Source organism: Carassius gibelio, chromosome B14, assembly GCF_023724105.1.
Source record: "Carassius gibelio isolate Cgi1373 ecotype wild population from Czech Republic chromosome B14, carGib1.2-hapl.c, whole genome shotgun sequence".
Classification (NCBI taxonomy): domain Eukaryota; kingdom Metazoa; phylum Chordata; class Actinopteri; order Cypriniformes; family Cyprinidae; genus Carassius; species Carassius gibelio.
Window position 1 is genome coordinate 19,125,400 of NC_068409.1, and position 138,306 is coordinate 19,263,705.

The 138,306-nt window shown below is 36.0% G+C and overlaps 9 protein-coding genes across 15 annotated transcripts; 1 reads left to right on the plus strand and 8 right to left on the minus strand.

Annotated features, from left to right (window-relative positions):
* Positions 1–21,648: 21,648 nt before the first annotated feature.
* LOC127971775 (homeobox protein EMX1-like) lies at positions 21,649–30,488 on the minus strand. Its single transcript, XM_052575000.1, has 3 exons — positions 29,718–30,488; positions 23,682–23,866; positions 21,649–22,693 (listed from the first exon to the last, which is right to left on the minus strand). The coding sequence occupies exons 1-3, from the start codon at positions 30,064–30,066 to the stop codon at positions 22,526–22,528; spliced, it is 702 nt and encodes a 233-aa protein (XP_052430960.1). The 5' UTR covers positions 30,067–30,488; the 3' UTR covers positions 21,649–22,525.
* A 4,368-nt stretch (positions 30,489–34,856) lies between these two features.
* Positions 34,857–39,252, minus strand: LOC127971991 (beta-1,4-galactosyltransferase 7). The gene is made up of 6 exons (XM_052575356.1): positions 38,662–39,252; positions 36,942–37,271; positions 36,615–36,840; positions 36,439–36,522; positions 36,251–36,355; positions 34,857–35,517 (listed from the first exon to the last, which is right to left on the minus strand). The coding sequence occupies exons 1-6, from the start codon at positions 38,712–38,714 to the stop codon at positions 35,362–35,364; spliced, it is 954 nt and encodes a 317-aa protein (XP_052431316.1). The 5' UTR covers positions 38,715–39,252; the 3' UTR covers positions 34,857–35,361.
* Positions 39,253–40,095: 843 nt separating this feature from the next.
* Positions 40,096–43,463, minus strand: LOC127971787 (transmembrane emp24 domain-containing protein 9). Its single transcript, XM_052575013.1, has 5 exons — positions 43,238–43,463; positions 42,623–42,723; positions 42,417–42,542; positions 41,476–41,622; positions 40,096–41,368 (listed from the first exon to the last, which is right to left on the minus strand). Exons 1-5 carry the CDS (start codon positions 43,446–43,448, stop codon positions 41,219–41,221), a joined length of 735 nt encoding a protein of 244 aa, XP_052430973.1. The 5' UTR covers positions 43,449–43,463; the 3' UTR covers positions 40,096–41,218.
* Positions 43,464–46,146: 2,683 nt separating this feature from the next.
* Positions 46,147–52,125, minus strand: LOC127971335 (vesicular integral-membrane protein VIP36-like). 2 transcript variants are annotated; one of them, XM_052574240.1, is made up of 8 exons: positions 51,855–52,125; positions 50,395–50,513; positions 50,087–50,204; positions 49,727–49,806; positions 48,446–48,607; positions 47,353–47,467; positions 47,144–47,263; positions 46,147–47,063 (listed from the first exon to the last, which is right to left on the minus strand). In XM_052574240.1, exons 1-8 carry the CDS (start codon positions 52,117–52,119, stop codon positions 46,903–46,905), a joined length of 1,140 nt encoding a protein of 379 aa, XP_052430200.1. In that variant the 5' UTR covers positions 52,120–52,125; the 3' UTR covers positions 46,147–46,902. The 2 variants fall into 2 exon arrangements, with proteins under 2 accessions (XP_052430200.1, XP_052430199.1); XM_052574239.1 differs by lacking the exon at positions 49,727–49,806 and adding an exon at positions 49,846–49,928.
* A 1,560-nt stretch (positions 52,126–53,685) lies between these two features.
* On the minus strand, positions 53,686–59,823 carry LOC127971333 (5'-3' exonuclease PLD3). 2 transcript variants are annotated; one of them, XM_052574237.1, is made up of 11 exons: positions 59,273–59,823; positions 57,913–58,803; positions 56,817–57,001; positions 56,548–56,731; positions 56,320–56,434; positions 56,066–56,193; positions 55,597–55,800; positions 55,081–55,220; positions 54,384–54,549; positions 54,187–54,286; positions 53,686–53,972 (listed from the first exon to the last, which is right to left on the minus strand). In XM_052574237.1, the coding sequence occupies exons 1-11, from the start codon at positions 59,273–59,275 to the stop codon at positions 53,767–53,769; spliced, it is 2,322 nt and encodes a 773-aa protein (XP_052430197.1). In that variant the 5' UTR covers positions 59,276–59,823; the 3' UTR covers positions 53,686–53,766. The 2 variants fall into 2 exon arrangements, with proteins under 2 accessions (XP_052430197.1, XP_052430196.1); XM_052574236.1 differs by having other exon boundaries at positions 56,817–57,004; positions 59,273–59,822.
* On the plus strand, positions 58,519–63,325 carry LOC127971336 (integral membrane protein GPR137-like). 3 transcript variants are annotated; one of them, XM_052574242.1, is made up of 8 exons: positions 58,519–58,666; positions 60,706–61,306; positions 61,402–61,451; positions 61,535–61,775; positions 62,160–62,303; positions 62,389–62,517; positions 62,635–62,741; positions 62,828–63,325. In XM_052574242.1, exons 2-8 carry the CDS (start codon positions 60,962–60,964, stop codon positions 62,919–62,921), a joined length of 1,110 nt encoding a protein of 369 aa, XP_052430202.1. In that variant the 5' UTR covers positions 58,519–58,666; positions 60,706–60,961; the 3' UTR covers positions 62,922–63,325. The 3 variants fall into 3 exon arrangements, with proteins under 3 accessions (XP_052430202.1, XP_052430201.1, XP_052430203.1); XM_052574241.1 differs by lacking the exon at positions 58,519–58,666 and adding an exon at positions 60,162–60,290; XM_052574243.1 differs by lacking the exon at positions 58,519–58,666 and adding an exon at positions 60,181–60,285.
* A 604-nt stretch (positions 63,326–63,929) lies between these two features.
* On the minus strand, positions 63,930–72,254 carry LOC127971334 (E3 ubiquitin-protein ligase synoviolin-like). Its single transcript, XM_052574238.1, has 16 exons — positions 72,068–72,254; positions 69,646–69,783; positions 69,460–69,552; positions 69,228–69,380; positions 68,550–68,598; positions 68,244–68,347; positions 67,973–68,099; positions 67,788–67,887; positions 67,648–67,713; positions 66,713–66,829; positions 66,472–66,623; positions 66,232–66,387; positions 66,005–66,145; positions 65,071–65,254; positions 64,866–64,978; positions 63,930–64,603 (listed from the first exon to the last, which is right to left on the minus strand). Exons 2-16 carry the CDS (start codon positions 69,775–69,777, stop codon positions 64,437–64,439), a joined length of 1,854 nt encoding a protein of 617 aa, XP_052430198.1. The 5' UTR covers positions 69,778–69,783; positions 72,068–72,254; the 3' UTR covers positions 63,930–64,436.
* Positions 72,255–73,583: 1,329 nt separating this feature from the next.
* On the minus strand, positions 73,584–90,472 carry LOC127971582 (mothers against decapentaplegic homolog 5). 3 transcript variants are annotated; one of them, XM_052574691.1, is made up of 7 exons: positions 90,365–90,472; positions 83,589–84,341; positions 81,935–82,192; positions 79,203–79,316; positions 77,979–78,200; positions 74,389–74,645; positions 73,584–74,304 (listed from the first exon to the last, which is right to left on the minus strand). In XM_052574691.1, the coding sequence occupies exons 2-7, from the start codon at positions 83,989–83,991 to the stop codon at positions 74,161–74,163; spliced, it is 1,398 nt and encodes a 465-aa protein (XP_052430651.1). In that variant the 5' UTR covers positions 83,992–84,341; positions 90,365–90,472; the 3' UTR covers positions 73,584–74,160. The 3 variants fall into 3 exon arrangements, with proteins under 3 accessions (XP_052430651.1, XP_052430652.1, XP_052430653.1); XM_052574692.1 differs by lacking the exon at positions 90,365–90,472 and adding an exon at positions 90,033–90,235; XM_052574693.1 differs by lacking the exon at positions 90,365–90,472 and adding an exon at positions 85,545–85,699.
* A 17,321-nt stretch (positions 90,473–107,793) lies between these two features.
* LOC127971774 (transforming growth factor-beta-induced protein ig-h3) lies at positions 107,794–119,615 on the minus strand. The gene is made up of 17 exons (XM_052574999.1): positions 119,449–119,615; positions 119,127–119,225; positions 115,252–115,316; positions 115,013–115,170; positions 114,694–114,858; positions 114,352–114,498; positions 114,104–114,245; positions 113,386–113,598; positions 112,371–112,508; positions 112,137–112,282; positions 111,555–111,691; positions 110,185–110,315; positions 109,893–110,017; positions 109,027–109,129; positions 108,890–108,951; positions 108,717–108,741; positions 107,794–108,581 (listed from the first exon to the last, which is right to left on the minus strand). Exons 1-17 carry the CDS (start codon positions 119,562–119,564, stop codon positions 108,520–108,522), a joined length of 2,034 nt encoding a protein of 677 aa, XP_052430959.1. The 5' UTR covers positions 119,565–119,615; the 3' UTR covers positions 107,794–108,519.
* Positions 119,616–138,306: the final 18,691 nt, after the last annotated feature.

The following is a 138,306-nucleotide window of genomic DNA, read 5'->3' on the forward strand; positions in this document are numbered from 1 at the left end:
TAAAACACAGGTTGCATCAATGAGGTTAAACACATCTGTCTTATTCACTTCATGAGGTCATGAGGCCTATTTAAGTAACATCACATAATTTCACCAAAACATTCAAACATTTAATTATGCTATTGCATATTAGCTTAGTGCAGCTCAATATTTAAACTCTGTTAGCAATACAAAATACTTCCTCTGGTATTTCTGCTGTAATTACGGCAAAGTGGCTTGTTTTTAATTTGTATTAACAGAAACTGGGAGTGTTGAAATATAAAATTAATTAACCAGTGCTGCAGGGATTACATATTTTTGGAGTCTAAAACACGGAAATGCACAAGTATTTTAATATATCCAGTTCCACTGTCCTGTGGTTTTTACGGTAAAACGCCTGAAAAGAGGTCAGTGCTTAACACAAACTGTCTAAATAGGACTATACCGAGGTCTTTACATTGTTTATAATCATGCTACTGCAGTGCAAACTATTCTATTCTAAATATTTAAAATGTAGATTTGAAATAAACACTGAACGAGTCTTTAAAAGCTAGTGACAGTGATGTTGAAGTCATGTGATCGTTACTGTAGGTGGGGTGGGAATGATTTCAATTTACATCTTGATTCTGTGTGTTTTTAGGATTTTAATTAAGTTAAACTATTTCAATACGATAAATTTAAATACTAGAAATTTTTTTAGTATTGGAGCAGCCATGCAAATTTACTGAGGCCCCTTGTTGAGAACTAGTATAATAAAGGCAAAAATTCCAAATATTATGACAATTTATGACTGAAATTGAGTGATACTAATAAAATTAAAATTATATTTCAAACATATTGTGGCGGGGTTGACAATACTGAAGCATTTCATGGTTAGTAAAATGTAGATTTGTACTTTGCAAGCCCATAACCACACATTTGGTTGAAAGTTGGTGGTACAGAACCAGCAATTGGATAAAGCCACTAATTTTGCAACATTGACTGAGTTGAATCAACTGAATTGAGCTGAATAATCACACTATTGTCTTCTGTGGAGCAGCTGAAATTGACTTTGTTTCATAATTGATGAACTTTGGAACATTGACAGATTTCAGACAGAACAAATTTCCGAAAGGATAAATAAATTAATCTCTCTCTTTATTGAACTGAATTAACCTATAGCAAAGACCCGCACCCTTTGTAACTGTTGCTGTCCGAGTCCGTCAAGCCAAGGTGCTCTCACGCCACACATTATGTTCTTGTCCCAGTGAAAAATATATAGTGGAGCAAAGAGGAAACTGACAATGAGCCCACACACAACACAGAGTAAGTTACTTTTGGTATGAAACAGTCTCCGCTTTTAATTTTTTTTTTTTTTTTTTGAAATTCAAACAATAAATAGTATTTTGTGCCTGACAGATTTGCAGCAGCTCAGTTCAAGCAGCATGTGAAGTGATCATCCCCTTCTCTTTACTAGTTAGAGTACGAAATAAACATGAATGAACATCAAAAAATATGTTATTTATTGTTTCAACCACATTAAGAGTTCAATACACACCATTTTTCAAGTTCAAGCCCACTGACTGCAATCTACTTTCGTCTGGTTTGTGTGCTGGACAAAAAATGGCAGATTCTGTTTTATGATTGGTCAGATCGCCTGTCAATCAAACTCCCAGTGAAGGGTCTACTGAAACAACATTTAAATGAAATTGATTAGAAAAATGACACTACAGAGATACTTTATAGCTGAAATTGAATTGTTTCATCATTGATGAATTCTGCAACATTAACGCTGTAATTTTTTTGGAATGTGAAACTGCTTTGATCTGTATTGCATAAGTGTTATATAAATAAGCTAAACGCAACTTGATTGAAAACCCATTTTGGTTTACCACTAATGGTATATTGGAACAGCCATATCTTGATAGGTTGGCCCCTCAATGTTTATGTTGGCAACCGCTCTGGTACTTGGTGTCTGACTCGTGGGAAAAGATGATTTCCTGAAAGTTAAACAAAATCTTTCAAATGATTTGGGCTGTTATTTCCCAACACAGTGGTTTGCTCTTCCTTCAGAGGCACAGAGAAATCTTGAGAGGTGATCGAGGACTGAAGCACGTCTCCAGTTCTGTCCTGTTCCCAGCTCTCCTCTCTCCCACACAGAGACCCACACCCAGCCCCTGTCCATCTGCACCGGCAGGCACCTCAGCTGGGAGAGTCGCACGCACCAGCTTTCCTCTTCTGTTCAGGTCAGAGTCCTTCACACGCGATGACATCATCATTGTCTGTCAGTCATGGAAAGCTGTGGGCCTCCTGTCTCAACACAGACTTCAGCCATGCCAACAAAGTGCCTGCTGCACTTAAAGCCGAAGCATTGCAGATGAATGCGGATCCACCGTAGTGACACTGTGCATCAAGAGACCCGCTTTACGTGGGCTCCGTTTGTTCGATGCGCGGTGATGTGCTGAGTAGCTGGCTGGATTTAACGTGTGCAGACGGCGATAGAGAGATCTGAGCCAATCCAGCCATCTTGTACTGAGGATTCAGGGCTGGACAAGCATTTGCCATCTGTAGCTGTGGCAAAGCGTGAGTCTGCAGCCAGCCCACATTGTGTCAGCAGCAGCCCCAGTACTGAGGGCTTTTTAAGAGAGCGTTTGAGATGTCGCAGCCTTTTCTGTTGTACACTATCACCCACTAATGGAGCATGAACTTTTAGGAGGTGACATCAATTACTTCAAAAGATTTAATGAGTGTAAATGATTTATCTTAAGTGCAAAAGGGGAACTGGGAAGGAGCTCATTATGTAGTCAGTGATTATCACCTGCATATTAAGTGTTGGTAATAGTTATGGAAATCCTTGTGTTACACTGCACTGGAAGTGTCATAAATGGGGGCTCAGTCTACTTAAATTTAAACAGTTAAGGCATTTATAAATTACGTTTATAAAATTGTATGTTTAACATTGTATGTTTAACTGAAGAGTGCAGTTTTGGATAAAATATGTAGAATTAATTTAGTATTCATATAAAAACTAACTCTACAAGCCATTTATTTATGTCCCTAAGAAGTGTAACACATTGTTTTAGCATTACAAAGAGCTTAAAGAAACATTGGCTCAACCAGTTGACCTATTGGTATGGCCCTCCCCTTCGAGCACAGGCTAGCCAATTGCAGTCGAGTATAAGCTGCATGGGGAGTGGAACTCGGACAAAGCGAGGTGTGCTGTGATTGGCCAGCTATCCAGTGTGTGTTGTGATTGGCTGAATGATTCAAGCGTGTGACAGAAATACTGTGACGCTGTGTCCCAGTCAGAACACCAGCGCAACAAGACAAAACCAATAAAACCCATTACAAACAAGCCATTTGTTGCATCCAGTGGGAACATAATTACTGATTATAATGACTTGTACTGTGTTTTACGGTCTTTTTTCCAACAGCGAGAATCAAAAGGTATGCCTTCTTTCTTTGTGTGAATATTTAGCTGGTGTTATGCAAATCTTCCCCCATCATGACATAGACGTAGGGGCATGTTTAAACAAGGTGTTTTAGGAGGATGTAGACTTTTACGTAGTCTAAACTTTTATTAAGAATTTCTCTTTGAGTTTGAGACTTTAGTCTTTGCAACTTTAGTTCACAAACAGCTTGTAAAACTCCAAAGAGAAAGGAAACTTGAAATTGCATCAAATGTCCCCTTTAATAAAAGCCTCTCAGAGGCCTGAGCCATAGAGAAACATTGGAAGATCCAAAGCTAGCATCTATTTAATGGGGTTTATGCTTCAAAAATGAGAAAAATAATGTGCCTGGGATGTCTTGTAACACTCCTTCCAGGTATCCTGAGAACATAGGCACAGAATTTTTTTTATTCCATTTCCTAAACCCAAACAAGACAGAGCAAAATGTACATAGGAATTCACCCCCAATCCCTATTTTCTTGTTGTCATACTCTTATTAAGTTACAATTTTCAGCTGCTTAAGCAGAACATTAATGTTACGTTATACTTCAGGTATCTCTGGCTAAAACTAGCTAACATTAAATGTAGTAGGTCCATGCTGACATACAAATGCACGAGAGAGGAGGGGCGCTCTTCCCCATGCATGCAGGCTATGTCCTCGTGGGTACAGGGCAAAAGGGCAAAAACACATAAACGAAGGCCTACATTTTAGTATCTCTTCATAGCATGTGATACATGAACAGTTTTTTCATCTGCAATAGTGACGACTGTAATATAAGACTTCTCCCACTTGCATTGTGATCTGTAAACCCTTGATTCCAAATTAATACCCACAATATTTATTTTAAAATCTTTTATATATCCCACCATGGCATATTTACATTTATGCAATTAGCAGACGCTTTTATCCAAAGCGACTTACAAGTGCATTAAGGCTAACATTTTTGTAAAAATTTTTACATAACGTGTTCCCTGGAAATCAAACCCACAACCTTGCGCTGCTAAAGTAATGCTCTACCTCTTGAGCCACAGGAACACTATTTAAGTACCTCTTGAAGGGTGGTCCTTCTGTGTCCAAAATTTACAAAAAGATATAGGGACAACTTTTTCACACTGACAGCTGTAATTGACTACGTTTACATGAGCACAAATAATGCGATTATTTCCAATAAACAGAGTAAGGACTTAATCACCTTATGATGTTTACATGTCAAGAGCAAAGCTCTTCACTCCGATTTACATGTAATTTCCATTATTTTATTATCCACTAAGAATTGAGATAATTCACTTACCATTTCTTAGTGGAAGAACACATCAGGTGTGTTACTGGACGCTGTTTTAGTTTATTTATGTCTAATGCAAAACACGTTTGTATGGCTGTATTCCATGCTTTTTTGGTGCCATAAAAATGTGATCATCTGCCTACACAGCCATCACGTTCTAGTCGCCGTTTCTGGATGAGGATAGGGAACAGACTGGTGGAATAGAGTTGTGTTTTATCCAGAAATGCGATGCTTTCTTCCCCGCCATCATTTCTAATCTGCATGTTATTACAGGTACGCGTCACGTCATTGATGTACGTCACAAGCTAATGCTCACTTTGGTCAGAGTTGCAATACTGCAGTTATAAAATCGGCGTACACCACCTACGTTAATATGATTATGCTTGCTGCAATTATGAGTTTAATATCATTATTTAAAAACAAAGTATTTATTTTAAATGAGGTAAAATTTTAATCGCAATTGTAAGACAGTTAGCAATTCTGTTTGTATGTCTGAGTTCGCAACAGCAACCGATAGGTCAATTGTGGAAATTAGGAGTCAAGGCTGCCAATGGCAGACGGGAATGTTTGGGGAATCCTGTTTGAGGCCAAGCTCAAAAGGCCAAATTATACTTCACCTGCACAACTTAATTTTAATGATCAGGAGTGTCTGCAGACATCCGCACCTGTGCTGTTGTATGCACACTGTTTGCAAGGAAAGAAAAGTTGGGCTCCATGTGGACAGTTCATGTACAACAGCTCTGGTGCGAGGTGAACATTGAGACAGGAGAGTCCACTAGGTGTGTTAATGCATGTGTCTAATTTGTTGATCCAAGCTTTAGTATACATTGAAAGTTATATGGACATGATTGTGCGCGATAGTAAAATTGGGCCTTAAAGGCCAAAGTATACTTCGGTTTTTACGCATACGCAAGAGTCTTGCGTACGTATGTACAATGCACTAATCAGTTGCACCGTAAAGTTGTTAGTGCTGGCTCAGTCCACTGTTTCACAGTAGAAATGAAACTAAACAGACAGAAAAACAACAACCACAAAATAGAGAAGACTGCAAAGACAACAAATGCCTGCTTTGACTAGCACTAGTTTTAGGAGGTTATGAGAGAGCAGACACTGAAGTTTAAGGGGGGGGGGGTGAAATGCTCGTTTTCACTCAATCTCCTGTTAATCTTGAGTACCTATAGAGTAGTACTGCATCCTTCATATCTCCAAAAAGTCTTTAGTTTTATTATATTTATAAGAGAAAAATAGTCTGTGCCAATTTTTTCAGAAAAACACGACCGGCTGGAGGCGTGATGTGTGGGCGGAGCTAAAGAATCACGAGCGCGAGTAGGTTTTTGTGTTGAGAGCGTTTGGAAGTTGTGACATTACCGTGAGAAAAAAAAAACATCATCCAAAACAAACCATGGCTAACAGTCAGATTCAGCCGTATATTTATGATCCAGAATCAGATCCCGAGGCTGAAACTGACCGAGACCGCAACGACTGCAACAGGACGTCTCTAGGACGCACTAACAAGGAGGCTAAATGGCTACAGCCACTAGCGTCTGTTGCTAGTGCGTCTCTTGAGATCGGGGAGGTTTACCTGCACAGCACCTACTCGCTGGCCTCCGTTACACTTAGCGGTTTTGGAAAATGACTAAGTTCCACTTTATGTCGTCTTTTTTTTTCTTTAAAGGTGTACAAGGTTTACTTGATGTGCTACGCGCCAATAGCTAAGTTAACCACACAGAGATATTTGAAGCAGTTTTACTCACTTCCTGCGGTTCCAACACACGATCGTGACCCTTTTTCATTGGGATTGCATCATCCTTAAGAAATAAACTATATGCAAATCCGGCGTCAAACTGGGCCTTGTTTGTAAAACAAGCATCTTCGAAATGCAGGGAACAAACACAAACACTTGCACAACTCCGTCAATGCTCTTTAAAAATAAACTCCGTCCACTGGTCCCTCAATGTTTTTTTTTTTTTGGTAATCTGTGCAGGGTTGTCTTGCCCTCGCAACCAAAAACACACTTTTTTTGAGACATTTCGTTCTCCTTCTGATCAGTGAATTGCTCTGCTGTGCTCTGCTATACAGGAGCCCGCGCTCTTCCGGAAGACGTGCCCTTAGGACCCATATAAGGAAATTCCGCTCCATCTAACGTCACACAGACCCATACTCGAAAAAAACGTTCCGAACAAAAATACTCCTTCAAATGTACAACTTAATTTTTGAAACTTTTTCCATGTTTAGCATGGGAATCCAACTCTTTAACAGTATAAAAAACTCAGTATGCATGAAATAGCATTTCACCCCCCCTTTAAAAATAGTACACAAACATTTTTATCAGTCATAACTTTAAGAGCAAAACACAGTAGACACTGGACAAAGATGAAACTTTAAGCGCCTTCCTCGACCACCTGAGCACACTATCAAATGGAGTTTGATACTTTAAAATGCTATGCATTTGACTGTAAGCATATGTTAGCATAGTAGTGATATAGTCCTAAAATTGATTATCTACTACTTCCGGTGACATTCTGATGCGTGTAGCATCTGATGAACACTTTACTATCCCATGATGCTACGGGAGAGAATTTGGCAGTTAAGCAATGCAACTTATGCTGTAGGTCACATGTCAACATGAAAAAATGTTTGGATTAAATTCATACTATCCATTGAAGTGAACATCAATGACAATAATCGCTCATTGGAACGCCCTGGAACGTCATCAAAGAAAGTCAACGACGGGGTCATGAAGATTATTATATAACATAAATATTGTATTTTTGTTTTTTAAAATTTAAATACATATAATTTGCAATATGTATATAATAAATATACTCAAAATGTATATGTTTTGACTGTTAACAGAATGTTGAGGTCTCATCCCGTGCACTTTCATTCCCACACACAGCCTCAAAGTTAACTAATAAAGTAAGATAAAAAACAGCGATAAAATTACAGCACCTCAGCTGTTTCTCGTCGGTTTTACTTAGTTTCACCTATTCATACAATACAATATGCAAATGTAACATTCATTGTCATAACCACTCATAAATACTCTCATTTGTATAATAACATTTATTGCCCCCGTTCCATTGCAGAGCCTTTTAAACACGACTTGACACGGTTTTTCCCTCTCCACTTCCTGTAAAGTGATTTAATTGATGTTCCCTTATTCCCTATGCCATTCACAGTGCCCTTCGAACTGAACATGTTCAATCCCTTCAGAATGGAATCTAACTTAAAATGTCAAAATACCCCGTGAAGTCAACTTCACAGTCCACTTACAGTCAAATAGAATACACCTTATATAGATGCTTGTTTAACGGTCGTTTAAGTAATTATTTATTCAGAAGAAGTACCCATGGTATACAATTTAGGACACAACAAGAACCTGCTGCAATCATGTTTTTAAATGACTTATTATAAATGTGTGTTTTATATGTGTAGTGTGGCTGCTGAATGCGCTTGTCTACTGTGGTCTACATAAAAAAATGGCCTTTTAAGGACATGTAGCAAAAGAAATGTTTAGTATTAGTGCTTGATACTGTACCTGTATGCTTAATTACTTTCTTCTGCACTGGAAGCTCCTGCTGTCAAGTTAAATTCCTTGTGTTTGTAAACTTGGTAATAAAGCTAAAAACATGCAATCTAACATTAAGATGACATGGAAAGCATTTTTATTCTTATAAAGACATGGATAGAGACTGAGAGTGTCCTGCATGGGACCACCAAAATAACTCAGGATCATGTACTCAAGAACAAGTCCGCAGGTGTAACTATATCAACCCAATCCTCAAACTTACCCTCAGGGTCTTTCAGCTGACAGTAAGGTGCCTTAAATCACAGCTCAGGCGAGAGACACACATGCTAAACTTCTGAAGTTTGCTCCTCTGACTCATTCAGAGCATTCATTTCTGTTTCTCACCTAAACTTTCTGTAATGTCACATCATATCACAGCGACCGCCTCTGATCCACAAGACTTTTGTATGTTAAGCCTTATTTAGGATTGGAATAAAGTCTTCATATGATGACTAAATGCTCATTATGCGAGTCATATGTTGTCTTTTGAGAAAAACCTAGGTAACGTTCCTAATTTTCCTACAATTAACTAAACATTGAATTTTATATTTCAGTTTAATTTCAATGATTATCAATGTTTTTAATAGTGGATTTATCTTATTTTTAATAACCTTTGTTACTGGTTCATGAGAAACCTCCTTTAGTAGCATCTAAACTGAATACAGTGATTATGTTAATGTGATTTTTCTCATAATTAAAGTAACCAAACCTTTCAAGCTTATTAACAGGTTTGAAAACATGACAGAACAGAATAAATTCACATTTCTGGAGCTCATGCAAAAGCTTTAAATAGATGTAGACATTAGGCATTATGTTTTTATTATTATATGTGTATGGAGGAGCATACTACCCACGGAACCACATTTATTAATTTATTTATGCATAATTATGCTTATTTATGTATTAATTCAGCATTCATGGAATTTATGCACAACCTCCAAGCAGTATAAATCTGTAAACTGCAACAAAAGAATCATACATGTACCGGCGAACCAATTCAAGTACTACACAACTCTTCCTGAATAACTAAAATAATAGCAAGTAGCATGTAAAACAGATTGAAGAGATTTGTCCATATCATGCATACATCTTAATTTGCTAAATCATTAAGCTTAAGCAAACACACCATCATAATGTGAGCAATGCAAAGAGAGCACCAGCAAAAATGGTCTGCTTAATGTAAAACAAAATCTAAAATATATTCGTTTTGATGTCATCTCTAGGGACTGTACATTTTTTAATGAGGAAAACTGACTAAACAATGAACTATGAATGTTCTTTCGCATCAAAGATGCATTTTAAGAAATCAGCAAGGCCTCAGTAAAAAGTTCTGTTCTTTGTCTCATCTTTGTTTTGAACCCAGTTTGTGATTGTAAGACACCTACCAAAATGGAAAGTGCCACAAACACGCAAGAAACAAAGCCACATCAACACACGCATTCGCACACAAAAGAAAGTCGACATCCTTCTCACACCTGAGGTGGTGAAGCTCTCACCTCCCAATCGCGTACAGGTGTAAAAGCAAATACAATGGATCTTTATTCAGGTTGAATCACGTGAAGTCTCATCAAGCCCAACGCAGGTGTGCAACAGACTTTCGGATCATCAGACACTTTAGAAGGTGGATATTTGATCTAATCACTCCATCAAACAGCATGAGAAGGAAGAACCTAATCGTTCACTTCCAGAGAGCATCAACAAGGGTACACATCTGTAACAGGCCTGTGAATTTGTGTCATTCCATTAGGGAAATCAGCGCCGTATTTAACCCCGCTCGGCATGATGGGAAGAAGGCAGCAACACCAGCCGCTATATATACGAGCCGCACAACCCCTACGTCTCATTTTATGCAGTGCTGCATCATAAGGGAAAAAGAGGATAGAGTGATGTTTACCTATTCACACCTCTGATGAGTGCAGGAGAATTGAATTCATGCTGAGAGAGGAATAATTGATTTGGACGGCAGCCGCGCCACGAACATCTGGGGTCGTTCTCACCCCGTCACACATTCTGATGACATAATAAAAGAAGGATGAACTGCGAGGCGCAGTCATTTACACCAATATTTCCCCGCAAATGCATTAAAAGCATTCCCCGGTGAAGCGAATTAGCCTTTCTTTACAGTTGTGGTGTTACTTTGATAATCAGATCTTAAGATAAATTATTTAAGTCATCTTTAATTATCGATTATGCCAAACATCAGAGTCAACATCGCGTTTAGTGGGATTATCACTTGAATGCAAGTGAACGTGATGTAAAACATCTAAAGGGAGTGCACCGACCAACGTTTGCGCCCTAACTAGGGGCTCTTTCCTTTCTGGCATCTGGTTGACTGAGTAAATTGGCTGTACAGACACCCTTCCTCACTCTGCTCGGTTCTGTGGCGCTCCCATTTAAAAAGTGAGAAATTATAATTATCAGAATTATGCTTTTAATGATGCGTTAATTAGACTCCTACAGTGAGATTAGCAAGTGCTTATGCATTATTAACTGTGAAGTCTTTCCAGAATTTTTACAGGCAGGACGCACTAAATTTGCTTTTTGGTGATTAGCGTGCTGGAAAATAACACAACAGACTGTGGTGCATATGCTTATGATTACAACTTTAAGTGCATTTATTTAACTCTATCACACACCGGCAGTTTCGTGCCAAGATTCTGTGCAACCAACTTCTCGGGCAAAGAGCCTCGCGGATTCCTACTTTCTCATTAACAGAAACATATGATGAATCATTCTCTGCCAAAAGTCTTTTTTAGCACACTGCTGATATATATAGCGCGCACTCTTTCTGTTTGGTGTTTTCGCTTTGATGATTTGACAAGGTCACTATAATGATGTATGTGCTTTCTTTGCTAATGCAGTCGTCAAATCTTCTGCTCGACTCTGTCAACAGCAGTGAAAACAATGAGGATTGGTAGTACACCTTACTGAACCCCCTGCGAGCGAGCGCGGAAGACGTTAAATAAACAAGCCTCCCCACAGCCAATCCCGGCCAGTGTTACATGAGCCAAACCTAACAGAGCATGGTAAAACTATTTGGGTAATCCCTAGTTGTAATAACTAAGTCAACTGTTTTGAATTGCGAGAGCAGCCTCTGGCCCAACCGCAATGGTCATGGCCGGCCTCTTTAGGCCCGCTTGCTACGCTTGGTCTGAGCTGTCCAAACTTTCCGATGGAAATAATCCTGCTAATTTGCAGGACGTGGGTACCACACCCCACTTGGCATGCATGAGTGCAGTGTGCACCCAGGAGACATCGCACAAAAGACAATTTAAAGAGGAAGGAAGAAGCCTGCTCTTTGCCCACAGTCCATTTTAAACAAATAACCAATAAATAACCCATGTCCAAATGGCCAATTTAGACAGCGCCAGTACCAATTGGTCTGAGGACTATTACAGTGAACAAAGGAGACGTTTGATTGATGCCTCAATCTGTGAAGCCATAGGGAATGATTGAGTTTTTAAACAGAGAAGAACAAGAGAGATCTTACTCTTGTTAGTAATGCATAGGAGATAATCAGATTACCAATTATTATGGCAAAATAAACCCAACACGAAGCAAGCAAATGGGTCTTGTATCATTCTAAAAGGAGCTTTCAAACCTGAAAAATAACTAAATAAACTGACATGAAATATTGTTTCGAGTGAACAGTGAAAAGATAGGTTGACTGAGATGGTCGGCAAAAATAAATAATTGTGAAATATTTTGCAATAAAATCGGTAATGAATCAGAGACTGGGCTTTTTGACATTTTTTAGCAACACAAACCAGCACTCAGTCATCTACCGCTTTTTCAGGATCCTGGTTGTTGTTTTTTGGTATCATTTTAAATTTCGCATTGTTAAACATAAAATAATAATATAACAATAGTAAGAATATTATAAAATGAATAGATATTTTGTAAAATATATAAATATTAAACATTTTATAGTATAATAATAATAATAATTCCTTACATTTATATAGCGCTTTTCTAGGCACTCAAAGCGCTTTACATTGTTAGGGGGTATCTCCTCATCCACCACCAGTGTGCAGCATCCAGCTGGAAGATGCGACGGCAGCCATGTTGCCCCAGAACGCTCACCACACATCAGCTTACTGGTGAGTTAATCATATCAATTTCCTCTCTCACAACGTGTGACTTATGAAGCAAATTTTAATGAACCATTGTTTCTTTGATATTTCCTGCTATAGGTTTTTCTCCACAGGGCATCGGTAAACGCGTTAGTGGGCCGGAGGGTACAAAATAACACAATGCAATGTATTTTATGAAGAGACCTCCGACAATCACACCGAGCGAATACTCATCGGCAGGTTTTGTTTTTGCACAGGTTATGCAAATCAGTCCTCGTTGACTCACCGACTCGTTATAACATTAATTAACACAGTGCTACCTTGCTCAATATTTGGTAACAGAGCCACCGTCTGCGGATGTAAAAATTTACAGGATTCCAATTTTAATGAGGGAGCAGAGCACAGGTGTGCTAATGAAGGGATTGGCTCATTTGAATAAAACCATCCTGTTTGGGAGAAAATTAATTAGCAACACTGGAGTAAATGCTGACACCTTTGAACAGAGATGGTGAAATTATACCATAATGCAAATTTGCCTTTGATGACAAAGGTGCTCCTGCCTTATTATATCGGTTTAGAAAAAGTTTGTTAATCAGCATTAATCACCGTGTTATTGTCTAAATTAGAGAGGTTAGTTACTTCAGACATTTCTAACTCTGGGGCTGAATTGCGCTAATAGTCACAAGAGCGAGTAAGTCTCCATTTGAGGTTAAATTTACGTGATGCACGTCTCAATTTCCCTTCTTGGATTACCATGTTTAAGCCTTATTTTCAGCAGACAAGACAAGCTAACTGCAGCTTATTAAATAGTATGAGTTGGATTTTTACAGCGATATTCAAGACGGAGCAGATAACAGGGAAATACCATACCTTTTCATGAAGTGTAGAGGAACGTAGTCTTAACCCAAGGCCTGATATTAAAACGTTCTTCTGCGCTTAAAGCAGCAATTAAGGAGCGTTGTGAAACAAGTGTTAGAGACTTTTGAGTATCTCACACGATACATCCGAGTTTAACACTTTGAATACCCACTTGAGGCTAATGCTTTTCATAGTTGCTGTTTCATCCGCTCTGTCTTGATGGGACCACACATTTTCCACATCTACTGAAAACTATGGCTATAAATCTAAAGCTTTACATAGAGCAGACTTTAGCCTCCAGCTAAATGGATATCATCCTGCACAACTTGAAATAAATTTTAATTTTTGCTGTGTTAAACAAGAAGTAATTAAAAATATAATACATTGTAAATAAATAAATATAATATTATTTTATATTAGATCATATTCATATATTAGATTATATTTTTTTCAACTCATCTTTAAGAACGGGGGGGGGGGGTAATTGCTTTGTGTAAAAAACTTTCAGAATTTGCTGAATTTCCCTCTGAGCCCTTGATGAAGTACATTCTATTCTACATTCGCCATGTAGCATGATTAATGGTATTGATATTTCTCATACTAAAACCAACTGCTATAATAATAATTATTGGTTATTGTTAAGTACAATTAAAAATGGAGCAATGCTCTTTGTACTTATAGCACTTCCAATATCATACCTGTCAAGTATCCCGTTTTGGCCAGGAAAGTCACCTATTTTACCCTTCTTTCCCGCCGTCCTCCCGTATTAGTATTTTCCCGTAAATCTCCCGTATTTTAATTTCTTTTTAATTTTAACCTGCGTTATTAATAAAATAATAATAAAAAAAAACATTCCCAATCTGAGCTCTGTCACTAGTCTCGCGATAACTGCCACCTGTAGTAGCCTGTCGCGAGGGGTGTGTGAGGTCAGATGACATGAGTTATAACGCGGGAAAAACAACAACAAAAGACAAAACAGAGACGGATGATGGATGCTACGATAGAGAGTGAAGGCACACCATCCCAAAAAACCAAAACCCTTGTGTAAATACCGTGATAAATGGGACAGCGAATTTACTTTTTTAAAGAATGCAAAGTTTGCAACAAATTTGTACAACAACTCACTAAAAGAGTAAAAGAAAAGTTATGTGTAATGAAAAGAAAAACTGTAAAAGAAAAGCAATATGAAATGAAAACAATGTGTGGAATGAAAATAAAATGTAAATTTAAAGACAAGCAATGTTAAATTCACAGAAAATATGCAAATAAGCCTTTAAATAAATGCTCTTCATATTTACCCGTTTGTGTTTTCATTTGGGCTATAACACCTGTCTTAAAATAATAATAATACAGACCATATACATACCTATTTATATATGCATACATATATATTACAGATTTTTAGCTTTCAGATCCTGTGACATAATGGGATAGGACAAAGGTTATATCATGAATACTAGGTCTTTGGACAGCTTACTCAACTGACAGAATTCTTTTTGCATACTTTATCATATGGAAATATGTATAGACCTATTCAGACTGAAAATGTATGAATGAAAATGTCAACTGTGAAACACATTTTTCTATACATTTAAATCAATACCACTTGTCACAGAGTGCGTTTTTGTGACAAGTGATATTGATTTAAATGTATAAAAAAGAAAATTCAATTAATTGTTTTAAATAAAATGAATTGATTAATAGTAACCTAGTGACTATAATAATAATATTAAAGCTGCTAGATTTTTGGCCAAAAAATAAAAAAATTCTATTGTTGCTGAAGTTCAAAACATAGTGCTCAAATTTGTCAAATTTACTCTGGTAACATTACATTTTTTCATTTACATTTTGATCTGTCGGGACGGATTTCGCGTTGACTTCCATACGTTATTCGTTCGGTCTTCAGGTCACGTCAATATTAAACACAGAAGTTTGGCGATTAGACTGTTGCAACAATAAACAGGTGTTTGAAATAGTCAACAGGATAGCCATTAAGACGGACAGTCCTTAACGGTAACTCTCGCTGATGACCTGAGAATCACCCTTTCAAAACAAACAAACAAACCGCGAACTTCGGAAAGCCTGCATTACAGAAAAATGGAAAACTAAACCTGAACCACAACTACAGATATGACAGCCAACTTACTAGCTCAGATGAGATCTTTTTGTTTTATACGATTTGTTGGAAAATGTCCGCACAGTCTGGTGTTCTTGATGCAGCATGACAGATCCGCGCTGATAATGGCGATTACCGGTAACTATGTAGACACCGGAAACTATCGCAGAAGCACAATTGGCGTAAATAAAATAACGTAATTTTATGTTTCAACCACAGATGGCGAAAGAGGCCGAAGTTTAGGTAGGCTATAATGCTAAAGATATCCAACAATATCAAAGGTGCAGCGGGTAATATTGACAACGGTTAAAATGAGTGCTGCGTTTCAAATTCAAATTTTGGAGAATGTTGTTTCCCGCCTCCTCCTCCTCAGACTGGACGTTTACGCGGGTTGCCAGATTGAGCCACTGGATTGAGAACAAGCAACTGAAACAAGTCCAATTGACAAAAGGATGGCTATTTATCTGCCTTATCTGGTCATAAAGCCTTTTAGATATAAGCTTTTTTGAGTCGAGTAGAATATGAGGTCGTTTGCTGGATTTCATGGCTGCAATTTGCTGTGTTTTCTGCCGACTGGCAAACTGGGGTGTTGAAATACTATATTTATATAAATATTTTTATGCTTTAGTGAAGTAAAAAAGAAGAAAAAAATACATATATGATAATACAGTTATGATAATAATAATCATTTTTATTATTATTTCAGTTAAAGAGTCAAAAGCAATACATTTCAGTGTTTACAGTAGGGATTTCAGGGCTTTACTGAAGGCCCTGTGGGGGCACACAGCACATAAGAAACTTTTTTTTTTTTATCTCACAAAACTTTTCAGCATGTGATGACCTTCAGAGAGAAGTGTAAGCTGCTGATGCGGTGTAAATGTCTCATCTCACTCAGTCTGATGTGACTGTCAGTGGTCAGTCTCTTTACTGTAATCTGTAAATGTAGGATTAGTAAATATAGTCACAGCAGCCGGATGTCCGTGATGCTGATGCACCGCTTTTCATCATAATTCTGCACCCAGAACCAGACTGGGCCCCTTAAATAGTAATGTGCTAGAACACAAATAGGGGATGCGTGATCACATTGGAGAAAACCATGCTGTCGGGTGTTGATTCGCGCTGTCTGGTGAGTGCCAATGGGGACGCGCGTCAGTTTTATAGCTGAGCCGGGAGGAGAGGCGTTGGCAGGGAAAGAAATGTGCTCATCAATGTTATTATTATTAATCATCAGTGTGACACAGCCTAATACTGTAGAATTGCGATATTTTTACACACATTGAGCATGCACAATCATCTTTGGCTACAAGTCGATTAACTTAATTAGTCACAGGTCTGTGTGAAAGCCATGCAAAACTGTTTCTGGTATAAGCAAAAGGCCGCAAGTGTCATTCTATCAGCTGTCAGTCAAAGTCATCTGCTGGGACTGCTTTTTCTGATTTTAACACACACGTTGGAGGGTCTCAAGCTGTTTGCAAGGAATCAAGCGACAAACTTTCTACATAAAACAAAGGAACAACAGCTCACACATCAGAAAACCCACTGTGTATCTATGAAAAGGACAAAAAATGCAAGATGAGAGTGATGGGACCAGGAAAATGATGCAGCGTTATGAGTAACTTGCTCATCAATGGATGCTCTGCAGTGAATGGGTGCCATCAGAATGAGAGTCCAAACAGCTGACAAAAACTTCACAGTAATCCACACCACTCCTGTCAATCAGTTTACATCTTGTAAAGCGAAAATCTCTGTTTAACAACCATCCATAATGAAGATGTTTTAACATTAAACCATCACATAGTAAAAATATTATTCATATTGTTCATATCCCTAACAAAGCTTTCTCCAGTTAAGAAAAAGTCCATCCCTTGTTTTCCTCTCACATGAAAATCCACCAACATATTTGTTTAGAACTGATTTGGATTGTTTTCACTTGCTTAATTTGTGCATATTTCTCTCCTGATTCAGATGAGATGACTATGACTTTTAGCCGTATTTGAGCTGGAAGCAATCATTTTAAGATAGAAACCTCTTGTCAGCTGTTTGGACTCTAATTCTGACGGCACCCATTCACTGCAGTGGATCCATTAATGAGCAAGTGATGGAATGCTCTATTTCTCCCAATCTGTTCTGCTGAAAAAACAAACTCATCTACATACTCATCTTGGATGCCCTGAGGGTGAGTACGATATCATCATATTTTGGTTTACCTGTTCCTTTAAACTACGTCTTGATTTAATATGTCTTTTATACAATCTTTAATTTACAATAGTTAATATTAGACGTTAATATTAAATGTAAATAACACACAAACAAGAGCTTTGAATGATACTGTATACAAAGGTGCTACATGTTTCATCGGCTCTGACATGTGAAAGACAAGGTAGATTTCTATCTGCAAAGAAGTATTGCACATGAATGATTGTTATGATTCTTTAACTCCCTCTGTGTCTTTGTCCACTCAACACGCTATTAACGGATGTTTCTGTGTAATTACCCTGTCTGTGTGTTTTACCAACACACACAGAGACTCACAAAAGAGGCTGGTATGTTTTCAAAGAAGCTAAGCGGCATGTCTGCAATAATTTAAATATTTGTAATCAAAACAGAAAACTCTCACTGACTGTTTTGGGTACACAAAAAAGCCTCGCCAATCAAAATATTGTTGCGAAAGCCCAATGTCAAAAGCAATTTACTTTTGAGAGATCGATGGAATCGCTGATGAGCGTCTTCGGTTTAGCTCATGGATTTTGGATCGGCAACGGTCATTGTGCATTAATTAGAGCTCCTAACACTGATTCACAAAAACCAATCAATTACCCTTCTAGACTTGACTGGCAGGACCCTGTAATTGGGTGGCTGCTTTCCTTTTCTCAAGTGCCCCGCAGCCAATCGGTGCAGACCAAACAGGTGGCAGCAGAGGAAACAAGCTCTTCCAGTCCATAAAACTGGCTAACTAGTTCCTGAAAGTTGCCAGCCTGCAATTATCATATCATTTGTGTTGTAAATCACACTGTGTCTTGTCAATGTTTCATCACATGCAGCACATATTACCCCCTACCACCTAAAAAAGTTTTGGGAAAAAAATAAAAAAAGAGTAAATGCCTTTTTCAAAAAGTAGTTCGATTGAACGTTCCATCACAAATATACCTGTGAAAACTGTTAATAAATCATACACATGTGTAACATTGTCCCTCCTTACTGTACGCTGCACATTAGATACAAATGCATCTAGTATGTACTTCCTCGTTCTCAAATCCAAACATCCCCAGTTTACCCACCCACATACCAAATTATTATCCTATCATCTAGAAACAAGGATGTACAACATTTTTATAATGCCTTTTGTCCATCATATCCCACATAATTCTGCTTTGGAAAAGTACTAAACCTCCCATCTGGTTTTTGTTTTCCATTGGCTGTTATAATCATGACAACCCATAGACTACTGGTAATAGCAGCATGTTGTTTAGTTTAGTCATTTGCGCAGTTATTGGATAATTTGATGAATAATTGTAATTAAAACACATACAGCACTGAACAGTGACACTGTTTATAGCCTCGCTGAGGTACTGTATGTTCTCAGCCTCTAAACACGTGCTAATTGCTCAGTTGCAGTCGAAACAGCCACAAATTAGTCACTCCTGTAAAAAATAAAAAAGTTGAGAAGACTTAAAAGTTTAAGGCAACTACTTTCAGCAGATTTTTGAGTTTTTTCAACTTTTTGCTGTACTGTATAGACTGAAAACAACAAGTTGAGAAAATAAAAAAATCTGCTGAAGCTGGTGGCCTTAAACGTTTAAGTTTTCTCAACTTTTATTTTTTACAGTATAGATAAGCAACTAGATAAGGTTTTTATTTATTTTTTTTTTAACCAATGGAGATTTATATAAAACACCAACTTACAAAGAAATTGTTTAAAAATCAATAACATATTAAGTAAAAGACTATCAAAACAAAGAAACATCAAGTAACACACTGAATCAAATAATACATTTTAAAGCAGAAAGACAAAACATAATCCAGTAATCTTTGTTTCATTCACAACTGATTGCTATAAATATGTTTAAAAAATAAAAAATTATTATTTGGCCTATTATTTAATGTCAATATTTTTTCTTTTAAATTATATATTTATTTAATTTATTTAGTAATTTAAATAAGTAGCACCAAACTGGAATAAAGATGAAACAAATTGGAAGAAATTGCTAACACATTTCCCAAAGAAATACATAGAAACACCAAGTAACATACTGAATTATATGTGACATTTTGATGTATTAATATTGGAATAATATTTTTGTTGTTGGTGCTGTTGTAAAATACATTGATTGCATATGAATTATAAACGTTATCAAAATTAATGGACGCACTGCAAATTCATAAAATATACCTGCTGTATATATATTTCTCAAATATATTATTTTAGTAACTGCAAAAAATGGTCAGTTTTGTATTCAGAATTAATAGGAAAGGGAATTAAACACAATGGTCAAAGTTTTAACAATGCACGTTTTCTCAAAGTTGTAAATAAATAAATAAAAATATAGGATTATGTTTTAAAAAAAATTACTATTTCAGTCTTCGTACTTCGAAATTTCATGTTTGATTCAATGCATTACTTGCTATTTCTTTCTAACACTAAAAATTTGCAAGCAATTTCTGAATGAAAATTGTTTCTGGAAGACAAAGACCAATTATGCGAAAATAATTGCGTTATCTCTATCATAGACAGACTCGGTTTGCTGCAGTAATAAGCAGTTTTGGTAATCTAGATGAAGCCAAAACGGTGGCCCACTCCAAGCTTGGCATCGGTCCAGATCAAATTACTGTAAGTTAGATGAATTATTTCACTTAACATAGTTGGGAAACATCACAGACTGCTCGCTACACCTACATGCTTTCCACCATCTGTTCTTTTGTTTACACCTCTTCATATCCATGGCAACAACATAGGGGCAGGTAGCTAGTCGGAAATATTTGTAAGTATAGCCCTCTTAAGATTAATGAGCGTTTGTGTGCTTTTACACAGAGGAATATTCTGAGACAGAATCACAATATAATACAGTGTCTCCAGCATATTAGTCAGTCTAAACTATTTTACACACTTCTTCTTGCACTATTAGGCCATATGTTGCATCCTATCTCAACCATATTATTGAGTTATCTCAAGCTACTATGTATCATCATGTGTTTTACAGCGATAACGTCCTGTCTATGCAATCATTACTCATGCAGACAGAGAGTGGCACAGATTTTGCATACACAAAAACACTGTGACTTCGCTGGTTATGCTGCATTAGTGAAGTTTGACTATACCCACACAGGATTTATCACGGGGGACATTCACAATCATTCATTGTTTGTGATTTCATTTCGGTACACAGAACTAAATACCTGGCTGTCTGAAACATAATGGGTATGACAGAAACAGCCTTTGTTTACACTTCAATCTTCAAGCGAGTGATGTTTTCCATGCCGTGGGTGTTTGAGTTTAAATTAAGCGTATTATATCTGTTTGAAGTGTTGCGGCATATGTTTTTTTTTTTTTTACCCTGTGTCTTTCAGAAGCGTTGTTTCCTGGGGACTTTTCCATTAATTAAAGAGAATATGAATAGATTGTTCTTATATTATCTTTCACAGTTTATAGGCATTGCGATTGATAATGAGGCTTGTATTAGCATCTGAGGTGAAGCAGAGAAGCAAATGTAATTCATTTCTGTCACTCTGGGCCTTAAGGATTAGCAGGTGTAAATTACAGCACATAAAGGTGACATGGATGCATTTCCAGCTGACTGGAATATATGAATGTGTATGTGTGTATATATATATATATATATATATATATATATATATATATATATATATATATATATATATATATATACGTACATTCAAATGAGCAAACAGAAGTTACATGATCAGATGCACGTAAGTGAACAGTTTAATTCTCCAAATAATGCATATTAAATAAAAAAACTTCAGAAACGTATTCAGAAGTGAAGGTGATGCTGACTGTTTGCACATGGAAATCCAAAGGTGGAGATGTTTGTGTTCACGTTCAAGCACTTATAAGTTGTGTGATCATGTAAATACATTATTATTGGGAGTATTTCTGAGTAACGATCCACGTCTGCTTTATGTAACTGAACTAATTAAGCTGTGGTTGCTCAGGAATGCAAAAGTAACTTATATTAAAACAAAACACTAAAGTTCCCGCACTTATCAAATCCATTCAAAGTAACATAATAGTAATAAAAACAATAGTGGGAACCAAGGAATAAATCATTTCCAAACAGACATTAAGTTAAAGTTTTATTATCTAATAGTCTGCAGAAAAAAGGTTAAACAAACACATAAAAAAAAAAAAGCCTGAACAATGAAGACAAACGGATGGGAATTACAGTGCTTTTCACCCAATAAAGAAACAAACTGCAAGGAAGTGCTACAAACCATTCTGGGTCATGGAGGTTAGACTGAGATGTATTTGATTTATTTTCTATTTTAATTAAGCAAAGAAAGAAATTCAAGCATTTTCTAAGCCTCTAATTCACTGATATCTGACATCAGTTCAAGAGCCATTAAAAAAAAAGGAAAGAAAAATCATCCTCACGCATAACAAGTCAAATCTTTTGTAAGCTTTAACCCCGATGTAAAACGCTAAATAAAATATTGAGCTTGGAGCTCAAATGCATAGAAAAGTCCACTCATTCAGAATAAATAGAACCATTTCAGATGTGAAACTGCACTAGTGATTTTCTAGAAAGACCGTGAGGGTATTTCACCATTCATAAAATAATGACATTTTGTCGAATACAAACATCCAGTTTTTCAGAAGTACATCTACGAGAGATATTCGATTCACACAATGGATCGACCTGTTGTCGTTAGACTGTGGCCGTTTAATGTCTAAAGCAATTTAACACTACAAACATTTATCAATCTATTCATTAAGGTGGTTTTGCCCGTCCGATATACTACTTTCTAATGGAAATGTTCTGACTGATAACAAAAGACCAAGAGAGAAGTGTAACAAAAGAAAGCATACAAAAAGTCTTCATTGCTCTGAGATGGAACGCCATCCAAAACCAAGAGGTCCATGTGTATTGCATACAGAAGTCTTCCAGTCGAGTCTCTGTTCAGCTGTGCACGATCAGCCGACTGTTCAATGACAAAGTCTGATCCATCAGCATGACTGATGTTTTATTAGCCGTGTGATATCAGTCTTCTGAAATGACGTCAATGTCCTCGGGGCTGCCCTGCTGCGTGGCCACCCTCCAGCGGCTCACATGCTGAGTACCTTTCCTCTTCTGCTGCGAGTCCGGCGACTCCTCCTCCAGCTTCTGTCTCTTGTGTTTGGTCCTTCTGTTCTGGAACCAGACTTTCACCTTAACAAGAATGACAAAGAGAGGCCACGTTAATATATCAGCTTAAAACAATTACTTAGAAATATTTATTTAAATGCATGTTTTTAGTCTTTTTTTAAATATATAAAACAATGCAATCCTGTCCTAGGCCTATGCCTGATGAAGGTCAGTGGACCGAAGCATTGCTTGTGATGTTAAACTTTAATATTTAGTATTAAGTATAGAAAGTGTGCAGGATTGCATCTCTTCTGCAATATATTTGAAAACACACACACACATATATATATATATATACTGTGTGAGCTTTTAAAACGTACGAGAGTTTTGTAATTTAATTGAAATAAAATTTAAATGTAATTCATTTAAATACATATATTGACAGATTATATTATCAGTTGATTTTAATGTTTAAAAATGTTTAATTTAAAAATTTAGCAAAATATAGATAAAAAAGTATTTAAAAAAACACATCCAAAATAAAAGTAGATGTTGTTGTTGTTAGATTTCTTTAAAGAAAGATTTAAAAAAAACGTAAAAATTACTTAAAAAACATGTTACATTGACACATGAAAATGTTACATTTAATTAATTAATTTAATTGTTAATAAGTTTTGATTTTAAAGATTCACAGCCAGTCTCCGAAACCCTAAACTCTAAATCTCATAAAATGTATTTAGTTATTTTTAATGAAATTTTTCCATTTATTTCCAGGTTCAGATTTGAAATCCCAGGTTTTCAAAAGTGCCTCAGACTTTTGGACGGCAGGTATTGCTCAAGCCTAACGATCCTACACAAATATGTATGTACAGACGATTGTGAAAATAACCAGTTATTGAGTGTTGTATACATGCTTTGGAATTTATATGGCCTATCCCAAGGCAAGGAATGATTAATTAGTTCCGTCCTGTGAGGAAACTAGATGAGTAAATGTTTGTTCACGTCCCGTGTGTGTGGTGTAATGCAGCTGTGTTCGCCGGAGGGATGGACCCTGGTGCCTCTGCCTGCTCACCTGTGTCTCTGTGAGGCACAGCCCGTTGGCTAACTGCTTACGCTCGGCTCCCACCACGTAATGGTTCTTCTCAAAGGCACGTTCCAGCCGGAGCAGCTGCGAGGGGGAGAAGGCCGTGCGGATGCGCTTGGGCTTGCGAGAGAAAGGTCCGTGTAGCAGCAGGTTTTCCGGACTACTGTCGTCACCTGGAGACAAGAAATAAAGAGTACATGTTAATTAGAAAGTCGACAAAACAAATACATACAATTCAAAAACTTTCTTTTAAAATAGTCTAAAGAAAACCTTAAAAAAATAGCAAAAAATATTAGTAATAGTAAGAATTAAAGAGTGCAAGGGAATTAGGTATTGAAATATTTAATAGAGTGTTTTTAAATAAATATATAGAAATAAAGTCTATATATTTAATAAATAAAGCCTAAATCTAAAAATAAAGAGAGCATGCTAATTAAAAATTAGACAATTTTAGAGCAATTGTGAATAAATAAATAAAAATGTATCGTTTATATAAAAAAAAAAGAGAAAAATAAAGAGTATGCATTAATTGGGATGTGTACAATTTTAAATGAATTTTAAATAAATAAATAAATTGTTCTTAAAAAATTAAAAACAATATAAAAATTTTATAGTGGGATTTTTCAAAAATAAATAATAATTTAAAATGTACTTAACAAAAAAAATACTTAAAACTGAAAATATATTATATAAAAAAATACAGAAATAGAGAAATCAATTATGTGGAATAATTAATAAGTGGACAGGTAGTGGGGTTTTTAAAAAATTAAAAACATTTTTTTTTAAATCTACAAAAAATAAAGGACATTTATACATGTATACTTTTTTTTTTTTAATTAGTGAATTAAGTGTAAAACTAAGTTTTTTTGTGTTACATTTTTAGTAACCTACTGCTGGATGTCTTTCATTCATTGTATTGCTTTTGGAAAGTAACTATTTGAATTCCACACGTGTATGCCATTACATGTGCATTCGTAAAATTCTTTTAGAGTTAATTAGAATATTGAAATATCTGTCTTACGGCAACCATTACATTGCCATGTGTTCATTTAGCAGATGTATTATCTAAAGACCCTGTATACTTTTACACAAAATGATTGCTTTACATAGGCACAGTGATGCAGACATTAGGCGCAGGATTGCATGTCTTAATTGAGCCACATGAGTCGATTTGAATAATTCCAGGTCTGTTCCAGACACGGCTGATGTAAAGTGTGTTCACACCGCATCATTTATACCAACCCAACGTCTCCGTGCATTCAGAGACCAGACTTTAACCTTCGGCCCTAATAATGTGGCATTATCCTGATTTTCATACAAATGCAAGGCTTTGAAATATTGCTGCTAAAATATAAATAGACATCCGTGGCTGAAAAGATGTAAAGCAATAGTGATGAATATGTTAATTGTCAGTTAAGCAAATCTAAATCCTTTACATTTGGGTTGATTATATTCAACATGAGGGAATAGTAAAATTTAGTCTCCATCAGCGTCAGGGCAAACGTGATGTTCGCGCGACCCCAGACAACATCTGGAGGGCAGAGTCCCAATGCCGTTTATTGCAAACACACAAAGAGAGAAAAACATTTTTCATAAACAAATGGATGTGTAATTTAGGTGACCACTTTAGTGTTTGGAGAGCTATGCTTGAAAGAATCTTCAGAAAGATGATGACCGCAATCACGTACAAACAAAATATTCTCGCGGAGCGGTTACTGGGAGGATTGTGAGGCGCGCAGAAGTGACAGACCATGATCTTTTGTCAATGAAAAAATAACCAAAATGTTTCAACGTTCGCATCAGGTGTGCAACCGCAAATGTACATCGGTAACATGCAAACGCCTCAAAAAGATGTTTGCTCCAATAACGACTGCTTCTGAGCATCGGCTGCAGTCATGAAGGCGTTTGTTAGGCCACAAAGGCCGTCAACTGCAATTGCTAGAAGTATATTAACATATCAAATGGAAGTTTTGAAATATATGCAGTCATCCAGAAATACTTTCGCAACTCCAAAGGGCGACTAAATCCTCTAACCACGAATTTAGATTGATTTGATTTTAATTTAACCCAAATCCAAATAGTAAGCCATAAGAGTTACGTTTACACAGAAGCAATTAAATTTTAAGACCGATCATCAAAGAATGCACAGTCATGTACCAATTCTGAGCACAAAAGCTCACTAATGGCATCACCAGAAGATGAAAAGCGGATTAGCATGAGGCTGTACAGACTTTAAGTCTCTTTAAAAACTCCGAAACCAACCCTTCATCCACAGACAATAGCTTTGAACTGACTCCTTTCAGAGGAGCGCTAAGCCATCACACAGAAACAACTTCAACTCTCAGTCTCAAACACAGCAGCTCCTGCTTAAAAATAATATGTCATCTACACACATCCCAAAGCACACAAAAACACATTTTTGCCCATTTGCAACATATAGGGTGTTTGTTTCCACGCACAGAACGACACAAGCCTTCATTAGCAGAGGCTTCCCAAAGGTCCTAATAATGTAGGACCTTTGCTTCTATTTTACTAAAAGGTGCATATTTTCTGTCACTGCACTGTCATTGACGACTGCGTTCAGCTGGCGTGCTGAAAACACTTTGAACACCACAGGCAAAAACAATGGAGACACCTCCGTGCAAAAATGAGGGGAGCCGGGTGCAAGAATGTAAATAATGAGTTCTAGGCGGTTTGAAGGTGTTGAAAAGCTCTCCTTAAACCTTCCTCAAGGTGCGCTTAGCGCCAACCAACCGAAACTGAGCTCGATGGCAACTTTTCGAAACTTTCGGAAACAAAGTGTGCGCTCGGTCTAGCATCGTCAGCATGTGTGGCATCACCTCGGCGTGGATCAGACTCACAGGCCAGAACACTGACTGAGACTCCAGCCTCCTGAAGAGTTGCATGGGAGACCCTCCGGGGCTTTGGACTCAAACACACACTGGCCTATCCACAGCAAGAAAGCCCCCAACATGAGGAAAAGGGAACCAGATGGCACCCAGATCAGCTTGACTATCATTCCCTTGGCACAAACAAGCTTGGTCTTGTCAGTGCTGTTCTCATTAGAGGCAGGGAGAAGGGTGGCCTATAGAGCGAAAGAAAGAGACTGGACCCTTTGGTCTTTCCTACAGAATGTGTGTTCCCTGTGACGCTGCCTCGCTCCGATTCTTCAGGCTTGATCAAATAAAACACACACATGTGTATGACTTTAATGCTATTATGACTTTTAGATTATAACATTGTTATATTATTTTATTACATTATACTTTTGCACAAGACCTCCAAATAAAGACTGCTTAAAAGTCTTTTGATGACACAATTTATGAATTTCTCTCACTCATTCCCTCTCTCTCTCTCTCTCTCTGTCCTTGCATATCGTTAATTTCCAATAAAATGGTTGAATAGATCATATATATATATATATATATATATATATGTGTGTGTGTGTGTTTGTGTGTGTGTGTGTGTGTGTGTGTGTGTGTGTATTAGTACTATATACAAATTATTTATTAGTACATTTTGCTATGATATGAAGCCTCTTTTTTTTTTTTTTTTTTTACAAACTCGAACTTGGAAAATAATCTTTTTATTTTTCAAACTTTTGAAGAATTACGTAAAATTATATATAAAAACTTAATTACTGCTTACTTAACACTGTTAATACATCTATAGCCTATATGTCTATTACAACACACACATATACACACACTTTACATACAAACATATATATATAAATATATATACACACACACACACACACACACACACACATATATATATATATATATATATATATACCAAGTTCGATTACTCTTCTTAAAGAACAACATGATTATCAAACCTATCAAATTAGATTTTTTAGATTTCAACAAATTTGAAGAAACAAATTAATCTCAATCAATAATCTTTTTTCATTATTTTTTCATTTTTTCAAAATACAGTTATTATTAGGCCTATATAATTATATATAGAACATATATACTGTATATTTCTTAACTGATATGATGTGCTTTTATATTATTACATTGTTACATTATGGGTTGGAATGAAGCCTTTTAAAAATGAAAATCAGCAGCGTTAAGAGTCTGCTGCTGATGACGGTGTTTTTACCTCTGGAAGGTTTGTATTGTAACCTGATCGCACACAAATCTCAGAAAAGTGCATCAGTGTGGCACTGTCACAGTCTGTGAAACGCACCCATAACACAAACCCCTGCTCATGTACAACAGCAGGCCGCTCTGAGATCCTGTTTACCTTGTCCCGCATGACGGACCCCGAGACATGGACACATCTCTTTTCCCATTCAGGAAGTGGCAGAGTTAAACTCCATGGACACATTAGGCCATCCTTTCCCAGCCATTCCCCACGGCTGCATTTAGTCTTGTCTAAACAGTAGTTTTCTAGGTTATTGGACACCATCAGTGAGTGGATCGGCTCTGAGTGTAAACAAAGAGGCTCTATCTGAACCCCGGATCTGAGTGATAGTGACAACAACCTCTGACCAATTACCTGAGCAATGCCCTCAAGGACTGTGGAGCAGCTCAGGACCCTCACAAACCGGCCAGAGCTACTGATAGCTGCCTTAACAAATTGCCTGGTAAATAGGACCTCACAGTATCAATTACACTTTTTAAGCACTCTGTAAACAGGAATATCAGATCTATCATATTATATACTACAATTTCATTTTTAACAATACAAAATGTTTTAAAGAAGTTTCAAGAAACAATCTCACTTCAAACAATGATCTCAAGTGAGATTTTTCTACGGTTACCTAATAAATCCATAAAGTGCTTGTGCATATAACTGGTAAAAAAGCTAACATATGTCTTTAACAGTATTATAAATGTTTGCATTTTATTATAGTGTAATTTTAAGAGTTATAATAACAAGACGGTATAATAACAAACATAAAAAGAGAGTAGCTGCATGCAGCAAATTCACCTCATAACAATTTCCACATGTAGGCTAATAGTAATCACTTTCGCCCCCTCAAATAAATAAATAAATTAAGTGTCGTAATAGTTTATGTATATACAACTTTTAAAAATGTAGATGTAGAAATACAGTGCATAACAGTACAATTTGGGTCCTTAGTTATCTTTTACATATAAAAATTAGATCAGATGTTTATATGATTCTATTAAATGTAACACATTTTTAACTAAAATAATCCTTAAAGGCTGATCTACGTTCAATTAATTAAAGACGGAACATTTAGGTAGCTACATTTTATGCTTAAAAATAATTACAACTGCGATAATGTTTTAATAATCAATTAGGTATTATAATAATATTGTACACTGAGGACTGAGAATAATTCAAACAGAACACAAACGATTTGTATCAAGCTATTCTGTTATTTTATAATATTTCCTAAATAGGCTACGTAATCTAAATAAAGCACCGGTCTTTCGTAATTTAACGATTATTATTTTGCAAATCGTGTTTATTGGTTAAAGGGGTAATAAAAAAAAGCGATTCAAAGTATTTACAGTAATTAAAAAAAAACATGAATATCTATTGCAAGGCGTGGTTTTCACATGATTTTGAATATTTTCGTTAAAATCGTTAAAAATTTAATTTAATTAAATGTATGTATTTAGCAGACGCTTTTATCGAAAAAAAATTACTTAACATAAAAATAATAATATTCAGTGGAACGTTAATAAAGAACAATGTTATTTATGACTTCTCCCGTGCGCATCACTATATATATATATATATATATATATATATATATATATATATATATATATATAAATATATATATATATATATATATTTATATATATATATATATATAATAGGCCTATTAAAATAAAACATTGAAATCAATACAGGCCTTGCAGTGCTGAAAACACCGACTACTTTATAGACTACTTAAAATATTTTTTGTTGCTTTTTTATGCATGAAGAAGATGAGGCCAGTCTGTTTTTAACTTCAAAGGCCTGCACTGTTTTCAATATTTCGATATTTTCTCTGCACCCTCCCCATCAGCATAACTGAAAACATATCCTCACCTTGGAATCGATGTCCCAGATATCTGTTCCTCAGCACCCACGGGTAGAAGTTCAAGGTTTCTCTCTGGTGGGGACTGAAGAAGGGCTGTGTGGGGATCTGGAGGTGCCGCAGAGACAGGCCGGGGTTGCTGGAGTGAGTGGCCGGGTCTGTGAACATCATCTCTGGGCTGCTGCTGTACAATGTCCTGCCTGAGTTCTGGAAGCAGCTCCCAAAGGGAGAAGGATGGATGGATTCAGTAAACCTCAGAGCAGTGGGTCTGATGGGCTCCTCCGCGGCAGAACTGGAGGAATTGGAGTCTTTACCAACGAGAGATTCAATGGTGAAGCACTTCTTATTGTACTGGAACATTGTGAGGGGTTGTAGAAATTAATTAAATAATAATAAATGTAGAAAAGTCAGTCAACAAGTAGGCTATGTCACTCTGAAACCGAATCTTGGAATGTACCCACGTTTAAAAAAAAAAAAAAGTCAAAAAAGATAATATTCATAAAGTCCATCTACAATCCATAACTTCATACGTTTCCTTTGGATCCTTCAATTTCGTGGATTGCAATACACTTCCAATAGCTGGAAACAGACGCGTGCGTTATGTTCAAATGAATTCAGATCTCCTCTCATTCATGTCCTTGTCAGAGCAGAGCTCGCGCAGAGTCAGCTGTGTTATCTGAAGCAGGCATCAGCTCCTCCGATGCGGATCCCTGCGAGCTCTGATGATCGATGATCCGTCAGATTGTGCGCTGAGGAGTGTCACGAGCAAACTTCAATACCTGCGCGCGGAGCTCCGGCGGAGAGGTGCGGTGCGCACGCGCAGACCGGCGAGCGACGCACTCGCACTCAATTACAGCCATTTTGTGTTGTGTAAAGAAATTCAGGATTTGACCAGAAAGAGTTGAACATCACAACTAAATTAAACATGAGACAGGAGAAACCTCAGATCTGAATCTTTCTGATGGCATGATCGTGTCCTTGGTTATGCGGTGCGTTAGGCTACAATTTATTTCATTTTATTGCATTATGATTACTATTTTTTTTCCCTTGGTTTTTCAAGTGAAAGGATTTCATAAAATGCGTTCTTTTATATGATACACAATATGGCTATAGGCTAGCGTAAAAGAAAACACATTTATGCTACTGTAAGTGATTGGCTCTATTACTTTTTTGTTGTCTTATAGCCTGAAACGTATCCATTTTAACAGAAATAGGCCTCGTTTTTTTGCGTTTATAATTATTCACACACTATAAAATGTTTTGTTTAAAATCCCAAATTATTTTATTATATTAGCCCTAATTATATTCGATAATTTAAAATATTCCGAAAGTGTTTATATGATAATGCACTTTCGAATGATGTTTTATTTATTTTGTGGTGTAGCCTATTAAAATACTAGAATTAAAGACTACAAATGAAGAAATTCGCTTTAGTAAGAAACAAATAATCATAAATGTCATTATTAGCAGCATTAATGGTTTTATTATTAACCCTAATTGTTGCTGTTGTTGCATCAAATGATTATAATATTATCCAGTAATATCCTTTAATTAGCTTCTTAAAGGGTGTTCCTTACAAATGAAGATAATAATAAAGAAAAAGAAATTGAAATTGTGTGATCATAAAGAGCTGTCACTTGTCAGTGCAATCTTAAATTGACACCCCCATCACTCATGATTATTTAATGGATAGAAAGAGGACTCTGGGTTTGGGTGTTTCTGAAGGTGCCTTGATGAAGCAGATACAGATCAAGGGAAGAGGGCACTGATCTCGTGGCTTGACGTGTCTCGAGTCCCTCTCCTTGTCTCATTTGTCAGTTACAAATGCAATAAGTTGTTGAGAGAGGATGGAGGCTAATGGGGTGGATCAGAGTCTCGGAAACCCTGGACAGATGTCACCCTTTGAGAAGGAACAATCGTGGCCCGGGAGCCACACAAAAGCCCCTCTGCTCAGGCCTTTCTCAACCCACCCAGCGGAAACCCATGTGAAGGGCACAGACCCCTTTGAGCCCCAAAGAAGCCCGTCTCCAGCCCTCTTGTCCCTCCCTTCTCAGTCCCTCTGCATATAATTAATAGCTTTCTCTAGCCAATTTTGCCCCCTTTGCCTCAAATACAAATGGCCATTAACATCCATTAATTTCGCCTCTGGCAATTGATTGCAGATTGTGCAGAGCTGAAAGGCTGTAACAGTGGGAGTTTTTATAAGCACTCTGGGTGTGAAGGCGAGTTAAAATGTGATTATTGTTCCCCTGTCTGGAACTAACTGGTGTTAAACCCTCTTTGAACACGGAGAAGCCAAGATTGGTTATTTTACCAGTCATTAGCTGAGCCTAAATTAAATGGACAACCATCAATAGGAACAGGATAAGAAATAGCTAGCACGTTCATGAATTCAGCTATTCATGATGACAAATTTACAGGACAAAGATGCATTAGAAAAAGGTTTAATTAAACTAAAACTTCTTAAATTATGTATAGAACTCAGGTCTATTAGTTAATGTTAATAGACAGCCACAGTAAACTCTTTAGGCTACCAAGTGCTGAATTCAGTATTTGCAGAAATGTGCAAAGTATTCTTTTTGAACAGAACAATTAATAATTTGCATAAGCTATAATATAGATGTAATTACTTTTGATGCAAGGTTAAAAAGAAGTAGTAGCCTAATGACAGATAAATACTGCATAATGACAAAGAAAGCAAGAATTATAACAATTTGTAAAACAGGATAAGTTCTCACAGTAAAACAAGTTTATTATTAAGAAACCGTATGACTGAAAAATAAATCCAACGTTTGCAAGATTTAGGCTACAGCTAAATATGTAAGAAGCTATATGGATGCAGTGGTTTAAGCACACAATCGTTGTTTAATGTGGTATTAATAACTGCGCATGTAGTCCGTTTTTCACTAAACAAAATAAATGTATTACATGTCTCAATCTGATCTGATACAGGCTTTTGTTAGTTACAGTCTCCAGGTTTCCAGAGCACTGGTAGATGCGTGGTGAGCCTCATTCTATACAATAACGCCCTCTAGTGGACCAATCTGTTAAAGACACAGAGCACGTTCGGTTAACCCAGTAGTGACTGGTTGAGACATGTTTTTAGAAATCGATGGATTAAAAGATACAGTTTTTTAACTGGATACTGACACTCCAGATTCACACTAAAATACATATGATCAATACTTTAACATATTATATGCTAGTGACAAAGGAGGAAAAATTGAAGTCTTATTCTTAAAGTGACCATTTACTTAACACGTTTAAATGAATTTAAGAATTTCTTATTAAAATTGTTTCAGCATATTAGAGTAAAAGTCATTTAAAAACTAGGGGGAAAAAAAAATGCAAAGTGTGAAAAAAAAAATTCTAAATCTAATCTAAGTTCAAAATTCGAAGTTCGAAACTAATTCTATTTAAGCTTCTGGACTCCAGCTCCCCTTCTTATCATAAACAAATAAATGAATAAATATAATAAAATAAAAAAGGTGAAGAAATTCGTACAAGGCATTTTATTTTTATTTGTTTAATTAAAATTATAATAATTATTTCAAAAATGTGAACATACAGCTTTAGAAGGCTTGTAAGATAATGAGGAATTTAACTTCACAAAATTAGCAAAGTGTTCCTAACTTTTAATCAACTTACCTGTCTTAAACACCCATTAAAATGCCAATCAATAGCCGTTCATTTACTTAACAAAATATTACACAACATCTCATTAAAACCCAGCACTGTAAACTTCATTAACAGTACAATGTCATGGAGCTCATATGCAATGGCATGGAGTCATATTCTCTTTATTTTTTGGCAAACGTGTTCTGTGCAGATCTGCAGCAGTTTGTAACGCTTTAGTTTGGACAGAGAACTGATTCACAGTTTCATTTCAGGCATTTAAGTGTGTAGAGTCCGAATTTTATTAACATTTGCACAGCAAGATGTTTTTTTGGATATAACTTTATGCCTAAAGTTCATAATGAGGGGTGAGAAACAGTAGGGCATAAGTGACATTTCGCGCAAAATGGAGAGATATATATATATATATATATATCTCAAATGAACCATGAGAAGATGTAATATTAATCTTATATTGTGACAAAAAAGAGCCAGATGATAAGGGAGAAAATGAAATATCCAGAATTCACTGTAAGTGAGGTGTAGCTATCTAACTAGCAGAAACCAGCAACTTACATTATTTTGGTATGTCCCTAGTGAAAAATAAATAAAGTAAAATGCATTTGAAATACATTACATGCTAATTATGCTACAAATACATTTACATATTTATGTGCTTTCTAAAAACAACATGCAATTGTACTTTTAGCGTATTCATCTGATGTACATTTTGTGCTTAATGCACTTTAATTGTGCTGTCCAAATTAAAATATACTTCTTATACTGACGTATAAGTGGAATTATTGCAAGTACAGTATACACTTTAGATATCTTGCAAAAATTTTATACATAAGAAAAATAGTACAACGCATCTTTACAGTAAATGTAAACTTTATAATTTTTGAATACTTTCAATTTATTAAATGATTTCACTTCTGTAACTCTGCTAATTATCTTCATTAAAAACAGACCAACCTTAGGTCTGTATTCAAAAGCGTTCATGAATTATAATAATTTAAGTTTGTATAGTGCACTTTCTAGTGAATTAAAAAATTTTTTAAATGTGGATGACAGTTAAGGGGTTAATTAATTTGATGTAAGAAACTCATTAATGTAATGTTTTGTTCATATTGTCAGCAGATGCACCCATGTTTTTATACACGAAACTGAATAAAACACTGATGCCAAGTTACTTATATATATATATATATATATATATATATATATATATATATATATAAAAAAAATATATATAATTTTATATATATATATATATATATATATATATATATATATATATATATATATATATATATATATATATATATATATATATATATATATATATATATATATATATATTCATATATTCATATATTCATATATTCTTTTGGCCCTCGTGTAAAGTTGGTGAAATGTCACTTACGCCCTTCTGGTTCTCAGCCCTGGATAAGATCTAGATACAATCCTGTGAGTGTAAGTCGTAACAGCATTCCATGCATCTGAAACATGGGAGAAAAGTACAAAGACTGAAACTAGGAAACCTTTGCTTTTATACAAATACTGAACAATGTGCAAATACAATCCAAGTACCATCGAAACCCTTTCATATATGTATTTTCCTTTCCAAGACATGATTTTGTATTCATGCGAAAAGAAACAGAATTCTGTCAAGACACGGCTGAGCAAAATACTCACAATTGCACAAAGAGAAACAGTCCAAAACAGACCACTGCTACAACTAAAATATTATAAAACTCATCTTTAAAAACCGGACATTTGGATGCTCGTATTTGAAATGCAGATGATGCAAACTCAGCGCAGAACCTGGTCCACAGTTCAGTTCAAAAATGAGGCAGCGCTTCATCATGGATGAAGCCCACAACACTGTCCTATAAAAATAAAAACGTCGAGAAAGTTATTTTCCCTCAGTCACATATTCAAGTCCTTTGGGTTAGCAGATCAGGGTGATTTTTCAAGTGTGACTGAATCTGTGAAACCTTCAGTACACAGAAGGAGAATGTGTCCTGCTCAAGTGTGTTAGCTCGGCTGGCACCATGGGGTCAGACTGACGTCACACTCTAGAAAGGTGTTGATGACAGTACACGGAGCTCCGCTGATGGTCACTTCCTGTCTGGACTCCACCTTGTAGCGGAGGTTAGTCAGGCCGCCCTCTGGGTCCACCTTAAACTGCTCCTGAAAACACAGACAGACACGAATCTGAACATTAGGACAGGGGTCAGCATGAGGACAATGTGTCATGAGAGAGCAGAAATGTACAGGTACATGGGGAATAAAAGGTGAGAAGATTGCATGGATCTGGTGCATGCTCCTCATGGGGTTCCTTTGAAAGATATTTGCTTTGCATGCTCATTTGTAATTACCTTAAGGTATTTTTATTACCTTGTATGTCCAAAAATTGACTTTTTCTTAAAAGCTTTTTTTTTGCAACATTTTACAAAAATCAAGTCTGAAAATATTTGGTCAAAATCTCATGCTATAAAAGATAAAGTGTAATGCAGGCTATTTAAGACAATATTGGCTGATTAGCTGGAAATGCTGACCTGAAATGCAAAATGTTTGCCTCTCTCTCTTCCCCATTCCTACTCAGATGCATAAAATATCACCATTTTTTTAGACATAGTTTTTGAAGTGAAGAGTAAAATACTACTATACAAACTTACTGAAACAACCAAGGGCAAGATGCATAAACCAGCCACCAGAACAATTAGCAGCTGCCAATAAATAAAACCAATCTACCTTTTCAAAACTGAGTTAAAAAAGTTATGACCAGTCTAGACGACTAACTTAAGACTAGTCTAACTGCAAAATGGCATCAAAATATATGAAATCACATGATTAATACATAATCACAATGATGCCCAATTTCATATGAGGAATACATATTTTAAAATCCAGATTTTTGGACCTGTTTTTGTGCAGCGATCCGCTTCTGATCTCTCTTCCTCCAGCCTGGATCATGGATGTGTCGAAATGTTTTAGTTCCTGTAGTAATCCCCGCTGGCCTAAAAAGCTGCAGGCATTTGAATGGTAAAGACAAAACGATTTATGCAAACAGAAAAACAGTTAAAGATACTGTCAAACATCTTCAAGTACCTTAAGATCAGCTGTTTTTAGTCTCCTAAAAAACTCGTCGTCTTCTCTTCCCCATCCCCAGAAGCGATTTGACATCCCATTGCACTTCAGACACACATGAAAAGCGACTGTAACTTGCGAACGAATTCTCTTCCGAAGCAGTATTCAATACTCACACAACTATTGAGGATTCTTACCAGCTGATAATGTTTCTTGGTGAGCAGCAGGATTCCTCCAACATACGTCTTGTAATGATATAAGGGATGAAGCTCTGGCGAAGCCACATGGAAGGGACCCTCGTTTGGGAAACCATAATCCAGATCCTCATTTTGAGGCAACAAGTCTACATCATGCATTGCAATGTAGTCCGTGTCATTTCCGCTTTCCATAAACCCAACATTAATAAGAGAGGCCCGATTGAAGCTGAAAAGCATGTGTATAAAGGGTTGTGCAATGGATACAGCTTTCAATAAAAGACCAAATACATACATAGCTAGACTATTCCAGCAATGAAAGTTACTCACCGGAAGTGATCCAGTTGGTTCACAATAAATATTTGATGTCGTATTTTCTTTTTGTTGAGAAATGCATGCATATAAGGGACAAATATAAGCAGCTCTTCGAAGCGCTCTCTGAATGGCACAATGAGGGCCATTTTGTGAGGACCCCAGGAAGGGTCATCAGCAGACGAGGACTGTCTCTCGACGGGACAGGGCTGGTGAGGGAGGTGACCGTGCCTAACCGTCTGGCTCATGTCTCCTGAACAAGTCAGCTGCACCCAAAGAAGAGAGCCCAAGACAAACAGCATGCAGAGCCCAAAGAGCTTCCAGACGGTGCATTTCCTCGACAGAAAACTGGAAACATGAACACAAAATATAACCATGTTCAACCACTAAATAAATGGAGCAAAGCAGTCTGTGCATACAAAACATCAGTGGCCAACACTTGTTTAAGGCTTAAAAAAAAACATTTTTGAGTGAAACTGACGTATGTCCCGGAATTAGAGCTCAAAGTCAGAAGTGAGATGCAGTCACATTTATCACTATTTTTAAGTGCAAAATCCAGTCATTTCATGTGAGCACCAAAGGCTTCCCCATGCAGATTTCACAACAGCTATATGTTGATTATTCTGTCCAACAGAAAGTTGACAGTAGGCCGCTTTATGCAATGAAATTTAACTAATGTGACTGTACTTTTAAGCAACATTCTAGGAAAGCATGTGATTGGACAAAACGAATGAGTGCATGATGAGTCAGCCATACTTTTTTGGTTAGTTTTCAAGAAGAGAAATAATCTTTACAATTGCTATTTATTATTTTTACAATCATTTGAAATGTTTATGTCTGCACATGACTTAAAAGCGAACAGAAATGGCGTTAAAGTAATAAAACCCAGTTATGATTCATAGGGTCTTTGAAGTACATTACAAAAAGGTTACACTAAGAGTTTTAGTTAGACAGTTGATCAAAATGAATTAGCATAAGCAACTTACTTAAAATATGCAACTGCAAGCATTAGTTACATTTGTTGACAAATGTATTGTTGATCCTCATGCATCTTTCTCAATCAGAATTAACCCTATAAAGCCTAATGCATCATGTAGATGAGTTTCTAAGTCCTGTAAAGTACTAAAATGATTAAAACTTTGCTTGAAAACCTGTAGTACACAATCTCGTACACCCTTTCTGTTAACTGACTGATAGTTTATACATTTTAAGCCAATAAATGGCCTTTTTGCTACAAAAAATTTAATGATTTTTTTTAAGAATTACATACAAGCCTGTTGTTATTGATGCATTTACTGGACTGATGGAACGTGCGTTTACATGATTATCTAGAGAAGAAAAAAAAGAGTTTCAAAAGCCTGATGTATCATATTTGAAGGAACATCTAATAGTTAAGTTCTTAACCACCATTAGTTTGCATTGCATTTTAAGTTTGTGATTTATTCTGACTATCATTGCATATGGCAGGCTTTACAGGGTTAGTAAAACTCTTCACACTTCTCAACATATACTCACTCAACCTCTCCATGTTGATGCACCCTTTGACTTTCACTTCTTCAAATGATGAAACACATGAAACAACATCTACTACCAAGATCTGGGTTCACTTACACAGAAGCTTTTACAAGCCACAGAACAACATTTGTAGATGACTACAACAATGCATCTTTCAGAATAAGATTGTATTGAAACAAAAAACAGATTAGAATGGTCACACGTTAATATGCATGCCTTTTACCTTCTGTCATCTCTGAAATAAAGCACAGGTTTCCTCCGTGAAGAGTACATCATCTCTACCACGCGAGCAGACCGTAATATCTCCACGAATATTTCACTGACACCGCCTCGAGCTCGAGATCATGTCGTCTACATGTTAAAATCAAATTCCTAGTTCGTGTGCCTCTTTACATCACAAATGACTTGCAGCGTAAAATCCCATTCTTCCTTCCTAATTGATTTCTTTCATAGCAGGTACGATGCCAATCACACTATCTGTAAAGCACAATCATAAACCCATTTCATGCGTGTTGTGTTTGATTAGCACATTTGAGTGAGTTCAGTTCCACGCTATGGTTCCACGTCACTCATGACGGTGCGACAAAAAAACTAGCGCACAGCACGAGCTCGCGTTAATGATTGAGGGTTAACGCATTCGTCTGAATTACTTTTGACGTGTTTTACAAGCATCAGAAATACTATATGGTTTAAGTTTTTTTTATTAGGCGACTCATTGCCGGTAATCGTTTAAAAACGTACGTGACAACTATGATAAAATAAAAAAGTCACAGACTGGCTGCAACCTCCGTCTTTAAAATATTCCCCCGGAAACAACGTACGGAATAAAGTTCCTATGATTTTCTGACCTGAACGTTACAATTCATTTAAAGACATGATCAGAAATATTTTAATACAGTAACCAAACGGTATTAAAACGGCAACCAAAGGATAGCGGGTGCAGTAATACAAAAAATAATAATAGTACAAATATAACTGACGAGCAATTGTGATGTGGAATTCAACTCTTTTCCAAGAATCGTTACTTCAGAACAGTTCATTTAAAACGATTCAGTGACTATTTTACGCTATCGCATGACTTTACATTTCAATAGAATATTACATTGTTTATTACGCAGGTTAATATGTTTATTTTAGTCATTCGTGTTCAGCGTTCAGTTTGTTGCAATCTTCATTTAGCTCATAAAAGTTAGTTAGAACCTAGATATGAAAGATGTATTTACACTAAACAAAATATAAATGTTTTTTTAGCTGACACAAAATACGTTTTGCAGGTTTAAATAAAACTATTTGCAGACCGCTTAGATCGGCTGAGTGAATCGGTTCAACAGGTTCACTGAAAAGATCCAAACCAAAGAAAGATTCGATCACGAAGCGGACGTAGATAGACTAAGATAGTAAGTAAAATATCAAACATCCAATTACATTTTTAAAGCTCGGAATAGTTTAAATAATTAAATATCTATGTAAAAAAAATTACATTAGTTAATTTAGCGTAAATGTAAATTCTTTTTTTAATGACTGTAGTATGACTGTTTCATATCATTAGCCAAATATGGTCAAGGTGTGTAACACTCCTCAAGTAAATTAATTCCTCAAATTACTAACTTGTAGAAGTTGTTTCACCCAAAAAACTATGAAGACAACTGAGCCAATGTTAAGGAGAGTGGGAAACTTTATTTCTGAGTGCATTTATGGGGTAGATTTCTCACCAACAAGTTTTCCTTCCCCTGTCCCTACTTTTTAAAAAAAGTAAACCCATTTCCCAGTGGCTGTTCACAAACTAAAATGACCAAAAACAAAAAAGTTAAACCATACAAATGTGATGGCAAAGCATTTCAGTGTGCAGCAATCGATGCGTAACAAAACACTCAAAACAACATCCAGTATATTTTTTTTAAAGAAAAAAAAAAAATTACACCAGCTATAGTATCTGAAAAAGCGAGCAAATCTCAAATATCGTTTGCGGTTTTGACAGTGTATTCTAGGCAGATCAATTTAAGAGTGCATGAACCACTGAAATCTCTACATCAACCTGAGGAGTTTACAATAGAAAAAGATGTGAAAAACATGATAATGTCTGTGTAAGATGGTTAGACGGCTTTCAAAGCAAACAGAAAAGCTCTGTCATAGTAATAGCTGATAGCTAATGGGTATTCATGAAAAATATAAACCTTTTGATATCATCTATTTCAATGTATCATAAAATAAAATAGGGGTCTAGAAAAGAAATCATCATCCAGTTGTATAAAGAATAAAAATTTTAACACCGAGAAACATTCACTCTGAGCATACCTTTAAATATCATACTATTTACTGCATAACCAAACAACAGAATCCATTTACACCTGCCACCAGGATAAACTCGGTTAGTTTTGTCTTGTAAATGTTTAAGCGAATAATCCAAGGTCAATTAGGAAAAGCATCATACTCGCAGCCCAGTTAATAGTTAATGACTTCATCAGCTTTCTCAAACAAATATTTTATCAAGGGGCTTTAATAGATGAGAAGGCAACCACTATGCAATTTGTGTTTTGAATACAGTTAACTGCTTTGTTGAGTGCACATCACCTCCAAATTGTAATGCGTTTCTGAACAGAATCTAGGTTCACATTACATGGGGTGTGGCACTGATACAAACAGCGCAAAACAATTTAAAGTAGGGAACTACAGAGCTGAAAGCATGTTGACTTGCTCTTGACCACACGTGAAGCAGGCAGTCTTCAAAATGCTGTGTGTGCTGACAATCATCACAACTTAAAAAAAATCGGAATACAGTTCTATACTAATTTCTTGGCTTCAAAGAAGCTCTTCAGGTGTCTCATTTGCCAAAACCCAATGGCCACCAGGATCAGCGTTTGGACGATAGACCACCACAGGACTCTCTGATTGGTGCTCTCGCTGGTCTGTCTGAAGCGCTCCTCACGATACTAGAAGGACAAGAAAAGTCAGATTAGGATCATTCTTGTGCACATGTGACAGAAAAGCCTTGTTCTATCACTAGTTCTGTATAACCTCAAACCCACGGAGCACTGACCCGCTGATAGTTCTGCTCTTTCTGGATCTGATCCACTTGCTCCATCAGCTGTCGCACCCTCAGCTGCAGCTCAGTCAGCTTGTCTTTGGATGCGATTTCTGCGTAGTTGTTTGTATGCTCACCAACTTGGATGTCCAAGTGAACTCGCTGTATCAAAAATTCAAAAGCAAAAGCTGACTAAATAGGTCATCATATAAAAGAAAAAAAAAAAGACATTTCTAATTGTCTGCGCGCTTAATTAAAAAAAAAGGTTTCATGTAGATTAAAAAAAAATGTATAAATAGTTTGACCTGTGCAATATTTTCTTTCTAAGCAAAAAATAATGGCTATCATACATTCTTACCATGATTAACAGAAGACACATACTAAAATGTAATTCAATGCAACAATAGACAATTTACCAAAAAAGTGTCAGGGATATTTAGAGCAAGAAACATTAAAAGCCTGTATTTAAGGATCACAGTGCAGCCCCAAAATCTAATTTATCATCATTTTAAATCAATACCTATCTATGACAGACTCCTTAAAACCACTAGGTTTTACCCATTTATCAGCAAGGAGTTTTTAATAATTTAAAATGTAAAATATTAAATAATTCACATTTTCTTCTTTTTGAATAAATGTGTTTCAATGCATAAAAATTTAACATTATTTAACCCATATATTGTTTTCACAAAAATTATTTCAAACATTAAAGTAGACACTCTCCTTGCATTTAATATGCTAACATTTAATGTAAAAATTTATAAATCTAAAATGAAATATAAACTTATTTAAATATATATATATATTATTCCAAAAGTTTTATGGATTAACTTTTATTTCCTCACAACATTTTGTCAGTTCGTGTGGATCATATTTGCATTGTGTACTCTGCAATATTGTACTTTTCTTAACAAAATATTAATAAATATAGTTTGAGGAGAGCAGAATAAACTCACAAGCATCCCACCAGCAAACAGAGCAAATTTGGAGGAATTTGAGTGCAAGCAGATCTGATGCTCTCCAGGTGTGTGTGAGGTGAAGATAAACCTGCCCTCGGATCCATACTGGCGGGACAGGATCACCTGAAACCAACAAAAAAGATAAGCAAATGAGAAAAGAAAACATGCTTGACTTTAATAACTCTAACTTTAATCAGACAGACCTTCTCATCAGGATCCTTCACTTCCACAAACATCCCCAGTCCTTGAGTCGCAGGCAAATACTCTTCTCTCTGCTTATCATAGAGCTGCGTCCGGTAGTTACCTGATTAAAAAAGTTTGACATATTGTAAGAAAAAAAGAATTTCACTGTTTTCATAATAATCCACTGACAAAAACACCTGACTAAAAACAGTAAGTTATTATCATCAAGTGAGAAGTTATGTCATATTCACTTGGTGTTGTGTCACTGCATTCAGGATATTTCAACATCAGATTCTTGTCTCATAATTCATCTCTTCATCTTATTTAGACAGAGAGCAGCAGGATGATGGATCACTGTGGAGTTACCTTCATTCAACGTTTTAAAACAGTTAACACTGTTGCTTTCTCGGTCTAGTATGCATCTACACGTGTGTATTTAGATGTTATGTTGTCTAAGTTACGGTAAAACCTAGAAAAGCTCATTTGTAACCAATATTTTGTTTAGTTGAACTAGTTGAAAATCAAGCTTGTTGCCAAAGAATAAACTCTAACGACAAACCTGCTAACGTTAGTTAGCACTAGGCTAAGCATTAACGTGCACTACAAAGTTGGCTTATTCTGTTTATCCTACTTGCCTATTATCATGGTTTCGTCCGGTATTTCTTCTATGAAGCATTTCTTTTCAGTCTCGCCGATATGGAAATACAACGATGACACAAAACTGTTGTAAATGTTTAACAAAAACACCAAGTAAAGTGTGAACTGCATTCTGACTGCCGCCATCTGGACACTACCGGTGGGACGCGCACTGCGCATGCGCAGCGATTCCAGTGCCACGTAACCCATCGCCGGCCACCGTCCAATCACAAAGCGGAAAGCGCGTTCCCCAGATGGCTCATGGTCATTGTAGTTTCAACCGAGTGAATCGAATCTTTTGCAACTTATTGCAAAATTATTTATTTCGTCATAAAAGCTCCTGCTATCCGAACATACCTCGGTATTATCATTATTAACTTCACATTCTTCGTGAAACGTTGACGCGTGATCAGGGGCGGATCTAGAAAAATATTGATGGGGTGGCCAGAAGAGGGCAGGAATTTTTTAAGGGGTGGCAACATATGGCAGACGTATATATACTGAATTTAGTCACAGTTATCACAGTCTGATGCTATTATTTACAAACTTAATCTCATGCAATCAATGTCTTGCATTTGAAACAGTTCATATAAGGAATAAGTGATCATACCCCATAAGCACCACCACACTCACTAATGCATACAGTATACATCAACATGTAATTAAGAGCATTATTAAAGGTTCAGTGTTATCAATATGTCAATTTATTAAGAGAAACACAAGACTTTAACAGCCAATGACATTTACAGCTGGGGAGACTCAACTGATTTTGTACAGTTTAGTGTTAATCACATTTAACTCAACCAGTCTAGAGCTACATTTAACCTTAGATGTTATATGAATATAGTCCCTGAAGCATAGGTTTTATTAGCTGACAATAATAATAAATAAATAAGCATTATAGGCACAAAAACAAATGTACTTTTAGAAATTGTTTTTGAAAAATATGGTGTTATTGTTTTGGCAAGCTTAAATTAAAACTTCTATGAAAACTTGTGTGATATTCCTTTAAAATAATGTTTTAGTATATCTTTTAAGTATATTTTACTTAGCAATTTCTTACATAATTTCTTTGAGTTAGACCAAACTTTTATTTTGGTTTGTTGTAGACAGAGTTTCTGTGTTTTTAAATTAAATATTATTATTAGCTATTAAGCCTACTTGACAGCGCTGCGTACTCTACTCTACTCTACTCTGGTACTATATTTCTGTCTGAATTTCTTCAAGTTATACTGAGATTTTATTTTGACAGGCTGTCGTAAAGACATTGCCATTTCTGTCAGTCTGTGTATACGATACGAATGAATGACGATAGTTTTATCAAATGAAATGGTGAAATCCTCTCATCTAACAAAAACACCAAGTTTAGAAAATAGAACTTTAATCAAATAAAAAACTCAATGAATAAATTGTATTATTTACAAATTACAATTGTAGCTCTCAACATTTACCTGTGTCTATAACTTTATTATGATTCTAATTTATTTTATAATCTCGAGCATTCAGAAATCATGCAAAAGGAAACTAAGCAGTTTTACTATGATAAAACTATGGTTTATTTTTGTAAGGGTTGTGATATGCACGTTTTTTGTTGAAGAAATTATAAAGGCTGTGTCATCTATAGCAAAAACCTGTCCAAAAATGAAAGATGAAGTGAATATTTGAATATTTAATTTGCAGTTACCATGACTACAAGAACGATGATTTGTGGTGCTATTGTCAAAACCATGGGTAATTTTCGTAAGGGAGCCTGAAAAAAAAAAAATCTTTCACAGGAATGTGCCTGAAGGTGATAAACGGGCCTCATTTTTACCTAAATGATTTATACTTTATTTTAATATATATTAAAAATGTATAAGGTGTGCAGCTTCAAATTTGCGTTTGAGCCCATGTGAAAGAGTAGCATAATTTACATATGATTTACAGATTATTTTAATGAATATCAAACATTTAATTCAATTGTGCATTATAGCTGACACCTACATGAACAATTACAGTTGTTTTTATGACTATAAGTCATTCTCCTCAAATGCTACTGACGTTAGAAAAGTGTATACCAATATCGCATGTAACTTTAGAGAAGGTCCCTAAATTTGAGACTCGTCCAACGTCCAACGTCAAGCCAACTTAATGTCTGTTTTTTTTTTTTTTTTTACTTTTAGTTTTCTTTTCTCTTCGCTGGATTGGATTCATCCATCAATTATGAACATTCAGCCGCAAACATGAGGTGCAAGCGGTCGCGAACGCAGATGGGACAATGGAGGAAGTTTTTTTTGGAGCAAGCGGGATGGTGCCCCCTCTGGGAGTTCGTGCCCTAGGCAGATTGAGTCAGTTCGGGAGTTCGGAGCGGGATCGCGAATCATTTGAATCAGTTCGGGACTTTGTAGCGGGGTCGCGAATCAGTTCGGGAGTTCGTAGCGGGTTCGCGAATCATTTGAGTCAGTTTGGGGATCGCAAATCATTTGAATCAGTTCGGGAGTTCGGAGCGGGATCACGAATCATTTGAATCAGTTCGGGACTTTGTAGCGGGGTCGCGAATCATTTGAGTCAGTTTGGGGATCGCAAATCATTTGAATCATTTCGGGAGTTCGGAGCAGGATCACGAATCACGAAAGATTCGCGCTCATAAATTTTCAAATTTGCCATAACCTTTAATTCGTTGCTGCCAACTGGGGAATCTGATACTATCAAATTAGTAATTACTGCTTTGGTACAAGTTTAAAGTTTCATATTTCTGTGAACAAAAGCATTTTTTGGGACGAGAGTCTAAAACGACTTAAAATAAATAAATAATAATAATAAATATATATATATATATATGGCATTACATTAATTGGGTCCTAATAATTAAGGGCAAAATAAGAAAAAAGCTGTTCAAAACTGAAAAAAAGGACAAATATTTGACTAGTTAACTGTTGTACCTGCTTTATTTTCTCACCAAAAGCATCATTGTACAGTCACTGCCCATTTAAATGTGAACTTCTTTCAGAAACAACTGTAAATCAGTGCATTTGCAATAACTTCTTAGAGGCTCAAAAAAAGCTAAATTAACAAAAAGATGCAAGAAAAACAACTTGACTCACATAAGGCTGAACATTAATAAAACAAAAGTATTTTTGGTTCAATATTTTCTAAATTCCTATGATTAAAAAAACAAGACTCAATCATTATGCCATAGAACAAAGAGACTATAGGGCAGCAACCTAAAATATTTACATTGATTTGAACAATTAAAGAGGATGCTTTTCATCAGTCCGATTTCTTGTGCAGTCCATTAAAATCCTCTTAGAAGTAAATCACACAGGTTATAAAAACAATCAGAACTTCAGAGCAGAATGAAGTAATGTGTAGATGGAAAGGAAACACTGATAAAGGGTTAAAACAAGAAAAAAAAGAGGATATAAAGGGCACACGCAAAAATGTAAATCTTCTACTGTAGACTGCTTTAAAAATTTGTAATTTACCTCGGAAGACCCAAATAAAGACCAACATAAAGACACATTTCTTTGAAGCCACAAATCGCACTCTTTAGACTCGAACCATTTTTCCTTCCAGTGGAGCAGTTCGATAATATCCACATGTTTACAGCTGTTCAAAATTCACATTAATGTTTTTTTTTATTTATTTCACCTACAATCTCCAGAGTTCTTTGAAATCCTGTGGTTTAGTAGAACCTCTTGTTCCTCTCTTGGCGCTTCTGAAACACCACGGCACCAACAACGGCGCAGACCACGATTCCCAGCAGAGCGCACAGCAGAAGCAGAAACACCTTCCAGCCAGTGAGGGGCGTGCTCCGGAAATTCCCCGTCGGATCATCGATATTATCTGTTTTGGGGGAGAAGATATGAACCCGACATCTTGAATTAAATCTCATTCCATCTAGAACTACATATCAGCCGTGTTACCTTTGGGTGACTTGAGGAGACTGACACTCGGCTCGATCTTCGTCCAGTCCTGGTTGTCCTCCTCAGGAGTGTGCTCCACCATCAGCTGGTACATCTTCATAGAGATGATGTCGTGATTGTCTGCACAGAGCAAACTGCATCCGTGAGGTCTGGCAAAAGGCATCAGGATCACTTTGGACATCAAGGGGAGATTTAAAAGTAACACTTACCAGAAAGATCTCCTGTGGCCGCAGAAGCCCCAAAATAGTATCCTGTAGGGAGGCGGACACCTCCGATATCAATGCACTCTTTCCAATCGTTTCTGTCATCCACATCTACCATAATCTGTGGAAACACAACACAGCTGTCATATACTTTCATATATATATATATATATATATATATATATATATATATATATATATATATATATATATATATATATATATATATATATATATTTAACTCCATGTATTAAATGGCTCTTATCATGACAAACACATCATGGTGGTTTCAGTGCCAAAATGAAACAATAAAATAAAACAATTAATAATACAGTTGTTTTTAAGAAATTAATACTTTATTTCAGTAAGGATGCATCCAATTGATAAAAAATGACAAGACAAAGATACTTAGAATGGGACAAAAGTGCTGTTCTTTTGTTACTATTTTTTTATCCATCAAAGATAAACCTGTATTACGGTTTCCATAAAAATATTAAGCAACTCAACTGTTTTTAGCACTGATAATAAACACTTCAGTAAATGCATTGATTTACAATTACTAACTATTAGCAATACTTTTGTCACAGTATTTATTAATGCTATTTAATACAAATACTGACGCAGTTTGTGTTAGCTCCAGTCCATTATATAATACTAACAGTGCAACTTTTTATTAATGTATTAGTAAATATTAAGCTTTTTGAAATATTTTTGTTGGGTCATAAAAACTATTTTAAGTTAAGTGGAGCCTAATCGTAAAGCTTTTATTAATGAATTCACTTCTCTTTTAACACAATTTCAGTAGCAAGACTATCTTCATGGCCAAAACAGAATAAATCACAACAATCATACAATAAAAAATAAAAAAACTATAAGATGTTCAAGATTAATACTAGACAAAAAATAAACATTCAGACGATACATTTTTAAAATACATTAGTTAAACACATTTCTGTATAAAATCACAGTCTACTTACGTTAAAAACAGTGCAGTCCAAATGTAAAATATTACCAAAATGTTACATATATATATTTTTTTCTTATTGTATTTAAGACACAAATCTTACTGACTCTTTATAACTGTGTTGCAGTATCTTACCGTGAGTCTGCCTCTGGAGTATCTGATGGCCAGGTATGTGTCATGATCTTTGTTCCTGATTTCCACAGAGCAGCCTCCCAATTCAGTGGAGCGACCGTCTTTCCCGTGGTCGTACGGCAGGGAGCCGTTATTCACCATTGCAGAAATATAGGGAAATGAGCGCTGGAGGACCAAAGATTATCAATTTGATTTATTACATCGATTTTTGCCTAATTGCTGACAAAAGCAATGTAAATTACTAAAGGATGGCAAACTCTACCCTTATCCAGCTGTTCCTGAACCAGATCGTGTAAAACACAATGATCTAAATTCATAAAATGTCACTGCATTCTACCAAAAACTATAACAATATGCACTTTAAATATTTTTATTTTTTTAATGAAATGCTTCAACAACAAGTAATGAATGATGAGGGTGAAAAAAGAGGGACCACATAATGCAAGCAAAACAAAGAAAGCAATGATTATTTGTAGTGCTTGGCAAAATTGTTGAAAAAAATATATAAATGAAGTTGCTATATATTGATAATTCAGAACATATGTGAACCTGGAGCACAAAACCATTCTTAAGTCGCTGGGTATATCTTTAGCAATCCCAAAAAAAACATTGTATGGGTCAAAATTATTGTTTTTTCTTTTATGACAAAAATCATTAGGATATTAAGTAAAGATCATGTTCCTTGAAGATATTTTGTAAATGTCCTACCATAAATATATCAAAACTCAATTTTTGATTAGTTATATGCATTGCTAAGAATTCATTTGGACAATTTTAAAGGTGATTTTCTCAGTATTTATTTTTTTTTTACGCCCTCAGATTCCAGATTTTTCAAAAATAGTTGCATCTCGGCCAAATATTGTCCGATCCTAATAAACCATACATTAATTATCATCATCATTATTCATCTTCCATATGATGTATAAATCTCAAATTTCGAAAAATTAACACTTAAGATTGGTTTTGTGGTCCAGGGTTACATATAGTAAATAAATAAAAGTGAAGGGATAGTTTGAATAAAATACATTCTTCTCTACTCGAAGGATTGTTTGATCTGAATGCAAACACCTGTCAAATAATAATCGTATTCAAACTATCCTCATTTTCTGTGTGAAGAGCAATCCAATGAACAGAAGCAGAACAAACATGCCAAAGATCCAGTATTCCCATAAATACTAGCGCTTTTTAGAAACAGATATCTAGAGTTGAATCCATAATGATAAAGCAAAGCTTCCGTTCAAATGAAGGTACAAAGACACAAATATTTTACATCTCTCAACTCACATCCGGAGCCTCATCGTTAGGGTATGTGTCTATAAACATGGCCAACCCAAGGAAGTTGGCACTACTGCCAAACACGGTGCCTGCAGAGAAAGAAGGACCCGTGAGTACGGCCCACTTACATCCATTCCTTGAAGATCATTACGGAAGGTATCCACATAAATAGCCAGGCCTACAAAACGGTCTTGGTTTCCAAAGACAGGGCCTAAATAAAAGTATGACACAATCAACTGCAGGGAAGAAAGAGCTGACTTGCCGATGGATCACGTGGACCACACACACACATATAGCATTATAACTCATTACATTTAAATTCATGAAATTAATGAAAGACTTCGACGGGATCTAAACCTTCAGTCTTACCAGGATGTAGCCTCTCTTTCGTGTACCAAATGGCAAAACCATCTCCATGGAGATTCTTCTTTCCTGATCCATGAATTTTAAACTGCACATGCATCTCCCAATCCTTCAAATAGCAGGGCTGCAGAGAGGGAATATTAATATAACTCAACCTCATTTTGCATTTAATAGAGTGCATCACAATAACCAATTTTCAGGAATTTTATGAAACATTTCTCCATGCAGATTTTGCACTGGGTTAAAGTTGCTCACATGACTTTTCCATGTTCAAATTAACTACTTGGTTTAGGTTTTAGGTCAGTTTTACTCACCACTGTGTTCCAGATGGAGCCCTGTTTGCTCCTCTCATCCGGAGTCAGACGCACATACTGGCTGGTTACTAAAGTACTTCCCGAAAAGTCCCACTGACTTGACGAACTTGTTCCAACACCTGACATACGAAAAATAATGAATAATGAATTTCTGCTGCATGAATTTACAGTGTTTTGGTAATTTGGAGTGAAGCTTATATACACGTTATTGTAAGTCGTGAGAAACATTAGTAGATAAAAATGAGTCTCATCACATACACTGGGGTTCAAAAGCCTTCAAAAACAATTAATGAAAACACGGTAAAAAGAAAAAAAAAGAAGACTACTAAAATAAACTTTAAAAATGCTACAGCAAAAAAAAAAAAAGTGAATTAGTTAATTGCAACCAATTTATTAATTTTGTAAATTTTTTTTGTAGGCATATAATTTACAACGAAAAAAGACAAATCACATATCATTTTTTATTGAATTATTATTCAAATAGTTTATTTTTGTTATCAATAATGTACATTAGGGGTTTTTCTTTATGTATATAATTTAATTAATATTTATTTAATTATATTAGTGTCATGCGTGTTATTCTGTGTGTATGACCTAAAAGTATTGGCCTTTTTTTATTAACAGGACACTTATAATGAACATTATATCACTTAATAAAATATTAAATAATAGCGTAGTAGTATTAGTAGTAATTTATACTTAGTTACAAATAAAATATATAATTTATAGAAATTATAAAATATATAAGCTCACTGGAAGCACTGTCAGTATTATTACAATAAACTAAGTTTTTAAAGTAAATGTAATTAATGTAATGTAATTTTTTTTAACAGTGCACCTGGAAATAAACCAGAAAGCAGTAGGATGATTTTATTTAATGATATAAAACTAATACAAAATATTTAGTATCTATGATACTGCTGTGTGACTTTATTCCATAAGATCCTCTTTAGGTCTTCCTCACATAATGCTGGAGAACAAGATCATCAGGTTTAGCACAAACATATGAAGTAAACGTGTCCCTGATAGTGTCACTTTTGTCCCCGATAATGCAGTTTTTCGCTCCTTTTCAGTTCTTCAGACCCCAGTATATGACAATACAAAACAGTCATCAAAGTCTTGACTATGCAATATATGTTTTCCCCTCTCTCTTAATTAAATAGTAAACTGATCATCTGCATGCTCTCCCTGTGAAGGTGGATTCCTTTATAACCTCCACTTTAAATGCATCTGTTCAAATAAAGGTTGACTAGCTTTGTTTACATTGAGTTGTCACTGTTATGACTCTACAGTAGCCTGTTTATATACGTGTTCCTGATGAAAAACATGACCCATGACATTACAAAACAACTTGAGTGGTATCCTAATTTACGTAGTGAACAGAAACCTAAGACACTTTAGTGAGTGTGTGGCTACAGGACGTCATCAAACCCTAATCACTCGACTAGCAAGCTACTCACCCTGATAGGGCTTAATGAGCGAATGCTCCCGCTTTAAGTGCTCCGCATTCCCGTCCGTTATATCGGAATATACGGAAGAAAAGTGGAGTAGCCATAAAAGCAAGAGTAACGTTATTCTGCGAGTTACACTTGTTTGAGGGTGAAGCCATGAAGCTGGACTTCTTTCTCGTGCCATGTTTAGCGTCTTCCTTCCTCGCGCCTTCACTTCCTGCGAGGAGACGCGGGCTGCGTTTAAAACCTCGCGAGCTGACTGCCTAGACAGCATTAGAGGGCTTTAAGCAGCCTATTCGAGCATTATAGCCTTTACGATAATTAACCGTGGTTTAACTACGAATAAAACTTAAAAAGCATGCTGATTAAACCAGGGTAGACAGAAATTAGCCATGGTTTTGCAACACTAGTCATAGTTTAGTCATGGTATTTGTAGTAAGACATGGTTACACAAGCGGTAAACAAACAGCCAAAACCCATGTTTACTACGCTTTTATTATAATAGTAGAAGTAGTAGTAGTAGCCCTTTATTGTCACTAGTCTAATATAACCACGGTTTGTTTTCTTAAGGCAAGAGCTCAATTGGTTTTGAGACAGGGATTTTTATGTTAATTTATATGATTAATAATAAAATGTCACATGTACACATTAATGTGAGACAATTTATATGATTTCGTAACTTCGTCTTTTTGTTTAAAATGTCATAAATTATCTGTCACCTGATAATATATATATATATATATATATATATATATATATATATATATATATATATATGTGTGTGTGTGTGTGTGTGTGTGTGTGTGTGTGTGTGTGTGTGTGTGTGTGTGTGTGTGTGTGTGTGTTTTAGCATATATGTATTAAACGTGGTTAAACACACACACATATGTGTATATAACTATATATATATATATATATATATATATATATATATATAAATATATATATATATATATAAATATATATATATATATAGTTTTAGTATATATGTATTAAACGTGGTTAAACACACTATGTATATATAGTTTATAGTTTATATATATATATATATATATATATATATATATAGTTTACTTTTCATGTTTTAAACTGTTTATCGCACTTTTTACTATATATATATAAACAGTTTAAAACATGAAAAGTAAACTATATATATATATATATATATATATATATATATAAACTATATATATATATATATATATATAGTGTGTTTAACCACGTTTAATACATATATACTAAAACTATATATATATATATATATATATATATATATATATATATATAAAAAATATTGTTTTAGCATATATGTATTAAACGTGGTTAAACACACACACACACATATGTATGTGTGTGTATATATATATATATATAGTTTACTTTTCATGGTTTAAACTGTTTATTGCACCGTTTACCAAATATATATATATATATATGGTAAAAGATGCAGTAAACAGTTTAATCCATGAAAAGTAAACAAAAAATAAATAAATCTAGATGAATATTAAAACATCAGCGCACAAGCATTTTCTTACTGAAAAGGCAGTTTAATTTGAGAACAAACATTACAGTCATTAAAGCCAAGACACCTATTATAATGATACTTCATTTACATGCATGTTCAACCAGTTCAACATCAGAGATCAGTGCTTGCTCAAGGACCTTGTCCTTATTCTGGCAAATGTCACATAATGCAAATATACAATAAATGCACTTGAAAAATAAAAAGAAGAAGAATTAGTATATGCCATTTTTATAACAAACATTAAAAATGCACAGCATCCTTTTGGCAAATACATCCATCATAAATAAATTATCAGTAGGCAGGAATGCCCCAGGGTTTTGAGTTTTTGGCATCTGATGTTTTTATTTTTTTAATTATTGTGTGCATAGCAACACGACAAATAAAGAGCGTGGTTTATTATGTAAGATTTTTTCCGCTGCAGTGCTCCGCGTGAACATCAGTGAGGGTTTGAGCGTATTCTGAATGCCAATCCCTCTGGAAAACGTCCTCCATCTGGCTCTGAATGGTTTGCTGGCCCTGCCCTACTGCAGAACCTGTCTGATTCACGACAAGCCCAACCCCGGCCGTCTGGGTGAAGTAATTCTCAGACCAGTTGGAAGTTCCTGTAAATCACAATGTAACAATCAGTCAGTCATAGCAGGATTACGAAACTGACATTCGCTCTTTTGAAATTCAATTGTAAATGTAAACATCGACTGTTTCTGTTGGCAGGGTTTTTACTATGCAGCGCCAAACCTGCCGTAAGGTTGCTGGAATATGGAGAAGCATGCAAGTGAGATCATGCTGTGAAATGTCGAGAGGAAACAGTGAACGTACCAATGTAAACAACTCGATCAGTCACCATGTACTTGGCATGGTTAACACGTGCAAACGGGATCCTCTGCTGCTCTTGTGTCGCGGACACCTCAAAAACTTTCTGTGAAATTAAATGTTTTAAACATTAAATAACAACCAGTGAAGGCTGGATGAAAAACAATACACTTAGAAGATGTAAAGAGCTTACAAAAACGTACAGCATGAATTTTGCAGCTCAGAGGGGGCTTGTTGAGGACCGATAAAGACTGGAGGAAAACAAACATGGCACCAGGAGAATGACTCCAACAACTGACCAGCAGCTTCACTTCGACACCTCTCGTGCAAGCTGCCTCCCGGAGGGCCGAGTCGATGACAGGCCAAAACCTAAAGACAAGTCAATCAAATACATCATCACAATGATCTCCCAAATGTAAATGTACTGAATTTTCAAAATTACCCCCTCGTTGTTTTTTTGCATTGCTAAAATATATATATTTCGGGTTTTTTTTAAATGCCTATATAGTTTTTATTCTTTTTTTTCCATTTTATTTTTTAGTTATCTTAGTACATCAAAACATAGTAAATCACAGAAAACATATATACACATGAGCAATAATATTTCACATGCTGTTTAATTAAACTTGTTAAACAAATTAAGGTTTTATTGTTGTATTTTCTATTTTTACTTTAATTTCAGTTAATTTTTTTTGTAACTTTGTGACAACACACAGTTGTGTTTTGTCCATTTTTAAAATCTCTATATAATTTAATACATTTTTGATTAAGTTTTAGTTATTTTAGTACATCAAGTAACTAAAATAAAGTACAAAAGTAAAAGTTTTTTAAGCTTTTAGTTTTAGTTAATTATAATAAACCTATAATAACCCTGACTCAATATTAAATGGTAAAGATTACCGAATGGGCTCCGTGAACTGGGACATGGGAAGGTAATCCATCACAGACACATAGATGAAGCGCTCAGCATCGGCGATTACTGACAGGATGCTTGAGAGATCGTCAGAACGGCCATGTGCTGATAACAGAGGAGGAGAACTCTACAAGAACAAGTCAAAAACCCTCATGTTATATTTAGAACACATTTCTGCACACGCTAAAAACAGCATGCGTCACATTTAGAAATGAATGAAAATGAACAAGATGTTATAGGCCTTATATATTGACCATGCAATGTTTTTCTATAGTGAAAAAGGTGGTAAAAGACAAAAAACCACATGTATCTACACAATACATTAAATGAAAAACACACACATGGAATAAATGAAAATGAGCCAGAGAATAAGTGGAAATAAACAATTTGAAACAATTTGAATAAAATGATTACAAAACATGCAATGAAAACATATTATGAATGTGGTTAACAAAAATCAGACCAAACAAATGAAGTCAACTTGTGAGAGAAACATAACTCACAGACAAATAGACACGTGCAGGGACACCGTTGAATTTAACAGCTAATGGGTACTTAGAACTGGAGAGGGCGGAGAAACGGCCCGGCCAGAAAGGAGGAAGAGATCCATTCTTCTGAGCTCCGACGTCCCAGTACACATCAAATATCCGTGAGGCGTCCTGTGCCAGACAGCTGCAGTCTTCCACAGAAACACCAACCTCTTTCACCTATTAGAAAAAATTATATTACTGTATATGCATGTATATTTTCAAAAATTTATTATTTGGGTTAATAGCCATTTTGACAATGCAGTCTAATAAATTGCACTGGATAATTAATAAAATAAATAAATATATAAAAAATAAAAATAATAATAAAAGTCACATTTACACGTCAAAGGCATGCATGCGCATTGACCATGCATATTTGCATGTCAACCGACAAGATTTGTCCAGTCAGATAATGACACAATGTTGCTTGAATTAGACGTACCTGGGTAAGGGAACGCCAATCCATGTTTGCACTCCCTAAATACATGTGTTTCTTATCCACAACCCATAGTTTGGTGTGCAAAATGCCTCCAGTGATGCTCTGCAAGTCAACTCCCCTGACCTCAGCCCCTGAGAGAAAACACAAAGCAAGAAAACTAAAGGAAAAAAAGCTGCATAACATCCATTCCAAACCCTTCACCATTCTCAGTGTATGCATTTTCACGCGCTGCGTGTGCAGTAGGCATGCTGTTGTACCTGTTGCTTCCAGTTCGTCTGTGTCTGCAATGTATGGCTGAGGGGCGTTAACAGCGATCTTCAACTTCACTCCTTTTGGTTCTAGCTGCTTCAGCCGATTGAACACTTTTTTGCCCTATAAAAAAGATTTAAATTGAATGCCTCATATAATCAAAATTAATATTATCCTGCAGGTAACAAATGTTCTAGAGCCTTCAGAGTTGGTAGAATGTCCACAATACAACGTACCAGCACAGAAGAGGGCTCCGTAAGGCCTAAATCTGAATCTTGGAGGGTGAAATAGAAAGCACCAATGTGGACAGAGCGGTTTGCTTTGTTTAGTAGATTAATCCAAGTGTCTGAAATGCTCGGCAGGTGTGGCGAGCCGGAAGGGAAGATGAGGCCCTCAGGGACACTTTCAACAAGAGTAAGCCTGATAAGGAGAGTTTAGAAACACATTAACATCTCAAACTCGCCATTTATATACTTAAAAATATGAAAAGGAGCTGTTTCCTCACCTACAGTCAGATATGCATGCCTCTTGAGGCATCCAGAAACTTTCCAACCAGTGCAGCTCTAGTTGTGTCATCAGGTGTGACACAGATTTAGGGACTCCATACTGCCAGACATGTGATGCAAATCCACCCAAAAGGAGAAGAATGGTGGGCAAGAGACAGAAAAGGGAAAAGCTCCTTCCTTTTGTCTGCTAAAACAATAGAAAATCAGTGATAATAAATTAAAGACTTTCTTTATACTCATGCAAACATCTTTCCAGCAACATGTACTGTATGTATATGTCTGTTAGCAATGAAATGACTGTCTTGTGGCTGTTTAATTTCACATATCCCCTTCTGTTGTGGATTTGATGGCGAAACAAATACTTGTCAAAGCAACTAGTTTAAACACTTTGCATAAGTATGTAAATCAAAGAGGACAAATCAGAGCAGAGAAAAACATTCTGGACTGTATATATAACTTTTACGGCAGTATTTTACTTTCTTACTTATTTGTTTTGTCCAATAAAATTATCTCAATGACTGTGATGAATGTTTTTCTTCTGAAAAATGTATTAAAATTGTGAAAGTTTACGGCTAAATAAAGAAAAAAACCTTAGGTATGATGGGGTAAATAATTTACTTAATTTAAAAGGGAAAACAAGATTATTTTTCTTATTCCATTTTTTTTGTGTTAAGTAAAAATAAATAAATAAAGATAAAGTAACATTTATTTTGATACATTTTGTCGGAAAACAAGACTTATCTCATAATTTTGTTTCTCAAGTAAATGTATCTATTATATTTATACAAGAAATCAAGATAAATTATGAGAAAAATTATTATTATTATTTTTTTTTGCAGTGCGATTTCTTTTATTTTTTTATGTAAATACAAGAGATTAAAAAAAAATCATTTTTATTTTACACCAGGAGAAAATTGTATGTCTGTTCACTTAAAACAATAATAACACATCTCTCCTCGACAAAACAGTGCTTGATGAAGTTTACTTTTGTGTGCTAAAATCCCTAACCCTTAGTGCCAACAATAATAGTACTCTTGCTTTAGCAAACGCCATTAATTTTGTACGTTGCATGTTACGAAATATGGTTCACCTCACCTTGGAGGGTGTACACCTTTTCGTCTCGGCATGTTTTGTCTGAGTAGTATTGGCAGTTTTGCATCCGTGCTGTGTTTCTTTAAAGCATTTTTTACTATCTGAAGGTTTCGGGATCTTAGTAGTTTCATCTTGACCACTAAGTATGGATCCATCATCCTTATCTGGAACACATTCCTCACATTTCTCATCATTCCCCGTGACACGATTTTCTTCTGTCCAGTGTGATTGGGCTGCACTTCCATTATCACAATCGTCTCTCAAAGTATCTTCACAAGCTTGATCAGATGCCCCACGCTGATCAACAGAAGAGCATGAGCTCAGATCCTCTACGATGGCATCCTGCGCCGACATCTGCTCATCTTCTGAGATGGTTTCTCTGCTTGGCTCTACAGCGAGATCAGAGGCTTCATTGACATTCCTGAGCGGGGGTCGCTTTAGAGACATATCAACTTGATCAGAGTCTTTGGTAATCTCAGGCGTTTGATCAAGAGATTGATTTACTTTCGGAGCTGAAACAGAGGAGGCGTGACCCGAGATATCACCTTGAGAGAGAACATCAGCGAAGCTTGTGTGTAAACGAGCCGATGGGACGGGCAGTGCTGCTTCTATCCCTCCAGATCCTGACATTTTCACTCTTCCAGCCTCTGTAGAGCCAACTCTCTCTTTCTGGCCCTGCTGGGTAGATCCATCCGTCTTCGGTGATGACTCTGCAGTCTGGACAGTGAGTCGCTTGCGGCCCACGGAGCTTTGAAAGGTAGGGATGCGGGTCAACGGTGGTCTCCCTGCTTTACGGTGCTTCTCTCCATCATCCTTCCTCCCAAATGCTGCTTTTTTGTTCTCTTCCTCATCTATCAAATGTTCTGCTGACCTGAAATGTACATCCTCTGGTTCCTATAGCATTAGTTGAATGCAAAAACATTATATAATGGGTGTATATACACATATGTAATGTATATGTAATTTATGCATAATATTTACACTTTGGTACAGAATGTATTTAGTGTACAAAATCTGAAGGTAGTATATATATATATATATATATATATATATATATATATAGGTGTATGTGTAAATGTAATTTGTTGTTTGTATATACACTATATTTTGGAACAAATACATGTATGTTATTATCATTTGTATTGTATTTAAAGGGCAAGGACTGTAGATAGATAGATAGATAGATAGATAGATAGATAGATAGATAGATAGTAAATAAGTAGTAATTACTGAAAAAAACGTTTGCCTAACAAACTGTACAACAAACTGCGATGCTTAAACGCTAAAGAAAACTGTTTGTATCCTTTTTTTAACACTTAGTCAGCAAGTTTGAGACATAAGTTAGCAAGCAGGCTATACTCACCATGACCACAGCGGAGACCTACTCTCGATTTATCCGTGACGAGTAACTATTTTTAACATAAAAATGTGTAAATACGTTGTCTGACGAACTGTACGAGGAGAGAGGGTTGTTGTCGGTCCTGTTTTGGGCAGCTGCAGGTGAAGACGATAAGGTTTGTAAGAGCGATGCTGTCTGTGTCCGCGACGTGGCTGCAGAACTACAGCGGTATAATAAAGAAAGAGAGAGAGAGAGAGAGAGAGAGAGAGAGAGAGAGAGAGAGAGAGAGAGAGAGAGAGAGAGACTCGCCTACTAACACGCTATGAGTTAGTCAATGGTTACCTTACAAACCACTTGTGACTCACAGCCTGTCAATATGTACACGCTGCTAAAAAATATAACACGAAACATAACAAAGTTATTAAACGATGAGCTTATCTGATACAGTGGATTGCATTTGTGATCTATAAAGTTGTTAATTGAACCAGATTTTTGATTCTCCGTCAGTTCGTGTAATGAAGTAACGTTTATATGATGATGACAGATAGAAATGACAGTTGACGCGACGGTTATGGATGGTGTAAAATTGAAATAACCGCCGTTTCCTGTTCTTCTCAGTACAGCGCGGTAAAGCAATGGGCGTTTTTTCATGATAGGCAAGACTGCAAACCACGCCCGGTGCGTTGTAAACCACGCCCAGGTTTCCGACAAACCACGCCCACAAAGCCCGCACACTAAATAAAGCCATCGATTTTCTAGATGGCGGGACTCTCTCTGTTCCTCTTTGTACTTATTTTAAAACATTGTTATTTTAAAAATTCTTTTGCACGTGTAAAATTTTAAGAAGGAAGCGTGTGGAGGCGTGATCTCACAGGAAGAGGAAGACGCCTTTTTTACGTTTTTTTGCTTTACCAGTATTCACCGCTAGATGTCGCCAACAGCGATTAGTTCGTTTGAAAACGCAGCGCATTGACTTTAGTGATGAAGGAAAGGATTTATCGGATTTTGTTACGTCGATTACACGGTCTTGGTGATTGGTAAGGTAACGCTGGATTTAATTTAGTAGCATTTTTTAAAAATGTGTGTCGCATATTTATACCAAAGCCTTGGTAAACATAAACTTAATCTAGTTAGGTTAGCCATTCAGATAGCTAACGTACTTTATATCAGTCTCTAAAGTGAGTTTAATACAAATGTTTGACTGTACGATTTAGTTAAACAGTTAAAAAATATTATAGTTTGTGCGGTACAATCTATCCGGTAGATGTAACGTTATATCAGGTCTAACGAATAAACATAGTCTAGCTGTCAAAACTGCTTTCAGACAAAACATGCGTTTGTTTTCGATTAGGGAGATTGTGTTATTGATATCATTGTGAATGTTTTGAGATGTTTTTGTGTAAAGCTTGGCTGTGTTTTCTTCAGCTCCATTTAATACTTTCATTTTTATCTCACAGGTGCTCGTCACAGAAGCGGCGAATTCTGAGAAGTGTTTGATCCTGGCCTCGTCATAAGAGACAGAAGATAGAACACTAAACCAATGATAATCCACGCTTGCCTGAACATATTTGTTTGTCCTTTTTCTTAATATTATTAATCTTGGCTTTTTGCACCAGTTTTGTTTTATTTTATTTTAAAGCTTTGGTCTATGCATTGTTTTTTATAATTTTGATATTATTATTATTTTTTATTTTTTGTACATCTATCATCATAATGCACATTCCAGTTCCACCTTCCCCTATGAAACCAGCCGTGGCCCCTTCAGTAGAGCTGGGGGTCACGGTTCTTTACACTTGTCTTTATGGGGGTCTGTTTTTAATCGTATATGTTCAGCTTTGGCTGCTGTTACTCTACCGGCACAAGCGCTGGAGTTACCAAAGTATTTTTCTTTTTCTTTGCCTGTTCTGGGCAGCGCTTCGCACAACGCTCTTCTCCTTTTATTTTCGTAATGCCCTTGCGGCCAACCTCCTGCCCGCTCCAGTCTACTGGCTTTTTTACTGCTTCCCAGTGTGCTTACAATTCTTCACCCTGAGCCTCTTCAACATTTACTTCACTCAGGTAAGACGACTCCTAAAGAAAGATTCATAAGAGCATGTTTTCATGTAGTTGAGAAATCAATCCCCTCCCTTAATAACAATGTCTCATTTTGACAGGAGCTGCTCAAAGTTCGAAGCCTGTTCAGAGTTGAGCCCAGGAAAGGACTGTGAGTGGATTTCAATATTAGCATCTTAATGATTGTGTGTTTTAAAAGCCATAATGTGTTTGTGTGTCAACTTTGATTTCTAGACGTGTGGCTCGGTGGGTGTATGCCAGCATGAGCGTCATCTTCCTGTGTGTCAATATAGTTTGCGCAAGCCTCGGACAGCATGGCTCTTCCGGTGGAGCTGGAGACAATACTTGGAGGCTGGTTCTGGTTCGAGTGCTGGTTAATGACCTGCTGTTCATTCTGGAAGCCGTGTGTCTGGCCACGTCTCTGCTCCTCTTAACTCGATCCTCGCACCCTACCACTCCTTATCTACGTAGTAAGGTACATACTTGGCATGTGCTTAAATAAGTAGTATCCAATCCTCTAAAGCTCTGCAGTGGATGGGTGTGAACAGAGAGTCCAAACAGCTGATAAAAACGTCACAATAATCCATAGTATTCCAGTCCACCAGTTATCATCTTGTAAAGTGAAAAGCTGTGTCTTTCTGAGTTTATAAACCATATTTTTCACTTCCTCCAGTGAAAAAGTCCATCTCCTGTTGTCCTTTCTCATCAAAATCCACCAACATACTTATTTAGAACTAATGACTAACTGATTCAGACAAAAAGAGTTTCTCACCAGGACACTGGGAATATTATGGGATTCGAATTCTACCAAATACCAAAAAGATTATTTGCAGCTATTTATTTCATCTTCTGCTTGCAGGGGCTTTGTCGGACTGCGGTGCTGGGGGCAGGTGTCATCTTGCTCTTCTCTAGCAGGGCATGCTACAATCTTGCTGTGCTGTTTTTGTTTCAGAATCATAAAGTCGAGGCCTTTGACTTTGACTGGTACAACATCTCTGATCAGGTGGGTAGTTGCACTTCATTGGTTGCTGATGAAAAGGTTGTTCCTGTCGTCAGTCGGTTTGTGATGCTCGCTGTTGTTTTCGAAGGCTGACCTTCAGAGTGAGCTCGGAGACAGAGGTTATATTATCTTCGGAGCGGTTCTCTTCATTTGGGAGCTGCTTCCTACCAGCCTGCTCATTCTCATCTTCAGGGTTCGCCAGCCTCCTCAAGAAAAGGTTTGCTGATTGTGCATTTTTCCATGGCTGTTACATGTGATTTTAGTTTGTTTACACACTACCGTTTAAAATATTTGGGTGTATTTTTTTTGGAGCTGTTTGCTTTGTTTATTTCAGAACTGCAGCCCAGCAATGTTCAACACACGAGGCTCACGCTCATATTTCTTTGACGACCCTCGTGGAAATGATGACGACACGGGTTCTCTCTGGAGTCACAGTAGCAGGTGTCAGGCTTTATCACAGCTCAGATATTTAACATTAAAACGCTAGTGGGATCAGTTATGATATAACCAATCCTCTGCACCAACAGCTGGTTTGGATCCAGTGAGACGACTCCACTCCTCTTCAGCCGGACTCCGCAGAGCAACCAGCACCACTCTCTCTACTCCACTCCACAGACCTGACCGTTTTGCAAAGCTGTAGAGATCCTCTCTGACATTCTCAGGCAATAGCACAGCATTACCTCTTCCTGTTGAGGAGCTCAATAGGTTCATTTGCACTATTCTTCAACAGAAGCATCTTCTGAAGTTGCACCTTGACTTTTTAAAGCAGACCACAATAGACTAGATGCTTGTGATAAAAAAAGGGACCAGCTGATGATTTTTTTCTATAAGGAGGAAAGGAGGAGTTATTACCACATTTGTCTTTTCTTCATTTATAAGAATATCCTTGAAATGTATTAACAGATGTTATTTGTGTGTGGGATGATGACCTTCCATTGTAAATGGTGCATAAGAAAGCAATAATTTTGGATCTAACCGTGTGCTGATATTTGACTATGTATTTTAATAAAAAACTAATTTAAACAGTTTAGTTTGTAATTTGGCATTTATATATATTTTGCACATTCAGAGTTTGTCTCATTAGGGTTTCAGAAAAAAAAAGTAAAATAAAAAGCTAATCCAATATATATATATATATTGGGTTTTTTTTTTTAGGTTAATGTTTATTAGAAGTACATTTATTTTTTTACTTTACAGTTTAGGGTAGGTATGATTAAATATTTTAAAATAAGTCTCTTATTCTCATCAAGGATGCATATATATATACAATATTGTGAAATATTTCTGCAATTTAGAATAATTTTCTATTTCTAATTTATTCCTGTGATCAAAGTTGAATTTTACGCATCATTACTCTTCAGTGTCGCATGATCCTTCAGAAATCAGTCTAATATGCTGATTTACTACTCAAGAAACATTATTATCAAAGTATCAGTTTCCACAATAATAATAATTATTATTATTTTGTGGAAACTGAAACATTGTTTATTCAGGATTCAAAAGAAAAGCATTTATATGAAATAAGAAATCTTTTGTAAAATGTCTTACTAAATAAATGTGTATATATATAATAATATAAAAAAGCATACTGACCCTGAAGTGTATAGTTGATAAACTATCAAGACAATGTCTGTTTTGAACAATTTATTGTGCAGTATGTACAGATCCTCCTATTAAAATACTTTATACATTATGTACAGTAAGTTAATGTAGATATTTGGTTCATGGATATCTTTCAGCCACAACCAAAGTTGATATAGGAAAAGAATCTATGATGTAGAGCTAGAAATAATGAAAATGCACAAAGAATGGGAAAACATCAAATTTTAAGGGCACACAAGAAATCAACAGACGTGTTCCTCTGAAAGACAGAAATAACATTCAGAGGAAAGTCTCAGCAATACTCGAGTCAGACGTCACAGCAGACTGTCACGCATGGTTTCCCATGGCATCTTCTGTACACGTGAATAATCCTCCACACAGCGGGAAGTGCTTGATTTGCCTCATTTAAATGAAAATCTAAGAACTCTTGAAGCTTCCTCAGATAATCTGACATCAACATGCCAAGTGCCCAAGAGTCCATAAAAAGCATTTCTACTGACGGAAGTCGATTCAGGATTTAAATGCATCACATCATCAGTGGTCAGGAGTATTAGTGGTCTCCAGTTTACGCAGACGACGTCGTCTCAACTCAGCAGCATTTGGCTCACCCTCATCCTCTTCATCTTCCTCCTTCCTGTCTTTATCCACTCCTGTGGTTGAGTCTGGTAGAGAAAAGCCTGTAGCTCCATTGACGGATCCATCTATGAGCAAGAAAATACGAAGACTCAATGATATTAACATGATTAATATATATATCTTTTTCTTTTGAAAGATAATGAATCATGGTTTCTATAGAAATATTAAGCAGCACAACTATTTTCAACATTTATTATAATAAGATTCTTATCCAGCAAACTGCATTTAAGAATGATTTCTGAACAATCATGTGACACTAAAGTCACAAACACGCATGCACACATATTAGGCGAGTCATTCGAGAAGTTGTGGCATCAATCTACTCACCGCTCGGAGCCTCGTTCTCCTGACTGGGAGTTTCCGTGTTGCCCGTGGAGGAAGAGGACTCTGCATTCACTGATGCACTCGTCTCACCAGCATTGTTATCTGATCTTGGAGGACTAAACAGAAAGTGAAAAAGAAAGAAAATACGGGGATTTCAGAAGTGGGAACTGGATGTGCCACTTTTTAATCACACTTCATGTTTGCATACCTTAACGTAGCCACCGTGCTGAGGTAGTGGTGAATGTTGAGCATGGCGGCATCCAGCAGTGTGTGGATGTTGTGAAGGCACTGCAACCTGGCTTCCAAACCTCGCCTGCCCTCCTGCTCCAGTTCCCTGAGCTCGGCCTCCGACATGGTGGACAGAGTCGATGGAGGCGGCGGCATCGATGACACTAATAAAACACGGGTCCCAGATTACTCCAATATATAATTTTTCAATGATGTATGATATTTAGTGCAGTCAAACGATTCATGGCGATTAATCGCATACAAAAGAAAAGTTTTTGTTTGCATAATGTATATGTGTGCTCTGTGTATGTTTATATAAATACACACATATACAGTATATATATTGAAAATATTTACATCTACACTTTTATTCATATAATTTATAAAATATATTTAATATATAAAATTTTTCTTAAATATATCCATGCATGTGTGTGTATTTATATATACACATAACAAATATACACAGCATACATATATACATATTTTTTTTTTTGGATGCGATTCATCGCATTATAATTTTAATAATTTATAATTTTTGCATTTAGCAGACGCTTTTATCCAAAGCGACTTACAGTGCATTCAGGCTAAAAAAATTTTTTACCCAACAATAACAATTGTTGCATAGAATTATTAATTAATTTAATTAATTAACTAAATGGAATGTAATAACACTTCTAGTTAAAACAAAGTTTTAAAACAAGCACTATTTTCAGATTCAACAGAAATACCAGAAGACATTTCGTGTTGGACAGTGATGGGACTTTAGATCGTAATCTTTACAGGTATTAAAAAAATCAAGTATTATAAAATGAAACCTATATTTCCAATAGCCTATTTTTGTGTGTTATTAATTTGTCTAGCTTTAATTTCTGACATTATTATAATGCTGCGATGTGACCACTGTAACGTACTAAAGGGTGGAGGTGGAGGCATCGGCAGCCACGGAGCTGATGGGAAAGGTGGAGGCATGGAGAAGGGGAATCCAGGCATTGCTCCGGGAGCAGCAGAGGCGCTGTCTGCATTCGGCTGGGTCGAGCTGCTGGCTCCTGATTCTACATCACACAACATGAAATTTACGATCTGATTCATGAGTATTCTAGCTGTTCACAGTGAGGCAGAACAGATAAGAGCTGCTGACCTGCTCCCTGTGCCTGTGTTGCAGCGGCGCTGGTCTGTGGTGCGTCAGTAGCTGCCTGTGCACCTGGAGCAGCAGGAGGAGGAGGCGGCGCGCCTGGGAAGGGACCCCAAAAGGGAAACAGACCCGGAGGAAACTGAGGCATCATACCTGGAGCGACTGCACAGAAAAGAAAGCATGGTTTACGGTGCACAAACAGCCAAATATCAGCAGCTTTGATCGTCCTGGTCTTGTTGTTTTTACCATTGACAGGTGGAGGTACAGGGGCATTAGCAGGAGCGGCTGGGGCAGGTGCTTGTGCAGGAGCTGGAGTCTGGTTCGGCTGGGATGCTCGGAGGACATCCATACGACACGTCGGACACGTCTGCTGTCTCTGGAACCATGAGCGAAGGCAACTACAATGAGAAAAACAAACTATTCAGAATATGTATGTTGACACTAAAACCAAAGAGACCGATTTTTTCCATAAACAGAGGGAGTGAACCTTGAGTGAAAGATGTGGTTGCACGGCAATTTCTTGGCTCCAGTCACCATCTCTTCTCTGCAAATGATGCACACATTATCAGTGGCTTGCAAGTCTTCAGGGGTGGCATCTGGATAGCTGGAACAAAGCATGGCAGACAGTGATAAAGAGTTTAAAATATTACTAAAACATATACTTAACATATTAAAAACATGAAATATACAATAGAAACTGATAAAAACGTTGAAAGAATTAAACTGTAAAAAATAAATACAAATAAATAAATACAAAACTTTAATGAAATTCTACTTAAAAAAATAATTTTAAAATTGAAAAAGAAAAGACTACCAATAATAATCAAATAATCAAAAAAAAATTGCACAATAAAATAAACAAATACAATTTTGGTAACATTATTTTAAGGTTTTCTTGTTACACATTACATGTACTTGCTATTACAGTAACAATTACGCATAATTACATGCAAGTTAAATATCTTTAAGCCAAACCCTAATCATATAGTAAGTACATATAGTTAATTATTATTACTCAGTGCTTAAATATAATTACACTGTAATAAGGACACCTTAAAAAAAAAAAACTGTAACCACTATTTGTTCTAAACAAATATAAACTGAAAAAAATAAATAAAAATAAAGAAATGAATACAAAAAAAATTACACTGCATTGTTAAAAAATAAATAAATAAATAAATAATAATAATAATAATAATAATTCAAACTATAACACTTGGGCATTAAAAGATACTGCTGATTATTTCAGAGATGGAGTATATATATTTTTTTGAAACTGTAAAAGCTAATTATTAAATACTGAAAATATTACACTAAAAAAATGAATTACTAATTAAAAAAAAATAGTAATCATTAAACTGCACTATATTCATAAAAAAAATACGTAAAAGATATTTGAAACGACTTCAGTGAGATACTCACAGAGTATTCATATTACGAATGGCTCGTCGAGACATGATGGCGTCTGTTACTGCCTTCTTGAATTGCCTGGAAAGACAAACATATTGCATAAGACAAACTGTTCCATTTGTTGACACAACACCTGATGGTTTATCGCTCACCTCAATGCGAGATACATGGGTCGAATGGCAAACAGAGGGAAGGTGTGCACTTTGATCATTATGGTCATGAACGCCATATACAGAAGCACCTTGATGAAACCTGAAGGATAAATGTATCATCAGTCAATCTGTGAATAGGCAATATGGAAACACAACCATCCAAGCTCTGGCTCTATAGTATGTACCTGTAAAGAGCTCTGTGTAGAGCATGTAGACGGCCTTATTGTCCCAGGGATTCTCACTCTGCAGATCAACTGTATGTAAGGTGTACTTGATGAAGGTGGTGAGGACCACAGTCATCAGAATTGCATACTGAAAGACAGAATTGCATACTCAACTGCTAACATGACAGATGACATACTGCACTTCTTATGGGATATGCAATAATGTTTAGGACCTTTCATTAATGAAATGTATTTTGCAGGATCTCACTCAAATAAAAAAAATGCTGCTCACCTCAAATCCAAAAACCAGCTGCACTGAAGCTCCTCTTGTTATAATGCTGTGACACGCATGATTGACAAACAGAAAGTCCAACACTGCCAGCAACACCATCAGAGCTGCAGCAGAGAGACAAGAACATTAGTGATGCAATAACCACAACCATGAGTGCAGTCTGAAGTCAAATGGCATTCAATTCAAGATACAGGTGCAGCTCAAAAATTTGCATGTCCGAAAAATGAGTTAGCAAAGTAGTTTCATATGTAAAAGGGAAGTAAGAGATATATTTGGTGCTGCAGAACACAGGCTGAAATTACTCACAGAGAACTCTAAAGTGGAAGACCCATGAGATATTTGGACTCCTTTCCATCTAAAAATAAAATAAACAATGAAAACCTTTAAAAAAAATAAATAAAGTTAAATTTTTAACAGATTAGACGTAACCTCTCAATGCTCACAAATAAAAATAAAATATGAAAATATATTTTAAAAACTAATTAATTTTCTAATGAAATAGATATAAAATGTCATCTCTCTCTCTCTCTCTCTCTCTCTCTCTCTCTCTCTCTCTCTCTCTCTCTCTCTCTCTCTCTCTCTCTCTCTCTCTCTATATATATATATATATATATATATATATAATTAGATGTAACCTCACATTTAACAACAAAACATGATTTTTCCTCAAAATAATAAATTAGCTGTGTTAAATTAACTGAGACTTTATGGAGCATAATAGCACTTGTATATAATTGCTATTTTGTTGATTTCGATTGCTTCCATTGTCCTCATTTGAAAGTCGCTTTGGATAAAAGTGTCTGCTAAATTACAGATACAGATACAAACTGTAATAAATAGTATTTTCTCCAAATGAGATGCAACCTCTCAATTATCTAATAATAAAATATGAAACATTGTATTCAAAAACAATAGATTAAATATTTATAAAATAAAAATAATCTATAAAATCTTTTTTTTTTCACAATCTCAGTGTTCACTCACAAAGTCCACCCTGTCTTCAGCCAGCCAGTGGAAGCACTTGAGGAAAAGCAGCAAAGTGAACAGGGCCACAAAGCGTGGAGAGAAATCATCCCTGAAGACTGTAAATGCCAAACAGGTCTCGGTCACCGCATACCAGGAGCGTTCAATCAGATGCTGAAAACATAAACAATATACAAATGAGAGACAAAACAAATTCTGTCTTTCCACACACATTGCAAATGTAGTCACCAACCTCCATTTCAGCAGCTCTCAGTTGCCCAAAAAAAACTTTCCGCATTAATTTCCCCAAAAGGAAAACCAAAACGAAAGCCTGAATGTATAAAACCTGCCAGAGAAATAGTAGACAAGTAAAAATCACAAAGTTTACAGTGCCTTCCCATAAAGGTCTGACATTTAATAAACTGATGTAATAACTTACTGCCATGCTAGGGCTGCTTTTAGTGAGGTACACCACAGTGGGGTAGAACTGGTGCTTGAGGAAGTATGCATGAGCCACCACTGCACCAGTCAGCACCAAACTGGTGGCTGTCACCAGAGCGGCTCGCACCATCTTCAACTACAGAAGAGAGAGAGAACAAACATAAAACACAGTTACATGACACTACAAACATACATCAATGTTTACTTCGGCGTGTTGCTCTGCAACCACTGTGTCGGAACCACAACTGTTCCTAAAGAACTACATTGTTTTAGTTTTTTTATTGATATCATTACACTTTATTGGCTCTGTTTTATTATGTTAAAGCTTACTACGCATATGGAATAACCGTTTTATAAAAGCAATAAGCCCTGTGAAGCTGTTGTTTACAGTGAATTTATCACAGCTAAGAGGGAGTCAATGATGGAGGCAAAAAGATTTCATGACACCCAAATATGCCGCGTTTCCACCGAAATTACCCGGAACATTTTTACCAGGAACTTTTTTTCCCAGGAACTTTTTTCCCCCCAGACCTGTTGCTTTCTGCGTTTCCACCGCGGTGTAAAGTACCGGGAAGATTAGGCAAATAGACTGGTGACGTAGGTCTGCGCGCGTTTCTCAATACAAAGTACTGCTGATTTGTTTGTTTTTTTAAAGTACGCTGATTTTGGACGTGCATCCTCGGTAGTTAGTTCAGACTTTGTGCATTCGACTCGGGAGTGTGATGTCCGCGACGACGCAAGTCCGGTAAATCTATAAACAGCAGCGTACTTGATAACTTCAGTCAGCTCGTCTTGGCTACTGCAATTTTCCTATTTACAATAAAACGAAATAGGATATAAAATACCACTGCCTCCTTTGGTTTTCATTTAAGCATAATAACAGCTGCAGAAATGTACTTAGTTCAGGGATATGTGTATATGCAGCCATTACAATGAAACGAAATATTATATAAATTTGCCTTATTTTCATTTTAACATATAGATAAATTGAATACAGACCAAAGAAAACCTGTTAGATTTACCCCGAAACACATTTTTTAAATAGGCACGGTCTTTATAAATAAACCATAGATTTGAGTTTTAAACAACTACATTCTCGCCTGAAATACTTTTAAAATTACATTTCATGACACAATAACAGTAATATTTGAAAATGATCCAAATAAATGGTGGTTGAACTCAACCAATGCTGCGTGAACTCAGATCGCTTTGGCTACTGCAATTTTCCCCTCAGTACATTTACAATAAAACGAAATAGGATATAAAATACCACTGCCTCCTTTCGTTTTCATTTAAACATAATAACAGCTGCAGAAATGTACTTAGTTCAGGGATAAGTGTAACGTTATATACAGCCATTACAATGAAACGAAATATTATATAGACTTGCCTTTTTTATTTTCATTTTAACATATAGATAAATTGAATACAGACCAAAGAAAACCTGTTAGATTTACCCCGCAGCTGAATTATATGTTATGTTTAACCACTAAAGACACATCAGAGCCAGCGGCACATATCAGAAGGTCTATCCAAGGTGAGGCTGCCTCTGGGCGGATAGATGATCACTGAGCTCTCGCTGATCGTGTGGAGCTCACCGTCTACGAGATCAGCGAAACACATTTTTAAATAGGCGCTGTCTTTATAAATAAACAACAGATTTGAGTTTTAAACAACTACATTCTCGCCTGAAATACTTTTAAAATTACATTTCATGACACAATAACAGTAATATTTTGAAAATGTTGATCCGAATAAATGGTGGTTGAACTCAACCAATGCTGCGTCAACTCAACCAATCAGGATGTTTAGCGCCAAAGTCCCGCCCCCGAAAGTTCCTGAACTTTAAAAAAGTACCACCTCGCCAGCAGGGACTTTCTGGGGCGCTTTTTTTTACCTGGAACTTTTATTTAGTTCCTGGTTCCTGCGGTGGAAACACACCAAGTACCGGACCAAGTCCCTAGTTCCTGGGTAAAGTTCCTGCGGTGGAAACGCGGCTATATAATGCTGACAGGACAGTATTATAACACCATTAATATGCTGGGGGGAAAAATAATGCTGTTTATTTACATGTTTGGGAAAGCCATTTCCAGTAAACTGAAGTGAAAGTAATGACCAAGATTACACTATGCATATGCATTTAATACCTAGACCTATCATACACATTACTGAGAGCTAAATAAAGTTTGTTTTACACTGTATTATCTAAACATTTTGTCTGTTAAATGGTTGGCTACAGATAACGTTACAGTTTGAAAGCAGCACCAGAAGGATACGAAAGACAGTATGACAGCTGTAATTAATCTAACGTTTCCATACAGAAAGTAAACACTAATTAAATCCGTCACAGCATGTTTTAATAACCCAGCATATGTTGATGAAGTCGGGAGTGGACTGATATGACACGCAGTGTGTCTCACCTTCAGTCGCAGGAATCCGCTGTTTCTGCTTTAGAGAGATACCTGTGTTGAGTTCTGCTTCTAATAACTGTGTCTATTCTTCCATCTAAACCAATCGTGTCGCTTCTAATCTCTCGTAGTCGAAGCCGCTCGACGGTTACGTGTTTATTTTTCGCTTGCTCTCGAGAAAGGCCACCTCACTTCCGGTGAGTGTTGATTTAGTGAAGCTGAACCGTCAGAGTTTCGCTTTCAAAATAAAAGCTTTAGAAACGTCCTTCAATCAAAGACAAATACATCAATCCGACCAGACAAGTTTGTTCGTTTCCAAGAATAGGTCCTTTCGTTTTCAAAGAAATATTTTTTTTCATTAGTTTTTAAATATATACAGCTTTACATTGAGAGAATCAAACCAAATAAATAAATAAAGGTAAATGTATTATAGGTAAAAATGTAGGTAAATAAATAAATTATATATATAATTTCAATTATACAAATTATATTTTTTATAAAAAATATACGTATATTTACATAAAAATAAATATGCAATGCTAATTTATTACAAATTAGTTTAATTTCCATATTAACATTTTATAGCTTTCTTTTTTTCTAATATACTTTTTATGTATTAGTGAATTTCTGCCTTTAAAACAGACTTATTCCCCCATATTTACATTTATTAAACTAAATTTGGCAAATAAAAGTAACAGATTCATACCCCTTATGTTAAGACAGGGCCTAAGTGTCATAAAATACAGTTGAAAGCTGGATGGATGATAGATAGACAGATAGATAGAAACAGATGGATGGATTGATAGATAGATCGAAACAGATAGATGGAGGGATGATAGACAGACAGATAGAAACAAATAGATGGATGATAGATAAACAGACAGATAGATAGATAGATGAATCTTGGTTGATAGTATTTGTACGTCTTTATAAAAATGAAAAACCAACTATTTCAGATGTGTGAATAAAAAGTGATCATACAATGAAACCTGAAACAAGAAATGTTTAACTACAGGTCACTGTTTGTCAGATATTAGTGTGAGAGTGCAGTATTAAGGGCAATCATGCTCAGGTTATATAATTGATTTTTTTTTTTTTTTGTTACTTTTTTGATTGAAAAGTAAATACCTTAATACAACGTGCAGTCCATCCAGACGTCATTGCATTTTTAATGGTTATTATTATGGATAAACTGTCTGGTATCAGCCCTCAAATTCACAGAAACTTGCACTAAAAAATAGTCCATGTCTTGACCAGCAGAGGGAACCAGATAACAGACATCAAAGACCAGTTTAGTCTCCATGAGCACTGATTCCACTTCAAGAATCTGTTTGTATAAAACAAGTACAATCATGCAACATAAATGAAAGCTACTTCACTATGCACTTTTGTGTTTTCTATGTTGGAGAAAACCGAGACACATGCAAGGACATATTGTGCTAGCCAACAGCTGTGGATTTAAAAGTTAAAAGTCTCTGTCCATAAGGCTCACACATTTTGTTTGTCATCATAAAACAAATGAGCACAATTTTTCAGATAAAAGAACTTTATTTAAAAGCAGTAATTTTGATTTGCCTTAAGGCAACAGATGCTATAAAAAGGAAACATTTGTAATGAGTCAGTTAACAGTAAACATATAAAGGAAAATATGCCTTGTGAATAACAGGGATTAGACAGCATAGAAATTTAAAAGATTCTCATAGAACTAGAAAATTGCCATTATCAACTGGTGTAAAGTGAAGTAGAGATGCATGAAAGCATGTCAGTTTCATCTACTAGATTACCTACAGTTAGAGAAAGTAATTCATACAAGCATCATTTTAAAACAATTGTATGCAAAAAAACAAATAAACAAACAAACAAAGGCAATTGCTAAAGCAGTAGTTAGTCCATTTTGTGTCACTGCCTAGAATTTTCCTCGGCTAGATGTGCTTGTAGCCCAAGTTCATTCTTCTGGTTCTGACTGCCGCAGGATCCGGTCGCCCTTCTGCAGGTAGTGTAAACAGTTCACCCCTTAAGATCTCCTTTTCTTTCAAAAGTGAAGATAAAAAAATTATAATAATAAAAAAAAATTTAAGATCCTCCCAGCCCAGCAGGGCCCATCATTATGAGACCGAAGAGATGGGGTTCAGAGGAGAACCCATTTGTGTAAGGACTTTATCCAGCCATTGGAGGGGACCGTGAAGATGCACTTCTATCCAGCAAGGGGTGCTCGTAACATCTTGTCTGTGATACTCCGCGCCCCAACCCTAAAAAAAAAAAAAAAATTAAATTATTGTAAGAGGTTGGTAAATAACCATCTGTAAACTGCTCATCAGTGGTGATACTCGTACCTTTACAAAGCTCATGCGGATGGTGCACATCTTGGTGAGCTCGTAGACGGCCTCGAATCCGTGGTTGACCGACTGAGCGAGCAGCTGAGCAAATTCTTGGTTGTTGAAGATCTTGAGGCTGCAGCCGCTGGGGATTTTACAGACGGTTGTGGGGTGGAAGCCATGATGGTAGTTACAGTTTCGACTCTGGACAAAAATGCTGGTGTCACTCAGACACTCTGCATACACTTCTCCTCCAACGTAATACAGGTGGACACCTGAGGAAGAAGAGATCGTCGTAAATATGCTTCAGAAATATTCTATTATAGAGTAAAATGCTAAATAATTAACATTTGGCTTCATAAAAATTCTGTGCAAGATTAGAAAAAGATGGTCTTCCTGTGATTTATTTCAATAGTGAATCATAATACAGTCCAACAGTGATCCACCATTGTAAACAAACATGTTCACTTTGAGAAAATGTGTGACCCTGGAGCACAAAAGCAGTCTTAAGTCTCTGGGATATATTTTTAGCAATAGCTTAAAAACCATTGTATAGGTAAAAAATGATAAGATTTTTCTTTTATGCCAAAAATCATTAGGATGTTAAGATCATGTTCCATGAAGATATTTAGTAAATTCCCTACTGTAAATGTATCAAAACTAAATTTTTGATTAGTAACAAGCCTTCATAAGAATTCATCTGGACAACTTTAAGGGTGATTTTCTCAGTATTTGTATTTTAAATTGTTGTACATCGGCCAAATATCGTCTGATCATAACAAACCATACATCAATGGAAAGCTTATTTATTCAGCTTGCAGATGATATATAAATATAAATTGTGAAAAATGAAAACTTAATACTGGTTTTGTGGTCCAGGGTCACATTTAACTTTTTAGGTGTGGAGATGATTCATTGCTAATCATTGTAATATTAACACAATTGTCTCTATTACTAAACCAGATCATGCAATGAATCATGAATCATCTAAAAACTGATGGGAAAAAGTGCCTTGCTTTTAAAAGCCCATGCACACAGAGGACAAAAACTATAATTTTTATTATAAAATGTAATGATAAATCGATTGTATGACAATAGGGAAGTCTACATCACATCTATAACCAGAGGAACAATATCTTTCAAATCACTTTCAAAACTATTTTTATCCATCTGAAAGCTAAAAACAATCCGAATCCACCCAAATTTAAAGGGGGGGGTGAAATGCTATTTCATGCATACTGAGTTTTTTACACTGTTAAAGAGTTGGATTCCCATGCTAAACATGGACAAAGTTACAAAAATTAAGTTGTACGTTTGAAGGAGTATTTTTGTTCCCAAAATACTCCTTCCGGTTTGTCACAAGTTTCGGAAAGTTTTTTCGAGTATGGCTCTGTGTGACGTTAGATTGAGCGGAATTTCCTTATATGGGTCCTGAGGGCACTTCTCCTGGAAGAGCGCGCGCTCCTGTATAGCGAGGCTGAGCAGCACAGACATTTCACTGATCAGAGCGATTCACTGATCAGAGCGAGAGCATCGCGAAAAGTCACAAAAGAAGTGTGATTTTGGTTGCCAGGGCAAGACAACCCTGCACAGATTACCAAAAAAAGCAAGTGTTTTTGTTTGTTCCCTGCATTTCGAAGATGCTTGTTCACAAGGCCCAGTTTGACGACGGATTTGCGTATCGTTTATTTCTTAAGGATGATGCAATCCCAAGGAAAAAGGGTCACGATCGTGTGTTGGAACCGCAGGCAGTGAGTAAAACTGCTTCAAATTTCTCTGCCTCCTTGTTAGTGCGTCCGCCTCCCATGCCAGAGACCCGGGTTCGAGCCCCGCTCGGAGCGAGTCGTTGCTTCTGTTGCTTTCGTTCAGTTTCAGCCTCGGGATCTGATTCTGGATCATAAATAAACGGCTGAATCTGACTGTAAGCCATGGTTTGTTTTGGATCATGGGTTTTCCCTCACGGTAATGTCACAGCTTCCACATGCTCTCAACGCAAAAGCCTATTCGTGCTCGTGATTCTTTAGCTCCGCCCACACGTCACGCCTCCAGCCGGTCGTGTTTTTCCGGGAAAAATCGGTACAGACTATCTTTCTCTTATGAATATAATAAAACTAAAGACTTTTTGGAGTTATGAAGGATGCAGTACTACTCTATATGTACTCAAGATTAACAGGATATTGAGTGAAAACGAGCATTTCACCCCCCCTTTAAAGATCACAAGCATTTAAATTGGCAAAAACTATTTTATAAAAATATATTTTTTTTATAACAGCATATATTACACCATTAGACCATTATTTTCAGATGGTGTGCATGCCATATAGTTATCAGTACAGTTATCTTTTTTTTGGTGTGAACGGGCCCTAAACAGGGTTAAGGTTGACATTATTGGTCTTCTTACTGACAAACCTTTGCCACTGGGTTATTTTAGTATTATTTATACACTATTATACTTTTTAATAATATTCTGAATAACTTATTTTTATATATTTAGTTATTTTTTACTTACATTTTAGTTTACTTTTTTGTATTTTTATTAATGAATTTTGTAAAAATATTTTTAAATGTTTGCATTTTTTTCAAGTTTAGATAAGTTGAGTTAGTAACTCTAGAATTTCAACCTCAGTTACTTGACAAGGCAACATTTCTAATGTTTGTTTAGTTTTTCCACCTAATGTTTAACGTAATAGTTGTCTATATATATATAAAAAAAAAAAAAAAAAAGTCAAAACCTTTAGTTAAAGGGTTAGTTCACAGAAAACTCAATTATGTCATTAATGACTCACCCTCATGTCGTTCCAAACCCGTGAGACATCCATTATTCAGGACACAGTTTAGAAAGGTAAGAAAAACATCATCAAAGTAGTCCATGTGACATCAGAGGGTCAGTTAGAATATTTTGAAGGATCGAAAATACATTTTGGTCCAAAAATATCAAAAACTACGACTTACAGCATTTTCTTCTCTTCCGTGTTTGAACTCAGAGGGAGTGTCAGCCACATTAAAAAAGTTAACAGCTTAAGTCATTTTTGGATTAATGTGTATTGGAGACGCGAACCGTTTAAAACGATTCAGTTCGATTTGGTGAATTGGTTCAAAAAGATCCAGTTACATCGAATGATTCGTTCGCGAACCGGATATCACAAACTGCTTTGTTTTGAACTCTCTCTCTCTCTCAACAGACACGAAAGAGAAGACAATGCTGAAAGTCGTAGTTTTTGATATTTTTGGACCAAAATGTATTTTCGATGCTTCAAAATATTCTAACTGATCCTCTGATGTCACATGGACTACTCTGATGATGTTTTTCTTACCTTTCTGGACATGGACAGTATACTGTACACACAGTTTCAATGGAGGGACTGAGAGCTCTCGGACTAAATCTAAATAAACTGTGTCCCAAATATAAACGGAGGTCTCACGGGTTTGGAACGACATGAGGGTGAGTTATTAATGACCTAATTATGATTTTTCGATGAACTAACCCTTGAATGATTAGATCACTGCTTTGCAGAAGGTTAAAGTCACCTCCCACTGAGTTTCCAGGACTGAGTGACAAAGCACAGTTGTGTGTACAAGATCTTCGTGCATAATAACCGCATGCATACCTTTGCCAATGTGGCGACGAGTGTTTTCAATAGTGGAGTTGCGATTGACGTTGGAGAGCAGGCCCAGGCAGAAGCGGTTCTTGTTGTTGGATGGGTCAGTGAATCCATCAACTAGCACGCTGGTGGAGGAAGCGTGGTAAGCCTCTCCCACACGATTATTCAACTCATAGTACACAATAGAGCACCAGTGACTGGGCTCCTCATACTCCACTGGCTGCACATCTGAAAGAGGAAAATAAAACAAGACCTTGAGCCCAAGCCATCTATTGTTTCTACTTGCTCAGATGCTTCACCACATCAGCTAGATAAACCTTATGGAGAGATTAGAGGGGGATACCGGGCCAAAAGGATTTAAAGATCACAACAGGCAATGTGTTAGAAATTCAGACACTGTTTTTAACTACAGAGGGTGTTACTGTGACTTTGCCTTAAAAAAAAAATTGCAAGAGCTTTCTCAGTGTTGTGACCTCTAATCGAACTGTCTGGCTTGACCCAATTGCCATGCACAGGTTTTATTTCGGTCTGCTGCAAAACAAACTTGTGTTTTCAAAGTACCAGGTTACTACAATGAAAACTTCTGATGAAAAACTAGTCATTTCAATTGATTTGTACAAAGAGTGAACTGTTGTTGGTCATTTTATTACACTGATTTTTAGTCCTGGGTTTACAAAATTTGATTTCTTGACTTAAATGGGTTCTCATTTTGATGAACCAATATCAATTCTTAAATCTTAAGATCGATATTTTAGTCAGTGCTGTTTTCTGTTAACAATTTGTAGCATGCCTGTCGTGCACCGGTTGCAATGAGCTTTGCATTGTTTTACTTTTATATCAAGCTTTAATTTAATTTGTGAATTTAAATCACAAAATTCAAAACACACTTTAATATGCTGTGATAAATCACTCCACAGATAAATGTGTGTTAATTACTATATTTAAAAATAAAAAAAAATCGCAAGATTTTGGACTGTTGTGAATTTTAACCTCTTATATTTCATTCCCTGTTTAAATGGGTGGCTTTATGGCTGTAGTCAAGTCTGTTTCTGCAAGGCCATTGTCAATATAGGTCAATATTACTTCAATGAAACATGCCCTAAACAGACATACATGCATACTTCTGTAATGAACAAGCTACATGACAAAATACTCAGATTTGATGGAGTTTTTATGTTCTTTGTCATCACACCTGGATCACTTCTGAATAGGACGTTAATAGTTTCTTACCCCCTCTGGGCATATTCTGAGGAACCATGCTAGTGTTGCCAGTCTCCATGGACTGAGATCCGTCCTGTCCCATCTGTTCATCTGGAGGCATGTAGGCAGGAGGAGGGGTATCAGCTGGTAAAGAGACACCACAGAGAGATAGCAGTCAGACAATGAGGCCTGCTGCAAACATATGGGCTACCACTGCAATCCTCTGGAGCCTGAATTCTGATGATTCTTTACAGGAAGCTGCTTTGCATCTTATGGAAACCTTTTAGTGTCAGATTTCATGAATCCCTTACATCAAACACCCACCTCTGTACAATACAGTTATTCATGATGTGGAAACAGCTATTTAAAGCAGGCTTCTTTTCTTTTTCTTTTTTTGACAGTATAATCTGGGCTAGTTTAAATATGTGTCAGGGATGAGTATTATTTGGACACATATATTGCTTTAGTACTTTAAAGTCCCATATTTTTCGGACTATAAGTCGCATCTAAGTATAAGTCGCATCAGTCCAAAAATCGCGCCCTCTCGCGGCTGAAGACGGTAATGTTTTCACTTGGTTCATGTCAAATTCATTTTGATAAGTAAGTCGCACCTGACTAAAAGTCGCAGGACCAGCCAAACTATGAAAAAAGTGTGAATTATAGTCCGGGAAATACGGTATCTGTTTCACCACTAAAAAGCAAACAGAACAGCAAAATATATTTGAGCGCAATCTCTTCCGTTAACAGTTTATGGCTAATAACAAAATAAATAAAAATAAAATAAAAATAAAAGCACCTCTGGCTCTGGAAAAAAAAAATTGGTGAAAGACATTATCTAATGCAATAAGTATTTAAAAAAAGCTAATTAAGTTAAAATTCAATGAAGGCAAAGGAGAAGAGCATTGTCAGATTGCTTGTCTGGTGTATCAGTCATAAAAGATTAGGTTTTTTTTATTGAACAATGGAACTAAATTATGCTGTATTTCCTTTGGAATCTGAATGAATCATTATCATCACTGAAAGTCTGGGGTTGGTAAGATTTAATGTTTTTGAAAAATGATTGCAAAGGCTGCAGTTATTTGATCAAAAAGTTACATTTTGTTACAGTATTATTGTATAATATTATTACAACTTACTGTTTTTATGAATACATTAAAAATTGTAATTGATTTCTGTGATTGCAACATTTAATTTTCAGCATTTTATTTAATAATTATCGATGTTGAAAACAGTTGTGCTGCTTTATATTTTCATTTAGTAATTTAGCAGAAGCTTTTATCCAAAGGAACTTAAAAATGAGGACAATTTGTTGTGGAAACTGCAGTACATTTTTTCAGGATTGTTTGACTAAAAAGGAAATAAAAATCGATTGTAAAATTATTAACATCTTTACGGTCATTTTTGAAAATTTTTATCCATCCTTGCTGAATAAAAGTGTCAAACTTTATCATGGTAGTGTTTAAATATTAAATTGTTGATGCTGTTGGCACTGCACTAGTGATTAGCCAACACAAAAAAGCAGTTATTCTTTCACAATGTAAATGTCAAAGCTTCAAGTGCTTCCATCACTTTAATCACTGAGGCAGATCTGAAGCTGTGATGAATCAAGCAATTTCTATGAATAAAACCAGCTTTAGTTCTAACCCACAGCGCTATAAAACATTTGCTGTGCTTCTGCCTGAGTGCACCCAGCCTACAGATGCAGGCATCAGCAAATCACTCGATACAGAATAGAGGGAGCGCGGGCCGGTGCCAAGTGATGGGCACCCAGCAGCAGGACTGAAGTCACCAGGCTTTAGTGTGCTGCTTAGCTGGCATTTCCATTGTTTACAGACAGCAATTGCCACTGCACAACTCACCGTCATATCACAGGTTTATCATTCAGCGTCACACATCCGTTTGCAATCGCAGCAGCAAAGAAAATCAACACATCAGTTTGCCACTGGCAAAAACATCCCAAAAGATCTATCAATATTATGAGTGGTAGAGCTGCACGATTCTGGATAAATTGAGAATCACGATTTTTGTGTGTCTCAAATAGAGATCAAGATACTGCCAAGATTCTCCCAAGATACTGAATTAAACAAAATAATGTATAACAAAATGTTATTGCTTAGGGTTTAATAAATGTTAATGAGTTAAATGATTTAATGTATATGCATTTACAATATAATATTTAATAAAACAATTTTTGATATTAAAATAAAAATAAAAAAAATTATTAAGTTGTTTGAATGAATGATTCAATGACTCACTCATAAATACTTAACTTGTTTCATTACTGGATGAATCAGTGTTTTTAAACGAACCTCTCGAATGAATGACTCAATGACAAATACATATTCAAAAGCCACTTTTTGCCACCTCGTATCGAAACAATGTAACCAACACAAATGTTAAAGCGCCAATTACTTTCAAAAGGGCATTTGCTCAATTTTGAATGCTATCATAGACAACAAAGTTTATATCTGTACTATAAATTTTCATCCCAGTATTTCTGTGATAATATGAATGCAAGACAAAAATAATACTGTTTAGTTGGAAAAGATTATTTGTGAAGCTGTTTCTTATCTAAACATGCTCTCTCTGTGTGAGCAGCAAAGCAAACACAGATTTGAATTTTCCGATATAATTTTTCCAAAGGTTTAATAGACACGGGTGAATCGTCATTTTTTAAAAATGGGATGGCATGGGTGTTTGAATCGAGGTTGTGATCTTTTAAGGATTAATCGTGCAGCTCTAACGGGAGGTGTTGTGTGTACCTGGCAGCTGGAAGGGGCTGGATGGCCCAGAGCTTGCAGGAGAGTTGGGGTAGGTGCCGCTGCTGGCGGGAGACGGAGGGTAAGGCGAGTTTGGAGAGATGGGGAAGGAGCTTCCTCCGCTGTGCTGCTGGAAGGACTCTGGGAAGGTGGCGTTGAGAGGCATGTGAGGCTCATTGTGACTCAGGTTGCGAAACTGCACCAGCAGACTGTGCTGAGGATTGAACTCGCTGTGTCGTGGCACCAACACCGGAGGAAGCACTGAGAAAAGATAACAGGATTTTAAACATGATTCTGGTTTTTATATTCATGGCAGAAAAAAAATAGAATCCTGCATCCTTAACATCTTTGTGGTGATTGGCCGACTCTGGCTCCAAGGTAATATGGCTAAGGCACTACAGATCAGTTTTCCGGCTTCAACAGAAATGTGTTTTCTCTCCTGAGAGACATGTGATATCTGCCCTTGAAAATCTAAATACAATGCACATCTCAATCGAAGCAGAGGGCAACAGAGGTTACGGAGACCAGAAGGCCTCTGGGGGGAAGGTATATCTGACAAGTCAACACGGTCTATACTGCTGGATATACAGAGGAAATTATAGGCAACATAACCTCACAGGGGACACGTGTTTACCAATCCACTGTTATTTTGTCTGTTTTTGTTTGCTGGCCATCAACAACAGCTTATCGGAAGAACACTACGCGGGCAGAGAAATGAAATCAGCTGATTAGGATTTAATGATGTGTGATTGATCAAATGAGTTTTAACATGATTCAACAAAAAAGATTAAACTGCTAAGACTGGTGATATACTGGTTGAAAAAAAAAAACACTACACATTTGAAAATTTGGGGATTTGGAGATTCTTTGTTGAAAAATGTATACAGTTATAGTCAAGAATAAATAAAATTTCAAGTGAAAATGATATGACATTCAGCCAAGTATGGTGACCCATACTCAGAATTCGTGCTCTGCATTTAACCCATCCAAAGTGCACACACACAGCCGTGAACACACACCTGGAGCAGTGGGTGTGTAAAATTGAATTTTAAAATATATTATTAAACATTTTAAATAGTAATAACATTTCATAATATCACTGTTTTTACTGTATTAGATCAAATAAATGCAGCTTTAGTGAACATAAGATATTAACAAAAAAATACCAACAAATTAGAAACAGTAGCGTACAAGGTGTTATTTTAGTATTACTGAAATACTGCTACTGTTTTACAATTAATTTTGTGTATTTTACATTTTATTTTAATTTTAGTAATTTTTATGCAGTTTTTATTATTATTATATATTTTTAAATATGTCTATATTATTATTTTTATTTTAGTTTGAATTATTTCAGTAATTTTAGTACATCAAATAAATAAATAATTAATAAATAAATAATAAAATGAGAAATGTTGCTTTGGCAACTAGCCAAAATAATATACAGGTTTTTAAAATTATTATTATTTTTTTATTCCTGGTCTCGTTTATTTCATTTCAAGTAACAAAAATGCTTTTATAGTTTTCACTTTAATTACCCTGTAGTGTTCTTTTATCACTTATCCATAAATGTGCCAAGAAAATTCTTAATATGAAAAACATTTGTTGTAAATAATCTGTCATGAGAAGTAAAATAAACACATCAGTATTGACTTACCAGGACTTTCAACTCGTTTGTAGTGATATGGGTTGATACACACTTCTTTCTGTTTGGAACCGAACGGATACTCGCACACCTCGAGGGGTTTGAGCTCGTGATGGGACTGCAGGTCAGGCCAGCGCCACACGCGGCAGTAGATGACGTGAGGCAGGCCCTTCCTGTGGGACACCTGCAGCCGTCCGTCCAGCGACCGTGGGATGGTCACACATTTACTGGGCTGTCCGGGACTGCTTAGGGCCTTCTCCAAGTCCTCCATGGCGCCCTTTTTCTTCTTCAGCTTCTTCACCAGGGCGTCCACAGCCTTTTCCGCCCATTTTTCCTCCTCGTCGCCCTGCTTCCAGCCCAGCAACCGCTTCACCGCCGGGCTGGTGAAGGAGAACAGACTGGACATGGAGGTCATAGTGCTGGGCTGCACCAGGAAGCAGGATCTGAAGCGCTCTCGGCCTGCAGTGTGTCAGGACGACGATTAAGTGTGTGTTTGTGTATGTGGGGGGGGGTAGGGGAGTAGACGAGATTAGCCTTGCACGGCCAAGGACAGGAAGTCGAGGCAGGACACAGCTGCTGATGCTCAGGGTTCAGGAAGGCCTGCAGTGAAGGGGGTGAAACTGGGTCACAACCACTCCGAGAATTAGTGTAAAGGGCAATTGAGAAATTAAAGCTTAAAACAACGACGAGATGACTATTAGATATTAGACTAATCCATGCCAGAAACTGGTTGCGGTCAGAGGCTGACACATCGAGAAAGGGCACCTGCAACAAAAAGAGAAACTGACATCAGTTTGGAAATAACATGCATGTATGCAATTCATAATGATGACAAAGATCACATGGACTGTATATCTCCTATAGGGCTCCACGATGTGTCGTTTAAGCATCGATATCGCGATGTACGAATCCATGAAAGTCACATCGCAGGATGTGCGATGTAGGCTGTCGTAGTTGATCCGTTATTCATTAACTGTACAGGCCAGCTGCACAGCTTAACCATCATAGAGTGAAAGTTTATCATTTGCATGTGTTTTTAAGTCCTGTCAGTTTAACAGGGTAGAGAGAGAGAGCGAGAGCCGGCCGCACGCTCACCATCTTCAAACACAGGATGATGTATGGTTTGTTAGGACAGGACAATATTTGGCAGAGATATAACTATTTGAAAAAAAAAAATAATAATCTAAATAGAGAAAATCAATTAATATAGGTTTCCTTTAAAGAACCTAAGAGGTAGCCTAATTTTAAAAGTTTAGTTTTCTATGCCTAAACTTTTTTTTTTTACTTAAAACATCATAGGCATTTTTATACAGAATACGCATACTTCATTTGTTTTGTTTTTTATACTCATCACTATAAAATAAAACAAACAACCGGAAAAATCATATAAATTCACTTCAACATTCTTAAAATTGTGGAATTCTAAAATTGTATTTAAGTTATAATTACTTTTTCTACTTATTTTAATCTTTGAACAGTCCCAGATTCTGCACATAAAAAAAAAAGTTTTGAGAACAAAACTGATATTACAGCAGATGTGGAAACCCATCAGCTATATGACAGTGCCTTGAGTATTGTTGTGGATAATGGGAAGCATGAGAGTCAAAAAGGTCGGAAAGCATTGATGTAAAATACATAACATTCCTCATGCATTCACACACACACACACACAAAAAAAAATCCATAGCCCTTATGCGTGACAAACAGTTACACTAAAGCCATTAAGCTCTTCACAGTGCTGAAAAACAGGCTAAAATTGTATTCCTACTGAGTCTTTAAGTAGTATAATTAGAATACTTACAAGTTTTGGTAACAAGTGACCAATCATTTAAACCAGTATATCAGTGAACACAATGACAATTTTAGGCATCTAAAAATTAAATAAATAAAATACATAAAAACACTGTCTCAAGAAAGTTCACAAAAATCACTACGGCCTAATCAGTTATAAAAACCACACACACTTACGCACACATCTGAGGTCTTGGAGATAACTGTTAGGATGTACCCATTTTCCATGTGTTATGGTGTACTACAACAGACTCATTGTGTTGGATCTGTAAGCAACAGCCTCCCGCTGCCCCACCCAGGGAGCTCCCAGAGCAAGACCAGCGAAGCACAGCACAGCTGCTGAACAAGTTGCAAGAGTAACCAGGACAGAAAGGATATAAGACCTCTGAGAGGCACTTCCTGTAGCCACATCCCTTCCCCTTGACCTCTTCAGCTGCCAAACATCAGCCCATTGGCTCTTCTGGAAAAATCTTACTATTCAAAGCACTTCCCACACCCAGACCACTACGGTGTTTGTCCTGTCAAACCACACCATGCTTTATGTAAAATGAGAATGATGGATCAGTAATCATTGTCAGTCAAAGGTGCAGTTAAGACGGGCAGCCAGACATCTCCACACAGTAAGTGAAGCAGGTCATCTCCTCTCACTCCACTGTCAGCACAACAGAGCTTCCCCAATATTGTTCAGACCCTGTGTGTGTACAGGCAAATATATACAACGAAAGCAGGAGCAAATCAAACCAGCCCTGACATTAATAGCACAAGCTGCAATTGACATATCATTGCCTTCCACCAGGAGTACAGATTTAATTTTGCAGTTCATCATATGAATTAAAGGTAATGTTAGGAGTTCAATATACACTGCTGTTCAAATGTTAGGAGTTGCTTAGATATTCTGTCCCCCTTTTTAGTTTCTTATGCTCACCAAGGATGCATTTTTTAAATCAAAAATACAATGAAATCAATATGAAATATTATTTTCAATTTCAAATATTAAAAAAAAAACTTCAAAAAGTAATTCATGTGACTCAAAGCTGAATTTTAAGCATCATTACTCCATCCTCCAGAAATCATTCTAATTTGCAGTTAACTACTAATGCTGAAAATAGTTGTGCTGCCTAATATTTGTGCAGAAATGAATCTTTTTTTTTAGGTTTCTTTGATTAAAGATTCAAAAGAACAGCATTTATTTGAAATCGAAGTCAGTGTAATGTGATAATTCATAATTGATCCATTTAATGCATCTTTGCTAAATAAAAGTGCAAATAATTTTTTTTTTTTAACGAGTGTAAATTTAGCTCCATTGACAACTTCGTTTGGAAAAATCTACTAGTCTTTCAAAAATAGCAGTAATATTAAACATGCATTAACAAGTTTATGGAGATATGCACTTGAACGGTAAAAAAATGCAAAAAGCATTAAAATGTATTTAGTAATTTTTCTTTTTTAAGTTTGCATTAAAAAAAAAAAAAACAGTATGTGTCAAATGTCATTAAGATTGGAGAAGTTACCCGTCACGGTCACTGCCCCAAAAACAAAAAAATCTATTTACTGTGGAAAACGTACCCGCATTGCACTGGGGACGGGTGTCAACTTCATACAGTTTGTCACTGATGAAATTCCTGTTTTTCAATACTCTATGTAAAAAGTCCTGTTCTTGGATCCTCACACATACCATGCCAAAGTTACATGACTATGATTTACAAATTATGAATGCGTCGAAACAATGTTCAGTATATTTAAAAAAAACTGAGTGAAAAGTATTTTATGTGCTACTCAACACTACCCACCAATCCTGTCAATAGAGGACAACTTGAATTGAAACTCACCATTACTTTAGACTGCTCTATTCTGATCAATCACTAACAGGGTGAATGGTAAAAAAAAAATCAAGCCAGAGATTGATTTCCTGAAATCTTCCTGTGATTATGTTCGGCACACACCAAACACCTTGCTTATCAGCAGAGAAAAGTAATCAGCTTGTAACCAGCACACTCTGCCTTGATTGCTGAGAGACCAGTGATAGCGAAGCTTTAACAATAGGAAGTACAGGACTCAGATCAGCAATATAGAAGCTCAATACACAAACACACACTTCCCTGCTCCATATCTCCATCCTGCCGCTACACTCAGATACACCATTTGCAAACTGAGAAGCACAGAAAAGCATTACTCGTATTGATTTTTCTAGGAGTCACAAAAGCCTCCCACTTAAAGCTTTTACTCTTTCTATGCTCTTATTTCATGGGGAGAACGACAATTTGCTTTAAAAGTGAAGAAGAAATGTTTGACGTGAGGCTAATATGCCCATAAAATGAAAATTGACAGTCATCTGTTTCATCCCAAATAATTAAAATAACATTAAGATGCTGACCACAACCACAACATGATTATCAGAAGATGTGCATCTTGATGCTGCTTTATAATTATGATATACATTCAAGAGCAATGCCATTTGCAAAATTACACATGAAATCAGCTTTCTAAATCATAAGGGAGTCACATTTTGACACTAATAGAGTTCCAGACCAAGGAAGAGGTGCTTTTATTCCTTGCTGGATCAATTGATTTATTACAAGGACTGTCCTGCAGCCGCAATGCCTCTAGTGGGCTTCAACCCATGCATTATCCTTAAAATCAAATTACGCATGCAATTAGGTATAATAGCCAGATTGAAAAAGCCATCTAACATTTCAGTGACATTTAAGAGCACGACAGATGTAAGACAGCCTTACAATTTTATCAGTTTGAATTTGATCAGAAAAATATGGCTTTCTTAAAAGCACCGAACAAGATCTCTTTTTCTAAATAAGGAGGAGAGCCGTCACACCCATCCAAGACAAAGATGCAGTCGTTCAGAGGGGGGCTGTTTAATTGCTTGACACCATCCAGTCTCTCCATCCCTGGAGCCTTACATCATCGACACAAATAGAGATAGATCCTCTTTATGCTGCACATAAACAATTACCACCCCATTGTTCTCCATGCCTGAAATACTACAAAGAAAAACAGGTTTCTGAAGGTATACATCTGCAACATTCATTTTAATCAACATTATTCAGGACCAGATCATAGCTCAAGATCGACAACAGATGTGAACGCTCACATGAACATCTATGTGACAGATGTTACACGTTGGCAGATATTCAGAGGCTCTCAATGGAAACGAATTCGGCGATTGCAAAAATGCAAAGAAGAAACTTCAAACAACCAGTCCATAAGCCAAATATGACTTACAGCTCCACCCATGAAAAAAATGTTTAATTGGAAAAAACATCTCATCAGTATGTTAAAAATCAAGCTCTTGAAATCAACCAAATTTTGTATGTATCATCTATTTTTACTTCCAATGTTAGATCCACTATGTGAAAAATATGATTTTTTTTCATTGAAAATCAATAGATGCGGACTCATATTTCCTGTTATGTATATTTTTGATCTGGTTTGTAATGCTTACCAATGCAGACTTTTTTTTTAAATTTCTATTCTGCTTAAAAGAAATAATTCAAATATAAGACTACTGAAAAAGAACAGAGAGTTCAGCAGTATAGACGAGACAATAATTTATGCATCACCATTAAAGAAATAAAGCAATGCTACACTTTTATAAACCAGAATCTTCTAATGTAACTAATGAAAGCCAGTAACACGGTGATGCTGCTCATTGAAGGCACACCATCTCATATAACATGTTACAAGCTGACCGTATCTAAACCTCCCCTTGGTCAAGGTCAAAAACAAGACGATGTCTTTCAAATGTGTTTCTACAAAGAGCTGTAATATTATGATACTTAGGAAAATGCCATTAAATATGCAGCATTTATCTATGTGCGCCAAGTAAAAATTGTGATTTTGAAGCTCTTTGTCTTTGTCTCAGACCACACACATCTTAATATATTTACATCTTCAAAACATCTTTCTCCAAATGTTTCAAGGATGATCACATCTCAGAACAATTTGAGAAGGACACTACAGATATTTCAAAAGACTGTACAGCAGAGATGGTTGATATCAGCTTATCACATCACATGATTACTATCAAAAAGATGCTAAAATATAAACTTTACCCATCCGATAGGGACTTAACCATAAGAAAACATCTGTGAATGTGATTTGAACGAATATTACTGAAGACAATCTCGCTGACTGTCCAAAACCAAGTGAGCTACCCATCTAGACAGCATTTTGGACATCACAGGCACGTTTAGAAAGTCCCAGCCAAGGCAGAACACCAGTTTCTAGATACTATAACGCCCCCAAAAATGCAGTCTGAGTGGGCAGCACACTACGTTAGGTTTTGAGACACAGCCAGTAAGACACGCCACGACACGCACATCTTTCCTCACAAGAATGTGAACAGACACTTTCTTTAACTATACACTAATTATTATTAAAGAAAGTCGTTGTTTATTTAATCCTCGCGGGGTTTTATGTGTAAACACGCGCGACTTCGCGTGAAATCATAAATATTTATTAGCTGAATAAACGAGGAGCGAAGCTAAGCTACGTTAGCCGCAACTTTGTGGGATTGAGTTCAAAACTGGGTCTTCGGTTTAAATTCAAGCCGCTTTTACTATAAAATGACGCGTTTTCAAAACTTTCAACGACATACTTGTGGATACATTCTTGTTACACTTGTTTTTCTGTGTTATGTGTAAAACTTACTGCTAGCCGTGTCGCTACATAGCCAGTTAGCCGTTTAGATTTGCAAGTCGCGGTTTAACGTTAATTAAACCCAAATAACCGTTACAAGCTCAATATAACGGTCTATCCATTTCAAATAGTACTTTTATAAAATAAAACTATACTTCGTTCACGTGTTTCCCTCACATCATACGCACAGAAAGGAAAGAAAGAAAAAAATACAGCAAGGAAACTTTTTCATTCACTTCTCAACACCCCCCTGCGGAAAAGCCACCATCCCTGTTGGAATAAAGTTGATAAGTGACCACTGAACCGTTTTTATCGCCTATATGTATTATCATTAGATTACATACCTTTCATGAAGTAGTGTAGCGTCTGTCGACCTTTGCTCTGTTTTACAGACACCGACATGAAGGAGTTTTTTTTCTCCCTTTTTTCCTGCCTCTCTTTCCCTCGTCTATCAGACGAGGCTGACTCCAGCTCCTTATTCGCCAGCTCCTTATTCGCCGAACTATCCATTCCACCTTAAAAATGTCTAGTGGTTGTTAATCCTTCCCTGTCAGTGCTATTGGTTGTATTTTTTTAAAGGGACAGTTGCTCAAAACTGGCTTGCTTCAGACAGCAGTTAACAATGAACGGTAAAAATATAAAGTTATGTAAAAATGTATTGTATGTTTCAATACATAATGCACGTGACTTGCGAATGCAAGTTCTTTTTTTTATTTAAACGCCATGCCTTACTCAATGTCTTTTTCAACATACCCTGTATGAATAAAACAAGATAATATTGTTTGCAGCTCTTATGTAATCTTTATTAAAATGTATCCATTACTGTAAAAGATTAAATAAACATACATTATTTAACTGTCACACAAAATCTTGTATTACTGCAATTTCTGATGTGCTGTTGAAGAAACGTGCCCTACTCAACTGTATTCTGACAAAGCATATTGGGCATGTCATTTTTTTATTTCAAAGGTTCTCAAAAAAAGGATTACCTACAGGGCAAGAGTAATTCACTCTCTAACGAAATCCTTTATTAGACCATCTTCTGATTTTTTATTATGGAAATATAACCCAGACAAAAAATGCCCTCCAAAGCATCTGTATTTGACGAAAAAGCATATTGGGCATGTCATAATTTTTTTTTTGAAAGGTTCTCAAACAAATGAGCATGTAGAGGGCAAGAGTAATTCACTCTCTAACGAAATCCTGCATTAGAACATTTTCTGATGTTTTATTATGGAAATATGACCCAGAGAAAATGCTCTCAATAGCGAATTTATGGGCCGAAAAAGCATATTAGGCATGGCATCATTTTCTTGTTTCAAAGGTTCTCAAAAAAAGGAGCATGTAGAGGGCAAGAGTAATTAACTCTCTAACGAGATCCTGCATTAGAACATTTTCTGATGTTTTATTATAGAAATATGACCCAGAGAAAATGCCCTCAAAAGCAACTTTATAGGCCGAAAAAGCATATTTGGCATGTCATCATTTTTGTGTTTCAAAGGTTCTCAAAAAAGGAGCATGTAGAGGGCAAGAGTAATTCACTCTCTAACGAGATCCTGCATTAGAACATTTTCTGATGTTTTATTATGGAAATATGACCCAGAGAAAAGGCCCTCAAAAGCAACTTCATGGGCGAAAAAGCATATTTGGCATGTCATAATTTTTTTGTTTCAAAGGTTCTCAAAAAAAAGGAGCACGTAGAGGGCAAGAGTAATTCACTCTCTAATGAGATCCTGCATTAGAACAATTTCTGATGTTTTATTATGGAAATATGACCCAGAGAAAATGCTCTCAATAGCGAATTTATGGGCCGAAAAAGCATATTAGGCATGGCATCATTTTCTTGTTTCAAAGGTTCTCAAAAAAAGGAGCATGTAGAGGGCAAGAGTAATTCACTCTCTAACGAGATCCTGCATTAGAACATTTTCTGATGTTTTATTATAGAAATATGACCCAGAGAAAATGCCCTCAAAAGCAACTTTATAGGCCGAAAAAGCATATTTGGCATGTCATCATTTTTGTGTTTCAAAGGTTCTCAAAAAAGGAGCATGTAGAGGGCAAGAGTAATTCACTCTCTAACGAGATCCTGCATTAGAACATTTTCTGATGTTTTATTATGGAAATATGACCCAGAGAAAAGGCCCTCAAAAGCAACTTCATGGGCGAAAAAGCATATTTGGCATGTCATAATTTTTTTGTTTCAAAGGTTCTCAAAAAAAAGGAGCACGTAGAGGGCAAGAGTAATTCACTCTCTAATGAGATCCTGCATTAGAACAATTTCTGATGTTTTATTACGGAAATATGAAAGCATATTGGGCATGTCATAATTTTCTTGTTTCAAAGGTTCTCAAAAAAAGGAGCACGTAGAGGGCAAGAGTAATTCACTCTCTAATGAAATCCTGCATTAGACCATCTTCAGATGTTTTATTATGGAAATATAACCCAGAGAATATGACCTCCAAGGCATCTGTATACAGTATTGTTCAAAATAATAGCAGTACAATGTGACTAACCAGAATAATCAAGGTTTTTCGTATATTTTTTTATTGCTACGTGGCAAACAAGTTACCAGTAGGTTCAGTAGATTCTCAGAAAACAAATGAGACCCAGCATTCATGATATGCACGCTCTTAAGGCTGTGCAATTGGGCAATTAGTTGAATTAGTTGAAAGGGGTGTGTTCAAAAAAATAGCAGTGTGGCATTCAATCACTGAGGTCATCAATTTTGTGAAGAAACAGGTGTGAATCAGGTGGCCCCTATTTAAGGATGAAGCCAACACTTGTTGAACATGCATTTGAAAGCTGAGGAAAATGGGTCGTTCAAGACATTGTTCAGAAGAACAGCGTACTTTGATTAAAAAGTTGATTAGAGAGGGGAAAACCTATAAAGAGGTGCAAAAAATGATAGGCTGTTCAGCTAAAATGATCTCCAATGCCTTAAAATGGAGAGCAAAACCAGAGAGACGTGGAAGAAAACGGAAGACAACCATCAAAATGGATAGAAGAATAACCAGAATGGCAAAGGCTCAGCCAATGATCACCTCCAGGATGATCAAAGACAGTCTGGAGTTACCTGTAAGTACTGTGACAGTTAGAAGACGTCTGTGTGAAGCTAATCTATTTTCAAGAATCCCCCGCAAAGTCCCTCTGTTAAAAAAAAGGCATGTGCAGAAGAGGTTACAATTTGCCAAAGAACACATCAACTGGCCTAAAGAGAAATGGAGGAACATTTTGTGGACTGATGAGAGTAAAATTGTTCTTTTTGGGTCCAAGGGCCACAGGCAGTTTGTGAGACGACCCCCAAACTCTGAATTCAAGCCACAGTACACAGTGAAGACAGTGAAGCATGGAGGTGCAAGCATCATGATATGGGCATGTTTCTCCTACTATGGTGTTGGGCCTATTTATCGTATACCAGGGATCATGGATCAGTTTGCATATGTTAAAATACTTGAAGAGGTCATGTTGCCCTATGCTGAAGAGGACATGCCCTTGAAATGGTTGTTTCAACAAGACAATGACCCAAAACACACTAGTAAACGGGCAAAGTCTTGGTTCCAAACCAACAAAATTAATGTTATGGAGTGGCCAGCCCAATCTCCAGACCTTAATCCAATTGAGAACTTGTGGGGTGATATCAAAAATGCTGTTTCTGAAGCAAAACCAAGAAATGTGAATGAATTGTGGAATGTTGTTAAAGAATCATGGAGTGGAATAACAGCTGAGAGGTGCCACAAGTTGGTTGACTCCATGCCACACAGATGTCAAGCAGTTTTAAAAAACTGTGGTCATACAACTAAATATTAGTTTAGTGATTCACAGGATTGCTAAATCCCAGAAAAAAAAAATGTTTGTACAAAATAGTTTTGAGTTTGTTCAGTCAAAGGTAGACACTGCTATTTTTTTGAACACACCCCTTTCAACTAATTGCCCAATTGCACAGCCTTAAGAGCGTGCATATCATGAATGCTGGGTCTTGTTTGTTTTCTGACAATCTACTGAACCTACTGGTAACTTGTTTGCCACGTAGCAATAAAAAATATACTAAAAACCTTGATTATTCTGGTTAGTCACATTGTACTGCTATTATTTTGAACAATACTGTATGCCAAAAAAACATAATTGGCATGTCATCATTTTTGTGTTTTAAAGGTTCTCAAAAAAGGGACCATGTAAAGGGAAAGAGTAATTCACTCTCTAATGAAATCCTACATTAGACGATTTTCTGATGTTTTATTACGAAAATATGACACAGAGAAAATGCTCTCAATAGCAACTTTATGGCCGAAAAAGCATATTGGGCATGACAACATTTTCTTGTTTCAAAGGTTCTCAAAAAAGGAGCATGTAGAGGGCAAGAGTAATTCACTCTCTAACGAGATCCTGCATTAGAACATTTTCTGATGTTTTATTATGGAAATATGACCCAGAGAATATGCTCTCAATAGAAACTTTATGAGACGAAAAAGCATATTTGGCATGTCATAATTTTCTTGTTTCAAAGGTTCTCAAAAAAAGGAGTACGTAGAGGGCAAGAGTAATTCTGTCTGTAACGAGATCCTGCATTAGAACATTTTCTGATGTTTTATTACGAAAATATGACACAGAGAAAATGCTCTCAATAGCAAAAAAGGAGCACGTAAAGGGCAAGAGTAATTCACTCTCTAATGTAATCCTGCATATTTAAGTTGTGATTCCCACTACACTATCATATACAAATGCTTTGGAGGGCATTTTCTCTTTCTTGGGTCATATTTCCATATTAAAACATCAAAAAAAGTTCAAATGCAGGATTTCATTAGAGAGTGAATTTCTCTTGCCCTCTACGTGCTCCTTTTTTTGAGAACTTTTGAAACAAGAAAATTATGACAAGCCTAATATGCTTTTTCGCATACAGTTGCTTTGGAGGGCATTTTCTCTGGGTCATATTTCCATAATAAATCACCAGAAAATGTTCTAATGCAGGATCTCATAAGAGAGTGAATTACTCTTGCCCTCTACGTGCTCCTTTTTTGAGAACCTTTAAAACAAGAAAATGTTGTCATGCCTAATATGCTTTTTCGCATATACATTTGCTTTCGAGGGCATTTTCTCTGGGTCATATTTCCATAATAAAACATCAGAAAATGTTCTAATGCAGGATCTCGTTAGAGAGTGAATTACTCTTGCCCTCTATGTGCTCCTTTTTTTGAGAACCTTTGAAACAAGAAAATGTTTTCATGCCCAATATGCTTTTTCGACATACAGATGCTTTGGAGGGCATTTTCTCTGGGTTATATTTCCATAATAAAACATCCGAAAATGTTCTAATGCAGGATTTTGTTAGAGAGTGAATTACTCTTGCCCTCTACATGCTCCTTTTTTTTAAAACCTTTGAAACAAGAAAATTAGGCCATGCCTAATATGCTTTTTCGCATATACAGTTGCTTTGGAGGTAATAATCTCTGGGTTATAATTCCATAATAAAACATCAGAAAATTTTCTAATGCAGGATTTCGTTGGAGAGTGAATTACTCTTGCCCTCTACATTCTCCTTTTTTGAGAACCTTTGAAACAAGAAAATTATAACATGCCAAATATGCTTTTTCGTCCTATGAAGTTGCTATTGAGAGCATTTTCTATGGGTCATATTTCCGTAATAAAACATCAGAAAATGTTCTAAGGCAGGATTTTGTTATAGAGTGAATTACTCTTGCCCTCTAAATGCTCCTTTTTTTGAGAACCTTTGAAACAAGAAAATTATGACATGCAAAATATGCTTTTTCGGCCCATAAATTCGCTATTGAGAGCATTTTCTCTGGGTTATATTTCCGTAATAAAACATCAAAAAATGATCTAATGCAGGATTTTGTTAGAGAGTGAATTACTCTTGCTCTCTACATGCTCCGTTTTTTGAGAACCTTTGAAACAAGAAAATTATGACATGCCAAATATGCTTTTTTGGCTCATAAAGTTGCTATTGAGAGCATTTTCTCTGGGTCATATTTCCATAATAAAACATCAGAAAATGTTCTAATGCAGGATCCTGTTAGAGAGTGAATTACTCTTGCTCTCTACATGCTCCGTTTTTTGAGAACCTTTGAAACAAGAAAATTATGACATGCCAAATATGCTTTTTTGGCTCATAAAGTTGCTATTGAGAGCATTTTCTCTGGGTCATATTTCCATAATAAAACATCAGAAAATGTTCTAATGCAGGATCCTGTTAGAGACAGAATTACTCTTGCCCTCTACGTACTCCTTTTTTTGAGAACTTTTGAAACAAGAAAATTATGACAAGCCTAATATGCTTTTTCGCATACAGTTGCTTTGGAGGGCATTTTCTCTGGGTCATATTTCCATAATAAATCACCAGAAAATGTTCTAATGCAGGATCTCATAAGAGAGTGAATTACTCTTGCCCTCTACGTGCTCCTTTTTTGAGAACCTTTAAAACAAGAAAATGTTGTCATGCCTAATATGCTTTTTCGCATATACATTTGCTTTCGAGGGCATTTTCTCTGGGTCATATTTCCATAATAAAACATCAGAAAATGTTCTAATGCAGGATCTCGTTAGAGAGTGAATTACTCTTGCCCTCTATGTGCTCCTTTTTTTGAGAACCTTTGAAACAAGAAAATGTTTTCATGCCCAATATGCTTTTTCGACATACAAATGCTTTGGAGGGCATTTTCTCTGGGTTATATTTCCATAATAAAACATCCGAAAATGTTCTAATGCAGGATTTTGTTAGAGAGTGAATTACTCTTGCCCTCTACATGCTCCTTTTTTTTAAAACCTTTGAAACAAGAAAATTAGGCCATGCCTAATATGCTTTTTCGCATATACAGTTGCTTTGGAGGTAATAATCTCTGGGTTATAATTCCATAATAAAACATCAGAAAATTTTCTAATGCAGGATTTCGTTGGAGAGTGAATTACTCTTGCCCTCTACATTCTCCTTTTTTGAGAACCTTTGAAACAAGAAAATTATAACATGCCAAATATGCTTTTTCGTCCTATGAAGTTGCTATTGAGAGCATTTTCTATGGGTCATATTTCCGTAATAAAACATCAGAAAATGTTCTAAGGCAGGATTTTGTTATAGAGTGAATTACTCTTGCCCTCTAAATGCTCCTTTTTTTGAGAACCTTTGAAACAAGAAAATTATGACATGCAAAATATGCTTTTTCGGCCCATAAATTCGCTATTGAGAGCATTTTCTCTGGGTTATATTTCCGTAATAAAACATCAAAAAATGATCTAATGCAGGATTTTGTTAGAGAGTGAATTACTCTTGCTCTCTACATGCTCCGTTTTTTGAGAACCTTTGAAACAAGAAAATTATGACATGCCAAATATGCTTTTTTGGCTCATAAAGTTGCTATTGAGAGCATTTTCTCTGGGTCATATTTCCATAATAAAACATCAGAAAATGTTCTAATGCAGGATCCTGTTAGAGACAGAATTACTCTTGCCCTCTACGTACTCCTTTTTTTGAGAACCTTTGAAACAAGAAAATTATGACATGCCAAATATGCTTTTTCGGCTCATAAAGTTGCTATTGAGAGCATTTTCTCTGGGTTATATTTCCAAAATAAAACATCAGAAAATGTTCTAATGCAGGATCTCGTTAGAGAGTGAATTACTCTTGCCCTCTACATGCTCCTTCTTTTAAAAACCTTTGAAACAAGAAAATGTTGTCATGCCCAATATGCTTTTTCGGCATACAGATGCCTTTGATGTCATTTTCTCTGGGTTATATTTCCATAATAAAACATCAGAAAATGTTCTAATGCAGGATCTCGTTAGAGAGTGAATTACTCTTGCCCTCTACATGCTCCTTTTTTTGAGAACCTTTGAAACAAGAAAATGATGCCATGCCTAATATGCTTTTTCGCATATACAGTTGCTTTGGAGGTAATATTCTCTTGGTTATAATTCCATAATAAAACATCAGAAAAAGTTCTAATGCAGGATTTCGTTGGAGAGTGAATTACTCTTGCCCTCTACGTGCTCCTTTTTTTGAGAACCTTTGAAACAAGAAAATTATGACATGCCCAATATGCTTTTTTGGTCATAAAGTTGCTATTGAGAGCATTTTCTCTGTGTCATAATTCCGTAATAAAACATCAGAAAATGTTCTAATGCAGGATCTCGTTAGAAAGTGAATTACTCTTGCCTTCTACATGCTCCTTTTTTTGAGAACCTTTGAAATAAGAAAATGTTGTCATGCCCAATATGCTTTTTTGACATATGCAGATGCTTTGGAGGGCATATTCTCTGGGTTATATTTCCATGATAAAACATCAGAAAATGTTCTTATGCAGGATTTTGTTAGAGAGTGAATTACTCTTGCCCTCTACATGCTCCTTTTTTTGAGAACCTTTGAAACAAGAAAATGATGCCATGCCTAATATGCTTTTTCGCATATACAGTTGCTTTGGAGGTAATATTCTCTTGGTTATAATTCCATAATAAAACATCAGAAAAAGTTCTAATGCAGGATTTCGTTGGAGAGTGAATTACTCTTGCCCTCTACGTGCTCCGTTTTTTGAGAACCTTTGAAACAAGAAAATTATGCCATGCCAAATATGCTTTGTCGCATATACTGTTGCTTTGGAAGGCATTTTCTCTGGATCGTATTTCCATAATAAAACATCAGAAAATGTTCTAATGCAGGATCTCGTTACAGACAGAATTACTCTTGCCCTCTACGTACTCCTTTTTTTGAGAACCTTTGAAACAAGAAAATTATGACATGCCAAATATGCTTTTTCGTCTCATAAAGTTTCTATTGAGAGCATATTCTCTGGGTCATATTTCCATAATAAAACATCAGAAAATGTTCTAATGCAGGATCTCGTTAGAGAGTGAATTACTCTTGCCCTCTACATGCTCCTTTTTTGAGAACCTTTGAAACAAGAAAATGTTGTCATGCCCAATATGCTTTTTCGGCCATAAAGTTGCTATTGAGAGCATTTTCTCTGTGTCATATTTTCGTAATAAAACATCAGAAAATCGTCTAATGTAGGATTTCATTAGAGAGTGAATTACTCTTTCCCTTTACATGGTCCCTTTTTTGAGAACCTTTAAAACACAAAAATGATGACATGCCAATTATGCTTTTTTGGCATATACAGATGCCTTGGAGGTCATATTCTCTGGGTTATATTTCCATAATAAAACATCTGAAGATGGTCTAATGCAGGATTTCGTTAGAGAGTGAATTACTCTTGCCCTCTACATGCTCCTTTTTTTGAGAACCTTTGAAACAAGAAAATTATGACATGCCCAATATGCTTTTTCGGCCATAAAGTTGCTATTGAGAGCATTTTCTCTGTCATATTTTCGTAATAAAACATCAGAAAATGTTCTAATGCAGGATCTCATTAGAGAGTGAATTACTCTTGCCCTCTACGTGCTCCTTTTTTTGAGAACCTTTGAAACAAGAAAATTATGACATGCCCAATATGCTTTTTCGCCCATGAAGTTGCTTTTGAGGGCCTTTTCTCTGGGTCATATTTCCATAATAAAACATCAGAAAATGTTCTAATGCAGGATCTCGTTAGAGAGTGAATTACTCTTGCCCTCTACATGCTCCTTTTTTGAGAACCTTTGAAACACAAAAATGATGACATGCCAAATATGCTTTTTCGGCCTATAAAGTTGCTTTTGAGGGCATTTTCTCTGGGTCATATTTCTATAATAAAACATCAGAAAATGTTCTAATGCAGGATCTCATTAGAGAGTGAATTACTCTTGCTCTCTACATGCTCCGTTTTTTGAGAACCTTTGAAACAAGAAAATTATGCCATGCCAAATATGCTTTGTCGCATATACTGTTGCTTTGGAAGGCATTTTCTCTGGATCGTATTTCCATAATAAAACATCAGAAAATGTTCTAATGCAGGATCTCGTTACAGACAGAATTACTCTTGCCCTCTACGTACTCCTTTTTTTGAGAACCTTTGAAACAAGAAAATTATGACATGCCAAATATGCTTTTTCGTCTCATAAAGTTTCTATTGAGAGCATATTCTCTGGGTCATATTTCCATAATAAAACATCAGAAAATGTTCTAATGCAGGATCTCGTTAGAGAGTGAATTACTCTTGCCCTCTACATGCTCCTTTTTTGAGAACCTTTGAAACAAGAAAATGTTGTCATGCCCAATATGCTTTTTCGGCCATAAAGTTGCTATTGAGAGCATTTTCTCTGTGTCATATTTTCGTAATAAAACATCAGAAAATCGTCTAATGTAGGATTTCATTAGAGAGTGAATTACTCTTTCCCTTTACATGGTCCCTTTTTTGAGAACCTTTAAAACACAAAAATGATGACATGCCAATTATGCTTTTTTGGCATATACAGATGCCTTGGAGGTCATATTCTCTGGGTTATATTTCCATAATAAAACATCTGAAGATGGTCTAATGCAGGATTTCATTAGAGAGTGAATTACTCTTGCCCTCTACATGCTCCTTTTTTTGAGAACCTTTGAAACAAGAAAATTATGACATGCCCAATATGCTTTTTCGGCCATAAAGTTGCTATTGAGAGCATTTTCTCTGTGTCATATTTTCGTAATAAAACATCAGAAAATGTTCTAATGCAGGATCTCATTAGAGAGTGAATTACTCTTGCCCTCTACGTGCTCCTTTTTTTGAGAACCTTTGAAACAAGAAAATTATGACATGCCCAATATGCTTTTTCGCCCATGAAGTTGCTTTTGAGGGCCTTTTCTCTGGGTCATATTTCTATAATAAAACATCAGAAAATGTTCTAATGCAGGATCTCGTTAGAGAGTGAATTACTCTTGCCCTCTACATGCTCCTTTTTTTGAGAACCTTTGAAACAAGAAAATGATGCCATGCCTAATATGCTTTTTCGGCCCATAAATTCGCTATTGAGAGCATTTTCTCTGGGTCATATTTCCATAATAAAACATCAGAAAATGTTCTAATGCAGGATTTCGTTAGAGAGTGAATTACTCTTGCCCTCTACATGCTCATTTGTTTGAGAACCTTTCAAAAAAAAAAATTATGACATGCCCAATATGCTTTTTCGTCAAATACAGATGCTTTGGAGGGCATTTTTTGTCTGGGTTATATTTCCATAATAAAAAATCAGAAGATGGTCTAATAAAGGATTTCGTTAGAGAGTGAATTACTCTTGCCCTGTAGGTAATCCTTTTTTTGAGAACCTTTGAAATAAAAAAATGACATGCCCAATATGCTTTGTCGGAATACAGTTGAGTAGGGCACGTTTCTTCAACAGCACATCAGAAATTGCAGTAATACAAGATTTTGTGTGACAGTTAAATAATGTATGTTTATTTAATCTTTTACAGTAATGGATACATTTTAATAAAGATTACATAAGAGCTGCAAACAATATTATCTTGTTTTATTCATACAGGGTATGTTGAAAAAGACATTGAGTAAGGCATGGCGTTTAAATAAAAAAAAGAACTTGCATTCGCAAGTCACGTGCATTATGTATTGAAACATACAATACATTTTTACATAACTTTATATTTTTACCGTTCATTGTTAACTGCTGTCTGAAGCAAGCCAGTTTTGAGCAACTGTCCCTTTAAAAAATACAACCAATAGCACTGACAGGGAAGGATTAACAACCACTAGACATTTTTAAGGTGGAATGGATAGTTCGGCGAATAAGGAGCTGGCGAATAAAGAGCTGGAGTCAGCCTCGTGTCTATCAGTCCCTCCTGGCGTCAAACAGGCTGGAGGCGAATCACATTAGTGCATATCCATCCGCGCATTTGACAACCTACTACTCTTCTGAGCCTGCGGGTGCACTTGAGATAATCAAAGTATGACTGTGATAAATGAAGAATAGTATTGTATTATTATGTTAGTATTATGGCTTCTCTATAATGGCTGTAATATTAGAAGGCATTTACTAACAGTCAAATACTTGTTCTAATGAGATGGGGCCTTTATATGGAGGTGGATGTAACTGTGATTCAACTCTATATAATTTATTACATTACAATATTAGTGTTATATTATGTTATTAGTGTTCATTCGTTCTGACTTGCTATATCTGGCCCTGAATTTATTGCTCATTATTATTATTTAGTTGTTTCTGTTTTGCCTTTATTGAGATTTATGGATATTTTGCCACTGCGATTTTACTGGAAAAAACATAGTACTGGAGCACATAAAGATTGATATGAACATTTGTGCATACATAAAAACAGTTTCCAACAGACAGAAATCATTATTATATCTGATAACAAATATTATTATTAATAATAATATTAGTTCCTAAATAATAATTATTAATAATAATACAACTAAAAATTTTTTTTTTCAAAATGCACAACCCTGCAGCTGAATAAAATAGTCTATGTTGATGATTTAATCCGCTTTAACGATTTATTTTCATATATTTAGCCAGAAAAATATTCAAATGAACTTCTAACATTTTACATAACATTAGGCGCTATGCTTATTTATTATACGGTATCTATTTACGTGAATATCATCTGAAAAACAAACAGCCTAATTTGTGTACAGCACACACACGATCTGACTTGACACAAAGAGCAACCACAAAATACACTTAGAACTATAGTCTATGTAAAGGCGGAAGGATACAGCAGGTTGCCACTTTATACAACTACTGTCTTGAAGTTGTGCTACGGTCACGTGACGTCACGAAAGTTGGCTCCACTCTGTCTGGCTTTTAAAACTTCAGCAGTACAACAACCAATAGAGAGTGAGTTACGCAGTACTTGCTCGCGCATACACACGAGGTCATATTCAAACTAATTAGTTCGCTTATCTATCTATCTATCTATCTATCTATCTATCTATCTATCTATCTATCTATCTATCTATCTATCTATCTATCTATCTATCTATCTATCTATCTATCTTCTGAATCTAGTGTATGTATAAACCTATCTTTACAATCAGTACATAAGCACACGATTGATTTAATGTTTAAGATAATGAATATGTTTAATCTAGTAGGTAGCACTTGAAGAAAGTATTTACATTATTAATATGTTTTAACAGTAAGTTTCAGACTATGATGCTTTTTAAGTTGCAATGGATCGACTGTGCAGATGTGAAAACATCTCCATTCAGAGTTTCTCTCAAGCTTTTCTGTAATGTCTTTCAATAAGTGAATAAATGAAGAATCTTATGATATTGTCATGAATGAGCCAAGTGGTAAGTGTGGATTCAAGTTGGTATAATTAATCTTTATCTGAACATTATGTTCATGGTACATAACACCTAGATTCATCATAAGATCATAAGATTTAAAATAATAAGATATATGTGTATGTATGTGTGTGTGTCTGTGTGTGTGTGTGTGTATACGTATATATATATATATATATATATATATATATATATATATATATATATATATATACGTATATATATATATATATATATATATATATATATATATATATATATATATATATATATACGTATATATATGTATATATATATATATATATATATATATATATATATATATATATATATGTATACATATGTATATATATGTATATATATATATATATATATATATATATATATACATATATATATGTATACATATATATGTATACATATATATATATATATATATATATACATATGTACATATATGTATACACATATATATATATATATATGTGTGTATATATATATATATATATATATATATATATATATATATATATAAACACGCAGACACATCCTAAAATAATCACCAGGGGTCAGTCTTTCTCTTCAAAAAAAAAAAAAAAAGACGGTTTCATATATTCTGTTAAACTTTTCTTAAAAAATATTTTAAATGTATGTTAACAACTCTTTAAACAGTTCGTAAAATTTGGGTTTTAATCTACAAACAAAATGCATATACAAGATGGAATACTATTTTTCACATTTACTTTGGACAATGTTTTCGAACAGCTGAAGTAACAAACATCAATGTCAGAGGCCAAGAAGTTTCTTAAGTAGTATTAAATGAACCATTAGTCTTCCTGAGTGGAGCGAGGTGTTTTTGTGCAGTTTAAGGTCATTATATTTAATTTCTGTTCCTGTTTTACTTTGTGTCTCCAGCTTGATTTTCAAGACATCTTCACAGGTCTTGTTCATACAAGGGTCAGTCTTTCACAAGCTGTGAGTTGTATGGATACTGGAGACCTGGATCTACAATCGGTTCTCACTGGGTGTCCTGCATGTGATATAAGAGAGCTATTGTAGGTCAAGCCCACACAGCAAAAGGCCAAATCAGAGGGCAACATATGTAGAACAGGTCATCCACCCAGATCCCAAAACATCTGTGTCTGTCTGTAAGGACTGAAGAAGGACTTATTCTTTTCAGTTTCAGAAATCTAAACAGTTTGTCTCTTTTATGTCACCACCTTTTATGAACACTGAAGCTTGGCTGGGTTTTGTTACTGTAAGCCTTGCCATCAATGAAAACTCGCTCTGTCACTCCAGCTAAAAGAGAACAGCTGCATGCAATACACACATTTAATATGAAACGTATGACTAGCATGAAACAACTGCCCTAAATTCCACTTATGTTTGAATGTAGCTCTGACTTCACTGTGCATTGTCCAAGCAAGAGTCAAGTCGCCAAACACTGATATTTTTGCTCAGTAAGTCTCAGTAAATAATATACTGTATACTGTAATATACTGTAATATACTGTAAAAAGTGAACAGTGTGTATAGTTGTTACATTATAATACTTGATCTTACCTTTAAAGAAATAGTTCACCCAAAAAGAAAATTAATCGGGACAGATTTGGAGAATTTAGCATAATTGGTTCACCATTGCATCCTCTGCAGTGAATGGGTGCCGTCAGAATTAGAGTTCAAACGGCTGATACAAACATCACAATAATCCACAAGTAATCAACATCACTCCAGTTCATAAGTTATCGTCTTGAAAAGCAAAAAGATGTACAAACTGATGTTAACTGATGGACTGGAGTAGTGTGGATTATTGTGATGTTTTTATCAACTGTTTGGACTCTCATTCTGACGGCACCCATTCACTGCAGAGGAGCCATTGGTGAGCAAGTGATGTAATACTACATTTCTCCAAATCGGTTCGGATAAAGAAACAAACTCATCTACATATTGGAATCGCCTGATGATGAGTTTCATCATTATTTCATCATACATTTCATCGTCATTTTTAATTCTGGGGTTAACTACTCCTTTAAAAATGGTGTAACCTAATGAACTCAGGTTCGATCAGACAAATTCTATATTTTTGACTTGAATAGATACAGTAGATGTAGATGTAGAACCACATGAAGCACATTTTTGATATACAGAGAGTGAAAAACGACATTATATCGAGCCATTAATGGCCACACTTGTTTCCCATTAGAAAGATCCTTCACAGACAGATATCCTATGATATAAGATATCCTACAATCGCATGTGTAGGTGAGCTGGAGGCATTACAGGAGACTGCTTCAAATAAAAATGTCAGATTTATGCATTTTGGTCCAAAGCAGATTGTAAATCACCATTAATAATGCCAGATATAACAATAATACTGATAATCCAATTTAAATTTAGAAGGTCAAATTAGTGGACAAGAAAAAAACCTGAAAAACAAAAACACCTCTGATTATTGTGGATTGACACTAAAGGGAAACAGACATCAAATTATTTATAAACGTCTCAGGCATCCTACAGCGTAACTCTGAATGTAATACAGATGTAGACTTATTAGACTTGACATTTATTTCCGTGCAGTGCTGTAATGATTTTAACGGCGGGATAAACATGGTTTAGCGAGAAGAGATTAGAGTATCTTCGATATTTTTCAGCACATTGACCATTGGTTGCTACATGTCTACTGTAATAATAACTTAAGTAGTGTGTTTGCCAGCAGGTTCCAGTAGCACTAAACCCCACTGCCCTCCGAGACACAAAACAGGCTGCCAGTGTCTTGCTGTAGGAGCAAAATGCAGCAGGAATGTTTCGTTTGGGCTGAAAGCTGAGAAAGGGTACTGTGCACATATGCTTCCTACTGCAGCTCTGTTGGGCAGCTTTGAGACATCGCATCACATCCCATCCCAGGACCGCTGCTGGGTACAGAAGCTCTGTTTACCATCCTCAAATGTTTCCAGAGTGTATGCGGTGATATAACAAGCACAGTAAAGCAAAATAGCAGAGGCATCTTTCCATTCCAGTGGTTGGTTGGGATCCAAAAATGGCACGTCTGTTCTGATAGGGTAATGTATGGGGGGCGGGGGGTGCACAATGCTAAATGTAAATAATAAAATGCAATTAACCATATAATTGTGAGTTGAGGATAACTAACTAGAACTATTAAAGACCGCATGAAATTAAAATAAATATTTTATTGCTTTTAGTACATGTATGCTCGCTTTAAGGTCATCTGCTGAAAATTTTAGTGTACCCTTAAACAGTAACAAGCAAAATTCACCTTTAGCAGATATATGCTATCCAAATTTGCAAGACCATCATTTATCTTCGGAACACAAATTAAGAATCACTCTTAAAAATAAAATGCTTCAGAATGCGATAGAAGAACCTTTTTTCTAAACAGTTCCTTAAAGAACCTTTAACCTCTGAAGAACCTTTCTCTTTCACAAAAGGTTCTTTGTGGCGAAAGATGGTTCTTCAGATTATCAATAGGTAAGAAAAAGATGGTTCTTTGACTAAATGGTTCTTTGGGGAACCAAAAATGGTTATTTTATGGCATCGGTTGAAGAACCTTTTGAAGCACCTTTACTTTTAAGAGTGTATTTTTGATCAAATCTGAGAGATCTCTGACCCTTCGTAGAACAACACAACTGTAATGTTCCCAGGTCCAGAAACATAGCAAGGACATCAGTAAAATAGTCCATGTGACATCAGTGGTTCAACTCATTTTAACGAAGCTATGAGAATACTTTTTTTTGTGCGCAAAGAAAACAATAATAACATAATTTATTCAACATTTATTTTCCCTGAGTATGTGAGTACCCCAGACAAATAGTGGGTCTATTCTCGTAGCTTGAAGATTTATCAGTATTGTAATAAATATGTAGATATTTGAGAAATGACTGTTGTACCTGGTTGTATTAGAGTGGTAGTCAAAAAGAGCAAATGGGAGAAGAAGATGTCACAAAACAGGTGAAATATTTTGAAAATATATTCATTCTGAATAATTCCCATCAGTTGCTTAGTGTACACTGTTGTGTTCCTGCAGTTTTAATATGATTTTTTTTTTTTTGGAAATGCAACTTCAAAAAATTATTTGGTATCAATTATTTAATATTTCATTTACCTCATAATCTCACTTTTAATTTCTCACTTTTGTTTATTAATTTGTTTACAGGCCTATACCTATTTTTGTTTTCAATTAATTTTAACCTGTTCTAGACATGATAATGGACCATTTTTACATCTATTTTATTTTTCAATATGTAAATAATCTTTTTACTCATCATCTTATACAGATACATTAATAAAACATTAATTTCATAACATTATTTATGCAATTTGTAAGTGCAGTGTAAATGCAAATTCTAATATGAATATAAAACAAACAAAAAAAGTGTATAGAACCCTGCATGTTTAATTAGATCTAAGCTTTTTTTTTACGCAATAGCATAAAATAATTATTTTCTTGGGGGAAATATTGAAATATGATGTTTTACTGAGTTAAGATGAGTTTTAAGGGATAAAATTAGTGACTGCAGGGGGACTTCAAACAGGAAATGTGGAGAAATGATTTATGAATAATGGGAACAAGCAGACTTTTAAATTATCATCCGAGTGAGACTTTTTATTGCCACGCATAATTCGCCACATTATGACAATCCACCACATTGTGAATTCAGCTCTGTGAACTGACAAATTGGCTTGTAACAGACAGCGCAAACTACATTCAAGGGCACTAGCTAGTTATATGTAAACTATAACTCTGTGGCTACAAAATGGTCATTTTTATTAAGAAATATGCAGACAGTGATCTTCAGTTCTCCACAAAACATCTTTGGTATAATATAACAAATAAGCTGCACAAGTTTACATTATAGACCATGCATGGGAAATGAATTTTTTTATGTGCCCAAATAGCATTTGTTCCAGCATAAACCATGCAAACATGCTTCAGGTATATCAAATCATTACAAAACAATAAAAAGAAATACAAAATGTAAAAGAAAAAACCTTGAACCAACATCTTATTCAAATAATTCAGACTGAAATTCCAAAACAGAAGTCATATGAATATCCAAACCACATGAAGTGCCATATGTCATGAATTTTGCGATATTTAGAAACCACAGCTCTTCATCCAAGGGTCTTTGGCACATGAAAAAAGTCACAATCTTGCAATGCTGAACTGGTTTCCACTTTCAGCATTATGTACTTTGTTGCCTGGATTTTCTCAGCCTTTAATTATCTCTCAACTGTGTGTTTCCATCCTTTTGAAGTGGCGGAGGTTAAAATGAACTACAGTTTTACTTTGTAGAGGAATGTTTACTGAACACGAGACATTGTTCTGCTGCTATGACTTCTCAGGACCTTCTGGAAGAGATCATCTGTAATGTGACAAGAAATATATTATTAAGATTCATTTGACTTTTCTCTTTCATTTTGTTTTCAGTGCAATCACATGCAAATTTGAAGAGACAGTTTAACTTTTAACTAAAGGTTAGTGAAGAATGCGTACACACCATTTTTCATTCCTTGAGTCCCAGCCTGGGATGAAAAATAGAGAAGAAGATATATTTAATTTATTTTGACAATGCAAGCACAAAAATACGGACAAAAAGTTAGCAAGCGAAGATGAAAGCAATTAAATATGAACACTGATCTATTAGCAAATAACAGTTGATGACATACTAACCCTCACAGCAGAGGTGCGTCTGATTGTTGAGTCTTCAGCCTGGTCACTCATAACTTTAGGAGCTACAATAGAGTGGCATGCTCTAAAATAAGAGTGCTTTTATCATAAAGTTTAAGAAAAACTGGATTATGACTTACGCAGTGGCTTTATGATTACATCAACAGCATGTACAACTCCATTGGTAGCCATCAGATCAGTCTCGACAACAGGCACCCTGTTCACGTATACAGTGGAGTTACGCTGAACAAAAGAGATTAAAAAAAAAAACTCATGTTATTTTTTTCTACTGAAAACAAAATTGTTGAGAAGCCTTAAATTGACATTGTTCTGCAAAACAACAGCATATATTTATGCATTTAGCAGACACTTTTAATCCAGAGCGATTTACATTGCATTCAAGCTAACAATTTTCTCCTAACATGTGTTCCGTGGGATTCGAACCCCCAACCTTGCCCTTGGGTGAACTGAGCTGTGCTACCATTCAAAAGTTTGGGGTAAGTAAGATTTTTTTTTTTTTTTTTAAAGAAGAAGAAACGAATGCTATTAATAGTAACAGTAACGATATGTATCACATTTATGTTACAAATGGTTTCTATTTTAAATAAATACAGATCTTTTGAACATTCTGTTTATCAGAAAATTAAAAAAACAAAAACAAATATTGAGCAGCACAACTCTTTCCAACCCCGATTATAAATCAGCATATTAAAATGATTTCTGAAGGATCATATGACACTGAAGGCTGGACTCATGCTGCTGAAAATTCTAGAATAAATATATTTATATTTTTTTCAGTTATTTTAGAATGTAATATTATTTCCTAATATTACTGATCTTAGATCAAATAAATGCAGACTTTGTGAACTTCTTTTAAAAAACGTACCAACCCCAGACTTTTTAACATCAGTACACCAATATGTTGGCTTAGATTTCACTTCTATTAAAGATAGAAAATCTATTTCTGGATTCAATAATAAGATGAAATTGATTGTTGAGAACTGACAGTGCCTAGCTCCAGTTTTTCTCCTGTCAGGGGGGTCACTCTGGTATGTGAGGTCACAGCACCGCTGACCAGGAACTCTTCACCAATGTGGTATCTCAGAAGGTTTGCCAGCTCCTTGGGGTCTCCTATGTACGAAATAGCAAGGGAACAACAGATGTAGGTATATTCTGCACAGACACAAACACTTAAACTGATTGCAGAGTTCCCATAGAAACAAATCCGTGTAGTTAGTGTGTAATGATGGACTGAACATCTGCTTTTCTAACACATATGGTAACACAGGAGACATTACTCATGAGTTTGTTGAGGTCGGCGCGGGGCATTGCACTGAAGGCAGCATTGGTGGGGGCGAAGAAGGTGTAGGTCCCTTTTTTGTTCAGGAGCTCAGACAGGCCTGCTTTCTGAATGGCGCCAACCAAAGTGCTGTACAGATGAGAGTTCATTAATGCACATTATAAGGAGTGTATCTTTAGGCGATAGAAGACAGTTAGACTGACAGTTCAGATTCCACCTGGGTCATTAGAAATCTGAAGAAATTGCAGCATCGAGTTTGAACATGCAAGAACAAGATCATTACGAAAAACACTGAACATGGGGGAGTAACGGCAGCTGCAAGTCCCCTTTCAATAAGACGCCCTTTATAGAGGAAAATCTTTTTTTGGTTAACTCGCCACTGATGTGAGGTTAAATCGTTTGTACTCTCAAATACCTCTTGAATGGCTTAAATGGTCATAATCACCTTTTTTAAAGTAAAAAAAAATATATATATATATACATATATATATATACATATATATATATATATATACATATATACGTATATATGTATATATATATGTATATATATATATATATATATATATATATATATATATATATATATATATATATATATGTATGTATGTATGTATATATGTATATATATGTATATATATATATATATTAAATCTTTTCATTCTAAACGGTTATTTTTAACTAAAACTGAAACCATAAAAATGTATTCTTTACTTGAAATAAAATAAACACTAACTGAAATAATATATAATGAAATAATCATAATTTAGAATGAAACAATAAATATATTTTCGATTTAATTGAAATCTAGTTTGCACTAAAATAATAAAAAATGCACTAAAATAACAAAAGCTAAAACTAAAATATACGGAATAAAATAATAATAGAATAGTATTATGGAATAACATGTTTTTAAAAAATTATTAAAACTAACTAAACATTAAAAACTGACAATATAAAAATAAAAAGTGATAATAAAAACTATAATAGTATCTCAGTGATACGAAAATTACACTGATCCAAGCCCATACAGCTATATGTTTTGTGTGGAATACAAAAGGGGAATTAAAAAATGTTGAAAAATGAAAAGCACGTGGAATTTGGTCTTTCAACCACTCAATAGCTTTGGTTTGTTGGTGCCTTTTGACACCAAACGCAATTTGTTTACAAATGTCTTCTCACTACCTGCCATTCACATCAGTGAGGCCACATTTGATTCAACTTTAAGATGTACTTTTGTCCTAGTACTGAATATATACAGCGGAAAGCCATACTGGTTTGAAATAACATTCAGATGAGAAATTGACACTAGAATTGAATTCAACTTCTTTAAGACATCACTGTGAGGATTATCATCAACGTGCTTACCTGAAACGATCATCTGCCTTCAGGACGTCCATGACAGTTCCCATGGGGGGTGCTAGGATCTGGTCAACGATGAACATATTTGCATAGCGGCCATTTTTGTCATGTGCAGCAATGCAGGCGTTCTCAATGCACAGGGTCTGCAAAGTGAAACGCCTGAGGTTATTGGCTAAACAGATCAGCACATTTGTTTCAAAGCTCTCTTTTCTCACAAGACAAATGATGCATGAAGCGGTCTGTGGAAAACGTTAAGGTGATCCAAAGGAGAGGTTTCCGGTGGTCTGTGAATTCCATTACAAAGCAGAAATGTGAGAGTGCAGACTGAACTATACCAACCTTGCTGCCAGCTATAACATGGCTAAAAAGACAAACGTGGCTCTTATGTGGGTTTGATGGATAGAGATGGGAAATGGGGAGTTTCATAATGCAAGATGTGGTCAAGAAAGATTTATTTCCTTAACCATTGTCAGGAAAATGAAAGTATTGATCTGTTGTTAAGATTTTGTTCAGTATAGATAGATATCAATGCTTCGTTTAAAAATAGCTTCTGTTGAATCATTCCCATGTGCATAATTCAAGACTTACATTTCTGAACACAAACACTCTGAGTTTCAATCCACCAAGGGTCTCCAACTCCTGCCCATGGTAAAGGCTCTTAGAGGAAAACTTCTCCTTGAGAATGTGGTTTCTCAGCAGTCTCTTTAGGTCGGGCGTCATGGCCAAACTCTTGTCTGCATGCAAATTACACAATTACAGTTATTTCAGAGTTTCGTAATGCTCAGTTGCTACAGTAGCTCAAAGAAAATGGAGTGATCCAACCTTTAAATGCATCGTTCAGCGGAGCTAATAAAGTCACAGACTCAGAGCCAATGAGATGATCAGTAAGACCGGCGTCTTTAAAAAACTTGGAGGCTGTAGTAACAACTGAACCCTCTGCAAGCTCCAGGAGGGTCTTGGCTAAAAATAAACAAATAAATAAAAAATATTTAAAATGATGTGTATAATATGCATGCATGTATATAGAAACATTAATTACATTTTCTGCAAAAAAGAAATAAATAAATGTACAAATATCATGTATTGCAAATTCAAAAAATACCATTATGCTCTTTTTGTATCATCCTAAATTATTAGAACATAATCAAAAGTTCCTATTATCTGATTTTATGTCCTCAAAATAAATAAATAAATAAATAAATCAGCATGAATTAATTTAGAAATTATTACATAGAAACACACACACACACACACACACACATGCACACACATATATCTATAATAGAATATAAAATAAAATATGTGTAATCAAATTACTGTATGTATCAATTGCATTTTGTACATATCTTTTTTTTGATAAATTCACATGAAAAAAACATTGAGATTTAGGCTAGATTTACTAACAGCTTGCACCAGCGCAGACCTACTTTTGGCATTGAGAAACTACTGTCAGGATTTACTAAAGGCATGCAGTGAAAAATTTGTGCATGGAACATGGACAATTATTTTTTATCCAGACCTTATTTGCTTATGCATTTGTTGAAGTTTCCCTCTCCGAAGCAAACTTTATGGTATGAGAGTATTTAAATGAATCATGCAAGTTTAGCAAGGTTTGAGCTAGTCAGTTTTGTTGTTTTTTGTACCGTAATTTAACAGCTGAAAAAGCATATCTTAAACCAGATGCTAATTTGCACTGCTCTTAGTAGATTGCTTTGGTCATTTTGGAAATGATCCAGCTGTGTCTGTGTTCTTCATTTCATGCACTGAGGGATTGTGCTCTCACACTAATTATTCCCTGTTTAGTAAATCTGGCCCTAAGATCTTCTAAAGATCAAACCTGAGTCAGGGATAAGAAGTTCATTGACGTAGTGAATGACTCCGTTGGTTCCAAGCTTGTCTCTCTGCGTGACGATGGCTTTGCCGTTGATGGTCATCTCTTCGCCGCTGCAGCCGACTTCCAGCACGGTGCCCTGCAGGGTCTCCAGAGGTGTTCCAGCCACAATGGACTCAGAGCAGTGCAGGTTCTTCAGAATGTGGTAATTCAGCAGATCTAAAGTGGGTGGAGACCAAAAAAAGTCAAAACATCAGCACAATTGTGAAACCAAGACAACTGTTCTGGAAACACAAAAAATGAAACTGATGTTGCAACATCTGGGAAGTTTATGGGGTAACACTTACATGAACCCAAACTCAACATAGTTCCTATATTTTATGCATGTTTCTGCTCTTAATATACACAAATCACAAGTGTACATTATTCCTAACCAAATGTTTGTCTTCAGAATCTTTTGCACAGTCTAATAGCTTGCTTGGATACTGAAACAATTTTCCTCCTTGGCTTACATTACGAACAAATCCCTCTTACTTCCAACTTCCACCCGGCTCCATTCTGCTACAGACAAACGCCTACCTTTAACAAGCCAATCAATTCCCAATGGACATAAATTAAATCCCACTCACTTTTTTCTCTCTGAATATCCAGTTTTCCTCAGAAATGCATCATATTTGGAAGTAAAATGAAAATTGCTTCTTGCAGAAAAAGAGCAAAAGCAAACCTTTGAGAGCAACAGGGTCTCCCAAAATTCTGGTCAGCGTTTCTGAAGGAATCTTCTCAAAGGCTTCATTGGTTGGAGCAAAGATGGTGTAGGATCCCTCGTTCTCCAATAGACTGGTGAGGCCAGCGGCAGCAACCGCAGTCTAAAATGAAAAGCAAATGATGTCGTTCAATTGACTTTGTACTATTTATACTACTAAATGCCTTCTGAACTAGCAAATCCCCTCAAAAAAACTATATAAGATCTACCCGTAGAGTGTCCAGGTCATCATCAGTGTCAATCAAAGAGTTGACATTATTGGTAATGGCGGTGATGACTCTGTCAACAACATGCACAATTCCATTGGTGGCATGCTGGTCTGTCTTCACAAGCCTTGCACAGTTCACTGTAACAACCTGCAACAAAACATAGGATTGGTTAAGTACACAAAACCTCACAGCAAATCATTTGGAATATACACCAGTTGACACAAATCTCAACAGCATTACATACACAGAGAGAAAGTAAACAACATATTTCCATTGAGAACATCTAAACAAGATTCTTGTTGGTTCAAGCAGCACTGATGGTTTTAGCCAAACTGGACTTACTCCATTAGAATAATGGTGGATATGAACATCAAAGTCCTGATACATGGAGGGGAACGAAGCGCCATGCTTAAGATCTTCAGAAGTCAAGCGCTTGTTGATCATGTGGTAGTGAAGAGCGTTGAGGAGTTCAATGTTGACGTTGCTCACCAGGGCATCCAGAATTTCCTACAGCACATTTTGAAATGACATTGAGCTAATCTTAATAATTTCGCTGTTTTTACAATTATAATGGATTTTGGGAACTCTGCGTTGCCTAAAATGACAGGAAACTCTTTATTTCTTCTACATGATCTATGGAGATGCACTGGTGGGAACTCACCATGGGAAGTGCAGCCCAAGCCTCATTGCTTGGAGCAAAGAATGTGAAGCTGCCAGGACCTTCGATCTCTTCCTGCAATTTCGCTCTTTCAGAGTACATCTTGGTAGTAGTGGCTCCAACCACACCCAAGGTTCTAAAGATGTTCACCAGAGGTAGAGCTTTGAAAAATAAATACATTTTTTTATTGTTATGTCATCATAACAAACCCCTTTTCATGCACACAATTTATAATAACGTACCTGCTGGACAGCCTTTTTCCCCAATCACCTTCTCATAACCAGGACAGCACTCATAGCTGACCACCCTACAAAGAAATGTTAAAAACATCACTTCAGTGGATTTCATAGAAGATTCTGTACAGATGGGAGTTCTTCAGGAACTTCTGCAGGAAATCAGGTCTATATTTCTCTCTTTATTACTGTGAGGGCTGTGAACAACACACTCGTGAAATGCGTTTTAAAGTGCATGGCTTAAGCTATACTGTACTTCTTCTTTTTATTTTGTGCCAGGTATTTCCATGATAAATAAGTTCTGTGCTCGAGTTTGTCTTAGAGGGTCATAAAATCTAATTTCCTTTGGTAGCTGAAGAATCCAGAGGTAGGGTATGGGCCAGGGAAACTCCTGAGAGGGAACTCTAACACCAGCAGTCCTGCCAATAAAAACAATGGGAAATTCCAAGGAACCACCATGCAAAGGTGCAATACTGAAGACTGACATGCAACTTTCCTTAAACGTTTCCTTTTCTGAAAGATTTTATGATCTCTTACTAATGCATTTAATACTTATATGCATCACTTTTTACCAGTTCACTATTACTAACGCACTACTAAAAATTTTTGTTTTTCCAAGAAATAAACGTTGCATTTTTTCACGAGGGTAAAATGGGGTTTTTCAATGACACAGTGCTTGTACTGAGACTACTTAGTCTATTTCAGAGCCATTACTAGACTATAAACTTGAATGAAAAATATATTTCTGCTTATTGTGTAACATAAGAATTTGCTTTTGCATAATTCATCCCACATCGTGACTTACAGTTGTTTGACAAGATATTTTGGTAAGGAAACCTTGAAGATACTTTGATGATATATTCCATGGTATGTGCATTTAGGTATTTGAGTTATATTTTTTCAAAGGTTGCTGACATACCAATCTCAACAAATTGTTAGTATGCTATCTTGAGCGACCCACAGCATCTTAGACAGTGATCGAGTGAAAAACTAGAAGGCAAATCTAAACAAAGTCAACAATCCTAACATTCAGGCATGGGACAGACTTGTAAAACACACGGAAGAGGAAAACAGATTGAAGTGATTATCAAAACAGATGGTAACTCAACCTCTGGTTGTCCTCTGCCAACATAAGCAAAGATGGTAGCCATAGATTTCGCACAAAATAAACAGCTTGGCCACATAAGTTACATATTGTGCACTTTCAAGTGGTTCCAAAAAGCATTGTGAAAACTGTATTATGTTGAAATCTACATGTGGGTGGTCATCTGATTCGTCATTTTGCATCTTCTAAAATGCCTCACTTCCTTATACCAGAGGTGACAATATAATAAGATTTTTCTTAAACAGAAGATAAGGCTAAAAAATCTTTATCATTTTTAAAAGGTTTGCTGAATTCATCCAATCATATAATTGCGATAACCAATCTATGTATCAATATAACCACTGATATTCAGCAAAAAAAAAATTCTGTGAAAATAAAGTGCCTGTACCAGGTGGCTAGCAAAAAAAAGAGCACTGGGTAGTAATTTGTGAAAAAAGTTATTGGTCTCTCCTCAAGTGACCTGGAAACATCCTGTTTCACAGCACTGACCTTTATGGACCAACCATACAAAGAGTGCAATTGTTCCCACAAAATTCCTCAAACCCCATACTTCCAAACCCCAAAGAAACTCTGTAAATCAAGTGAACTTAAGTGTCACAGAACCCAGCCTTGGGCTTTCCAGAGCAAGGTACATCCTTTCACCGCAAGGCTCAACATTTTTTTTCTCACAGACATCGGAGTGAATGGAAAACTCCTTGAGACCTGGTCTCAATGATTTGTGTGTGTTTGGGGATGTAAGACTTTCAGGAGTCCCAACTGAAGTCATTTCCTAAAAGCATCCAAGCACCCACAGCAACTCTGACTTCCTTCTTGTTTCTTGAGAACGGCTATGAAAGAAACTCTGTTGAAACATGGGGAGATGATTAAAACAAGTCCTTCTGTGTCTCAAGATTTTCCGGTGTGATTTTAAATCTTGTTCTGGAGCAGAATTGCCAAACAGACAGCGTTGGAAAGAAAAAAATAACTAAATGTATGACTAATAACAGGCAAAACCAACTAATTATTAGTCAGAAAAAAATCACTGTCATTCTCCCACAACATTTTTTTTTTTAATGTACACTACTGTATAATAGTTTGGGGTCAGTAAAATTAAAACTCTTATTCAGTAGTATCCATTAAACTGATCAAAGGAGGTAACCACAATTATTTATTTTTTTTACAAAGTTTCCACAAATATATAATGCAGCTCAACTGTTTTCAACACGGATATTAATCAAAAATGTTTCTTTAGCAGCAAATCAGCATGTAGAATGGTTTCTGAAGAATCACGGGACACTGAAGACTGGAGTAATCATTTATCTTTCCCAAATAGAAAAGTGTTATTTTAAATTGCAATTATATTTCACAATTTTTATACTTATAGTGTATTTTTTATCTTTTGGATGGCGGTGTAAATAAGCCTGATTATTTTATGACAAAGTATCACCTAAACCAGAATACACTGGGATATTCCAAAACTTCTGCACACTAAGCAACCCCCAACACTTGTTGATGTACCTTATGAAAACAACATTAATCTGTTACATAATGTCTTCAAATCTAGACGCAAATAAACATTCCAGACTCCATTCCAGCATTCTTAATAAGCATCCATCATGTCCTGTGCCAAAACATTGGCTTCATTTACACCCGTGATTTTATACTTTAAAGTTAAATTTCTGCATTGTAGACACTGAATACGCAGTTTTCCCCTGAACTCTAATATATGTGACCCTGGAGCACAAAAGCAGTCTTAAGTCGCTGGGGTATATTTGTAGCAATAGCCAAAAAACATTGTTTGGGTCATAATTATCGATTATTCTTTTATGCCAAAAATCATTAGGATATTAAGTAAAGATCATGTTCCATGAAGATGACACTTAAGACTGGTTTTGTGGTCCAGGGTCACATATTTGTCTGTGGTATGTTCGTGTAACCAATAATAACTTTTCCCCCTGTGGGGACATCGAGTGGATGTCAGTCAAACAGCGTTGCTACAAGTTGTAATTGTGATCCAGGTCTTATTGCACTGAAGAGCCTTCAGACAGAGAGGCACTAAGATTTGTCAGCCTCACATTAATGCAATGTTCAGGATGTCAGCCAATTTAACCCCACGAAGACTGAAGCCAATTACCAAGAGACATATGGATACCATTACTAGACAAAGTTCTTCTATATCTACCGTCAACTTGAACTCAGATACCCTGTTCACTGTTCCGTTATATAGATGCTTCATGTGTCTACTATACATATATAACTATAGTTAAAGTCATTAACACTTTAACAAGACATTTCCTATTCAGGTCTTCAAAAGGTTAGTATTTTAGAATATGCTTCACCAAAGTTGTCCAACCCTATATGAATACATGTGATGAATTCCCCATTCAGGTAATTTAGATGAAAAGGTCCATAATAAATGTAAATCTAGTTGCATAAATGAGGGGAAAAGACTCTTGCATGACAACTGGTGAAATATTTTCCATCTAGTTACGTCCTGAGAGATTTTTTTTTTTTACTCTGCAACTTAAAAAGACAATGGTATTTTGTCTAAGAACTCTTCACTGAATCCAATACACTGGTTCATTCTTTTTGCAGTAAAATAATATTTGCAAAATGCTGTTATACTGTGAGACAGACAACCAGACAGACAGACAGACAGATAGATAGATAGATAGATAGATAGATAGATAGATAGATAGATAGATAGATAGATAGATAGATAAATAGATAGATAGAGAGATAGATAGACAGATAGATAGATATTTTCAGTTTCTGTTTTAAGATATCTGTGGTAACTCACGTTGGTTTGCCACATATTTTGCGATGATACCATTGCTTGCAGTTGGTGAAATACTTCTTATCGGTTCCTTGAATCTTCTGCATAGCACAAACATTGGGGCTGCAACACAAATCAAATCAACACAGCTTTCTTTACATTTTCCCAACATGCACCAAATGCTCAATGCATGCTTGCAGGACTAAAGAAGGAAAGTTTTTCAGTGATGTTGGGAAAATGATCAGTAGGGTTGCATATAAACCAGATGGCCTTTATTTGTGTTTATCTGCCTTTATAATAATCATTGAAAGACTCAAGAGTATGATCCCTGCGGAACAGCTCTTACCCATGGGATCTTCCTCTTATCCTGCTGTGCTGAAGAACCGCTTCATACGGGGTTTTCGCGGCGAAAACTGTCGCGATTAAGGTGATAGCCAGGGCACACAAAGTTAAACGCTTCATCTCGCGTCCCTGCACGCGCACTCCAGAGCGGCTCGCGTCGCGCGCGCCAGAGTCCGGCTTATATACCGAGAGCTCGGAGCTCAGGGAGGGGCTCGAGACGAGCAGAAACACGACACTTTCACAGCTCTGATGCATGTTACTGGATTATAACACCGAACAGAATAACCCCGTTAAAGTTTTTATTTGTAATAGGCTAATACACTGTAAACATATTATACTGGTATATTTATTTAATAGCTTATAGGTAAACCGACAACTGTGCATAAAGTATTTGAATGCAAAATGAAAGTAAAATGGAGTAAATATACAGCCTTTTCAATAGCCTGACCCATTCTTGTGTAGTCTATGTAGTATAGCCTATGATTAAAATAGTAAAATAGTAGTATATAATGACCTTTGATGGCCTACTTATTTCTTTCTTTCTTTCTTTTTTTAAAAAATAATTTTAATTAATTTATCTTTACTTGCGAAAACAAATTCCAATTAGGTAAAAGAAAAATCCTATCAATAGCTTGCACTAGTTCACTGTTAATTTATAAATGTAATAACCATGAGGTAAAATTTGCTTCTCAACATTCAATGAATTTGAGCTGCCATTTGGGTTAAAGGTGTAACCCCTGGGTAAAATGAGCAACCCCCCCCCCCCCCCAAGCAGTGCATTTAAAAAAAAAAGTTTTTAAAATTTGTGATACCATGATAATTCACCATATTTTAATTGCACTATTAGAATTCTTAATTAAAATTGGGGTTTTGTGGCAATTGTAAAAATTTCTTGGTTTGCATGCTCGCTTTGTGTAATTTACCTCAATTTTGACCTCTAAAGACCGAAGAATGACTAAAGAAACACACCTATTCTGGAACTATAATATTACCTGATAAACGTCACCAAAACCTCACTTGAACAGTCACATGTTTGGAACATCAAAATACTTCAACTATTTTCAGCATTTATAAAACACTTATGTCTGTGTGCTTAGACTTTTCAAAACATTGGCACTCACTTTCAACCCCAACAATGTCTTTGCAATATTTTATTTTATTTTATTTTATTAAACTTGGATTTACATCCCAAAAAGACACTTATCCTTTCTTCTATTTTCCCTACAAAAGCAGCACAAATGGCATTTGTGCTTTAAATCCATTACAGAATGCCTTACTGCTACACTTTTCTTTCAAATTTGTTTCCAAAAAGCATTTAATTGTACAATAAAGAGGTCAAGTTTCCAATCCAGCTGAATAAATGGGCTGATTAAACCCCTGAATCATTTTTCTTAGATGTTTAAATTACACTTAATTCCATCAGTTACATTTTTTAATCGAGTGTGGGAGTTATGTGGCTAGTTACATAATCAAATCCACTACTGTAAACTAATAAATAAGTGAGAAACTCATAATTAAATAATGTTGATACAGCAGATTTTGCCAAAAAATACAAGAGATGATCTAAAATAAACATTGTGTCAATGGGAGGAGATGGTATGTTTGGACAGGCTTTCTTTGTCGTTTTCATTTACAGTAGGGTTGGCATGTGGTCTATTTTGGGGTTACCTTATAAATCTAGCAGCAGTGGTTAATAACCGCCCCTCATATCCTCTAGACGGCCGATGCTCCATTAGCTGTGTGGTATTATAGAGAGATGATTCCTCCTGAGTAGCTTTTGGAGTGATTTTCCCTTGTTTTGCTGCATGTGCATTAAAGCCTTACTTTTATGGTACGACTTTGTTTTTGAAGTTTATTGAATAACAGGAATGTCTACTGAGATCTACCTGAACCATAATGGGGTTATTTTCCGATCTTGATTATCTTTCCTTGTATAAAAGCAGCATGGATCCAGGATGCTGCATGTTATGGTAGACCTTTATGATGCAGATGCCTGCCACATCAAATATCATATCACATACAGCCTGGCACACATGCACATGAAAGCCATCGGTCTCTAAACCATTGGTTTTAATTAATCTTTTGCACTTTGTTTTGCAATTAAGTTGATTAATTATTTCTGAATGTTCTATGAAACTTCAAAACATCCACTAATTAAATAAAAAAATTAAGGGGAACATTCCATTATTTAATTTTGAAAACATAATGAGAATGTTACATTTGAATGTTCTGTAAAGCATCAATATTTCATAAAAACATTCTATGAACAAAATATAAATAGTGTTTTTGTATTTTTGCTAATGTTTCAATAACATCGAAGACCAGGGGAAGTTGCGTAAGCTGCTTAGACTAATCATCTTATTTGTTTTTTTCAAGAGTGGTCATTAAAGTCAGTTACAAAATTGGCCCAATCTGAATCAGAAAAGAAAGACTGATTATTTTTTGGCTTACTGCTATAGTTGGTCAAACACATTATGCAACTGGCTCCTGATAACTGAATAAATGTTCTATTAATGTTAGCTACTGACAGAACCTTTCCAAATGTTAGCCAAAGTTTCCTGATAGATGTGAATAACTTACATGCTTTATTTGCATGTCGAGAAACTTATTTCGATTTGATTCTAAGATCAAAGAGGAAAAAAGCAAACATTTTGATCACAGACATCCTCTAGAGAACCATTCGAAACCTTTTGCAACAAACCTCCCAATCTGTTACTTCTATCTCCCTTTTCATACATAATAAACATAAATCCTTCTGGTTTCTACAGGTTTTGAAATTGTACACAATACAAATCCAGTTTCCAATTCTTATCTGATTTAAATATCATTTCAGTGAAGGACATCTGTTCAATGCATTGTCAAAAAACAAGAAAATCTCCAATAAAAAGTGTTTAATCTTCATGAAAAAAATCAACATTGATTGACAGTCTACTTTACTCACTATTTTGTATTTGTTATTTCATGTCAGAAATGAAATACGGCACATTACCTCTCTGAGGTCTGTTTCTTCTATTACTTTTTATGGCCACGTCCAGGAGTTGCCATGAGGCCTAGTGTTTAATGTTCAGCTCGGCTTCATCCAGGGAAGAGCACATTCCTTTGCTCCGAAACCTCCAGAGGGAGAAGGAATACCCATTTGCCATTTGAATTTTGATACCTCAGTGTTTCAGATGCCCAGTAAACAAAAAAGAGTGAAAGTGGAATTTTTACATTTGATACCCATTTGATATCAGTCCCATTGGGCCTCATTTACGAAATGAACGTACCACAGAATATTAGGTGTATGATCGTTTCAACACAAAACTACGATGGCTACGATCAAATCTCACGTCAGGTCTCAGCTTGTGTACGTAAGTTTTTGAGTTAGCCTAAAAAACCTGTGGGGTTTATACAGGGCTTTAGCTGTATATGCGTGAATAGCAGCGTAATAAACAAGACCATGAGGACTCAGTCATCGCATCATGCACAGCGCTTCTGTGAAAGGAGAAAAACAGAAATTAAGCACATAAAAGGAATAAAAATGTATAGGATCACATAAATTATATAATAGGCTATTATATAATTAAACAGATTAACAAAAAACACATGTTATTGCTTTTCTTTATATTAGAGGTGAAGTAATGGTTTAATGATCTACAGCAAAATATAGAGTTTTTGGTGATAACTAAGTGGATATTTCATTACTGCAATACTAATTTCTCGCCAACGTTGATCAAAAACATACATTTACACATAAACTTACCACTGACCGCAACTTTCAGACCCCATCTTAATTTTTTGGCTAAACTGTCACAGATTGCAACGCAGATTGTCATCTTAAAGCGAAAAAATATTGTTACTATAGTTTAGCCATGGTATTTTCAGTTAGTTATAGTTATGGCAAAAAAAAAAAAAAAAAAAAAAAAGTTTACCTAGACTTTTCCTGTTGTGCTGCTAAATATTTTTAGGGAAATTAAATCATGATCTTCTTTTTTAGGATTCTTACAGAAAAGAAAGCTTAAAATAGCATTTATTTGAAACATTATAAATGTCTTTACCATCACTTTTGATCAATTTACTTTCTGGAAGAAAAAAATAAACTTCAAAAGAATAATTTAAAAAAAAATTTTACTGACCCCAAACTTTTGAATACAAACTCTCATCTGCTCTTCACACAAATATGGGGAGCTGTATATGGATAGGAGTTTTTAAAAAATTTAGTAGCTAGTTCTAATTACGTTTTCTACGTGTGTTTCTTTTAATGATGTGCCTTTTAACAGTATCAAGTATATTCAAAAACTAAACAAATCGTGCCTAAAAAGTGCACGCATCTGTTACATGATGAAGTCACTAGTGCAAGTGGTGCGTGTGCATTTTGAGTGCGTTCTTTCACTGCATTATTTATGAATGCATGTGAATCACAAAATTCAAGATATGGGGGACTTGGGGGTTAGAAAATGTATATATTGATATAATTTTATGTAGTTAATCAATATCACACGGAGAGTGCCATTTCAGCTTTTCTTCAAAAATCAGCATGATTAAAATATGATATTAAGTTACTACAAACAATAATTTAATTGGAGCGGGTCGCGAATCATTTCTGGAGTTCGTAGCGGGTTCGCGAATCATTTGAGTCAGTTCGGGAGTTCGGAGCGGGATCGCGAATCATTTGAGTGAGTTCAGGAGTTCGTAGCGGGTTCGCGAATCATTTGAATCAGTTTGGGGATCGCGAATCATTTTAGTGAGTTCGGGAGTTCGTAGCGGGTTCGCGAATCATTTGAGTCAGTTTTGGGATCGCAAATCATTTGAGTCAGTATGGGAGTTCGGAGAGGGATCGCAAATCATTTGATTCAGTTCGAGAATCATGAGCGGGTTCGCGAATCATTTGAGTCAGTTCGGGAGTTCGTAGCGGGTTCGCGAATCATTTGAGTCAGTTTGGGGATCGCGAATCATTTGAGTGAGTTCGGGAGTTCGGAGAGGGATCGCGAATCATTTGAGTCAGTTTGAGAATCCGGAGCGGGTTCGCGAATCATTTAAGTCAGTTCGGGAGTTCGTAGCGGGTTCGCGAATCATTTGAGTCAGTTTGGGGATCGCGAATCATTTGAGTGAGTTCGGGAGTTCGTAGAGGGTTCGCGAATCATTTGAGTCAGTTTGGGGATCGCGAGTCATTTGAGTGAGTTCGGGAGTTCATAGAGGGTTCGCGAATCATTTGAGTCCAGGGGTGGTTCTAGGGTGAGTGGAGATCCGGGGCTTAGCCCAGAAAAATCCATGTATGTGACTTTTTATTTTAATAAATCAGAAAGATATACCTTATTTAAAATATACAAAAACAATAAAAACAAAAACAAATTTAAAACATTTTATTTAAAGTATTGAGGAAAATACATTTGCTTTTTGCAAACAAAAATTAAGAATTGCAAAACAAATGGAACAGCGCGAAAGCAATGATTTTGCTATACATATTTTCCATGGTCATATCTATTAATTTATTTGCAACGCTGCTTTTATTTTGCGTGTCAGTCTAGTTTGAGCTTGCGAAGCCATTTTTCCTTTGCGCTTCACTTTTCTGCACGTCACTCTTTGTGGCACCGTTTTTGACGTGGGGGCGGAGTCAATGGACGGGGGCGTGTACAACATGCCTCCATGGAAGTGACGTCATCGGCCCCAGACGCAGCTCACTGATCCAGGTCCTGTCATGATGAGCAGAGACTTTCGACTGGATCATTTATTTTTATTCAGTAGCATTAAAACATTCATTTTTTGTTTTATTTACTTTATTAACATGTAGGTGTATTTGCAGCGTTTGCTCAAGTTAAATAAGTTGTTAACATGAACATCTGCTGTTTATTTCTCTCGATGTGCACACTTTTATAGCATTATGTGTATTGGGATCGCAAACCATTTGAGTCAGTTCGGGAGTTCGTAGCGGGATCGCGATTCATTTGAATAAGTTCGGGAGTTCGTAGCGGGATAGCGAATCATTTGAGTCAATTTGGGGATCGCGAATCATTTGAATAAGTTCGGGAGTTCGTAGCGAGATCGCGAATCATTTGAGTCAATTTGGGGATCGCGAATCATTTGAATAAGTTTGGGAGTTCGTAGCGGTATCGCGAATCATTTGAGTCAGTTTGGGGATCGCAAATTTTTTGAAACAGTTTGGGAGTGCGTAGCGGGATCGCGAATCATTTGAGTCATCTGACTCCAGTTCGGGAGTTCGTAGCGGGATCGCGAATCATTTGAGTCATTTTGAGGATCACGAATCATTTGAGTCAGTTCGGGAGTTCGTAGCCATAGACAGTAAAAGAAATGGACAGAGCGACCCCATTGGAACTCAATTGAGACAAATGAAGCCCAGTTTTAGCGTTTTTTAGCACTTCCGTTTCTGACGCACTCAAACGAAGCTTGATGAAGTCAGCAACCTGTCTGACAGATGTAAATCTTCTAGTAGCTGTGCGTGCAAACTGCCATCGTTAATCTTGCAGAGACGGCGAGCTTGAGCGGGATCTTGAGTAAAGAACCCTATGGTTCTATATAGAACCCCAATGATCCCTTTCTTCTAACAGTTTGTTGTCATAAGCAGGGTTGGTTCTAGGGTGAGTGGAGATCCATGTATGTGACTTTTTATTTTAATAAATCAGAAAGATTTACCTCTTTTAAAATATACAAAAACAATAAAAACAAATTTAAAACATTTTATTTAAAGTTTATCCCTTGTATCCTGACACATATGCTGATGTTGTGTCTCTATCTCACTTTTTTTTTTTTTTGTCTCTGTCTCTGTTTTATTTTATTTTCCAATCAAGCCTGACTGGCTACACTCGTCCTGGTAGAACAGGGATAAGAAGCAAACATGAAGCAGTGCACTGACATACTCTTACTCTATAAAGATATACCGGTCAAAGGACTTTATCTCTGTGTTTAAAGCCAAGTATAATTATAAACGCAGGGCTCTATACGCTTATATTTTTGAAGGAGGACTTACACAGCACTTACAAATTGCATAAATAATCATAAGAAGGTTAATATATCAAATATACAATTTGGAATAGGCTACAGAAATATGAAATTATGAAAAAAAAAAAAATTAGAATGGTACTTTGCCACTAGGTGGCGGCATGCCACTGCCTTAATGAGTGAGTCGGTCAATCATTTAATCAATGGATTCGTTAGAAACGGATGATTCATTCAGAAAAACAAGTGTGTGTGTGTGTCCCCTACAGACTGTGCTGCGCAACCCTTAACTGTTTGATGTTCAAACTGTGACGTTAAATCAGACACAATTTAAAACCGAAAAATAAATATAAAAGTTACAGATACCTGAAGTAAGCTGTTTTGGCTGGGGGGTTTTAATTCCATTTTTTAAGAAGAAGAAGATTCATTTTGAAATATCCATTTTAATTTTCTAATAAATTGATCTAGTAAAATACTACACGCCAACAAACCGATCTCACTTCATTGGCTGGATCGTACAGACGCTTATCGATGGTTGGCCAGTTTACATGTCAGTTAAAAGCACTAGACTCAGTGGGCGGTTTTCGTCGGATGTGAATGACAACGGGTACTTACTTGGGTAAATTTACAGACACTGTGGACTTGAGTCGAGAGATATTTATATATTTATTTAAATTCTAATATAAATTACTTTATTGGGCATGAAAACTCATTGATGGCATGGTGGTAATAAAAACATTCGGGGCTCCAGCCCCCTTAGCCCACCCCTAACGCCGCCCCTGTTTGAGTCCGTTTGAGAGTTCGGAGCGGGTTCGCGAATCATTTGAGTCAGTTCTGGCGTTCGCCTTGATCAGAGGAATCGGAGATCTGCAGGTGCACTCTCACACCAAGAAAAAGAGTAACTAAATTTATTTTTCTTCATTATTTTATATAGCCTCATGGGTTGTCCGTCTGCCACTGAATGGTATAGGCTAACATTAATTAAGTTACTTAAAGTCTGAAGTGGAATAATTTTTCTTTTTCTATTTTGAAGAAAACAAGCGGTGAGAAAACAGATAGAGAGTGCAAGTGTTAGAGGGTCAAGTAAACTATTAGATAGGTCTCATACTATACACACACACAAGCAGATTTTGTAAATTCTGCGTGTTTTAATGAGCACACGCGCTGAACACTTATATATATATATATATATATATAGAGAGAGAGAGAGAGAGAGAGAGAGAGAGAGAGAGAGAGAGAGAGATAATTCTTTGATGAATAGAAATTTCTTCTTGACACTCACTTTGATTAATTTAATGCATCCTTGCTGAATAAAAATATGAATTTCTTTTAAAAAATGTAGTGTACATTACCATTTAGAAGTTTGTTGTCTATATAACAATCAAGCTTTAAAATGAATAAATAAACTTTGCGGTTTACACAAAAATATTTATCACAAGTGTTTCTTTGGCAAAAAGTAGCATATTTTAATGATTTCTGAAAGATCATATGATGCTAAAGACTGAAGTAATGTTGCTGAAAAATCAGCTTTGATCATAGCAATCAACTGACCATTCCCAAAAAAACGGCCCTTCTTAAATACTGTTGCTATGTCTGACAAGCCATTCTGCTCTCACAGTACACACCTTGTTCTCCTGATTGTGAAAAATACATCGTGGACCAAAGAGGAAACTGAAACTGTTTTTTTTTTTTTCAGTTTCAGTGTAAAAAAAAAAAAGGAAAATTTTGGTGATGGTGATGACGTAGGTATGAATTTAAACAAATTAGCATATCGTGACGTCACTAACTGGGTCTTTAACCCGTGCCTTCGGGCACATCATTGCAAATCTCATTTTGATGCAGGCTATAAAGACTTAAAATCTTTGTCAAAAACATGTTTATTGCATGAATTTCAGGTGAGAAGAAAAAACATGAGGTACTGTTATACTGTTTTACTTGCATCCACCGCTAGGTATCAATGCAACCTACAAATGAGAGACCGTTTACTTTGCCAGGGCCGGCCCGCGGCATAGGCGGATGCTAAGGGCGCCACTCATCCATAGGGGCGCCAGAATGAGTGAACGAGTGAATTATTATTATTTTTTTACATATTTTTTTTAATAATAGGCTACTATTTAAAAACCATTAATTCGAAATACTACCAAATAAAGCAAAAAAAGAAAAGAAAAAAAAAAGTCCGGCTCTTCAATCTTCCCCCGCCCATCGAGTGCTTGAAGTGCGTCAGAAACAGAGCGCGCGCACGATCATCAGTTGTTGGTAATTTGTTGTGTAGCGTGCCCGACGCCGCATCCAATGTAGACAGCACTGCTTTTGTTAACACGCAGCTCGTAGAAACGGGCCTGGCAGCTCGCGCCAGTTCTAGACACGGTGAAAGTTTCTTGATTGTGACGGAAGGCCGAATTTACATGACACATTATAAATGAGCATAGTCTGCGATAGATACAGTGCCAAAAAGAAGAGAAGAGGATAAAGACAGAGGTAAAGAGATGTAGTGAAAGAACAATTTATTGCATAGGAGTAAGATACTATAATTTCATGGCAGTTATTTTTACCTTAAACTTAATGTTAGCAGTCGTTCTGAGTTATGAGTCCCCAGACTGTGATTTTGTACAATCATGTCAGTTTTAAGACGCATTTTTTATTATCACTTTTTTGTTAATGTTTTACTCTACAGTTGTGCAGTTTTGGGGGGATACAGTACAGGCCAAAAGTTTGGAAACATTACTATTTTTAATGTTTTTGAAAGAAGTTTCTTCTGCTCATCAAGCCTGCATTTATTTGATCAAAAATACAGAAAAAAATGTAATATTGTGATATATTATTACAATTTAAACAATTTTTTTTTCAATTTATTATACTTTAAATTATCTTTTATTTCTGTGATGCAAAGCTGAATTTTCAGCATCATTACTCCATTCTTCAGTGTCACATGTGACATCCAGTCTATCACATGATCCTTTAGAAATCATTCTAATATGATGATTTATTATGAGTGTTGGAAACAGTTCTGCTGTAATGTGTGTGTATATATATATATATATTTGCTAAATCATGAACACAATGACAGGGTGAAATGGGCTGTGATGCATGGGGCGCCAGGTAAAATCTTGCCTAGGGCAGCAAATTGGTCCCTGTACTTTGCTTTCCTGGGTTGTCACTTTTGTGAAAAAAATCCTATTTGATCTGAGAGACAAGTGATCATTGAATCGATTGTAAAATATATTTTTATAAGTTTTATATGGCAAATAACACCAAATATAGGCAAATCCACGGACAACAGACAGGACGAATGTAAAGACCAATATTTCTGATGATTTATTGGCGTGAAGTTATGTGCACAATGACAAACAGGAGTCTAACATTTTCGAAAAACAATAAGCAGAGTGGACTGCCATAATGCAAAACATTTACTGCAGGCTTCAACATGGCTGTGTTTACAGTTAGAAATGTCAACAACAACAAAAAATCGCATAGGCGATTCTAGGACTGGCAAAAAAAAAAAATCGAATTTCGAATATTCGTCGAAATTAAAATAAAAGCACTTGCCTGTTAGCAATGCTAATTTTATTTAACAATGTTATTACTGAGATCATTAAAAAAGTAATTGTGACGATTGGGGTGGGGCAGAGAGCCTTGGGAATGGAGCGAGGCCGGTGGAGTGATTGGGAAAAGGGTAGGGATTTGTATCGAAAACCGGTTCCATTTTAGAAACGGTTCCAAATTTCGAAGAACCGGGTATTCGATAAGACGTGTGCATTTCGATTCTGCTTAACGATTCCAGTGTTCAAATTCCAATTTGATTAAAAATGATTAAATGCAGGAACGGAAATAATTTGCGCCCTGTTTGTGTGCAGCGTTCATGAAGCACAAGCGCGTGCACAGAGAGCAGCGGTCGCACTGCTTGTTCCTGGTTTGTGTCCGTTCTTGGACTGTTCCGTGTATTTCCACTGTAGAAAAGGTTGTTCAGAGTCGAAACTGAAATAATGAAAACGCATGAAAATAATGAAAAATTGGCTTGAAAAAAACAGAATATAATCCTACAAAATGCAGCGGGCTAAAAAAAACATTGTCGGACCATACCGCCTAAAACGAAATCCTAATGCAAAGATGAGATATGACGAGAAAAAGAGAATCAAAGGACTCGATCCTTACGAGCAGAGCGACTGGTCAAGGTTACAACCCTCCAGCCCAAAAGAAGGGCATGTGAAAAGGCTGTGTTGTGGTGCTTTTGCAGACAGCCTGAAGAGCTTGATGACATGTTTGCTTGGGATAATCAGAACTGTCCTATACAGTGGTTTCATTCATACTGCGTGGGACTCAGCAGCGCACCAGCCAGAGAAGAATCATGGCAATGCGATGCTTGCAGATGTCTATGACTTATCACCCACAAACCTACCTTATGCAATTCCAGTTCTTATCTTTCTCATACATTTCCAGTTTCTCATCATTTCTATGGACTCTTTATAATGTTAATATATTCATCTAAATGTATTTACATGTTAAATATGTAAAGAAACTGAAATTAAGTTGGTTGTTACTACTATTTAAGTGATGTAATTGTGTTGCAACCAAAGAACACTGATTTTGCACAATTCTTCCTTAATACAGATAAAGGAGGCATATTTTAATTCAATCTTTGTGTATTTTATTTACAGACATGGCTATAAACATTACATGTCAGAAGAGACATCACAAAATCTTTAGAAAAAAACAAAAAACAATTTACATATTAGATGTGAGCATGGTGTATAATTCTAACATGACGCCTTCGCAGCAATACTTGGACACATATTGGTCACAACCACAATTTTATCCAGCAAAGTCTTCAGCTCAGTCTCATGAGTGGTGTGGACCTTCCATCTCAGGTGCAGGTGTAGTGTCTGAAGGTAACAATATAAAGAAATTGTGTCATATCACAACCTCTGTTCCTAAGGAATCCAGAGGATACACACAACATACACTACCGTTCAAAAGTTTGGGGTCAGCGAGATTTTTTAAATGTTTTTTTCACCAAGGCTGCATTTATTTGTTTGATAAAAATAAATAAATAATAAAAACAGTAATGTTGTGAAATGACAATTTAAAATTACTTTTATATTTTAATATATTTTAAACTAATTTATTCCTGTAATCAAAGCAGGATCACACTCCAACATTTCATAGGCAGGTTTGCCTGCAAACACAGTCACCAAATAAATTGCAGTGTAGCCTAGATGTACAACATTTAAAACTGATTAACGTATCGCTTTAGTACATTGGTAACTTCAGCTCACTTTCTAGCCATTTCATGCCAGTTAACAGTTAACATTTACAGAGTAATTGTAACTTACCTTTGTGAAAATGCTTTGAACACACCATCATGTGTGGTGGAGTGTTATCGAAGGTAATCTTGGCGTCCTTATCGCTGCTATTCATGCCATTCGTCGCCTTTTTGTCACCTCTGAAACATGGCTTGTACTATTACTTTTCCACGCTGGAAAACTATAAAATCATATTCCATTCTTAAGCTTTATGGCACTTCTATTGTTATTACGACTATTGCAGTTTATAGGCAGGCAGCATCTTGAACACTGCGTTCTTCCCTCATGCAAAGAAGTCTAGCGCCTAATGTTTGTGCCGCGGATTCCCAAAATGCTTTGCGTTCACTACTAGGAATACATCATGATGACGACACATTAGTGATCTCTGTACACCACACTGACTTTGCATGGATAGCTGACTAAGTTCGCAAAACATTTGATTCAGATCGGGACTCCAAAGCGCGTTTCGCAAATCATTTGAGATCAGGCCTTTCGAGCTGATTTGCAAAACATTTGATTCAGATTGGGACTCAGAAGCGCGTTTCACGAATCATTTGATCGAGGCTTCGGAGTTCGCAAAACATTTGATTTAAATCGGGATTCCGAAGCGCATTTCGCGACTCATTTGATCGGGGGTTCGGAGCGAGTTCGCAAAACGATTCAGATCGGGACTCCGAAGCGCGTTTCGCGAATCATTTGATCGGGGCTTCGGAGTTTGCAAAACATTTGATTCAGATCGGGACTCCGAAGCGCATTTCGCGACTCATTTGATCGGGGCTTCGGAGTGAGTTCGCAAAATGATTCAGATCGGGACTCCGAATCGCGTTTCACGAATCTTTGCATTTGGGGCTTCGGAGTTCGCAAAACATTTGATTCAGATCGGGACTCCGAAGGGCGTTTCGCGAATCATTTGATCGGGGCTTCGGAGTTCGCAAAACATTTGATTTAGGTCGGGACTCCGAAGCGCATTTCCCGACTCATTTGATCGGTGCTTCGGAGCTGTTGGAAATGGTTGGAACGTCACTTTGCACCGTGACGTCACTTCTTACCATGGATCCAGAACGAGCTGTATTAAGAGCTTGATTAAATAAATGGCTCGTTTATAATGGGGAGGACGTCTTAAGCTATGAAACTTGCAGGACGTTTTAATGGTACAAAGACCTCTTATATTCCAAAAGATCAAGGCAAATTTGGTTTCTCATTTCATGACCCCTTTAAATGTCTTTTTTAATTCTGTGTGACTTAAGCCAGAAAGAGAGCAGTATAAAAGGGTGATGTCAAAAGTATAAAAACACCGCTTCACTAACCTGCTCGACTGTTAGCATAACTGCTACCATGTGCTACATTAAATGTAACAATACAAATAAAACATACTATATTTGATTAATGTCTAAAACAAAGCCATGAATAAAGAATGGTACCAACAGCAACTTCTTCCAACAATCCAACAACTGTTTGGTGAAGAACAATGCATTTTCCAGCACGATGGAGCACATAAGGCAAAAGTGATAACTAAGTGACTCAGGGACCAGAATGTTGAAATTTTGGGTCCATGGCCTGGAAACTCCCCAGATCTTAATCCCATTGAGAACTTGCGGTCAATCCTCAAGAGGCAGGTGGACAAACAAAAACCCACTAATTCTGACAAACTCCAAGAAGTGATTATGAAAGAATAGGTTGTTATCAGTCAGGATTTGGCCCAGAAGTTGATTGAGAGCATGCCAGTCGAATTGCAGAGGTCCTGAAAAAGAAGGGCCAACAATACTGACTCTTTGCATAAATGTCATGTAATTGTCGATAAAAGCCTTTGAAACGTATGAAGTGCTTGTAATTATATTTCAGTAGGCTACATCACAGAAACAACTGAAACAAAGATCTAAAAGCAGTTTAGCAGCAAACTTTTTGAAAACTAATATTTATGTAATTCTCAAAACTTTTGGCCACAACTGTACACACACACAGACACACACACACACACACACACACAGACACATATATGGTATTATTATAGCAAACCTGAACACCTGAGACAGTGGAAATGTTGTAATGATTAGTCACACATGCATATTGGTACGCCAAGAGAAATGTCGATTCGACGTTGATTCTATGTCATTTTGCTATCTGGGGAATCATTTGAATCAGTTAGAGAATTCGGGGCGGGAATCATTTGAGTCAGTTTGGGAGTTTGTGGCGGGTTCGCGAATCATTTGAGTCTGTTTGGGGATCGCGAATCATTTGAGTGAGTTCGGGAGTTAGTAACGGGTTCGCGAATCATTTGAGTCAATTTGGGAGTTCAGAGCGGGATCGCAAATAATTTGAATCAGTTCGGGAGTTCGTAGCGGGTTCGCGAATCATTTGAATCAGTTCGGGAGTTCGTAGCGGGTTCGCGAATCATTTGAGTCAGTTTGGGGATCGCGAATCATTTGAGTCAATTTGGGAGTTCGTAGCGGGATCGCGAATCATTTGAATCAGTTTGGGAGTTCGGAGCGGGATCGCGAATCATTTGAATCAGTTCGAGAATTCGGAGCGGGTTCGCGAATCATTTGAGTCAGTTCGGGAATTTGGAGTAGGTTCGCGAATCATTTGAGTCAGTTTGGGGATCACGAATCATGTATATGGATAGGCATTTTTAACTAATTTAGTAGCTAGTTCAAATTACGTTTTCCATGCGTGTTTAGGTGTGATGTTAACTATTTTTTGTTTTAATTATGTGCCTTTTAACAGTATCAAGTATTTTCAAAAACTAAGTTAACTAGGCTAAAGTTACATTATGAAGTCATACTAGTGCACATGGTGCGTGTGCATTTTGAGTGCTCATTATTTTTGAATGCATTTGAATGATCACAAAATTCAAGATATGGGGGTTAGAAAATTTATATATTTATTTAATTTTATTAATCAATATCACACGAAGAGTGTAATTTCAGTTTTTCTGCAAAAATCATCATGATTAAAATGTGATATTAAATTACTACAAACAATAATTTAATTACAAATACGAATAATAGCCTAAAGAACCTTTGTTCCAAAAGGGTTCTTTCTTGTCATTATAGAACCTTTTTAAGGTTCTTTGGAGTTGAGTAAAGAACCCTATGGTTCTATATAGAACCCCAATGAACCCTTTTTTCTAAGAGTGTACTTATTGTTTATTTTAAAAGGTCCACTGTTAAATCAGCATGCAGTACCCATGCAAATATTTTTGCACATATGTAGGGTTTTACATGGACATTAGAAAATAAGTAAAGTATAAAGCCATGTTTAGGCTACATAACGAATATCCTAATAGTTATGCAAACAAATGTTAGAAATATGGCAAAAATTGAAACATTTGGATTCTTGTTCTAGGTCTATGACTCTTGAGCCCTGTTACACTTTAGTTTTGCTTCAAATTTGTTTGCTAGTTATATTGAAAGCCACTATAGCCTAAGTTGGGTTTTATTTTATAGTTTAATATATATTTTATAAACTATTTTTCATTCTTGTACTGTTAAATGTAAAATATTTGTTATAGAGTGAGGGGAATTAAATAGGCTCTTTATATTTCCAGTATTTTAATATACATATATATTACATAAATGAATGTAGCCTAATTGTTTGCAATTACAAGGTTAATGGGTGTTTTCAGAGTAAGATCAATTTCTCTTTGATGAGATTCCTTCCTCTTTTTGGACAGGTTTCGTTTCTCCGTCGTAAACTCTAGTGGTGAGGTTTCTAAACCAGGGTGTTTTTAGGGGAGTGATATTCAAATGACTATTGTTTTATGCCGCCACATTTATCAACGTGCGATCATTTGTAAAATGAGATTGGTGTCATATGCATGTTTAATGAATTACATCATGCAAACTGCTCTTTTCTACTGATAAATGAGGCCCATTGTGTGCTAATTTAGGGTGAGCTCTCCTTTGAAGTTTCTCAGTGCCCTTTTCCAACTTTTAGTTTTGAATTATTCTCTCTTTCCATTGTTGATTCAACACGCAGATGTCAACAGAATCATTTGTAATGGATTGAAAAATGCCGATGCACCATGTATCACTGCAGCTGCAGCATATCAAGCCACGGGAATGGGGAAACAATTAAAGGTGTTTTTCCCCTCTCCTTGGGGTACCAGTGGTCTCCATACTGTCTGGCATTACTTCCTGCTACCAAGAGCAGGTTAACTGAAGCCAGAAAACCATTTAGCAAACAGATGTTGACTCTAAAATAATATTTAAAAAGAAATCTAATGGACATGAACACACTAGGTTACAGTAAGATATACCAGATGGTTTTGAGCAAATTTTCATGGTTGCCCACAAGTTGCATGAACTCCCTGTTATAAACAATCCGGGAACATTTTTCCGGTCAGCCGATGAATCAGATGTGCGGAAATCTGCTGACATAATTCATGTACTTTGTTTAATGGCCAACATCAAGAGCTATTTTATTTTCAGATGTTCTTGGACTTAAACATCCCATGTTGTCTATGTTTATGCCAGCGTCAGAGAAAAATGGCATTTTGTAATTAATAGTCCTTCATACTTCAAGTGACATTACATTTCCAGAGTAATGGACATGCAAAATATTATCGCTCACTTCTGTTTAGATAGAGCTACTGTCTCACATTGAAAAAAGAATGTGTCATTTATTTAAAGTGCATTTCAATATTGCTCTAGTCAAAAATCATGGTTTCCAGAATGAAACTGTTTTGTTCAAAAGCTAAGAAAAAAAACTACACAAAGGAAGAGAGAGAGAGAGAGAGAGAGAGAGAGAGAGAGAGAGAGAGAGAGAGAGAGAGAGAGAGATAATCAATGTTAAGAACAATGAAAAATGTTGATGTGCAGGAGACATATCGGCTGCTATACTGACAAAAAATCTTGCAGGTTTTATTAACTTTTTGTTTTCTTTTTTTTGCATTTTTTTGAAAAGACATCACAAGCATGAAGGTCTTTCAAAGCTGTCTGCATTCATTGTAAGTAAAATAAATTAAACAAAAACATTTTTATATGTATATATATATAAATATTTGTGTGTTTGTGTGTGTATGTGTGTGTGTAAAATAACAGAAAAACTACTTGCAGCTCAGTAAATTCAATAAAAATGCAATGCAGTGTAAAATTCAAATTAATGGTAGAATACCTTTAAAAAATAAATATAAGTATTTTTATATTATAAAAAACCTTAAAATTATACAGTACATTTTTACAGATTTTTTTTTTTTTTTTTGTCAAATTAATATTTTTTCAGAATTGGTCCAAAGTATTGGTCCAAGTATTTCAGTGTATGTACTCTTAATAAAAAGAAAACTATTGACAATTCAGCTACAAAAGAAATATCAACCATAACAGTGGTTTCTAAAGTGGGAAAATGACTGAAAGTATATGTTTTAATGACATAAGAGGATCAGGTTACTGAGGCTGATGTCTCAAGGGAAAGGGTCAACATAACATGCTCTTGTGGACCTTTGCTCTTAAACATTCCCTTAATATGTGTTTTTTTCAGTAAGGAAAAGTTCAATCAGTCATATACTTCCACTAAGAAAAAGTCCAGCTGAACCTCTCAGTGTGTAATGCACTCCACAACCACTTAAACTTCAACCACAATATATTTCAGGGGCAGCGATGTTTAGACATGTGTGAGACGTGAACTGAATGCCCTGGTTTGACCCTGATGCAATGAATCAGTCTACAGTGAACCCTTGTTAGGCCACATTACAGGACAGGGAAAGAGGAGAGCCTGTGTGACCTCAGGACCCTGTCATGGAGGAAGAGGAGGATGAATATTTCATCACAAAATATTCCAGAAACACACACAGCAAAGCCTTTCTGGACAGCTGGACCGGACAAACATTATGAGGATAAATGCAACAAATGGATGTGGATGTGATCAGCCTAAAGATAAAAGCAGTGGTCATCTAACAGTGGTACAACCCCCCCAAAATAGACATAATTGAATGCGCCTTCACCTCAATGAAAACAGAGAGATGAAGGGGACATGTGTAGTATTGGTGCAGTACAGGTTTTTTTTGTTGTTGTCTTTTTATGTCTTTTTTTACCTCTTATTGTTTTCACAATGTCCACAAAAATATATTAAATGGAGCCCCATGTAATATGTTTATAAGAGTGTTCATAGACTAAAATAACTAACTAAAACTATTCTAACTAAAATTAAAATAAGTTATAAATATATGTCAATATATATGCAATTTTATAAATTTACATTAATTTTCTACATCCAGAAGCTATACATTTAAAAGCACGTTTTTCAAGACAGTGGGAGTACTATTTCATAATTTTCAGTAGTTTTAGCTTATTTTAAAGCTTGTTTTATTTTTGCCCTCAGTGGAGAACCACTGTATAAGGGGTTCATTAGTGCCATCTTATGGTTATACACACATTCCTTGTTTGACATAAGGGAAATATTTGGATATAAGCAAAATGTTTTAATCAAGTGTACAATGGTGTTAAATCTGCTAAAGATAAGAGACATTTCATTTAATTTTCTCACAAAACATTAAAAGTGAACAAACTCCAACAGTTGCACAATAAGTGAAATGTAATAACATTTTGTTTAAGGGGGATTTAGCATTCTGCTGTATACTCAGCAATAACTAGTAAAGCTACAGACGGTTTACTTCATTGTAGAAGCCCAAG

What these genes read in the sequence shown, in the direction of transcription:
- LOC127971335 (XM_052574239.1), bottom strand. Translation starts at nt 52,119, where the DNA reads ATGCTGTCTAGGCAGTCAGCTCGCGAGGTTTTAAACGCAGCCCGCGTC. An exon ending in GCTCCATCTGGAACACAGTG is followed by an intron (nt 50,205 to 50,394) that starts GTGAGTAAAACT and finishes CCCTCTCTGCAG; the next exon opens with CCCTGCTATTTGAAGGATTG. An exon ending in GGCCACAGGAGATCTTTCTG is followed by an intron (nt 47,264 to 47,352) that starts GTAAGTGTTACT and finishes TGCTCTGTGCAG; the next exon opens with ACAATCACGACATCATCTCT.
- LOC127971336 (XM_052574242.1), top strand. Translation starts at nt 60,962, where the DNA reads ATGCACATTCCAGTTCCACCTTCCCCTATGAAACCAGCCGTGGCCCCT. An exon ending in TCAACATTTACTTCACTCAG is followed by an intron (nt 61,307 to 61,401) that starts GTAAGACGACTC and finishes TCATTTTGACAG; the next exon opens with GAGCTGCTCAAAGTTCGAAG. An exon ending in CTCTGGAGTCACAGTAGCAG is followed by an intron (nt 62,742 to 62,827) that starts GTGTCAGGCTTT and finishes CTGCACCAACAG; the next exon opens with CTGGTTTGGATCCAGTGAGA.
- LOC127971334 (XM_052574238.1), bottom strand. Translation starts at nt 69,777, where the DNA reads ATGGTGCGAGCCGCTCTGGTGACAGCCACCAGTTTGGTGCTGACTGGT. An exon ending in AACCACATCTTTCACTCAAG is followed by an intron (nt 66,624 to 66,712) that starts GTTCACTCCCTC and finishes TTCTCATTGTAG; the next exon opens with TTGCCTTCGCTCATGGTTCC. An exon ending in AACACAGGCACAGGGAGCAG is followed by an intron (nt 66,146 to 66,231) that starts GTCAGCAGCTCT and finishes TGTGTGATGTAG; the next exon opens with AATCAGGAGCCAGCAGCTCG.
- LOC127971333 (XM_052574236.1), bottom strand. An exon ending in AGACGAACTGGAAGCAACAG is followed by an intron (nt 56,194 to 56,319) that starts GTACAACAGCAT and finishes GTTTTCTCTCAG; the next exon opens with GGGCTGAGGTCAGGGGAGTT. An exon ending in CTGCACGTGTCTATTTGTCT is followed by an intron (nt 55,221 to 55,596) that starts GTGAGTTATGTT and finishes TTGTTCTTGTAG; the next exon opens with AGTTCTCCTCCTCTGTTATC.
- LOC127971991 (XM_052575356.1), bottom strand. Translation starts at nt 38,714, where the DNA reads ATGATGTACTCTTCACGGAGGAAACCTGTGCTTTATTTCAGAGATGAC. An exon ending in TATTTCAGAGATGACAGAAG is followed by an intron (nt 37,272 to 38,661) that starts GTAAAAGGCATG and finishes TCATGTTTCCAG; the next exon opens with TTTTCTGTCGAGGAAATGCA. An exon ending in CCAAGAAACATTATCAGCTG is followed by an intron (nt 36,523 to 36,614) that starts GTAAGAATCCTC and finishes GTGTGTCTGAAG; the next exon opens with TGCAATGGGATGTCAAATCG.
- LOC127971774 (XM_052574999.1), bottom strand. Translation starts at nt 119,564, where the DNA reads ATGAAGCGTTTAACTTTGTGTGCCCTGGCTATCACCTTAATCGCGACA. An exon ending in GCTGAACGATGCATTTAAAG is followed by an intron (nt 112,283 to 112,370) that starts GTTGGATCACTC and finishes ATTTGCATGCAG; the next exon opens with ACAAGAGTTTGGCCATGACG. An exon ending in GACGCACCTCTGCTGTGAGG is followed by an intron (nt 108,742 to 108,889) that starts GTTAGTATGTCA and finishes TTTTCATCCCAG; the next exon opens with GCTGGGACTCAAGGAATGAA.
- LOC127971787 (XM_052575013.1), bottom strand. Translation starts at nt 43,448, where the DNA reads ATGGGTTACGTGGCACTGGAATCGCTGCGCATGCGCAGTGCGCGTCCC. An exon ending in GGACGAAACCATGATAATAG is followed by an intron (nt 42,724 to 43,237) that starts GCAAGTAGGATA and finishes TTTTTTAATCAG; the next exon opens with GTAACTACCGGACGCAGCTC. An exon ending in TGAAGGATCCTGATGAGAAG is followed by an intron (nt 42,543 to 42,622) that starts GTCTGTCTGATT and finishes TGTTGGTTTCAG; the next exon opens with GTGATCCTGTCCCGCCAGTA.
- LOC127971582 (XM_052574691.1), bottom strand. Translation starts at nt 83,991, where the DNA reads ATGACCTCCATGTCCAGTCTGTTCTCCTTCACCAGCCCGGCGGTGAAG. An exon ending in CAAACGAGTTGAAAGTCCTG is followed by an intron (nt 82,193 to 83,588) that starts GTAAGTCAATAC and finishes ATCTTTTCTCAG; the next exon opens with TGCTTCCTCCGGTGTTGGTG. An exon ending in TCGTCGCCACATTGGCAAAG is followed by an intron (nt 74,646 to 77,978) that starts GTATGCATGCGG and finishes CTTCTTCCTCAG; the next exon opens with GTGTCCACCTGTATTACGTT.
- LOC127971775 (XM_052575000.1), bottom strand. Translation starts at nt 30,066, where the DNA reads ATGTTCCAGTACAATAAGAAGTGCTTCACCATTGAATCTCTCGTTGGT. An exon ending in TCTGGGACATCGATTCCAAG is followed by an intron (nt 23,867 to 29,717) that starts GTGAGGATATGT and finishes TCTTGTCTCCAG; the next exon opens with GTGACGACAGTAGTCCGGAA. An exon ending in TGTGCCTCACAGAGACACAG is followed by an intron (nt 22,694 to 23,681) that starts GTGAGCAGGCAG and finishes ATTCTTGTTAAG; the next exon opens with GTGAAAGTCTGGTTCCAGAA.